The following is a 142,908-nucleotide window of genomic DNA, read 5'->3' on the forward strand; positions in this document are numbered from 1 at the left end:
AACTCGTGAGAAATCTTTGATGAAGATCCGATAGTAATTGGCAAATCCCAAGAAACATTGGACATCTCTTACTGTCCTTGGAATCTTCCAATCCATGATTGTTTGGACTTTCTTAGAATCCATCATGAGACCATCATTTGAAATGATGTATCCTAAAAAGTCAACTTGAGTAGTGTGAAATACACACTTTTCCATCTTGGCGTACAATCCTGCATTTCTAAGTTTTTGTAATACTTGACGAACATGTATTTCATGTTCTTCGACGTTCTTAGAATAGATTAGGATATCGTCTAGATAGCAGACGACAAAATTGTCTAAGAATTCACAAAATTGCTACAAGATAAAAAAAAAGAAGTTAGAAAAAGTGCCAACAATGTATATGAACAAATATGAGGACATGATTTTTCATTCATAGCAAATAAAAGTACTTCTATGGTTGCTATATCTAAGTGGATTATTGATTCAAGTGCCACCAAGTACATGACTTTATACAAGTGTTTATTTGACATTTATAAAGAAATTTTAGCAATAATTTTATTTTTATTTTTTATGGGAGACAATGATATAGTATAAGCCATTGGAATGGGCTCTATTTTAGTAGAGATTGTTGTAAGAGGACAAATGAAGAGGATCACATTGAAGGATGTGCTATCTGTACCTAAAATCAAGAAACACTTCTTTTCAATGAATAAATTAATTTCACATAGTTGTAAGATGCAATTTAATAAAAATAGATGTTTTGTAAGGACATTGCATAGAGATGATGTTGCCAAGGGCTTTAAAAATGGTAATCTTTATTTTATAAAATATAAAAAAATAAATGGAATTGAAGTCGCTATATTTATTGAGTTTCTACATGATCAAGTCAAATTTGGCATTTGACTTCAACACCTTAGTTACTTGAATGCCAAAAGCATGAAAGAACTCCAATCCATAGTAAGTGACTTGGACCTTGGTCAATTTAGCCACAATTCCATGACACTTGCTTATGAAGGTTGTATCCAAAGCAAACAACAAAGGGTCTCATTTCTAAGTCAAGTTGCAATGTGATGTCATGTAATACAACTATATGGTAAAAAATAAAAACATGGATGTTATTATAGAAGAGCCTAGTAGGAAGATGGTGTAGAAAAACAAAGATAAATGATAGAAAGGTAATAAAAAGTTTAATATTAATACTATTTTTTAGAGAATGGGCTTCTATTTGCTTTGTAGGAACATAAATACCTCAAATTAAAGAAAATAAGATAATTAATTGATATATACATATTTAGAAGTAAATTAATAATAGATTCAAGTCACAATTATCTCAAATTATCAAATATTGATATCCAAAGACGACCAATTATCAACATGGATCAAAATCAGATCCTAAGATACAAAACCATGTACCTATAGCAATTCCAGGGTTCTTTGGTAGATCAAAGAATAAGATTTAAGGGCAAACTTATAAAGAGATTTTTGAGCATTGAATTCATATCAATTGAATTAATATCTAATTTTTGGAAGATTTTTAAAGTTAATAATATTCTTAATTGGATTAGATTTTGAAAAATAAAATCATATTTATAAAATCAAAGGTTTCTTTAGTTTTTTAGTATGTATATAAGTGAATTTTGACTAATGTGTTGGTGTTTTAGTTGTTAGTGTGTATGAAAATTTTGAGATCAATTGAATAGTTAAACCAAAGAGTGTGAAGGTTTTTGTAGGTTGAGATTTCAAAGATTGGAATTTGAGGGTTAGTAAGTATTTTTAAAATCTTTAATAATCTATTAATTGGATTGAAGTGAATTTTTTTTGTAAAATCTAGACTTAATTTTCAACCATTTAGATGATTTTTGGAAGTAATTTAATAGTTTAAAAAGGAGATATTTGCACTTAAAGTTTGACATTTAGATTGGAATAGGAGGTAAGTCAATACCCAAGTAGAATTTAGGTTTGATCTTCTATTTAATAAGTTCGATCTTCTTCAAATTTTGTATGCTTGTTGCCAACTTAGTTGCTGAGAGGTGTTTAAAATTTTAAATAAGATCGTTGGTGTAATCAATAGATATTGAGGTTCTCAACTACTTTAGGATTAGGTTAATTTGATTAAGATTTGATTTAGGATTTAAGAATTGGTTAGGATTTAGGATTTTTTTAGGATTTAAGATTATTTAGGATTTAAATACGATTTGACTTAGGATTTAAATAAAGACTATTAGATTTTAAATTAGAATTAAATTAACATTTGTTTGGAATTTATTTAAGATATATTTAAGATTTTATTTTAATACTTCCTTTAAATTTCTTAGGATTTCTTTATATTTTTTTTGTAATTTCTTTGATATTTTTTTGGATTTTATTAAACCTTAATTAGTAATGTTAAGGTTTAATTGAAGTTATTTAGGATTCTATTAGAATTAGAATCTTGTTGTTGTAATACTCCTTCTACTTTCCATAATCAGGTGCTTAGTGCATTTTTAAGCAAGGCTTTACTTAATATGACAATATGCAAGCAAATTGTTGGAGTTTGTGCAATCAAATATTTGTAGATCAATGAAGACACCATTAATTTGAAGAGTAAGATACTTTGTCATAATTATTGATGATTTTTTAAGATGTGGATTTTTATTCTCAAATCTAAAAGTGAATGCTTTTCAAGGTTTAAAGAATTTAAGGCACTTGTAAAAAAGCAATGTGAGTATAAAGTCAAGGTATTATGTACAAACAATGGAAGTGAGTACTTATCAAAGCATTTTGATGACTTCTTAAAGATTCAAGGTATTGCAAGATAAAAAACTATTCTTTACACTCTACAATAAAATGAAGTTGTTGAAAGAATAAATCGAATCATTGTTGAGATAGTTAGGAGTATGCTACATGTTTAATACCTTGGATATGAATTTTAAACAAAAGTTGTGAATACAATATATACAAGGAATAGATGCCTTATAAGTGCACTCACATCAATGACTCCAAAAGAAGTATGGAATAGGAAGAAATCTTATATTTTACAAATAAAGACTTTTAGATATATTGCTTATGTAAAGATACCAAATTATATAAAGCCGAATTTGATGCAAAAGGTATAAAATATATGTTTGTTGGATACTATAAAAGTACCAAGGCATATATGCTAATATATTTGAATACCAAGAAGGTCATTGAAAGTCGTAATGTAAAATTTTTGGAACATAAAAGTGCTAGTGAGCACTTGGAGATGTATCTAAGTAGGAATAATAGTATGTTTGTAGATACATCTTCAAATTGAATTAAAAAAAAATAAAAATGATGAAAATGAAGATGGTAGAGGTATAAATGAAGGTAAAAAGGCAATGAATATGAAAGAAAAGACCTCTACAATTTTTAAAACCAACAATAAAGATGTTGAAGATTATGATGATGATGATGATGATAATGAAGAATACCATCTTTTAAGTAAAAAAAATAAGTTTTTAAAATAAAATAGAAAAACTTAAAAGAGAGCATGAAATGCAATAAGATGAATCTTCTTCAAATGAAAGGAGATATTCTTTGAAAGAAAGAAGACCATGTGGTGAATGATGGAAGTACCTCAATTTTCCTTAAATAAGTGAAGAATATGCCAATACATCACTTCTTACTGATCCATTGAATTTGTGTGATGCAATGAAGTCCATGGATGCTATGAAGTAGGAGAAAGTCATAGAAAAAGTGTACAAATCACTTATGAACAATAGAACATGAAAATTGATCATAAGTGAACATTTGCTTCGATGGCCAAATTCACAACCATTAGAACTATTATACCAATTGAGGTAGCAATGGACTTTGTGATACATCAAATGAATGTAAAAATGGCTTTTTAAAATCAAAAGTTGAAAGAAGAAATCTAAATAAATGAGCTTTAAGGATTTATTGAAGAAGGCAAACAAAACCTTATTTGTAAGTTGAAGAAATCCTTGTATGGACTAAAATAATCACCAACTGCATAGTACTAATGTATTAATATATTTTTTGTGATTAAAGAATTTATAAAGAGTGAGACTAATTATTCTTTATATGTCATGCAATAAAATAAATTCATATTGATTTTCATCATCTATGTTGATGATTTAATCATATTGAATAACATCATAAAGAAGATGGATTGATTGAAGGTAAAATTAGAAAAAGAATATGAGACAAGCAATTTGAAAGAACTCTATTATTATTTAAGACTAGAACTTATAAGAGATTGTGGTAACAAAAACATTACAATGAGTTAAAGCAAGTACATTCAAGAAGTATTGAAACAATTCAACATGAAGAAGTATAAATTCATTAAAATACCTTTGGAGGCCAATTTGAAGTTGATGAAGCTCATGGATGAGGAATTTGCTGAAGTTGAAGATGAAATGAAAGATGTCCTATACAAGGTAGTAATAGGCTCATTTATATATGTAATGATTGATATAAGGATGGATTTTATATATACAATGAGTGTTGTAAGTCAACATATATCAAAGGCTAGATCAATCCATTGAGCAACCATTAAAAAGATTATGAGGTACTTAAAAGGTACTTTAAACTTCAAATTATATCTTAAAAGAGATAACATTATATTACATGGTTATTGTGATGCAAATTAGGGTGGAGATGTAAACAATAGAAGGTTAAGAATGGAATATGTGTTCTATGTTGGAATAGGAGGAATCTCATAGAATTGTAAGAAACAACCAATAATTGTAAGGTCTATAATAGAGGCAAAATACATGGCAGTAAGTCAAGGTATAATGGAGGCAATTTAGCTAAGACAAATTTTAGAAGACATTGAACTTATGCAATTAGAATCAACTTCAATGAAGTGTGATAATAAAAAATGTCTTGCTTTTGTAAAGAATCCAAAGCATTACTTAAGAACCAAATACATTAATATTCAATATCACTTCATAAGAGAGAAGATTGAAATAGAAATAATTGATAAGAAGTACTTCACAATGAAAGACATGCTTGTTGATTTACTAATAAAAACACTGGTAAAATATAGGCATCAGAAGTTGACAAAGGCACTAGATTTAAAAGTATTTGATCAATAGCAAAGTGTGAGTATTAAAATAAGAATAAAATATAATTACTTTAAATAAGTTATTAATGATCAAAGAGTAGTAAAAAAAATGAAGTTAATTTAGTAATGTCACAACTAGGATTTGATGTGGCTATTAGCTTAAGAAGAATCTAGGATTAAATTAGATGAATAAAGATGATTATAGATGAAGTTCAACTATAATAGATGTAAATTCTTTTTATAAGTAAAGGATGTTGGAAGAAAGAGGCATTTAATTCTACACTTCTCTTGTGTGCAACCATTTTAATTTCTACTTACTTGTGTCTTATTTATTATATGTTTTCAATAAATGCTAGAAGAATTATTTGATCTATTAGAATTTTCTTGAATATTCAAGACTTTGGACTTAAGATTTGATTATTATCAATTACCATTACTTATTAAAGATTGAATAAAGTTAATATTTTAGGGAGTTGATTAAAATGACAAAGATCAATTTTAATATTAGAATTTTTTTCTATTTGGCCTAAAAAATGTATCAATTAACTATTAAAAGGTGATAGGCCAAATATTGGTTGACTTATCATTTATTAAATGTTATATTAATGATGTTATGATTTTTAGTAGTAGCTCACATAATCATAAAGGCATGTATAAGTAATATTTAAGTAATTATAATAACATGTATTGTGCTTGCATCATGGCAAAAATAAATTCTTTTACAAATAAATATTATACTTATGCCACATGATTGTTCGGATATTTATTTGCCAATATATTCTAAATTATTTTATTTAATGGGAGTTGATAGGTCTTCCATCTTCTTATGTGATCATTGTTGAATCCTTTCTAAATTCTTTCAAATAAAATAAAACACAATAGAGATGGTTCTTACTTCTATAAATATCAATAAATATCAAAAGACTTTTTGAAGGTTGTGATATCAAATATGTTGTATTTTACCACCTATTTAAAAAAAAATATGTTTTTTTAAGGATCTTCATCTCTATTATATTTTCTTAAGGCTATGGAAATATTAATATATTATCTTAATAAATGATAGCTCTTGAGTTATGTTTGTTGGTTGTTAATTTTTTTATCTTTTTAGTACCACAAATACATAGAAATTACAAAGAAGAATAGATGATAGAACGCAACCTTCACTAAAATTTATTTCTTTTATAGCAAAGATTTTCTTGATTTTTCATCTTGGTTTTGATAGATGTCATTGATAAAAAGCATCAACCCTCTTCCTTGAATTTATAAGATTCTTAGTTAATTCTCAAGTACATTCACTAATATCATATTTGAGCCAATATATAAGATATTTTAACCTATTTTCTCATGGTCTTAGTTCTAAAACCTCTTTAACTTCAAAATTTTGATTATTTTTTTCTTCTATAAGAAAAATTGATATTTGTTTTTTTTTTTAGTATAGCTATTATCTTCTATGGCTCAAGAAAAGATATGTGGAATACAAGATAGACTTTTATAGACTCCAATAAGTATAATCAATATGCAACTAGATTATTTTATTTACAAATGAAAAATGGTCTAAGTCTATGATAATCCAACTTATGACAAAAGCAACTAATCTTGATATTATGATGAAGTAATTATACTTTATTGCTAATGTAAAATTGAGGTTGTTCTTTATAATAGGCCTTTGCATTCATCTATTTTTATTCTTGAACTTCTTTTAATTTTTCCTTTATTGTTATGTGTAACTCAAGTAAAAAAATTGCCAAATCTTCCATCACAAGCTTATCAACTTTTAAAAAGTAAAAAGTATCAAATCTTAAATAATAATCATAACTAGTATAAAAAGGTGTTTATTAAGTAGAAGAATATATTATGTTATTATAAAAGAAAACTCTACCGGCAAAAGAGTTGTCCAATATTCTTTATGGTAATTGATAATACATCTCAAATATTGATTTAAAACTTCATTCACTTGTTTTGTTCATTAAATAATTTTAAGATAAAAATTAAACAAAATTTTATATCCATCTTTAATATCTTCAAAAAAGATTCTTCAAAATCTTGATATAAATAGAGTTTCACTTTCTAATTTATTATCTTTCAGTAATTTATGATTAATAATAAATATAATTAAAAAAAGATTTAATTAAATTTTTACTTATGATAGTTTTTGTATATGATAAAAAAATATACTATCTTAGTGAAACAATCTATTATCATAAATACAAAATCATAAGAACTTGATATTAGAAGATCTATAATATAATCCATAGAAACATAAGACCATGGTTGTTTTAGTATATTTAATGGCTAAAAAATTTTAAAAAGCCAATAATAAGGAGTTTTTGATCTTAAATAAATATAACATAATAGAAAAAAATCTTTTGTTATCTTCTATATTTGAAACTACTAAAAATATCTTGATATTAATTCTACGATCTTGTAGTACTCAAAATATTATGCAACTAGCAAGTGATGATGAACTTAAAGAATAAGTGATTGTGCTTCATCTTTTAGAAGATATAAGAATTTTTTGAAATGAAGTAGATTGTTTTAAAATTCAAACTTAAAAAAATAATGAGATTTAAAATTTTCATTATTAATACCAGAAATAGGAAGATTTAAATATTTATATTTAATTGAACTTGATTACAAAATAGTGAATCAGTAGTCAATGTTGATTTCATTGCTCGAAGATGAAGTTATTGTAGCTTCAAAAGAATTTTGTAATATTGTTTTTTTTTTAAATCTTAAAAAATATTTGATAGCTATTATTATTCCTCAAAACTTTGAATCCATAATAGTCTAAATTTCTTTAGGATCCATCATAAGACCATCATTTAAAAGGTTGTATCTTAAAAAATCAACTTCATTTGTATAATTTTTTATATATATATATATATATATTCATATATTTCTAAGTTTTTGTAATACACAACAAAATATGATATTCATATTTTTATATATTCTTATAATAAATTAAAATATAATTAGATAATAGACAATAAAATTATTTAAAAATTCTTAAATAAAACCATTTTTTAGATATTAAAAAGCATCTAATATATTTATGAGTCTAAAATGCATGACATTTTATTTGCAATGCTCATATTTGGTTAAAAATACAATCTTCTAATTATTACTTTTTTTTCATGGATATCAAGATTTATGTTTTTTAAAGATTTATTTTTGTATAGATATTTATTTAATTTAATTGATCTAAAAGTCTTAATATCAATAATAGAAGACACTTATGGTTGATAGTGATCTTATATAATTTTTTATTATCTACACATATCTATAGTAATTTATTATTTCTCTTCACAAATAAGATATGAGCTTTTATTAGAGATTTTAAAGTTATAGCAAGGTTTTTATTAATATTCTCTTTGAGTGCATTCTATTCATTATGCAATAAGATATATATTGATCCAAATGTAAATTGAGCTCTTTCTTGAAAAATATTAGAATAATCATACAATAATGCATTAAAAAAAGAATATATATATATATATATATATATATATATATATACATATATAAATATTTTAAAAATATCCAAATAATATTATATTGATTTAAAATTCTTCTTGAGATCTTTTTATAAAAAATGGATGTATCATAAATAAGAAAAAGTGATTATTATTTTGTACTATGTATATAAGTTTTTTGTATCTACTAATAAAGATTTGATTGTACCAGACTTATGACTTTCTAATTGGATTATAGATATCTATATTACAGTATAAAAAATATTAAAATTTTGATGAATCTAATCTATTCAAATATTATACTATTTTAACTACAATAAATCTATAATAATTAGATTAGAGGGATTATTAATAATATTAATTATTAATAAGATTATATGATTATTAATTACTATATTTAAAAGAATAGTTTTATAGGTAATATCTCAAAAAGATAACAAACAAGCATATATAACTTCTACATGTATAGATTAAGTTTTCATTACTAAGGATGTTTCTTTAATTCTTTCACAAATTCTACATTTATAAAAATAAGTTGAGACTTCAAAATTTAATAAGATAGAGACTTTGTAATTTTTTGGTCTAAAACAAACATCTTTTATGAAGCAAAGTAAGGAATCTGAGAAAAAAATAGAAGCTTTATCAAGTATTGCATAAGATTCTAATTGCTTAATTCTTGTTGTAATTGGAAATTATTTTTTCGATACTTTTTTTTATTCACAACCGTGCTTCTCAATTTTTAATTATGTTTCTTTTTTGGACAATATTAAATAGTATGATTAAGTTTTTATAATATAAGTATAAACCTCTTTATCAACATTAAGTCTTTTTTTGTTCATTGAGAGATTTAAAATATATTGTATCAATTTACATTGATAATAGCCTTAATAAATAAGTTTCTAAAAACTTAAGAGTTTTTCCTACTACTTAACTTACACTTCTTTAATCAAAACTTTATTCTTCACTTCTTTTGAAAAGTTAATTGTTGCATGTAATGGCTTCAAAAATAAATTATTCTAAAAAATCTAATCTCAATATTGTTAATAATAAATCTTTGATATTAACTTTTAATTCATATCAAAATTGATTGATAAGAATTTTTTTCATTTTAATCCACATTACAAGCAATTTTTTTAAATTCATCAGCATATAGTGGCAAAACGTGATCCTTATTGTTAAAATAGGATTTTAAACTCTACTATCTTTTTTTGATTATCTTCTCTAAATTTGGCCATAAATACTTATAAAAATAAATTTTGATTATAAAAGAACTTTAAATTATTTTTTATTAAAGATACAAATCAAAAAAGATTATTTTTTGATAACAGTGTGCTTATGAATTCAACTTGAGTAAATCCATCAAAATATTGGAATAGATATAATTTTAGATATAGCTTGAATTTTTATAAAAATCCTTAAAATTTTGATCTTTTCCATCAAACTTCTCCAATATATTGATTATTTTCGCCCTTATATTTGTAGTAGTAAGCCCTTTTAAATAAAATTGTGATACTGATTTTTTTTTCTTTTTTTCTTTTTTTCTTTTTTTCTTTTCAACTGCACAACTTTTAGATATAGATTTTGAACTTCATTTTTGACTTCTTCTATAAGCATAAAAATAGTAACTTTATAGTTAACATTGGTAATATGTGAGATTTTCATATTAAGAGTTTTTAAAAATTCGTAAAGATTTGCAATATTTTCAAACCTTTTTTTTACTTCTTTCAAGTATAGTATCCATAATCTTTCCTTCTTTTTTAATAATAGAAAGTTTTAACAAGTCTATATATCAAATTAAAAGAATATAATTGAAAATCTTTAATATCAAATAAAAAAATTCCACAAAGAAAATAATCAATTTTTTTTAAAAAAAGAATCAATGTTGAAAAGTTTTAAAAAATTAATTTAAAGTTAGGTAGTCCACAATCTTTAAAACACAACTAACAAAGTGAAATAATCTACTTACTTCTATATGAACTCAAATAAACCTCCACTAGTTGGCAGTTTTTTTTTGATTCATAAAAAGTGACTTGATTAGGTATATTTAAAAGTAAGGCCATTATTCAAATTTTAATCCAATCATTAGTTGTTATTGTTAAAACACCAAGTTTTTAATCAAATCTTCCAATCATTATTCACATTTACAATGATAATTCACTCATTAAATTTCATACAAAATAATTCTTTTTTTTAATTCTAACTATATAATTTAGTTTTAATTTTTTTTTTCCTTTTTTTTTCTTTTTTTTTCTTTTTTTATTGGATTTTTTTTTATTTTTTATTTTTTATCTGATTTTTTATTATTTTTATTTGATTTTTTTAAATACATAAATTATTACTTCTTAAATAATTGGTGGTAAGAGTAATTAATTAAGTTATTATTATTAATCCATAATAAAGGTAAAATCTTAAGTAAAAATTAAAAGTTTAAGTTTTAACAAATTGAAAATAAAAAATAAAGTTACCAATTAAGTAAAAAGTAAAAAAATAATAAGTAAAATTTAAAGTTCAAAGTTTACATATGGAAGTTATGAGTTACTGTAAAAATAAAAGAGAAAATAAAAACTAAGAGGGATGAAGAGAGGCACCTTGATAACGACTACGAATTTAGGGCAGCAACTCCCTTCTACTCCAAAATTCGCCAACCATTCGTATCAAGTTCAATTCTGATGAGTTTTGCTTGATTGGAAACCTAACTTCAAGACGCTTCTGCTCCAAGAAACTGTGTGGCAATCCAATACCTGAGGCATGCGCAATGCTCCTTCAAAGTTGAATAACCAAGACCCCATGGCAGCTTACCACCCTTCTCTCCAAAATGCACCAAAAATTTGGATCTGCTTCAAACGTAATCAAACTTGTGCCATTGGAAGCTAAACTTATATTTGCTCTTATTCTTAAAATTTCAAGAATGTTTTAAGTAAACAACACTGAGAAAGGTCTTTTCAAAGACTAGTGACCCAAACTACCAAGGCAGCCGACCTCGCACTCAAAAATTCACAAAAAAATTGTTTTAGCTTCAAATTGAGCAAGCTTGAGCTCATTGGAAAGCTGACAGTCAGAGATATGTGCTCAACAAAATTCAGTAAAAAAATTAAAAGGACCAAAGACTGATTGGAAAAAATCCGAGGCCCTTCAAACCCACTTAACTATGGAAGTATTTGGAAACCACTAATTCTAAGGGAGTGCCTTCTAAACCACAATAACCACCACCTACAACACAAAATCAATGATCACAAGGTGCACAATGAGCATTAGGATCCAAAATGAAATTGGAATTAGGATTTTAGGCCAAGATTTTGGCATGGCTTCACTCTTTATCAAAAAAAAAGAGATAGAGAGGGCTTGGAAAACCAAGCCACTCTTATACTATTGAGTGGTGGCTTGTGGGAGGGCAGCCACATCCCCACCATTGATCTCTAAGATCCCTAATGTAAATCTATGGCCTTCATTCATCAAAGAGTTAATCCCATCACTAAGACTGATGGCTCTCGTAAGTAGTCAAAAAAACATTTTTTTTTTGTAAATCTAACATTATGTTTGAAACACCTTTTTATGCTAAGATTGACAATTCATTTGTCCCAATCTACATTTATATGCAATTTTTATGAACTTTTTACCTCCAAAAGTTTTGGCAATTATTGAAAATTCCTTCAAAAATGACATCTTCATGGCTCCACTTGTAATTTGGTGGAGAGGTGCTGATCTTGTTTTCTTCTTTCTATGAGGCAAATCCAATGCTGCCATTGCATTTGGAAGGCTTCCATTAATTAGAAAAGCCACCTTGTTGCTTGAATTTATTGAATTAGGAGAAAAAACTTCAAAATTACTAAATAATATGAGATGATTGTAAGTGAATTCATAGGCTCTCAATCAATTCTTATAGCAATGACTATAATTTCTAAATTACTAAAATTAATTAATTTTCTATTCTAATTTTCTAAAGTCTATGATTTTGGTCCTAATTAACCCAATTTAAAGAATTAGGTTAAGATTTGTACTATTAAAGGTTATAATCCTCAAAACTCTACAAAATTAGATTTTACTTATATAAATCATGATCTAACTTATTCAATTACTACAAAATACAAGAAAAAAATACAAAATTTAATCTTAGAACATAATCTAGAGCTCACACTTCTAATATAAATCAAGACCAATGAATTAGCACTCTTTTCAAATTATTAAGGACATAATTGCAAATAATAAAATCCTGATACACTCTTATGTTACTAGAAAAGAATAGATATTCATTTAAAGATAGTATAATCTTAAAATTAAAATGGCTATTGCTAAAGACAAGAAGACTACAGATTCTTATAAAAAGATTAAGAATAAGAAAGGCTTTGATAAGATTGAGGATGGTCTCACTCTTCTTTCTATAGTGATTAAAAAAATTTGTTTAATATTGACATATTTTGGAAAGAATGGTATATTATAGATAAATTATAGTAAATAATGACATGTGGTTTATATAGCAAATAAAGTATTCTTTTATAGCTATCAAATGAATCCGAATTGAAAAGAATCCATCAAATAATTGTAGAGCTATGACCAATCCAATTTGGAACAATTTTGAAATATTTTTTTGAGTGTCGTATCCAATTATATGTGAGTGCTTTGTAGGACCTCCTTTGGCCTTGATAATTACTTCCAACCTCCTAAGCATACTTTCTATTAACTTTTGGTACAAAATTGCTTCAATATTATTTCATTCTGTAACTATTTTTTTATAATTCTCAAACTTCCTTTGGTTTTAACTTTCAAGTATTGAATTAGCGTTTGAGGTACTCTTAAAGATATTCAATGGAATTAAGATTAGAAGACTGAGCACGCTAATCCATTACCTTAATCTCATGATGTTCAAATCACTTCCATGCTAGATTTGAGTTATGCTTGAGATTTTTATCTTGCTGAAAAATCACCTCTTTTTTAGACATGCCAAATTCTTCAATGCTAGGAAGCAAGTTTTTTTCAATAATTTCTACAAATTGCTTGCCATCTATCCTCCTCTCAACCTTTGCCATCTTCCCAATCTCATTCCATCCCATACAACTCCATAGCACTATATTTCTATCCCCATGCTTAACTATTTCTTGGATCTTCTTCTCAAGAGAGGATTAATCTTTTTGTTTCCATACCTACTTTCTGCCATGTGATCCAAATCTATTGATTTTAGTATTATTCGACCAAATAACCTTCTTTTAATCCTCTACAGTCTATTCATTGTACTTCAAAGCAAAATCTAAGCATTGTTTTTGATGGCGAATAGATAGTAGTGGTTTTTTTTCTTCACCACGGCTTCTATATTCCATTTTTTAAAAACATTTCAAATGGTTTGAATTAACATATGATTATTAATATTATTGTTAAGGTTTTTAGCAACCTCAATAGCATTTTCAGCCTTCTTGGTGTTGATTTGGCAAATAATTGTTCTTTCATCTACCACAATGAGCTTCTTTGATCTATCTAATTTAGAGTTATTCCTATTAAAAGTAATCTTTTTTTCTAGCCTAAAGATAGTAACTTTACTATAGCTAAGTTCAAAAGCAATTTGGCCATAAGATTTTTAAAAATAAAGAAGAAAAAAGGTAATACTGTCTTGGAGAGAGTGGGAAATGGGTCTCATAGTTGTTCAAAGAATTGTCAAAGATATAAGAATTCGACAAAGAAACATGTAAAGATTAAAGATAAAGAATGAGATTGATAGTAAAAATGATTCCAAAGACTCTTATTTATATTATAATGAAGGTTACAGAAGTCTATGGTACTTTCTATGGAAGTTTTTAGAAGTCTAAAAAAGCTTTTAGAAGCCTATAGAACTTTCTAAAAAATTATGGAAGATTCTATAAGTATCTAGAAGATTCTAGAAATTTGTAGAGGATTCTATAAGGTCCTAAAATGTGGTAATTTGAAATATATCTATGCCAAAAATTGTGATTAAGAATAGTACTTTTATAGCTGCTAGTAAGCATTAATGATGTCATTAGATTAGTAATAATATTATCATAAACCTGATGATGATAGAATGCTATAATATTGAGTAGTTGATAGAATCTAAAAATTAAAAACCACACTCAAAAAAAATTTGAATACTACTCCAAATTAGATTGGTCATAGATTTACAATTACTTAATGGATTCTTTTCAACTTGAGCTTATTTGGTAGCTATAAAGAAGTACTTTATTTGCTATATAAATCACATGTTATTATTCACTATAATTCATTTGTAATACACTATTGTTTCCAAAATATGTCAACATTGAAATAATTTTTTGAATCATTATATATTGACCATCTATTTAGGAATTACAATATTCTATAAGACCTCTAATACATATCCAACTTACAATTCATGTGTCTAAATTGCAAAAGAAGTTTCCTACATGTATACCATATAACCAACTTATATCACAAGTCTTTAACATGTGCAACATGTGGCCAACTTGTTGGCTAAGTTTTCAATCTACCAATCACTTATAAACATGTAAAAAGACAAATTCACATCTATGTTGTTTTTAAGAAGATTCTTCAGAAGATATCATTATTTTTATTTATTTTTATTTATTTCTAATTAATTTATTTAATCTAATTTATATATATATATATATATATATATATATATATATATATGATATTTGGCATAGAATAAGCAAAGATAGATGCTTTATAAAAAAAACTTGGCATCAATCAATCTTTTACAAATTTGGACTTTTTTTGGTATAAAAAATTACTATCAAGGATTTGTCAAGAGCTTAATCTTATTTTCACAAGGATTATCTATAGACTTGAGGTTGTGAGTAATAACATACATTTGATACATTAAAGTAAATTTGGATTTAGTTCAAGTGCTTTGATATCTAAATACTATTAGATCTTTTTAAGTGCACTTACATTAGAGTATAATTGAATTAAGAGCAATCTTCAAATATAAGGATAATATAGGATAATAATATGTCATTATATTTGCTTCTAGAAGAAATAACTATACAAAGATTAACTATCTATTTTATTAAAAAAAAAAACTTTGGTGATAGGTTTAGGCATTGATTACTTCCAATTTTATTTATATGGGCAATAATTTACATTATTGAATGACTATCAACCTTTGAAGTAGCTCATGGAATTAGACAAACTTATTAATAAGCTAGCTAGATGGATTTTGTTGCTTCAGCAATATAACTTTGAGGTTATATACTAGGTAGTCATTATCAATTAAGATGTAAACAAACTTTCTTGTAATTCTAATTCTTTAGATGAGGACTTGACTAGAACTCAATAGCATGGAATTATAATAGAAAGATTTTCTTTGGATGGCATGAAACCACATACTTGACTTTGATATTAGGCTTAAATTATCTCTACTATAGAAAGTAATAAAATTAATCACCAAATAACAAGGTTTTGTTGAAAAAATAATTTTTTATTTCATATATGTTTTAATGGAGCTTGCAGCTTAGTTTTAAGGCTAGATTAAATAATTTCTTTGATACAATAAGTATATGAAGAGCTTAGACATTTTAAAGTGTATAAAATAAATTCCATATTATGCAAATAATATAAGTGGATTGGCATGTATCAATAAGTTTTTGCATCTATTTATTAATGTGAAGTATGTTATTAAATCAAGTCAAGTTTTAATACTTTATTACTTCAATTGAGACATTTATCTATCATAGGTATGGACTATTATTGGACTTTGAACTTTATTAAGCCACTTATTGTCACCTTGTATAGAGCTAAATATATACTGGTGATAGTAGAGCTAAATATATGTTGTCACAAAACTCTTCAAAGTTAAAAACTAAGACTTTTTTTTTTGTGTTTTGATATGCTTAGGAATATTTATTAAAATCTTAATGGATTAAGGGAAGGATGATCCTATGGCTTTGTGTACTAAAGTTTTGATAGACCAGTGCACTGTTTTCTAGAAATTATCTCAAGGCTTATGGCTTGACAAAATAGGTTGTTCAAATTATTAAGTGTCATTTATAAAAATATAAATTACTTCTTAGCAACTAGTAGTATTGAAACTTGATGTTGCTATAGATTGCAATGGATTATTATTTCAATAGGCAAGTATCTTTTGTATCTTATAGTCCTTATCAATAGTTGTAAGAACAAGAACCAATCCTACCAAGCTCAATACATGAAAAACTAGCTCTAGTTATAGACTTAAATAACTTAATATTTAGGTCCAATGTCTACATGATTAAGAAGAGTTTTTTTAATTAAGACATACCTCTAACTATTGATAACTTATCTATTGCTCAATAATGTAATACTTTATAATATATTTATGTTTATAGCAAAGCTTATCAACCTTAGTTGCTAAATTTCTTCAAATAAAAATATAAGTATTTGCAATATGAAATATCTACAACACTTGATGTTAAGGCAAGGCACACAATTCTATATGTCAAAGATGTGTTGCTTCACGTATTTTATTGCTTAAAGGCAAAAATAGACAAAAGTATTGAAAGAAATTAAAAAATTGTTTTTTTTTTGTCATCTTTCTATTGATGATTCTATACATCTTAAATTAAAAGTTATATTGGATGATCTTCTTAGTTTTATATATCATGAAAAGGAAACGGCTACTACTATGCTATTATATGATCAATTCCAATGTAAGTGGCATATGGCATATTTGGCACCACCTCATTCAATTCTTCCTTCAAGAGATTGGATTTATCTTTATTATAGGAAGTCTTTCAGCTATACTTCATCCATTAATAAGAATTGAAGATTCCTTCTTTCATGTTTACTACACGTTTTGGTGATCTAATTGCTATGACTTCAGCTTGGTTATATACAATTTTGCAGCAATATTATTGTAGCAATCATCTTTGATTATATATGTATTATTCATTTTGTTGAGTAGAAGGGCTTTTAATCAGCCAAAAAGAGAGAAGAAAACAGGGCACTTGTAAGTGTGTTGTTTGTACATTTGTATTTTGTTTAGATTGCATAATTCATGATTGATTTTTGGCACTTAATTTGTTGTATATGGTGATCTTTATTTACACAATAATTGTAACATAATGTGGCATTGAGTGCTAAATTTCATTAGATGTATATAATCTAATTTAATTTAATTTAGTGGATTTTCATCCACTTAGCATTTTTTGTTATTTGACTTTATTAGTATTAATTAGAATTTTAAGATTTAGATAGAAAAACTCCCTTGATTTGACATTCTTGTTCAATGAAGTGTTGTGAGTGGTTTTTAAAAAAACTTACTTTGTAAGGGTTTTCTTAGCTTTAGTGATTTGGCCATTTAATAAAGCTTTTGGATTTTATCTACTCACAATTACAATCTTAGATTCTTCCTTTGTGATTTAAAAGAAAGCTTAACTTAGTGATATTTAGCTTTTTCATCTTTTCTTGAGAATATATTGTTTGTGCATTTATATTTGGTTTAAATTATATACTTTAGAATTGATTTTTGGCACTCAATCTTTTGTATATAGAAAGCTAAGTTTATATGACTATCTTATATAAATTTTTTATTCTATGAAATAAGTTGAAATAAATTGATACATATATATATATATATATATATATATATATATATATATATATACACAATCACAACAAACTTTGATCTAATTTTTGATTTACTAAAACATAGTTGTATGTATATCATTTAAAGATAATAATATTAAGAATAATAACTAAAATTACAATATCAATTTTTTATTGAATTACAATTAATGTAGTAGTAATTTTTATTTTATTAAATTAAATCATCAATATCAACAAAAAAATTATAATTTTTTTTTGATGTTTTATAAATATTTTAAAAATTATGATTTATTTAATTAATAATATTATATAAATTTTTTTGAATAAGCCAAAAAATAATAACAATAAAAAATATATACATTTAAAAAATAATGGGCGAATTTAATGTACAAAGATGCATTAAATATTACTAAGAATTACACACACTTTGTTTAATAGAACTAATTAGTCTAAATTCAGAATATTATATATAATTTTGAGATAGATTAGTTATTAGTTTTTGTGGAAGTAAATAATTTTAAAATAAGTATTTTTAATAGTAAAGTCAAGTTTAACATTAAAATCAAATTTTAATTAAAATATAATTATTTTAGAAGTATATTATATATCAATCTTTAAATAATCACTAGATGATTAATTAATTGTTAAAAAAATATTCCATTATAATTTGGCACGTGTTATCTAAAGAATAAAAAATAATTATTTCAATGTATTAAAAATATTTGTCACATATTATTTTATCTTATCTCATCCAAAAGAACTATAGATATGCATCTTTTAATTTTGGATATTTGCTTATATAAAACAATCATGAAAAACAAGCATCATCATAAATTTTAAAATTGAAAATATATTAGATAATTTTATACAAAAAAAAAAAAAAAAAAAAAAAAAAAAAAAATGTTTGATAGATGAACCTTCTTTGTGGTTAGTTTATTTCATTTAAAAATTCAAATAGATTCAAATATTTAAATGTGTTTATGTATTTTTATATATTTACATATTTATATTTATTTATATTTATTTATATAATTGTAAATTTTTTGTATATTTATATATTTGTAAAATAATAGGTGGTTTCAAGAAAAATATCAAAAAATTAAAATTTGATATCACAATATATTATTCTTATAGTAAAAATCCTTGAATAAATATTATTTTATCTTAAAAAGAAGAAATTTATTTAATTATTTCCTAATTATTTGTAGATTACAATATTTAATTGCATTAGGATTTTACTCTAAAACCTCCAACATTACTAAACATCCACTTGCCACTTGTACCATGACATGTTAGTAGTATTATTTAAAGAAGATTTTAAGATTTTGTGTAAGTTAAACTTTTATTTTTGCTCTTGCTTGCTACTCCAAACATGGATCATTCATAAAGTGATGTTCATCAATATGACACTCATTATAAGCCTATTATGTGTCCTATTAAGGTAATGAATAGTTAATAGTTAAAAATGATACATATTTCTTAAAGAACATATTCAAAAATAATTAAATAAATAAATAAATAAAAATCACATATGTTTTTGTAACTATACAAATTCAGGAATTATGTGGTTTACTTTAAAAATAAGAGTTAGTAACCAAATATAAATGTGCATAGATGAATAAATATAATACACATGTAAAGTTCAATTGTTCATTCTTGGTCTTCTGGAATGTTAACATTGCAAAAATATCAATAACTTTTTTAAAGCAGGAATTGTAAGTGTTATCCCACACATACTGTGCTTGAAGGATAATCCAAATATAGTGGTTCACCTTGGATACCATGAATGTATATATTGTTGGATTATTAAACATGGGTATTCGGTAACAATCATTTTGACATGCTCCTTTCTATTTGAAACGGTAGATCAGATGTCAGACAGACCACGACACCCCACACTGATAGCGAGTCACAAAATAAGCCTAGATTATCGAAGCTCAATTCAATGAACTCAGCTACGTAGAATACAGATTGTAATCTCCGTGAAAGGCTGCATATTAGATGTGGATACCTTTCAGATTGTGGACCTACGCCTTTCTTTCAACATGTGCTAATGGCACTGCGACAAGCAGCATACCATTGAGAACATCAATGGAGATCGATTGAATTGGTGATTTCGAACCCAATAATTCCAAGCTAGATGTATTCTGACTAAAATAAAGACAATAATATTTGCAATTAGCACGTTGGATTGACAAGAACCTGGTTACATTGTCAGACGTCTGAAATTCTCAGAAAGAGCTGTGGAATTTGTTTCTACTTCTTCAGTTCCTTCTCAAGCTCCATACAAGCAATTTGAACACTTGTAAACGTTCGTCCTAAATACTCTATCTAAAGTCAAACTCTTGCACCTCACTTCCATCTTTTCATCAGAGACAGGCCTTCAAAAACACCACGCCAATAGCTTACTGGTGTCACTCTTAGTCTTCATCATACGTTCTTGAATGAAATCCCGTACCATTTAGATCAGATCAGATGTTAGTGTGTGAACAGCAAAATTTCAGGAATGTTATGCAAACGTTGCAATTTACCGTACTTCGCTTTTCTCAAAGCACGCATCTCATTCCACCTACAAATCGTTCATAAGTGACTTACTATATCTAGTGCAGCGACCTGCCGGATATACTTTCTTTGCACTGTATGAAGCCTCAACATCTGTGAAGCGGGGCAGGGTATATAACAAGTTCTTTGTAACGACCCTCCATACCCGGACCTACCCTCTCCTACAGGGGATATAAAACACATAATAATGTCAGATTCTGTAATCATAAACATTCAAGTCCACTAACAATGCCGCTTTGCAGAAAACGGACAGGCTTTCAGCCTTAAAGCAAGACATACCTTGATGACAATCTCCCAGAATAAAACAGGACTAGAAAAAGCAATTTTACACACAACACTTTCACTTGCTGATTGTAGACTAAAACCTCAAATAAATGAATGAAGATTAAAAGGTGAAGATTGCAGTACCCGGTCTTCATCAGTGTCCATTGGTTCTAGTAAGGGGTCATCCATCATAATCGGATCCATTGATCGAATAATGTCTTCCGCTTCCTGTACAAATCCAAAAGTTCCCCACCTCGAAATGATCAATTTTCGGACACACATCACCATGGGGGGCTGAATCTGTTTGAACTCTGACAAAACTATCGTCCATTATGTAGGAAATAATGGCTGCTCGAGGTTTCAGAGGAAAGCAGATTGAGATCAATTTACATAGTAGAATACTTGAAATAAATTGAAAAAATCGAAGCATCCAATGTGGGGACTTACAAAGCCGCTGAGCTTGGTTTTCGCGAGCAATTCCTCACTCAATCTTCTCAAGATATGCTCGTTCTTTCGAAGTGCCTCCATGGCCTTCTCTTCAGTCTCATCTATGTACTGTTGAACAACCAAAAATGACTCAGCAGATTAAGAATCCACCGCTTTTTGCGTAGTAGGGAGAATCGTTCCATATAACATTTATATACTGATTCAACTTGAGCAATTAAAATCTAAGCTGTGCCCTTACCTTGGTCACTTCTCGTGTGAACAACTCAGAAAATTCTGTTGACATATTTACGATTTGAGAGCCAGGTTTGTCCCACTGCACACACAAATATACATTTCTCTTTTGTAAACATCCCACAAAATCGTGAAGAAAACACCATCCAACAACGCTATGAATGCAACATTTTCTATGAACACATCCTACATGCATAATACTTGATTGCAAATAACAAGGGTACAAAGCTGGAGATGCAAGTCCCACCTCGTTGGGGATAAGGTCTGTTTCATCAGGCCGCTTAGGAGGATCCAATGTCTCTTGCCATTTCATTGGAAACAGACCAAATGTACTATTGGACAAGCTAATGGTTAACTCCCTTGCTATCTGCACACATTTCAAAGCTCATTATGAAAGACTAAACCCCAACAGGAGATTTCCTAAACGAAACCCTTAACCTCTGCATTCAATAACAAACGTCTAGCTCCAGCTGCCCGTCTGACTTAGCACTAAACCTACAATGTTGCCAGTAAAAAAAAAATTTTAATACGTGCACTTGGAACATCACATCTACCTCAACCCTTTTTAGAAAAGAATCAAACTCGATGTCAGGTGAAAATACATACCCCAGATATTTTCTGAAGATCATCTTGGCCTCCGTCGGAAATATTTTCTCCACACAAGATGCGCTCAGCACACCGACCACCATGGGCAACAACCATTTGCATGTGAAGATAACCCACTGTAGTGTGACCTTGATGAACCATCTCTTCTCTAGGGTAGAAAACGGTCAAAGCATATTCCTGTTAATTCAAAAAAGCATGAGTAAGTCCCCGATCTGCATATTCGGAAATCGTTCCTTTTATAAAAATACAATCGAAAACTAGCAATTAATGCATAGAAGTAATGATTGTGATCAAAATTCGTTAATGTTTCACGCCAACTCAAAGATATTTCTGCAATCCGGTTAAATTCACACTGATCTCTCAGGGACTACAGTGACTTGCTTCAAACACAGATATCAAAAGAATCACCGGTTCTGACACTCGACAAATGAACAAGTCGGGATAGATTAAATCTTACAGATCCTCCAGGAAGAAGATGACTAAATGCATGCCAATCGTATCGAGGATACAAATGAGCTAGTAAGATATGCCCAGCCTCATGAATTGCTAGTATTCTCTTGTTGTCCATGGGAACCTGAAAAAGAACACGATGAAAAAGCTCAGCATGCAAAGCCAAATTCTCTTTGGCATACGAATCATGTACAGTGAGCCCATTGTTGACTCTGTTGGCATGAGCAAACCGTAGATAAAACATGTTTTTATCTACAGACTCGATTGATGGTCTAAGAGTACCTGATTTTCAAAATAAGCTCCACACTTTTTGTTGATATGAACATTATACCAAAGAAAACCCACTAATTTTAAGAATCAAAACTGAATCAGCGTCTCAAACATAATCAATGTGTCCAAGTAAGATCTTACAGTTTGTTTTATTCTTTGCTGCTCATCATCAGTCATGGACACGCCCATTCCCTCAAAAAGCTGCTTGTCCAACACGTCGATCAAGTCCTGTTGTGTGATCTCGTCATGTCCATTTCGAACCTGTACATTATGCACAGATTACCATTCTCATAAATGAATCTGAAGCAACCGTTACCTTTACATACACAAAGCAATCTCTGTAAAGGATTAATGACATGAGCCACAGCGTCCTTTGTGGAAGGCCCTATAGCGTGCTGCTAATAACACAGATATGTGGCTTTTGATATGTCAAAGCATTACAAAATCTGAGAAAACATAAAACAAATTTTCAAAACCATCAAAAGCAGTACGGATACACTAATGACTAATAACACCGATATGAGCAGCGAAGGTGGAGTCGCAATGCAAAAATGTTACCAGCTACCTATCCAAATAAAACATATATCCTACACACTTCCCAACCAGACCATAGCATTATAATGTAGCCATACTCTTCCGGGAAGTATTACCCACCGCCATAATGCCTGCCTCATTGATGAGATTCCGTATGTCGGCTCCTGAGTACCCGAGTGTCCGATACACAAGCTGAGTTCAATACACCACGTCATACAATGTGTAAATTGCAACAGAAGACAAAGAGAGGAACAACTTTAAGACGTTATCAAAAAGACATGTAGACATATAAAAATGGAGAGAGAATTACTACCATTAAGGTATATGTGTGTGTGTATGTGTGTGTAATCTGTTACTCACAAACATGCTCTAAACTAATCTAGTGTAGAACAGCAAAAGAAAAGGAAAAAATGAAAATTAAAATTTTAAAATTAAAAAATTAAAAAATCTATAATTTCTTACTTGATAGACATCGGACTGCTCGAACTGATCAAATTGTAATTTCTATAATATGTCACCACTATGTCGATCTTAAATTCGTTTCCAATTAAAACTTCACCAATTGGATAATAGTAATGCCGTCTTTGGACAAAATACTAGGTAGTAATCCTCATCCAATTTTGTGCCACCACATTCCTGAACCGTATAGTAAACGAAGAACCTTGCCCCGAAATAATACCCACCTTACTAAAGTCAATATCTTTTGCCAAACGTTTGCCACTGCTGTGAACACCAAAGATAGAAATGCGTTCCTCCTCCCCAGGAAGACCAATATGAATCTCCCGATCAATTCGCCCTGGCCGCATGAAAGACTCATCCAACTCATCTGGACGATTTGTTGCGCAAATCAATATTACAGCTTGTCGTAGTGACCATCTGTTTACATCTGTGTCATCTGGCCTGCACCGGTACAACAAATGTAAGTCCCTAGTTAACAGCACTTGTGGTATACAATCAAACCTGGTTAAATTGCACATGCCAAGGATCAAACGACAATAGAAGATAGTACAAAAGGTGCCAAAATGAGAGGCAAACTAGGAAAAACACATTCATTCACTTGACCACTGAGTTGTGGGAGCATCAGAGATGTGTCAACAGTAGGTCTGCTCACGCCGATAAAGTATCACCCATGATGTCAACAAACCACTTACTCTCCGTCGAGCTCTGCTAACAATTGTTGAAAGGTAGCTCTTCGTTCAGCATCATCATTTACATTCTTCCCCGCCAACGCATCAATTTCGTCAATAAAAACAAACGAGGGAGCCTGCCAACCAATCCAAGGCATTAGATGGCCTTTTAAACGTTGTATAATCAGATATAGAACAATTTCCCTCCAAGCAAAAGTTGTGGCCAAAATCTGACTTTATACTCAATACTGCACATGGATTTCAAGGACTTACATTAGCTCTGGCGGTGAAGAAAATGTCAAAAATTTTGTCAGAACCGTTGCCGGTGCTAGACTCAACGAATTCAGCCCCGGATGCGAACACAAATGGAAGACCACTTTCTCTGGCAATAGCACGAGCCAGCAATGTCTTTCCAGTGCCCGGAGGCCCACTGATTAAGATTCCCTGCCAAGTCATAAGAAAACAGACGAAATAAGATTGCATACAGGCACAATATTCAGATTCATAAATGGCACCCGTAATGAGTCAAGAACCTACGAGAGATTAGTATACAAAAATGAAAGACCGATCTACTCAGCAGAAGATAAGAAGGGCCCCCGTGATGACCAAACCAACACATCTATATGATTTAAGATATAGTCAGTACCCGAGGAAGCTTGACTTTTTGGTTGTGGTACTTCAAGGGGTTACGCATGTAGGACATAACCTCTTCCAGAACCATCCACACATCACCACCAACAACAACATCCTTATACTGAGACTTTGCTTTATCAGCTGCATCTTCAGGCTGTCAGATCACGTCATGTCATAATCAATTCTTAAAATGCGAAGCGGCGCATACGTATGACATAAACAACATAAAAGTCCCAGGTTTGAACGACTATAACTTGAGAAGTCATAGGAAACACTTCAAAATATCAGTCATATGATATTTGAGTATTAAATTCACTAATAATGCACGAAGATTATGATAGAAGTGTACATTCTGAATACATTTTGTACACCCGTCCAAGTTTCTAGTAGTTAAGAGATCATAGACAGCCATGCCACAAAGAGACAATAAGTCTATCAAACACAAATGTACAGAGAAGTAGAACATCGTACCAATATCAAATGCTTCCGGTTCATTCTGAGGAGATCGTAAATTTTTTCAGAAAAGACTTCTTTGGCGCGATATTGTAGGGCTCGGATGCAAAGAATGATCAGCACAGTTGGCAATAAGGACAGAAAAGCTCGTCCATAGAACTCAAAGTTGCTCTTACCGAGGACATCAGTTTCAACACCGCATCTCGTTAATGCCTCGTACAAATAAGGATCAACAGGAATGTCCACCTGATCACCACCAACAACACAATATTGTCACCTGATCTTACATAAAGGTCTCAAACGTTGTCAACGTGAGGAAGGCCTGCCACGTAGTGTTTTGATGTTGCGAACTTACCACATACTCGGATGGAAAGCCGTCTTTCATGGTCACGTAAAGCTTCTTTGTATCACAACTGTAAACTGCTGCGGCTACCTGAGTCAATAGTAAGAGCCTCGTGGTGAGTAACATAAAAGAACATTGATAATGTCGTGGTCATAAACGACCTTCACAACACCCTGAAGAACAGTCAACGAAAAACTTTCAATGCTGGGTGAGTTTGTTTTAAATACCCTCCAAAAAGTTCAAATAAAATTGAAAACCCAACTGTACGAACACTCCGTCTCAGAGTCAACACATCAGCAGCCTGGTCTAGAGTGGATATCTGAAGAATTACCTCAAGATTTTCAACTTTACTTAAGAAGTATGTATATGGCATCTTAGGTCGATGTTTCCACCACCGTCGAGACACCCAGAAAGCCCACTCCTTTGATGGTTGAGATGCCTGCAAGTACTGCTCCTCCAACTCGTTTACCCCCAATTCATGGGGATTCACTATAACCTCGTACTTAGCATCATCCTCCTCGGCCATCTCCTTCAACTTATCCTTTAACAAAAGCTCCTCCCACGCCTTTAGGCGTTCCTGCCAACTTGCCTGCGATGCAGCTCCTGCTGAAGCAGTAATCGCAGCACTTGTACCTGCAAGATGACAATCATAACAGAAACCACATAAATCCACTGAAGTTGGAAGAGTTACATCATAAAACCAGGCAAATATCATGTCTTAAGTTTAGTATGAAGTACAAGATGTAACGACATTTATGGAAGACCCAAAAAGTGACCTGCGACGAGGGGGTCATGACTAGCATCCAAAGAATCAGCAGACCCTTCCTCCTTGAACTCGCTATTAAGAGGGGACAGGCCCTTTTCTGCCCGGTTTCCATTGAGCAACTCTAGCAGCTCTGCTTTCTCCTCATCGTTTAGATTTCCATGAGCAATAAGTTGTCCCAGAGGCGTATCGTCATCCTCCGTCCAAGCATCCTCCCCCACATAAGTCGGATCTCGTTTGTATTCTCCGTCGGGGCCTCGAACATACTTCCGAGCCCGAAAGCCTTCAGGTTGCTGCTGCTTCCACAGCTCCTTCTTTAACCTGTAAACATTGACGGATAACAACACTATGTCATGCTCTTAAGCTTCTTTTCCACCATACACATTCATGAGTGCTGATTCTTTTATTGCGATATGGCGAAGTAAATCAACAAAAGAAATTCGCCAGTAATTTGATGCTCACTTTCGAAGATTCTTTTCTGTGGGCTCTGGAATTGTGGATTCGAAATACGCTTCGGCTATCGTCTCCTTAGCGCCACGGCTGCCAACGCTTCGCACTGTAGAATACGCACCTCGGACACTTGCCCCGACAAGCAATCCGTAGAGGATAAATGCACCAATACGTCGAGCATTCCAACTCCTTACATCCTACATCAACACATTACCACAAGGATCAACCTACCTCTCTATCCCCCCCCCCTTTTTTTTTTATAATACTGATAATTGTCCTATTAAGATGCATGATTGTGATACGACTGAAAAGAGATGGAGACGAATAAAAAGTGCCAGTTAACAAAAATATAAAGTCTGCTAGAATTCTTGAATTCAATGCTCATGACACGGCTTAGGGTAGAGGGTTTAACAAGCTTCACTTCCAAATTCATACTACTACTTCAAAGCTGATTTCAATCATGAGACTTGCTTACTTTCCAAAGCTCCCAACGATTCCATTCGACGAACTGCGGCCAGTACTTCCCTTCCACTAGAGCAAAACTATCCTGAGCCTCTGCTCTGGCCTCTTGGAGCTCTTTCTGTAGCTCCTTCGCGCGTTGTTTACTAGTTTTCACCATTCCTTCGAAAGCATCGACCAGAGCATTAGAGCTGTCTACAGCACTGCCAATGTCGACTCCCAACTCTCTCTTCGCGTCGTCCACGATGTTCTCATAGAACCTCGCGGAGCCACGAGCGAACGCACCTTGCAATCTGGAAAGCCCCCCATCCCCGCCACCCAAACTAGAAGCTCCGCCACTTCCCTGACCACCCTCATTCCCCGCCCTCCCTTCGCTATCCTCACCATTTCCAGCCCGCGCTCTGAACACCACACCATGTCTACCTTCCCTATTCCTCTGGGAAACCCCTAATTCAAATCCTCCTCTTCGCGAAACCCACCGCGCTCTTCTTGACGAGCAATAAAATCTATCTCCATGGGCGCCTCTCCTTACCAAATGCTGCAAACGCAACCCTCCGCTTCTACTTCTCCGGTTACAAACGCTTGAAATCTGTCGCGTTAGGGCAGCGACTCCAATCGGTTTGTAAGAGTGCGAAGACAGGATTGCGCAGGAACTGAAGGTGGAGCGAGAGAGGGACCCCATTGTTTTTTTTTTCTGCAAATTCGTCCAAAAACAGTCGATCTCACGCCTCTCTAATCAACGAATCCTTCAGATAGTTCCGGCATTAATCCTGAACTATCATGACTATCGAGCTATGCTATCCGCAGCAAATTAGTTGCGGTGCCAAGCTCGAGGATCCGCAAGCAAAGACACCGGGAGGCATTCCGCAGCTGCCCGATAACAAGCAAACCCAAGGCCAAGCGACGAACGATATCCTTAGCCACGGTCTTCTGCCCTATAATCCTTCGTAATGGCCTTGCTGTGTGAAAGGGGTAATTCGAGTTCGAGATACCCTGAAATATACCCTGTTTACGTCGAGGTTCTCGGTTTCTCGGGTCTCAGTATACGTTCCGGGTGTGTTTTGGATGTCAATCCTAAAGTGGATATGTGTTTATACCTTTATGATTCCCTGATATACCCTGTCGACGTCGAGGTTCTCCGTCCTCTCGTTTAAACCGGGTCTCAATACAAATTTCGGGTGTATTGTGGATATCAATCTGAAACACCTCAGCTGCGAAGCTAAATATTAAAACATTGTTGCTAATTTATTCCTCTTCTTCATAAAAATAGTACCTTACATGGTTCTTGATGTATTTAAAAAAAAAATTGCAAAAAAAATGGAAATAGGATGACATTGTGACAAGGAATGTAACTATAGCACCTTCCAGAAATGTACATGGAAAAATCTACTTTCAAAAACATTATTAATATGTGATGATCTTGAATGTGTACTTAGTAAATAAATGTATACATGTATGCACGTATATGTGTGTATAAAAATTTAAGTCATTAATGACATTTTTTTTGGTGCGAATTTTTTAAAATGCTATGATATATATATATATATATATATATAGAGAGAGAGAGAGAGAGAGAGAGAGAGAGAGATAATTTTTTTACATGGCAGGTACACTGTATCTGTGTTTATATTTCAAATATTTTATCATTTTATCAAAAAAATTGAGTCAACTCAATTAATATAAATTAAATCGAAAAATCTCGGTAAATAGAAATTCAAAGTAAGAATAAATAAAAGTACACCTAAAAGTATCATGCATTTATATTTAGGTGCATTTTGTTATATAAATGTTTATAAGACCAAAAAATTCTCAAATATGTCAACATATATATATATATTCTTCCAAACGCATTATTATATATCAATTCTTGTATCATAAATTTCACAAAAACTTGAAAGACATTTGTTGAAGCATTTTTAAATACATGTCATGTTTTAAAGTCCTATTTTATCAAAATTTGTTTAAATAATTTATTTATTTATATATAATCAATCTTTTCCAAATATTTGTACAGTTTAAAATTTCAGTATTTTCACAAATTTAAATTTAAAATTCTACTTATTAAAAAAATTCAAGGGATAATGCTTTCATGTTGACAGAATTGAAATTTGTAGAAAACTCAAAACTTTAGTTTATTTTTTTTAATTATTATACGCACTTGAATGTTAATTCTAAAGTAATTTGAGAAAGAAACTCACTTAGTTCACATTAATAACATTATCTTATTAAAATAAATAAATAAAAAGGAAACACTCTATGGAATTATGTCCTTGTCCATATTCAAATATCATTTCAGAGCTGCATTCACAATTTTAGAAAAAATTGATGATTAATTAATGCCATAGATCTCAACAAATACATCAAAATGGAAAATAAAGTACGTTCTTTGAAGCTCTATAAAAATCATGATAGATTTAATGTTTCAATAATAACTATTTAATTTACATGAGTACAGTATAAAAGAATGGACATCATGAAATGCATGTATGTGTGTGTATATATATATATATACATACATATAGATAGATTTCATTTCAAGAAATACACTTAGGGTATTGTTGATTAGAAGAGAACATGTGTAGGCATTACTATGGTCCAAGCCAGAGAAGGTAGGATGGCTATTTCACCAAAAACGCAATTTGCAAGTAAAAGAATGGAAGAAACTCAATTGCATGATCAAAGGAAACTATTTATTCTACACCCACAAATTGGTACAATTCAATGCACAAACTACATCTTATTTTCTAAAGCACAAAAGCAAAGATCATAAATAAATAAATAAACAACATATTCTTCATTACCCTTCCAAACAATCCAATGTGATATATATATATATATATATATATGTATATACACACACACACACACTAGTTGAACCCCTGCTGTGGTCATGGAAAATATGTTGTTTTTGATTGAAACACCAATACATTGTTTTTGAGGAAGAAGTGAATCATCTATGCTATTAGGGCGATGTGAATCTGCAAACTTGATTCTTTTAAGGCCCTATGAATCTATAAATGTGGTTCTGCTAAAGCCTTGTGAATTGTTGCATAACTCAATTTTTACTTCACTTTTGATGATAATAGTGAAATATGCAGCCAACTAGAAATGGTTTTTGTTTCCTCTAATTTATCCCATTGGTTTATCCATTGAGTTGTTTTATATAAGATATATATATATATATATATATATATATATGATAATGATATAAGAATATAGTGGATGGTTGTAGAATCAGCAAGAGCCAACGGGGATGATGGCATTGAAGGGAGGAGGAGCCGAAAGGGCTCGATATGATCCCCTTGAGCCAACAAAGCATTGCTTCCTTGTCCTCACGATCACCATGTTGCCCTCGTCGGCCCCCCACCCACAACACATTCCGCTTCGGAATGTCCCCATTCATGCCTCTTACTCCTTTGCTGCTGCTTCCCTTGCCGAATGCCTCTCTTGGGTGGGTTAGTCTTCCTCCAATTCTCACATTCTTGCTTTGTTATCACTTTTAAAATATATTAATTTGTGTTAACATGTATGTATGATTATAATAATAATAATAATAATAATAGGCGATCTTATTTGTTTACAAGCATTTTAAATGTTTTACATGTTGCAGAATGTATAAATGAAGCTGCGCAATCAATCCACATTCCTAGGCTAAAACTTGAATATGCTCATAACCAAGTGAATCTTAATCAGAACTCATGAGCTTTGCTGTGACTGTATGTATGTGTGTATGTGTGTGTATATATAAACATACATGCATTTATTTTTTAAATAATTTAAGAAATGAGATTTTTTTAATAGTAAAATTAATTTTTTGCATGTCATATCATAATTAATATTATTTTGTTTCTACTTTTATTTTTTGAAAAAAATTACAATATTATGAAAATTAATTCCATGATGTATATTTTAGGTGGAGGGTCTTAAAGCTCGTTGGGTTAAATCACAAATCCAAGATTCAGGCAAGGTTGATTCTGCATAAAACAAGCTGTAGCAATAGTCTGTTTTGTACATTACATCATTTGATTTCATATTTTATTACTTAATTACTACTATTTGAAAAGAAAAGGTAAATGAAGTGAAATTAATCACATATTTTTATTTAATAAATACATAGGAAGTAGAATCGGATCTTTTATTTGGAGAAGAAGACCCTCTTGTGTTACAAGCTCTTGCAAATGATTTAATGAGTTTATATCACTTGATGGATCTTGCAAAAAAAGTAAGAAATATTTTGTGATTAGTTCGAGATATTATAAGAAAATATTATAATAAAATGCCTGAATTTAATGTAAATCTTACAGGAATGACAATATATATATATATATATATATATATATATATATATATATTTTATGATAGTTTTATAAAAACGATGAAAATTTTGAAATATTTGCAATTTTTGTTTAGAGCAAAGATAATGCATCTAAACAACTGAATGATGCGCTTCATCACATTGCGGAGCTTAAGGAATCAACATCCAAGTACATATTTATTTATTTTTATTTAAAGAATATATCATACAAAGCTGTGTAATATGTTTAAAGAATACAAAATAAAAGTAAGATATGCTTTAAAACCGTATATTCATATATATATAGAATATAATATAATACTTGTCTCTCAGATTAGAAGAACAAGTTGACAACCAGCACAAAGATTCAATTGAAAAAGGCAAGAATTATACACATTTATTATACATAGCAGGAGAGAGAATAAATTTCACAATCATATGAATGAGAAACTATCAATACTTAACATTTTCTTTTGTTGAAAAGCCAAGGCAGATGTAAATAAAATTAATGGAGTTTTGGAGCCACTTTTATTTCTCAGACAATCCTTGCAAAATGTATCGAAAGAAGTAAAAAATACATACCTTCAAAACATTTTCTTAAATCGTTCAATATTTTTGTTTATGATAATTATCATTATTTTCTCCCTCTCTCTCTATATGAAAACTTAATTAGCCAACATAAATTATAGAAGATTGACCATCTATTTTTATTTTTTAAAACTCATGAATTTAAAAATGTACTTCTAAAAAAAGAAAAAATAATGATATAAATCTGAATGAAACATGTTCATTAGATTGAAGTGCTTGATGGAGGTCAAGAATATGGACCTGAAGTGAGGGTGGTAGAATTAAGTGAAAATGTTTTAGAGTACACCCTAAAAAAAATCCAAATGATACAAAAAAAGAAAGTAATTGATTCTGTTATTATATTATTCTGGTCATGTTTCTGAATCAAACACATTTTCAATTATATTTAGTTAACACGCTTAATACTATTTTTTCAATATTAAGTACTGTTACAATATAACTTCACCGGTCTAAAAGCTTTTCTGTTGTTTTTTAAAATTTGTATTCAAACAAAATTATAGGCCTCTATTCTATAAATTTTCATTTAATACTAATGTATTAATAAAAGATACTAATAGTCAATTACATGGTTAGAAATGATCTCAAATCACTGTATGGCCAAAATAATCAACCCATGTGAAATAAAAATGATTTATTTATTGGTTTATTCCCTCAATTATTATTATTATTATTATTGTTATATATATATATATATATATATATATATATATATCATTGGATTTATTTTTTGAATCATGAATTTGAATACCAAATTTTGATATTAATGCATAGGAAGATGTTAATAAGAGGAATTCTTTACCCAATGAAGATGAAATTTATATTCTCAGTGAAAAACTCAATGTAATGTATCAAGATGAACTTGCTCTTTTGCAAAGAGCTCTTCCAAAGGAAAATATAGAATTAGTATCTCAATTTGGTGGAAATCAATTAAAACGTGATACTCATGTTTCAATTGGAAATGAAAGTGCAAAAGATGACACAAATGTAATTGCAGAAATGAGATTCATTGAAAGGAAAGAATCTATTGAGGCTCCATTTGCTTTTCCCAAAAAGATCAATTGGTGGTCAAACAAGTCTTCTACTAATCACAACAATGAACATGAAAATATTGCAAGTAATCAAGATTAAATAGAAGTGAGGTTCCTAAAGGATAATGGGTTTTAAGTAATAGAACAATGCAACGTAGGCATATTGATGACTTATTTCTAGGATTGCTTTTACTTTGTTTAATTTAATGCTTAATTACAAAGATTGAATGAATTATTTTTATATTATGATTTAGGAGAACAGTAAATTTGATAAGGGTTGAAAACTTAGCCAGAGCTTGAATAGAGTGGTGCAGAACAACCTCAAATAGATTATGTACAAATTTATGAGTCAAGAATAATTCTTTCATACAATACATATAATTGTAGAAAGCGCCAAACAAAATAAGTTCAAATTCAGAATTTTGTATTTTATATTTTTATTTTGTTTTGTTTTATTTTTTTGACATGTTTAACACAAATTATTTGTAATTCTATTTTTGATTATATCGAACTTCTGGGCCTTAAAACTCAAGTTATATTATAAAAATAATTTCGTAAAATATCGCTTTTTAAAAATAAACATGAATTAAAAACATGTACACATTTTACAATATCGAATCAAATCGAATACTTGTTACATGACATGATATTCAAAATGATTCCTGAGGGAATGTTTTTGAATTAAATTATACAAAATTGCAATAGATATTTCAAGTAATTACATCTTACTAAATGTTAAAAATGTAGTAAATAGATTTTATTTTTATTTTTTTTTCTTTTTGTAGAAAAGAGAAAACAAAGTTACTTATCTTTTCGAAATTTAAAAGTCAAAATTTAATTGTGATTTAAAAGCTCAATCAATTGTTCATATATATATATATATATATATATATTACAATCTTTGATTGCACACTAAGAATGAGCAGCAAATTTGTTTTCGTTTTAGTTTTGTTCTGTTTTTTTGAACGATCAAGAATCAAAAGCTTAAAACTGAAATTAACAACAGCTTATAATTTTTTAGTTTCTATGAAATGCAAAAATGCACAGTTGTTGTTTTTGTTGTTGTTTGTTTTGAGATTTTTTAATCTTAAAAAATTAAAATGTAATTTTTTTTAGTATTAATTAAAAATAATATTGAAGCTATAAACTGAATATAAAAAAAAATTACAACTATTTGAAGTTGATAAAGAAAAGTGTACCATATTAACAACTATTAATTGGTAAAATAAAATATGACACCCATATTCTTTTTGGAAAACAAGAATGCAGATGGCATTTGACCAAATTTGAAAGCCATAACCAAATTTTGAAATGCAAAATTTAATGAAGAAACCAACGAATATAAATGAATATAATTTAGTAAAGAAACACAAATGAAGGAACAAATATTTACAGGCATCGTAAAAGAAAAGAAAAAGAGAATAAGGAAAGAGTTGGATGAATGGCGCACCGAGTTTGAAAATCATCCACCGATGACGATCATCCATCCAGAGCATGGGGACGTCGTTCTCCATGAGAGTGCCATGGGGAACGTTGGAATGGCGTCATCCACTTTGGGGCAGTGCCGGGGGGAGGACGGGCACCCGGAGAACTGGGACGGGCGAGTGGGGACGGGTGAGAGGAGCGGCCTCGAGAGACGACGAAACACTGGACGAAACACGGGAAGAGACACAGGACGAGAAATGGGAGAGAGCGCTTGGTGTTGTCGACTTCGCGTCCTGTGCTGTGCTGCCAGTGTCTCGCTGTGTGCTCATCAGCGTCTGGCATCACCTCATTCTCGCTTTGCCTTGGATTGCTTTGCTTTGCTTCGCCTCGGCTCACTATGGTAGTGCTTCGCAGCTAGGCTACTTAGGGTTTCAGCTCACGCGGACGCCATTGCTCTGCCACGGAGGCCGTCACAATGCCACTCGCGAGTTAAGCGACGACGTCGTTTAGTTGCAGCCAGGGATCGGTCAATTGCATGCGGCTTGCATGAGTCATGTGGGATCGCGTGTGGTACGTCGGAGCGTGGAAGGTTTTTTTTAGCTCTCGGGGCTTGGGAAGGGATCGAGAAGAAGGCGAGGGGACATAGTGCTGAAGCGATGCGGTGTTTGGAGATCATTGAATGGGTTGTGTCCTTGGCGATGGCCATGGCGATGTCGAGGTCGAGGTCGGTGTCGCAGCAGATGGAAGAGAGGGGTATTGTTGAGTTTTGGGAAGGGGGTTGATTGATCATCGAGCTTTGGTTGATGATCATGCAAAGGACGAGCGTTGTTTTGTTGATCGACGAAGCTGTGTGCAGTTTAACTGTAGTTATCGGAAGGTGTTGGGGTTAATTTTGACTAGGAACAAAATAGTGGAGTACGAAGAGGGAGAGACGAAATGTAAGGAAAGAGAGAGGGTTTATTGGGAGATTAATTTATTTTATTTCTGCATTTTTATTGGAGAATTCAGGAGTGAGTCGATAGAGGCGCGTCTCTGAGTGTTGAATTTTATTTCAGTTTCTTAATTTTATTGGGAAGCATTTAGCGACAGATAGTAAACATGGAGTTGCTCACGGAGTCCGCAAGCAGTTTGATTAAAGAGCGCGACCACGAGGCAGAGCAAGCGACGCGCATGGGTTTGGAAAATGCGAAGCAGCTCCTGCGGTCGCTTGCACATAGCGAATCCTATCAAGGCAATCAAGCTTCGTTAGACATGGAAGCCAGCATAGCCGCGGGTGCTGCAATATCCAGATTTCAGAAGGTTGTTACCTTGCTCTCTAGGACGGGTCACGCCCGCTTTCGTCGAGGTCCAGCTGGCCTGAGCAATGTGCTGGGTCCCAGCACTAATTCTACGCAATATGGTATGAAACGGAAGAGGGACTTTCCGTTTCCCAGCAGCACGCCACCTCAATATCCCCATGTTCCGGATGAGGTTCTTGTTTCGTTTCAACATCGTCAACAGCAACTACATTATCCACAGCAACACTTGCTAGCACAGGTCTGTTCATCGCAGCCTCGAGTTTCCAGTCATATTTCAGAACGTCCAAGTCATGGATCCTCATGGATGGCACATGCCTCAGGCGCATCTTCCCTCTAACCGTGGTTTGTAGCTCTAATGGTGTTCTTCAGTCGCTGAGGGAGTCATGGATGCTTGACTGTAGCTCTTCTGCACACGTACGTTAACTTTTTGTATTCGGCATTACCATGGAATTGGTCGAATTCGGCCTTGGTTCGAATGAAGTTAACGATATCGTTGGTAAAATGAATAGAGGAGTCGCATTTGAGTGTAACTGAATCATGCTTACTTGTGGTGTACCATGTTTTAAAAGAACCCTCTTTCGGGGTACAACATAATCGAATTCATTTTGTGGTTGCACAAACATCCAAAATCAGTATCAGGAGGTTTTGTGCTGACTTTAGATGCGCGGGATGAGTTATGTTTTGTATTTTTGCTGATCGACCGCCCTATTTCTGCTGTTTCCGACATTGTGAGCAGGCGAAGCAATTCATTCCTCCGCAAGTCTCAGCCTCGTTGGGGGCTAGCTTGGGTTCAGGAGGATCAGGCATGAATCATCTTCAGCTGAATCATCATCGGCTTCAGCAATTACATTTGCAGCAGATGCATCAGCATCTGCAACAACAGCTGTGGTCACCTTTGCAACAGCGCAACCAGCAAGGCTATCACTCTATGATTCAAGAGATCTCGCTTGGGAAGTCAGAATTGGGTCGGTCGTTAGAGAGGGGTCCTGAAACTACGACCTCCAAGTCGTTCGCTTCCGTCTGCTTGGACGGTAGTGTTGATTCAGATAAGGTGCATAACTTTACTCCTGAACGGCGCGCTCAAGGACCACCAACGAAGAAGAAGTGCATGGGAAAGGCGGATGAAGGAAGCGGGAAGTGTGCCACAGCTGGCCGCTGCCATTGCTCTAAAAGAAGGCAAGTCAATCTGCTCCTTTGTGTTCCATGTAAATTTTCCTGAGAGAAAACCTGCACACTCATGAGAGTGAGTGGCATGCACGCAGGAGTGTTTTTTTTTTTTTTTTTTTTTTTTTTTACTTTTTTCTTTTTTCTTTCCCCTCCTACATACCTCTGTCAGTCTCTACTGCACTTTGATGCTGATGTCGTGCAACTATCCAAGCCAAATTTATCAGAGCCATTTTCATTTTGTGGATGCGCTTTCAGTCGCGAAACAAAGTCCTAAAAGTGGGATAAAAGCTTGAGCGTACCGTGGTGATGTATGTATAAATGGCTCTGAAAAGCTGCGTGCTTTGACGGAAATCTTTACACATCGAGCTTGTTGAAGGGACGGACAATTCTTGGTAGAGCACCAAGTGTCTCTAAAGAGTTCTGTGATATCTTTTGTCATTCTGACTTGAAGGCCTTCTTAAACTTACAAGTCAGGTTCATTGACTACTATTAATTGATTGATTGATTGATTTGTTTTCGAGAATCATAGGAAACTGAAAGTAAAGAGGATTATTCGCGTGCCAGCAATCAGTAGTAAACTTGCTGATATTCCTCCCGATGATTATTCATGGCGCAAGTATGGCCAGAAGCCTATCAAAGGATCCCCGCACCCTAGGTATCTCCGATTCCAGGACCTTGCTTATTCCTACTTCCTGAACGGAAATTTTACCGGCCAGTGTGTTTGGAAGTGTTGCTTAAGATACTGTAATTCGCTTATTGTATCCATATCGAAGCGATTACGGAGTCCTTGTATCCTGTCGGTTTCGTGCCTACACCTGGCATGTGATGGAACCACTGCCAAGTTTGACGAACTGTTGTTAGAGAATAATTTGACACACACAATAAATTCGGTTGATAATGCAAACGTGTTCAATATGCATACCTTTTGCCGTTAAATACGTGTGCATTATCTGTATATGGTAATTCTTATGATTTTGGTTTGAAGACGAAGGGTTGGTGTCCATTCCGGTAGCATTCTTAGAGGTGTGGGTTCTTCAATACTAATGGATTTACTGGAGAAGAGTGAGCAAGATTGGCGATGTACGTGTTCTTTGTTGGAATATGGTTACGTAGGTAGCGAACGTATGTGAACTTCATTTCTACCTGCAATTTATTGTCATTTATTACCAGTCATTGCGAATTAATACCTGGTAATAGCAGGATCGTTAGAATTGTCGCCACCTCAGCATCCTTCTCGAAACCCTCATGACATCATTAGTTGTTTAACGTTAAATGAACCCTTCCCCCCGATTGGAGTTATTCTGAAGTTAACAGGGATGCTGCCAGAGTAACTAGTTTCTATGTGTAAGGAATGGCTGTGGGGTCAACCTCTTGATCTAGCATGACTTTATCGTCGTGGAAGGCTCTTGTAAAAATCTGATACGGACTATTGCTGAGATGTTTTAGCAGTAGGTAAATGGCCCTCTGAGTGGGATCTTGTCTTTGAGATTAATGGTTCGTTTTTGATGTGCAGAGGGTACTACAAGTGTAGCAGCATGCGAGGCTGCTTAGCTCGTAAACACGTAGAGCGCTCACTGGAAGATTCATCTATGCTCATCATCACTTACGAAGGAGAACACAACCACTCCCGCTCGACTTCTGTCAGTGCAGCATTGCTGTGTACTTGACCCATCTTGGACCGTGCATCGTCGACATCCTGATTGTTATTTGCGGCTGGCGATCTTGGTTCACAACACAGATCCACCATGAGCTCGAACGTTGTGGAAGGCGCCCAGTGTAGTTTTCTGAATCCTTAGGTGCTGCTAGGCAGAGGGAAAGACATACATATACGTGGGTTAGTGTCAGTACTCTGTGTACACTTGTGGAGATTCGCAACTATTTGCGCTCCTCCATTTTCACACATATCGTAACACGCACATCATTTACTCAGTTAGGAAAACGTTGGAATTTTCTGTACATAACGAAAACTGAAAGACGCTACAGGAGAGTCTCCCTAGAAGCAGTGAAGATGCGACGATTTGATGGTACGTGCAAAATTGATAATGGTAATCTCTTTGTCTATCTGCATCCATTCAGATTCGGTCCTCCAACATTGAATCACATCAAGAGAGACCTGATGCAGGCCTCGATCATACCATTTGTGGTATAGTTGTGACTGTACTTGGTTCCCCAGGACTTAAGCTTTTTGTTTTTTGTTTTTATATTTCATATTTTTTATTCTTGTTCCTTCACAACGGTCTGGCTGACACCACCACCATGACGACGCCAGGGACTTTTGTCTTTTTTATCTGCATGAAAATCAAGTATGCATGCAGTTTGGGTTCTTTCAAAATGATTGCATTGTAATGTATAGTTGTACAGTTCATTTTTGAAAACATCCTATGAGCTTTCACTATATTGTGTTGTCACCTTTGCAAAAGACACATGATACTCTTTTGTTTCAGCTTTGTTGTTGTGATGCTATTTTAAGGAAAAAACCAATAAAGCAATTAATTTCTACAACCTTTATAAGCACACTTAAGATCCTACCACTTAAACATATTATTCTCAAGGCCAAACATTTTATTTTATTTTAATGCTAGTACAATTTAAATTAAATGTTATGTTAATCTTTAGAGAATATTAATTTTTGTGAGTAATATCTATTAATTTACTAAGTTAATCATAAGGTGTTTGTTTAAGTTCATGAGCTATGACATATCAGATTTTAAAAGCCAAATTAACTAGAGCAGAAATGGTGGTATATAGAATTCTGCAATTTATCAAAATGATTAATAAAAATCGAAAATGTTTAATTAGTACTTGATAATTGTCAAGGGACAAAAATGGACTGTATAATGATCAATCAATCACTTAGATTTAGTATTGTAACTTATATAACGCACATTTTTGTGATTTTTTTAATACTGTCTGCTCCATTCATTTTAAACGATAGCAACCTAGATTAGTGAAAATTAAATCTGCCAAATCTGAATATGATTTCCAGCATTTTCCAGCATTTTCCAGATTTAAATTTAATAATCAAAAGCATGTAATCATGAATCATGAATTTGGCATCAAACACTTTCTGCGCATGGAGTAGAAATGAAAGGAGTCGATTTCTAAAGGGATTTCACCAAGTACGAGGCGCCAGCATAACCGCACACTTGATTAAACTTGGCAGGTACGCTGCACTCTGTCGCACATTGGCTGCAATCTTGTTGTACATGAGGAGAATAGATAACATTATTATATGCATATTGTACTGAGTTGGGGGCAGGTTGCGTAGAGAATTGCAATGTTTTACATATGGGATGCACCAGTACCTGAATGTCTCTTCGTCTGCCACAGTAGGTAGTGTTCCCAATATTTACAAGCTTGAGCTGTTAAAGAGCAAGTGCAACTAGGAAGCATGTAAACATGGTAACGACAGGAAAGCTTTTCCTGCCACACATGCTCCTCTTTTTGTTGAGTTTCGAGTTGCTACGTCATAGCTGGTAGCTGCAGCGTGGATATAATAAATGATATGACAAGTCCCGTAGCTGTCAAGTGCAGATCCGGAGATGATGACCTCGGATACGTGATAGTGCGGCCTTTCAGCGACTGCCACTTCGAGTTCAACCAAAACTTCTTCGGCACAACGCTGTTTCTCTGCAAATTTGAGTGGGGCACCCGTCACAAGGAAGTGTGTGGGAGGGTGACGCTTACCATGAACAATTACAGTGCGCTGTTGATGGCCCGTATGTTTGGAAAGTCACCACTAGAGGTTACTATTGGTCCAATGAAACTTATGAAGATCCCTTCGGTTGGACCTTCTGCAGGGGTTGGACTTCTTAGCAGTCGCTTGTTCGCTTCCATGATGCGCTACTTCCTGTCAAACCCTATAGTTCTCTACTCATCTTTAATAATTAAATCTAGTATGGATATTTTCTGCAGAGCCTAAATAAACTTTCACACTTGATTGAATATATTTGAGCGATTAGCATTCCTCGAGAATTTTGAGGATTAAATTGCTCTAATATTGAGGTGCCTGAGAGGGGTTAGAACCTGAAGAGTTAACACCTGAACTAGCCTCCATTTCCATTGAATAAGACTTATAACCACTGAGTTGATTGTTCCAGTCTGTAAAGGTCAAGGTTTTTCGAAATTATATAATGTACATGTCACTCAGTTGCGGAAAAAGATTCTTACAGAATAGAGCAATTATGCGTGACTTCTTGCACCTATACGAGATTAATCATTGGCAACCCCCTTGAAAGCATGTTGATTGTATGAACAAAAAAAGATCAGTACTATATTGGGCATTTTTTTGAAGCGATCGTGCACTTCAGAACAATTGTAATAAAATTATTTTCAACAATTTAATTGTACAGCCACGTAAGAACAGAAGCATTCAGTTGTACCAGAACAGAGAAGTAAAGTTCATCAAACACAGTAATCTAGCTCAGTCACATATACATGTTCTGCAGTATCAACAAAATGAACCAGAACTCAAACCTTAATCATGAGAGATTTATTTCTCAAACAAGTCAGCTTCCTCTATAAGATGGATATTGTCATCAATGATACTGTCTTCAATTTCCAGAAAATTCTCGATAGATTCAACCTCCGATTAACCAGCCTTAGTTCGCTCGTGTTGCCAGTTTTTGGAAATGAATACCAACTTATCTAAATTCTCCAAAGCAAGTGTGCGTCGTTGTTGAGACAGAATCTGACCTGCTGTGTTAAATACTCTTTCAATTTCAACTTGCAGCCTTCTGAACAAAGACAACTCGGATTTCAATTGTTCTCAGATCACTCCCTCTGCTAATGCTTGAGCTCCAAAAACAGAACATGGGAAACGGGGATTACAAGTTCCTGACTTTGAGCTGTCGGATGTAAACGCTTGTAACACTGCATCAATATGGGTAACAGGACCAGATTATCATACCCGGACACGATATCCACGACTCTCTCTGCTCCCACGTAGTCGCACAGAAGACCTAACCCCTTAAAACGCGGATCCAACTTGAGAGCCAACATATTGTTCCCATCCTGCCGCGAAAAGTTCGAAGCAAAGGTAAGAAAGGCTCAACCACGGCCAATACCTACTCTTCCATCCGTAACTTGAGACCCAAGATTTCATCATCAAAATCCCCCTTAATATTAGACGCAGATATTTGACTTGCAAGGGAGTTGCACTGTCGAAAGTGAATTGATAATGAAAGAGCTGCAGCAACAACCTTCTCAGCCAAAAACTTTTCACGTAGGACGGATATTGATACGCTTTAAAAATGTACAAAGCCAAGTCCTCAAGATATTGCTGGTGTTGCTCGCCCTCTTTTTGTAGGATGGTGCTTGGATATGCATGAGATCGTGTGCCTGGAATAGGTCCAGACTTCTTAGAAGGCTAACGAATTGCGACCGGATTAGGTTCAGAGGAACTGCGTAATTGACTGTACCTGCTGAAAGCTTGTGGATGCTAAGCTTGTACGTGTCTTTTTCATGACGGACGTGGCATGCTCTTTGTTCAAAAGTACTACACCTTTTCGACAGCGTGTAATGCGAAGACCTAATGATTCTCTTTCACTAGGATGGGAAATAACACACCTCATTAGCTGAGGTTTAACAAAATCTACAGCACAGGTGAGGGGATTTCGATGGTACACCTTCCAGAACGCCTGCTGATTGTCCAAAGCAGTAAGTTGCTCCATCATGCCGACTTCAGAGTTTACCATAGTCCTAATGAATTTATTGTTACACTACTTTCATCTATGAGCGGTAACGCATGTCCTTCCATCATGATGTTGCAACCAAGAGCAGCCATAGTGCAGAAACTTGGAGTGGTTTAGTGGGCATCCAACAAACCAAGTACTCAATGCATCACCGCATTCTGCAGAAGCTGGAGAGAACATCCCAGAAACAGTTGTCGCCCGCACGAACGGAATGTAAGACATGAAAAGAGTCGCATCTACCCCTGCCAAAACCTGTAAATGAGTAAGTAAAGAGTTCCTTAAAAACTTGGAAGATTAATGAAGCTCGAGCAATATTTGATAGAGGAATCGTTCACTAGAGAGACAAACATAAAAATAACAATAAAAATAAAATTTCAAAAACATGAAAAATGTAACGTTTAAAATATGTCCAGCTCCAATTCAGTGAATGACTAGTGAAATATATTGCTCACGATTCAAATATTTCAAACCCTAAACCTCCTCTCCCATAATCGTCGTAGAAATGCCACCTCAATCCCAGGCACACCGCGCAGCGATACAATGAACAAATATACCATCAGATTGTCCAAGGCTTAGACGCAACAAACTGCAGCGTCTAAATCGCGCAGCAACACACGGTGCTAAGAACACTAAGAATACAGCTGCGATATTAATATGAGCCCAGAGTTCATGGAAAACGACCATAAGACATGGTTAGATCACATCGCGCAGCCACATCGCACGCTGAATACGATGACAATTCGATCAAAGAGGAATAAGAAACGAAGCGAAACAAAAGAGAGATTGAATGAGGCACACGTTCATACCCTCTCTCGAAGGACCCGGCGCCGCAGAGGTTCAACCTCGACCCTGTCTCCGTCGCCTTGTGTAAACCCCGCCACAGCCTTGGACGCGGATGAACGTATTCTGAAGCAAGAATGGATGATATATTTGAATTTATACGCCGATGGATGTGTTTCGACGATTTTTTTCCAACGATAATTCTTCTATATTTCAGAAGACGTATTAATAATTTTGAATACTAAAATATTGAGTAACTTTAGCTGAAGGATAGAATAGTGACCTGTGGAAATGGAAGGGTAAATTCATGGAGGGTAAATTTCCTGTCCCTATCTACTCTTCGCGGTTGAATGCGACTGGTGAATAACAACCGCTGACTCCGAAATCTGCGGCACAGGTTTGAAACTTTGTTGGTGCACGGGAATGGGTGCCCAAAAAGGCGCCCCGCGGTAACAGGGGCAGATGGTGACCAGAGGCGGGTTGTTTGAGGACGTCGGAGGACAGAAGGCGATGGTGTTTGCGGGGGATGGTCCTCTGCCTCATCGACTCCGCTCCCCAATTTAGCCGCCGTGCTCTTCTCTCCTTGCTTCCACTTCCGCAGCCTCTTGACTCGTTGTTGCCCTTCTCCCTTTGTTCTTTTGTCCCCCCCCCCCGTTTTTTTTTTTTTTTTTTTTTTTTTTTTTCATCTCTAGTTTTGGGCACCAGCCCCGGAGCGCGAGAAGCTGCTTCTGGGAGTAGTCACCATGTCTCACTTTGGCAGAGCCGGGCCGCCTGATATCAGGGATACTTACTCGTTGCTCGTGCTCAACATCACATTTCGTATGTCATCTCTGCTCCTACCCCGTGGCGCATTTCGTCTCGTGTTGTGGTCTTCCCCGGGTGCTTGCGGGGATATCGTGTGGAAGTTGAGTGATTTTAGGTCTATTATTCGCTAGTTTCTGGTTAGAGTGATTATGTGTTGTTAGGTTTTCTGAGTCTTGTTATTAGGACGTTCTCTCATTAATCTTTGCAATCATCCCCCCCTCTGTCCTTTTCATTTTAATTGTATTTGTTATTATTATCTTCTTTTTCTCTTTGTCCCCGAGTGATTAGTGTGACAGATGTCTCCAGGGATAACTATGGTTACTTATCAATGCCCTCTTCTTAACCTCGGTAATCATGTGTTTTTCTTCCGTCCTGATTCGGGTCAAGATTTTCGCGGAAACTGTAGGTTATTCTCGTGGAGTTTAGGTTATTTCGTGGATCAATTTTTCGAGTCAATTTTATGTGAAGCTTTTGTATTTCAAAATTTTCCATAGCTTCAGGTTTTGGACCAATTAACGGTTGAAAACTACTTTCTTGCGGCAATTTCAGAATTTTTTTCTACAAGAGTTTTATTTTCTGAAGTCGATATTTTCGAGGGGCGTTAAATACTTCATTGTGCTAGTGGATCACGAGTTTTGTAATTTTGCAATCATAGTGTTCAGAGTTCTTCTGAATCCTTTACTTTGAAATTGAATTGAAAAGCTGTATTTGAATTCTGGGGTTGCAATTAGTTCAACTGTTTTCTGTATTAACTTAGAACGTAAATCATTGAAAACTACCAAACTCCTGCCCATGATAGACAGTTTTTTTTTTTTTTTTTTTTTTTTTTTTAATAGTCTAAGTTGGGGTCTCTTGTCAGAGTCGTACATTTCTTTGTGCGTTCACGTTGTTCACAATATGGAATAACTCTGCGGTAATTCTAGTTGCTGTGGTTAAATGGCAATTCTGGAGCTTGCCCCTCATCGATTAACGGAACTTCAGGTTCTACCGTTTTATTATCATTCTCCTTTTCAATTGTTCAGCAGAATCCTGATTATGCTGGGAACTTTTCACTGTTGTACTTCAGGAACTAGCGCTGATGATCTTTATCCATTATTTGATCGATACGGCAAAGTGGTGGATATATTTATTCCTAGAGATCGTCGGTGAGGACTTCATATTGCTTTTAACAGGGCTTTTGAAAGTTGTGAAGCGTTAAGCGGAGCTTTGTTTTAACTTTGCATTGTTTTGTGTCAATTCCCTTATCGCATTGTATAGTCATGTACAGGCGGCTGATGTGCTTATTTTTGCAGGACTGGAGAATCTCGTGGTTTCGCATTTGTGCGATACAAATACGCTGATGAGGCACAAAAAGCGATTGAGCGCCTAGATGGTGATTCCTCGGTCTTTCACATAATCTTGTGTCTTGTATCTTGTATACAACTGCTTTGTATTTTGACAGTTCAGTATACCTGAGTAGCTCCCCCTCCTGATTTCTTGTTTGTTCCATTGGCCTTGGCACAGGCAGGACCGTTGATGGAAGAAATATCGTGGTGCAGAGTGCCAAATATGGTCGAAATGACGAGCCAATGTGAGTAACAAGAAATTTCTGAGCAGAAGACAGAAGACTACCTTGAGAAGTGCTGGTTGGATACAGTAGATGTTAATGATCTGTTTCTGTGTGGCTTCAAGCTATGTAGTTTATGTGTCGCAATGTACGCACCTTTTGAGGAAACTGGGTGATGATTGTAGAGGTATTTTGATCGTTGGTTGGTTTGCAGTCATCGAGGAAGGATCACTGACACAACTGTGAGGAAGGTTAGCAGGTCCAGAAGTCAGAGCCCAAGGCGCCCGAGGTATTTAATCTACAATTGTTGTGCAATGTTTTTCTGACCGATGGTATTCATTCATGTATGTACTTGTTTGGTTCCTCTTTTAAGTTCTAAATTTTGTTTACTGTGCAAGCTGCTTCAGTCAGTCGTGTTGGTTATATTTTCAAGTGCCTTGATACTTCGATCACAACTTGTGGTATTTGCGATTGTGTATACGATTCATCGTATATTTTGATGTAGGTTTTTTTTCTCTTCTATTGTTTTGATTTACAATTCTTAAATGCCTCCCGGTTTTCTATTTCTTGATCAAATTTATCCGGCTCTCGACATGTCCAAAGCCGGGATCGGAGATACAGAGAGGAGGATCGGCATTCGAGAGACACACGCCGCCGTAGTCGCAGCCGAGATCGCTATGAAAGAGAGAGGTATCGTGGTGGAGACCGTGATGATAGATACCAAGGCGGAGAACGGGATAGAGAAAGAGAAAGAGAAAGGGGTCGTGATGTTAGGCGTCGCAGCGCTTCTCGTAGCACAAGTCGCAGTCGAAGCCGTAGTCGAGGCCGCGCGGATAGGGATTCAAAGCGATTTGCTCGCAGCGGATCCGACCGACCTAGGAGTTCTCCCCGGGGTAGTATCAGGTACGTATGTAATACGGAGCTCTTGTTATTTACGTCGTTAGCAATCTTGATCGCAAAGGGTTGCTGTTTGCTGTCCATAACCCTGAGCTGGTTAAATTGTTGTGAGCTTTTGTCCTGCAGCCCAAGTAAAGGACGTAGCTCAAGAATGAAAAAGAGCAAGAGTCCTGAAAGGAAGATGACTGTGAGTCGCAGCCGCAGCCGTAGCCGCAGCCGCAGCCGCAGCCGAAGCTTGAGTGGTAGTCCTCGGAAGCTGTCAGATTCTGAAAAGCCCATGGAGGATATGGATACAAGGACTAAAGATTTGTCTCCAGTGGATCCTGTCCGGTGATTTTCTTTCCGTACCTTTGCTAAGTTGGGAATCCAACCCCCCGCCCGCCCCTTCCCCTCTCTCTCTCTCTCTCTCTCTCTCTCTCTCTCTCTCTCTCTCTCTCTCTCTCTCTCTCTCTCTCTCCATTTCTCTGCAGATAGATTCAGTTGTGGCAACCCATCTCCTAGTGATTGCGTGAATTGCGGTTCCAATCTCTTCCTATTTAGAATTTGATATTGCTTTGGACGTGTACTATAGTGTTATGGAAGCTATTTTGCACGTATTAGGTGTTCGCAAGAATCTTAGATCCACTCTCTTATTGTTTCATATTCAGGGGCAGTGAGTCTCCTGACCTCAAAGCGTCTCCTCCTCTTCGCCGAATGTCAGTTTCACCAGGAAACCGAAGCCTCTCAGCGTCGCCGGTTCAAGGTAGCATATCCCCAGAGCAACCCCACCGCAGTCAGTCACCTGATGTGCCTCGCAGTGTTTCACCCACTCAGTCTGATGAAGCTTGATTTAGAGGTATTTCTCCGGATTTTTTTTCTCCATTTCTGTGCAATGCTTTTTATGTTCTCTTGTCGGTTTACTTTCAAAGAACGTGGTTAGTTGCACAGATTTTTACAATGTAAGAGAAATGTATTATGTTCTTTTCGTATAGCCATGTGATTTGTAGTGTATGAAGGTTTAGCAGAACTCTTGCGTTATAAGATTGTTAGCTTATGCAATATTGGTGTGGACTCAATTGATTTCACTTTATGACGTACATTACAACTAGCCCATGTTTGGAGCCGGACCTGAGTTTTCCTTTTTTATTTATTTTTGATGTTCTGATTCTCCTTACTCGTCAACGTGAGTTCATTGTAGGAAAATTCTGAATACAATTTATTCGTTTTGAGACATGTACATGTATGTAACTGTATGTACAGACATTCACTTGAGTTCACGCGTTTGGGAAGAATGGAGTGGCTAGAATTTATAATGGCATGACGGGCAGCAGACTGAGGATCGCTGGCTGTGAAAGGAAGTAGCAACTTAAAGTTTCGCCGTTGTGGATTTGTTTGGCTGGTTAGTTTGTTGACCTGGTTCAAATGCTTTTCTTAGTATGCACTAGTGACGTAGTGAAAAAGTCTTTTGGTAGAAATCTGGTGTTGTGGAGCTGTGTTCAGACAAACTTACATTTCCAGTATCAAACCAGGACACAACTTTTGTTTGTGTTTCAAAGACTTAAAAGTGTTGTATTAGGGGAAAACTAGTTTTTGAAAAGTGTAGGAGACCAAATTTACTAAAGCAGACATCAAGTTGGAGAATGTCGACAGATTCCATGATACAATGTCTGACATGGTAAGGTTTGGTTTGTTTACAATCTCGGTACTGTGGTAGCGCTGAGTGGGGTCGTGGGATTAACACCATATTTTTGGTGTGGCACCTGAGCTGTGGTGACTGGTGGCTGCTGGCCTTGGGGACTGCTAAGCTGCATACTGCTGGTTTTGGGGGAGTTAGTTGGGGCGCTGAGTGTGCAGTCCAGTTGATCCTCGCTGATGCTGCTGGCCAGCTCCTACATTTATCGTGCCAATTCGCTGGCAGATCTACCACGTCTTTATCCCAGTTGGGGCCCAGCTGCAGCAGTCTAGTGGGATATCAGTGTGAGAATCCTGTGCAGCCTTGCCAAGTGAAGGTAATAATTACAGTATGTGCATGTACCTGGCCGGTTGTCGTTGTAACCTTGTTTCTTTGTAGAAGAGATTGAGCTGTTTTTCTTTTTTGCAGGTATCCCTTTCGTTAAGTCGTCTGACATTTTGTGCAAGGGGATTTTGTGTCATGGGCATTTCTTGGATTGTTCGTCATTCTATATTGTTAACCAAGCTTCTCTTAAGGGAAGAATTGCATGCCTTGATCGCTGCAGAGAGGCTATTAGAATACTGTTTGCTACAGGATTGTCTTTGTGAACGGCCAGTTATGGTGTTCCGACCTCTAAGAACAAGTTAAGGGCGAGGAAATCTCGCTGGCATGCGGAAGGGAAAAGTACTCATTTGTAGGTATCTGCAGTGCCAAGGCAGCCGATTTCACACACCTCTATTCGTATGTGGAGTAATTCTATTGGATTATCTGGTAACTACTATGTGCAGTGCGAATCTGACGACCATTGCAATGTCACCAAGTTAAGAATGAAGGTGAAGTGCTAAAGCCCGGTGTATCGGAGAATTTTCTTTACGTTGGTTTGATTTATCATTGTCTAAGCTTGCTGTTTAAAGATTTCAGAACTGCATGTTTACCAACAACCTTATGAATTTCGAAAACTACGAGATAGCGTTATGCACTAAAGATTATATTATATTTAATCTCTCTCTCTCTCTCTTTCTTCAGTCCTTGTAAATGTTTTTCGAGAGCGTTTGGTGACAGTCCTGCAGGCTTCTGAACCTCTCTTGGCTCTTGCGCGATATGAACTTTTAGTGCAAGGATCTTCACTCTGGGTTAATAGCGGTCACACATTTGTATGAAGCAAATGATTCATCGTTCATCGTTAGCCTCTAAATGTTTTTAATTCAATATGTTTTATCATCATGTAAAAATGGAACCTTTTCTTCTGCTTAACCTCATGATTGTAGAGTTGGTATATAGAGTATTTGTTTGTTTTGGAAAAACAGTGTACACTTCAATTTAGTATAGTGAAAATTATGTGCTTCCTTATAGTTCATCTTATCTATTTGTCTATAAATGTTTATGATTTTTTTAATGACTAATTATTATAGGAAATGTTAGATAATCTCATGATTTTTGTAAGTAAAATTATGAATTTATATGTCGTGTTTATTGCCTAGAAAGAAGAGTAAATATTTTGACTAGGTGTTTGTCCAAACTAAAACAATAGATACTTTTTAAGGTTTTGATATGTTTTATGAAATTTATAACCAAGGTGAATAAAGAAGTAAATATTGTTCTTAAATACAATTTGTTCTTAAATTTAAATTATTAATGGATGTTGAGTATTAAGAATATGAATTTAGATAAAATCCAATAGCCTATGCATTTATGTACCAAAAAAGAAGAGAAAATATAAGGAAAGAAGTGATAGTTATATGAAACAAAAGAATTAAAATGGCTATTGCCAAATACAAAGCCAAATACAAAGAGACAAGAAAGATCCAAGAAAGAAATAGAAGAAAAGTGTTGATAATTTTGAGGATTGTATACTTATTCAAGACTAATTATCTAATTTATGTTTGAAAAACTTTTTACATCTTTTTAAAAAAGGTGTTGACTTTCTAATATTAATCTATTTATTTTTATTTACTTCTATTTATTTGAATAATATAAATATATATTATATATATATTAAAGTTCTTTTGCCACTATCTAAATAGAACAAAGATTTTATTCCTACTTTTTGAGAGCATTAAATGTAGGTAATAAATATTGTGTTTGGAATGTATTTAAGAAAAATTGTTAATCTTCTTTCCTTCTCTTTGTATACATAAAACAATCATATTAGTACACTCTCTTATCTATGTATGCACATTACTTCCAGCTACTCTTCTATCTCTCCAAAATTCTCAACATGTTGTTAGCACAACTACTCCTGTACACTAGTCTTTGTTTTTAAAAACTTATGTGCACCTTGCTCTTTATCTTTTTCTTGTTTTTTTTTTTTTTTTTTTTTTTTTTTTTTTTTTTCTTCTACATTGCATCATTCTATATCTTGTGGCCTACTTGCTGTGCTTGATACTATTACTATTGTATTGCTCTATACCCTACTCTTGCTAATGATGTAATGCACCTTCCTTGATGCTAATTGTTGTTTTACAATCATATTACCAAGTTGTTGCATTGTGCCATCGACTATTGCACCTCTCCAAGTTACCATCAATTGTCATGCACCATAGTCTATCACTATTGTCAATTGTTGCCATTGTTGTCTGCTGCTGTTATTTGCCACTATTGTTGTTATTGTAGTAATCCACTACAAACCCTTATTTTTGGAAAAAAAAAATCTCTAAATTCTTAATATTTTTTATTTCAAGTTCAACTTTATCATTTTATTTGGATTTATATTTTAAGGTGCATTTTACTACAACTTCTTCTACTTGTTCTTGTATTTTTTTCATAGATTTATTTATAATGACTGCACCAACATCTTTAATTGCCTCTATTATAGTTCCAACTATTACCATTACATCCCAACATTTTCAAGCTCTATTATTTCTAACATTGGTTGCTAATGGAAACAATTATCTATTATGGGCAAAATGATAAAATTAAATTTATTTATAAGATAACTTTTAGATGTAATTTTGTTTGAAGAATCTTCTACTATAAGTACTTCTATTCTTCTTACTATCTATTAGAAAGCACTTCTTCTCTTTTGTTGTCATCTAATACTTGTATTGCAACATCAATATTTGAATATGGTAGATTTAACCGAGCTTTGGAAGAATCTTAAATCCAAGTTTGATCATCAAAAGACCATTTTCTTTTTGCATAGACATCATGATTCGACATGTTTATGCATCTTAGATTTTTTAAATTGAAATGTTTTCAATAGTGAAATATATCACATTATATTACAACTACAATTGTGCATATAAAGCATATTTGAAGAAGAAATGATTGATAAAACTCTCTCTATATTTCTTCTTGCATCTGCTATGCTTGCACAATAATATAGGAACATAAAATTTAAAAGTCTTCTTAATTTTATATCCTATCTACTTACGGAAAAACAAAATGAGCTACTCTTGCGTAATGCAAAAGCTTCTCCTATTAGAATCGTGGTTCTAGAATTTCATACATTCAATATTTCAAAGTTTACGAAAAAATTATATAAACATAGGAAAAATGCTCATAAATACTAGGGCAATCATGGTCATGGCTATTTCTACTCATATAAAAAGAAAAAACATTCTACTATTAATTACAATGAAAAAAATAAATCTAAGATGCATTCTTGCTGTAAATACAAGATGATTGGATATTTAGTATATGCATTCCATATTTCAAAATACTTTATAAAAATGTTCTAAGAAAAATAAGAAACTTTGAGCTGAGGCTTGTGAAGCTCATACCATAGATGCATCCATAGATTTAATTGATATTGATGCTTTAGAGGCTTATGTGAATAATAAAACCTATGATGATGAGTCAAATGATGCCTTCATTGATTTTGCAACAATATATACTATCTTGTGAGATAGACAATTTTTTACTCAAAAATCCTCAACTTAGCAAATTAAAAATTTGATGACCATAGCAAGAACGAATGCATTTTGTTCCAAGATGGAGCATTGATAGTAAAATTGCTTATAGGTTTCATCATAAAATGTAAACATGCAATGTTTGCACCTTCAATACTTTGGAGTTTTATCACCTATCGAGATGTATGTACCAATGATTATCACCTTTCAACCACCATTCTAGATAGGTGGGAGATTTGATTTTTGTATAAAACCATAAAGTTATTAAAAAAGTCTTTGTTGCAACAAATAATTTATATTGGATTGCAATTTGGCCTTCCATTATATTTAATTTTGCATCATCTATCACAAAGAGTCATATTTTTTTATAGCATAGATGATTGAAACATCTAAATCCTACATTATTTTAGAAGATAATTCTATGTATAATTAGTCATAATTTAAGACCTATAAATGTAGTTTCTATGAAATTATGTTGTGCATAAGTACAAGGTAAGATGATTCCTTGACCTTTAATTTAGAAACTTCTGTAAGAATTACCATCAATGCTTGAAAAATTACATGGTGATATTTGTGGTCCTATTAATACAATATTTGAACCATTTTGTTATTTTTTAGTCTTTATTGTTGCATCAAGCAAATAATCACATGTTTTATTATTATCAACCTAAAACATGGTGATTTCCAATCTTTTATCTATGCTTATTTATTTTTGGGTATATTTTCTTGATTATCCTATCAAAACATTGCATATGGATAATGCAAAAGAATTTGCATCAAAATCTTTTGAAGACTATTATACTGCAAGAGAGATTGAGTTGACATATTGTGTTTTATATGAACATGTTCAAAATAGAATTGCAGAGTCATTTATAAAGCATATACAATTCATTACTTGATCACTACTTCTTCAAGCAAATTTACTTATATTTATATGAGATCATATAGTTTTGCATGCTGCAACATTAATATGCCTCCATCCTCTACTCTTAAAATTAATATACCAAAAGAGATCATTTTAAATCATGTTTCTAATATATTTCCACTTACGGATGTTTGGTTTCTATACTTGGACTCCAGTACTAGAACATCAATGGTGTACCATTGAAGCCCATTGACAAGAAGGCATATATGTTGGTTTTGATTCACCAAACATTATTTGTATCTTTAATCTATCAATTGATACATTATTATGTGTATGTTTTCAAAAAAAATATTTAAAAAAAAAATATATTTCCATCTTTTTGAAGATGAGTATCTAATTAACAAAAAAATAGAATATTTATATTTGGAGTACTAAAAACGTTTATAATGAATCTTGATCCTAAAATATCTTTGACTAAAATTGAAGTTGCTAAGATTTTGTATCTTAAATGGATTGGAGATGAAATATTTGATGGCTTCAATGATGCGCCTCAAATTACAAGAATTTTCATTAATGAAGCTCAAAATGCACCTACTCAGATTGCAATACTATTAACTAATATACCTCAAGTTATAACATCAAAAACTAAAAGGATTCATGCACCAAATAAACAATCATATAAGAAGAAGAATATAACATTTGTTGATTATAGTATTGTTATTGTAGAAATATTGTCAAGGACATGAACTAAAAGATGATGCATAAACCAATGAAATCCGTGTAAAAAAAAAGTGACAAAATAGAAATAAAGAAGTACATATATTAAAAGAAATTAGATTGGCTTATTGCCAAAAGACAAGAAAACTTAAGACTCTTAAAACTAGACTAGAATGAAGAAAGGAGTTGACAAGAGTGAAGAGGGCTTCACTCTTGTCTCTATATATACTATCTAACTAGGGGCTACTTGGCGATATTCTATAGGACCTCCAATGTGTGTTGACTTTGTAGGATACTTGCCTTGACTTACAAGGCAAGTTTTTCTACAAGTGAGCCACATAATTAGCTTGGTCTTCAAGCTAACAACATGTGTGACACATGGCCAACTTGTTGACCACGTTTCTAACCCAAAAAGTCAATTAAAGACATTTATAAAGTCAAAGCAGAATCTATAAAGCTTTTATAGAAGATATTATAAAATTAACTTGCTTTTACTTACTTCTACTTACTTCTACCTATTTATACAAGTGATTACTAGCTTACATGCATATATCCATGACAAGTACCCACTAAACCTACGGAACCATTAATTAATGATGATATGTCTATATAAATATTATTTTATATCTTCACCTCATGTAATAGAAAATCTCTAAATTAAGAAGAATAAAACTAAGTTGAGTACAAAATAATTTGTTCTATATTGTATTACAAACTACATTTGGAATAGACTATCTAGTATAATAGATGATTCATTTGCATGTATGATTACTTAAGCTCTTTTTTACAAGGAAGAAAATCTTGAATCTCAAACCATTGAGAAAGTGATGCATCACTTTAACTGATTAAAATAAAAACTGCCATTGAGGAAGAATTTGCCTCTTTATATAAGAAAAAAAATCTTTGGTTCAATTGTGGATATTCTTACATCATATCAACTAGAATATAAGATAGTATTAATATGCAAGTAAGATCTTAGGGATAAAAAAATCTACTATAAAGCTCGTCTTATTATCCAAGAATTTATCCAATGATTTGGTATTGATTATAAATCCATGTAATTTTTAGTCATGGATTCAATTACATTTTGATATATTATTGGAATGGCAATTCATGCCACCTTTAAGATATGTCTTATGAATGTGATAACTGCATATTTGTATGGTTCTTTTGATGCAAATATTTATATTAAAGTTCCACTTAATTTAGAAATAGAAACTCCAAATAGACTTGCTCCATGACAATATCATGGTATTAAATTATAAAATGTCCTATATGATCTTAAACAATCTAGATATATGTAGTATCAATATCTTTGAGTTTATTTAATTATAAATAAGTTTGGAAGTAATCTATTAATTTCTTATTTATTTATTAAATGAGATAAAATTATTATTGTCATTATTACTATATATGTTAATAATCTTAATCTAGTGGATATTAGATTTGCATATGTTGTAGCTATTAACCTACTTATCCATGAATTTGAAATGAAAATATTAGAAAAAATAACTTTTTGCATTGGTCTTTAAATTATTCATTTAAAAAATGATAGCATTTTTTTCTATCAACTAACATATATTAGACAAATCTTGTAGAGATTCAATATGATTGATGCTTATCTATTGTTAACACCAACGATTGAATATGGTCATGATGGTGATGATCTATATCTTTCCTAGAAGGGAGAGGAGGAAATATTAGAAGATTAGTATTTATACCCTTTAGTGGTTGGAGCACTTTTATATTTAGCCACATCTACAAGACAAGAAATTACATTTATAGTTAGTATTTTTACAAGACATAGTGCACGTCAAACACTCTAACATTGAAATAACATCAAACATTCATTACATTATTTAAAAGGCACTGAAGATTTGAGATTATACTATATACAATCTGCAAATCCAAAATTAATTAGATATTATAATATAGGATATAAATATGATATTATAGCAATTAAATTTCAAACAAGCTATTTATTTTTAAGACATGAAGGTGTAATATTATGAAAATTAGTGAAACAAACTATAATTACAATTTTATCCAACCATATAAAAATTATTGCCTTACATGAAGCATCTTAAGAATGTATTTGGTTGTAATCAATTGATAAACTCATTTAGATAACTTATAGACTTTCATATGATCATTTTTTAACTATCTTATATGAATACAATAGTGTTTGTATTCCACAGATGCAATTTGGTTTCATTAAAGGTGACAAGACAAAGCATATTGATCCAAAGTATTTTAGTTATATCCATGACTTGATTATTAATCAAGCACTTTAGATCAAGAAAATTGAATTTGCAAATAACCTTATTGATCTCCTCACCAAAGCTCTTCCTTTGTGCAACCATTGCTGACTTACTTATAGCATTAGTGTGCAATGACTTGCTTTTCTCAAATAAAAAAAATTAATGAATTCTTTAAATAATTAAGAAAAATGATGTTATACTCTTTTTTCTTCATCTATGGTTTTGTCCTTGAATACTATGAAAACCTTCTCTTCTTTTCTTTCTATACAAGAAACAACCATATCAATACAATCTCTTATGTATATATGTGCTCATTACTTCCAGCTACTCTTCTGTCACTCCAAAATTCTCAACACTACTCACCTATCATTTGGCAAGTTTGGAAGGCAATGACTATAATCTAGAATATTCTACTTGAATTCAATTCCATGAATAATAATTCATGCAATGATAGTAATTTAAAGAATTGAATCTCAAGAAATTTTTACAAAAGTAATGATAATTTGTCTTATAATTCAAATATATATGAACTTCATTAATATCTATAATACACTGTTAATTAGAAAAAAATGATAATTAAATAAATCTATTCATATCATGTATGTATATATTTAAAAGAACAAAAAGAAAAGAACAAAAGAAAAAATCATGAAAATTTAGATTTAATACTAAAAATTGACAAATAAATTCTTCAATAATCATTTTTTAAATAATTTTTTCTATGAATAATTTAAAAATCACAATTCTATAATTATAAATCAAAATATAAATTTTAATTTTTTATTAATATTTTATTTTAATACTTTATTATATATTTAATTAAATTATAATGATATTTATTTTAAAATATAATAAATAAATATTTTTATTTTTAAAAACTGAGATTTATATATTATTTTTTAGTCAACATGATATTATGCATATAAAAGAGATTTATTTTATATTTTTAAATAAATTTAATATATTTTATAATGAAGTTAAGAAGTGAATTTATAATTCTTATTATTATTTATTTTAATTCTATTTCTACAACATATTAATACATTAATATTTTTGGATATGATCTTATATCTAGTTTGATTACAATATATTACTCAGAATATATATTACTTAGAACATATCAAACATAACAGTGTATTCCTTTAAGATTTTAAGAAAAAATGTAACCAATGACAAGAATAATCAAATTACAAGTTGCTCACAAAAATTCTAATAATACGATTTTCTTTATTAAAAAAAATCACAATATTACAATTTGGAAGATTAAACATTGTCTAGGACTAAAAATATCAACATTCAGCAAATTATATTGATTAGCTATTGTGGAGGATTTCCTGAAGTAACACTCTTTTAAATGCCAGTTAACAATGTCCTATATATATATATATATATGTTTCAATGTCTTCTTTACATTTTATAAAAAAATTCATAATAAAATTATATATATATATATATATATATATATCCACAAACTCAATTATCAAATACATTTAGTCGTGTTGTGATCGCATGTTGTGGCTGAATGGTTGCTGCTCATGGCATAACATTTTGCATTCGACTACGTTTACTTGCGGCAAGGATCTTGCTGTCTTTAGATTGAATTCAGATATTACATAATCATGCGGCAGCTCACGAATCTAACGAACTCCGGAATGCCGCAATAGCCGGCACGGCTCTTCACAAATTGATAAGTGAGACTAAAAAAGTGCGCCGGCGTGTAGAGGGATGGAGAGCTTGTGCAATGAATCGTTTCTCTTTCGAAGCTGAGAATTGTTACTCGTGCCAACGTTGAAGAGATGCTGGTTTTTCGTTCCATTACTATCATGGTTTGTGCTCTAGAGCCGTTTTAAGAGATTCGAAACGACGGCGCGGAATATGAAAGTTTGGTGTTACCTTGTGGCGAGTGGTAGTGAGCGTTTGGGTCATGACAAGATGGTGTGTTGTGTTCTGGACGGCGGTGTCCTTCCAGTCGGGACATTCGCTCATGTAGCTGCGACTTCGGATAGAGATGCTGTCGGAAAGGATGAAAAGGTCCAATGAAAATTAGTTGAGGGAGTGAAAGTTGGCGTCGACCCCGATTTATTGCAGTAGGTCCTGGAAAAATGGCGTGTAACTGTTGTGAAGATGATGGCAAAGATATCACCGAGCCCCATTGTCAGGAAGGGAATGCTGCAACATATGAAGATGCTTCCGGAATGAAAGGAATGACTTGTGGATTTTCAATGTCGCGGGGCGAACATGAGGGACAGGGAGGATGTGACCGAAGTGAGGAGTGCTTCAGTTGCGCAAGTACAGATGGTAATGAGGAGATGTAATGTTCACAACTTCGTTTTCACTTTGCGTCGCGTATGACAATTTGAGTAATGTGGATCAGCAATGTCTTGTACCAAGCATCAGAAGCCTTTGACCAAGTAATTTTGAAAGCTCGAGGCACAGAATGTTCCGGGTTGGGATACGTCCAGTTCCTGTACTTCTCTTTGCTTTAGAACCGGCAAGATATTTGTACCGTAATACCAGGCATTTATCACTTGCAGTGCACATGAAGTTAATGTGCACAAAAATGAGCTCACAGTAAGCAGTCGGGAGGATTCTCTAGAAAATCACATCGTAGTACAGATGAATTACAAAGCATAAAATGATGTGCATCTAAAACTAATCACTATTACTTGAATGTTCGCAGACTGTTTGCAACTTTTGGTTCCGTAAGTGCAGCCTGCAAAGGATGCTGGGGTGACATAGTCGAAGATTGCAAAAACCAGGATTGTACTGCCAATGACATCGCGCTTTGTGGAGTGGAAGACCAATGCAGGAAGCAGCATGGCTTGCTACCATGGGTCATAGGCGATGGGAGCGTGTGCCAAGCAGTTCCGAAGTCGTGCCTGAAGACCGAATTTGAGGGCAATGGAGCGGATGAAACGAAAGCACATGCTTTGCCGCGATTGACTATGGTTGACCCGCAACTCCGGAGTGGGGGTTTAATGGCACCTCCTCCCTCCGGCGCCGCATCCCTTCGACGCCTTTGCAATGCTCTTCAGTGTGCGCTGAGGAAACGTGTTGAAAGCGAGCGTCACTTGAAAATGATAAACAAGGAGCTTAAAGTAAGGTAACTTTCCTCTCACTAACCTACTTTACGGCTCTCATGTCCTTGCAACTCAGTTAATTGATTGTAGATGTCTTCCCAAAATTTGTTTTCTTTAAAAACAGAAATCATTAATATTAGTTTCGTTGTTATTATTATTTGTGATAAGAGAAATTTCTGTTGCCATGCCCCCCATGTAGCTTCTGACAGGCAGTGGCACAGGGCATGTGAGCAGGTTAGAGAAGTGTCTCTTAGAGCTTGATGTGGACTCCGTACAGTTGCAGCTCGACACACTGAGCGAAGAAATGAAACAAACAATTTATCTTCTGCGCAAACTTGCTGAAAAGTGCTTCATTTAATCATTCCTTGCTCTAGCTATGCTCCTCCTGAATTTGACGGAAATTGTCTTGAAGAATGTGCTTACCACAACTTGTTTTTGGATGCTATAAAGATTGCTTTAAAACAGTCAAGTTGTTTTGCACAGAAATGCGGAATTAGAGAGACAGAAGGTGGTTGGTGATAAAAAAATTAGCGCACTAATAACGGAGCTGCAGTTAGAGAATGCCTCTCTCAAACGGGAGAGATCCGTTCTATTTGCTCTTTTGCAATCTCAAAGGCATAAGCTCCAATCTTTGAGAAGCGACTTCATTCCAAGAAGTTGCGTGGTACCTGGCAACTCTCTTCCTGATTCTGCAATTCCTGTGGAGGTGGATTCTACACTCTAAAAGACACTTTTTTGTTTTTAAAAAATTCTAACAGTTTCATGTCATTCAATTTCTTGACGTGTGCGTTGCGTCAGGATGTGAAAGACCTCCATGAAGAAGTGGATCGCTCAGCCTCGCAGAAGGAGTCGGACATATATCAGTCGATTGTTGAGGATGAATGTCGAAGGTACAATTAATTCCTGTCACCATTTTCACACATATACTAAGGTTTGGCTGGAGCGAAGTTCGCATCTCATTCATGAATAGCCTAAACATAGATCTTCTTCAAACTAAATGCAGGAACGCTTAGAAAGAGTGTCGCCCCCAGAAGATTCTACCAGAAAGACCCTCTGTTTCACCTGGGGTAACTCCACAATGCGATTATTCCAACTTAAGAAATTTTCTCTGTTAAAGAACTATCAGCAAAATGACATAATTTCGTACACACAACAGTCACATTTTGTTTTGGTGTCTAGGTCGGTGGTGTTTGAAAGAATGAGAGTGCCTCGTATCCTAACAAGACTGACGAACTTGGATGTTTGGGCTTAGTTCATTATATTGTAGCAGATATTTTCGTTGACTTCCAGACCGACTGCTGGATGGTATAGGACACGAATCGAGTTTGACACCTTCAGCAGATGACTAGGTGCCCCGACAATCATAAATACTCATCTAGATTGAGAACATGTCCAGTGGGCTTTAATGAAAATCATTTGCTTCAAGATGTGAGCCAGTCAGGGCTTCCTTCCTTTGCACGTGTGCACGCAAAGTTCTTTTCCTCTTAAAACGAGAAAAGGCGGGATCCTGCTAAAGTGCACTTTCCACTACTTCCTGACTGTTGGTAGTGAATTCTGTCGGTTTTGTGAATCACTGCTCACCAATGCGCACTGCTTGTAATTAATTTCGATCGTTTTGTTCCGTGTTTCGAAGGCAACCTAGAGGAAAGATGTGATAGCGTTTTTGTAGATTTCCGAGATTGCCTCCAAGCACTGATGTTTTCAACATTTCATGCTGCATTTGGAAGGTTGGGGTCTCTCTACTTATCTCAATGATGTTGGTTTCGAAGCAGGACCTTTCATATCAGGACGGCGCATCACAACAGAATATTGGGAGCGATATTACTTTTAATGCCCCCGACAGCCACGACAGCATGACGAACCAACACTTTTCATATCCATGCGAAACTTCACAGCAAGTTGAATAGGCATGAGTTTTGATAGACATGAAACCTTGAGCTAGTTTAGAACTGGAGAGAAACTAACACAGCAATTGTATGAACCCTAAAAGCAAATTTACTGGTACACTATCAATTATCACATGTTTCTCCATTTGCCAACTCCACTGCAACTAAGAACGTTCAAAGGAAACTCTGCAATACATCTTTGGAGTAACTCAACGATAAAACTAGGCAAAACTTTAACATGCTTCCATTCACATAGTACTTGTGATGAGTATATATAGCCCATAAATAGATGCACTAAATATTCTATGACAAGCCAGGAGCCGTTTGTATGAGATTACTGCACTCACTAGAGCTTATTATACCAAGAATGAAGACACATTAACGAGTACATTTCGCCTATTTCCATCTTAATTAAACTAGAGATCTATATCTAGGTACTACAGAAACTAGAGTTCTGACGGTCCTTAATTGATTATACTAGTAAAAGGTGATGGGCTGATTTCCATAAATGACGATAGTTCGAGTCAGTTAATTCATTTCGTGTTGAACGGGGACCTAGACCAGGTTCGGAATCAGACCATTCCATAAACAGTCACGATGAGGACCCACATCCTTCAGCAAGAGCTCTAGATTATTCAGCTCCAATAATCTATGGTTTGACTCTCCGTTCATCCCATCTTCCTTTCCTCCTACATGCTGCAATTTTGCACGCACTCGTATGATTAACACCATTACCTCACATGTTGAAGACAGGAAAGGATCTAAGTGTCATGTCTAAAAAGGAATAATCTTCCATCTTTACATGTTGAGCCGGAAGCACCGCAGCAGATAATACATACGACCGAAAATAACAGCACGGCACACCAATACTTCATTGACCAACTCGAAGACCTGACAAAGTTTGTTTGAATTTGGACTCACCAGCAAAAGTACCCATAGTTTGTAAGAAGCTGCATATTCTCGCTGCCTGCATGCATCATCCAACGTATCTGAACGGCACGCAGAAATGCAAGCATCAGCAAATTGAAGCTCTCTTTCAGCAAGCCGGGCAGCTTTGTGAGAAAACTCCTTCCCTTCAGATAACGGAGTTGTGTTGCCACCATCATTAGATACAACTGGAAGTGAGGTCGACTTGAAGATCTTCGAATTGTGGCCGAAACCCCAGATCAAAAACCGCCGATGTAGCCATAAAGCCTACAAGTGCAGCAAATTTGTCTCGAGGTAATTAAAATATAGCAGGAAATTTTGTGGATCAGAAGCACTACATCTCACAGAACTTGCATGTATTGCACCACTTACAAGTACTTCGTCAAAATGTGGACTTCGGCTTTCAATGACAATTTATTTATAATAGAAGATGAAAAGTAAAGGAACAAAAGGCAAAACGAATATAAAGTACCTCGCGACCAAAAAAACGTTCAATCAAATCCTTGTTCCAGGATAGTTCCTCCTGCAGGTAAAAACACGTAATCAGTTCGGAACGTCACGCGATTTCTTGTATCATAATCAAATTGAAACCTAAGAATCACTTAGGAACAGGGAGAGCAATCATCCGCATCTTGGTGATCAACAAGGCAAGTACTGCTGTCCTTGACAGTCAAACTCGAGAATTCAAAATAATGGACTCAAACTAAATCACTCAGCCTCATTTTATAAGTCCACAAGAATACGTGCTCATAGGTAATAATGAGCGCATGAATTACCTTCCATAATTTAGTCAAAAGCTGCGGGTTCATAGACAAAGCAGAAGATAAGCCAGCCTGGGCTCTAGAATCGGCTAGAGTTGGACAGCTCACATTCTTGCTGTTGGGCGTTAATCCAGCTTGAAGTAGACCTAAAAGAAGACACTGCAATTATATTCTCCCACTTAGTAAGGAATCCAGTAAAGTAATGCACCGAAACCAATGAGAAGCGGGTTTCATGACTAGAAGTAAATCTACTGCCTAAATATGGAAGCCTAGTTTCTTGATGCAGAAACTCGTGATAGTAAGAAATCATGCTAGAATGAACTTTCACCAGAGTTTCGTACAGAGTATAAGTTCTTATTACCGAGTCTATTTACAAATAAGGTCAGTGTTAGTCCTCTGATTTCCAAAAAGCAGCTAATTTTCTTACATTCTGATCATGAGAACAAATCTTAATGCAGTTGAGTCATCCGTGAACGCTGAATTAACTATTACGAACTTCCAACATGACCTGAATGAAGAATATAATATTATCTGATGCGGCAAAAAGGGGACCAACAAGATGATGAGTGACAAGGAAAAGTTAAAAGAAACTAACCCGTCGATAATGAAAGCAGCAGTTATCAGCTACATGTTGTTGCGCCCATTTCTTTGTGTTCTGTAATTCTGAGGCTACCTATATCACAAGAAATATAAGTCACAAGAACAACTTTAGCAAGAGGAATATTCATATTCTTTCATTAAGCTAGAGTGTACTTTTCGTGCAGAATCATAGCCAAAATATCCTTTTTCCTCGAACAGAAAGAAAGAAAGAAGAGGGGGCGCATAGAAATCCGTAAAAAACACGACATGTAACCTGCTTAAGTGACATGCGCGAGACAAGCCAATAGCGATGGCGCCACGCTCGGTAGTTCATCGTCGACCTCTACAACACCAGGAAACAGCTACTTAGAATTGGATGATAATTACAGAGTACTACAGAATCTGATGATCACGTTATTCGCTGTATTTGTATGGCTCTTTCTCAAAACACTAAAAAAAGGTCACAGACGCAAGAGATTGGAGCCATTATATTAAAATCACTTCAAACTCCATAGTTGATTTTCCTCTTCATAGGACGATGATGAGAGCCACATCATGCTGAAAGAGTTCGGAGGAACGGTTCTTACAGTCGAAGAACAATGAAGATCTACAGGAATGCGAGTAAATGCGCAAGATTGCTCACATTCAATCGAGCCATTATGGATTGAACAGAAAATGTTTCAAAAACTGGAAGGAAGAACTAAATCAAGAAATTTTAGATGATTTTAGAGGGAAAAAATGATAGTATACCCCAGCAATGGCCTCCACAAGCATTGAGTCTCGTTCTAAGACTAAGTCTACAGTCTTCCAATGAATTCCAACTGCAATCATTCGGTTAATAATCCACCGCCTGCACAAGATGTGATAAAAGCTGTAACGTCAAGAAGACGAAATTGTAGCGTACTTAGGAAGGGGGAACTGGGCAAAGAAACAAGGAGGGTCTAAGTGAAACTATTTGAACTAGCATTAGTAACCATAATATGGTCAAAGCATATTTCTTACATATTTTATAATTGTGATTGCAATTTAAGACGTACAAATACCGAATGGTAAACCTGTACCAAACAAGTTGAGGCCTGGATAGATTGATATTTAAAGCCTAATGTAGCCTCAAAACACCTGAATGCATGAACTGTCACCAAATATAACAACTAAAAATTTGAACTGCTGAAAACAAAACAAACCTGTAAGCCCACGATTCCTCGCTCTTTGGACCGTAGGCTAATACCATCCCTGCTAAGCGAAGCTCGGACAAAAGAGATTCCTCAGTTGCCTCTATTCTCGATAATATACGCTTTCTGCACAAAAGTGATGTGTAAACCAGATTTGAACTATCTGTATCTAATCGTAAACTAAGGCATCTCAATTGCCCGTTTGCAACTTGCACACCCAGCACTGCATTCCAGAACTTCGCAAATAATTCGCGCGGCATGTGTGTCGAGAATTCTGCAATGTCATTGACCCTGATAAAGCATTCTACGCATCAACATGGACGCGATCGACCTAAGTGGTCATTGAGAAGCTTACCTGGCATTCCAGGCGCTTGCAAAGTCACTATTCACAATCACCAAAACTCTTGTGTACAGCATGAGATTCGTCTGCAGTGAGTCCTTGATAGATCCATTCACTCCATCCTTAATAATATTACCATGACCATTTACGTAACCATTAGCGTGTCCATTGCTCGAGCTAACTTCTGAAAGTTGAGAGGTGCAGGGGGACGGAGACGTGCCAAGACTTTTTGTACCAACCATGCATTGCATATATGCTTTCCTATTTGCAAGAAATTCCTTTTTAGCTACTTCGTAAATAGGAGCAAGAGCAGGTACAGCAATGGCGAGCTTGTGATGAGCACACCAAAATGCTGATTTGTCATACGGAAAGTCGATGACTTTTCCTTGCACATTGTTCAGATAACTCTGATCTGGATTGGTCCCAGGCGGTTCAGCCTCTACTTCAGGTCCATCAGTTCTCTGGGAACAATCCTCCGCGTACTGAATAGAGTCATCCGCTTCCTCTTGACCCTCAGGTTTTCTCCTTGTTTTCATGAAAAAGGGCTTTTCATGATCTAAAGAAAAATTGTCGAGAGAATGCAAACTCTCCAGTTGGGATGGATGCACAAACCCGAGCTCGTCACTGCAGCATACACCAAAGTTCAAGACTCAGGACAACTGTGAAAGAGGAGTCGGAGGCATTCCTTTCCAATGTTATAGTCCGACACAGCTGAAGTACTTGATTGAAGGATACGCATCCCCAATAAAATTCGCAAGCTAACGTGGAACCATACAGACCAGCACGAATTGATAAATGAGCACTGAAAAGCCAAAAATACGGAACCATATTACACCTAGAGTATCTGGCAACCGGTTTCTCAGACTGTGACGCTTCGTTCAATCAAGATTGATAAATGTCCTGCTAATTAACGAACGCAATGTCTAATTCAACGACTGAGAGGGTAGGAATTGAATCGGATAACTGCAGAGCTTTCATTAAACAGGTTCGTACGCTTCCTTTCCATTGAAACCTGTGGTTCCGAAACACTAATATTGTAGAAGACGTATTTCGCAAGAACATCATTAGAATCTTTCTGCAGGTTTCTCCTTAGCAACATACGAGTAACTTATCAAAGCCTCCCTAGCTTCCTCCAAGCTGTTTCAAGACATTTACTAGATTCGAGAAGAGTCCGAACACCCATATATTGTGAAAACCGCTGGGACACAAGCCAATCCTGATGAACTGTGTCAAGATTATTTCTAGTGAAGCAGCTAGCCGAGTGATCAAGAGGCGCCAAAGCATCTATTCGCTATCCAATACTGCAACTACCAAGTAACACAAAACTTAATGCAGGCTGTTGATGATTTCTAAATGTCTGGTCATGACCTCCAGATCACAACTAAAATAACCTAGCAACAATTAGAGAAGAATAATTCGATAGATAATTCAACCCTATGTCTACGACAACGCACGTTCAGACCACCACAGCAGAGAGAGGAACACAACGTACATGTAAGGATCACTTTCAAGGATCGAATCCAAGTGCAACACCAATCTCACCCCGCGCTGCCATGAATCCTCCTCTTCCGCCATCTCTTGTTCTCAATTCCAACCCCCTCTAATCGATCTCACAGCCACAAGCCTCCTCTAAACTCACCCCCTTCTGACCAAGCGTCCTCGCTGCCAGCCAAGCTCACTTTCTCAAAACCGCCATCCGATACCAGAGATCTAGCACCATCTTCATCTCCTCATAACCGTGATCCTGAAAAAATTAACAAGAAATCAAAAAAAATCACAACCACACACATACACACGATCAAATCGCAAGAATAATTAAATAAATAAATAAACCACAAACACTGACAAGATTAGCGTGAACTCATCCAACCAAGAACAGGTTAGCAATCACTGAGCAGAAGCATCGGAAGCACGCATGCAGAGGAAGAGAAAAAGTCGAGTAGCAACATGAACGCACGAGTGGAATGATCGGAATGCAAATCTGCCGAGGAAGTGAAGTGACAATGTGAGACAGAGGTGTGGATGCAGGGGAAGGGAAGGGAAAGGGGAGGAGAAGGGGCGAGTTAGACTGGAAACGGGTAAAGAAAGGGGAAAGGTGGGGAAAAAGAAGCAGCAGGGAGTTGGGCCAGGTCAGGCTGCGTCGGAGAATGCGGAGTGTGGCTAGGACTGAGCCTTCGGCGATCCACTCTGTCTCTCTCGCACTCGCACTCGATGGCTCGCTCCTGCAACGCTCTTGCAATGTTCTCCTCCACCTTGTGCCCTGCAGCACGCACCTGGCTATGGCGGGGCCCAAGCTCCGTCTTCTCCTCACAAACCGCCTCCTCCTGCTCGTTGATGAGGTCAAACCACGACTCCCTCACTGCCTTGGCATGGTTTTTCTAGCGGATGAACGCCTCGTGTGTCAATCGAACAAGAACAAACGAATAAGGTACGAATGATATATGCATCGTGGATGAATTTCGCGTTCCCCTTCATGAGAACCGAAAGCGCCGCCTCAACACAAACAAACACAGGAGCAGTTCGGCATTACATTGTATTGTATTGTATGTGTGTTGTATTTGTTGCGTATTACATTTTATTATAATCTATTGTATTCAGTATAGAGTATGTATCCATGGAGTAGAAAACTAGGTTCCATTCGCTGGCAAGAATCTAGCACCCGCGCATCGGTCTTTGGTGAAGTTCAAATGGATGGTTCGAACAACATTGTGTGAGTTTGAGACACATCGTTGATGGAGGTTCGGGACCGGGAATCGTTGTTGGGGTCGGGCACCGGCGGTGCCCACCTTTGGGGAATAATTGGAATGCACGGCTTGCGCTTTCGCTGATGCTGTTTGTGCCTTCACGAGGCGGTGGGAGCCAAACTGTAGCTCATGATTGGTGATTGGTTGTTTGTGCAAAGGTCTGTTGGAATGCAACCTGCTTTACAGCAAGCAAGGGAGTGTGAACTTCTGTTATGTTCAGGCTTCTTTTCGAAGGTCATATGTCTTGCAATGATAAGAAGGAATGGGGATTTTTGCTTCTGGCACTGTAGAGCTGAATTTTGAACCGTGGGGCACAAAAGCAGATTTGGGGCTTTCTTGTTTCAGCAGGGAATCGTGGGTGTTTTCTTTCTAGTAGTATTTCAGATGAAGGGGTACATGCACCCAGTCGTTTTAGGGTTCACAGATTTGTTGACTTGACGTTTCAAAGAATTTACCGAGAAATATTTATCCCACGTTGGAGTCAATTCGGAGATGGTGTTAATTTGGAACTTAATTCCGCATATTTCGTGTTTAGTTCCTGCGACCTCACCGTATGGGTTCCTCATTGGGTTGGAACGATGGGGAACGTGTGGGTATGGTTTGTGAATCTCGAGACTTCACCAAATAATGTTCTCAGCAGTCTTATCACTGTGAGAGATTGTTCTTGTACAATCAAGTTTTTCGGTGTGAGCATTTCACGACTGCATGAGGACGACACTGATCAATTTGTTGCTACAAGACTGCGGCTGGATGTGTTTGTGCCAGTACAGTGTACCCAAAACCATGCTGTCATGTTTTACCCAGGGAAGCCTGTGATGGAGATGGATAATTCAGATTTCCCAATTCCCATACTGACAACGCGTCGCCTTTGGCAAAAGCCATCTAAACCGTAGATGGTGAGCTGGAATCAGGTCTATCATCGCATTTTGTACATGTGTTGTGTTCATCTTTGTTGAGAATTGAGATTGAGCATCCATTCGGTGATGCTGTGGCTTTGTTGCCAACTAAAGTATGCATGAAGTTGATGAGCAGATGAAAGGGGTTCAGGAAGTTATGAATGCTTCTTGTTCATTCATACACAGTACATACTAGTTACCCTAAGTGTGGGACTTTGTCTACTGTAAATGTGTAACACACGAATATTGATAATTACGTGGATTGCTCGTAAATTTGTGTGAATTTATGAGGAAAGAGATAGGATTATCTGATGTTTTCAGTTGATTCACTGATTGAAGAGGAGACACATATGTTATATTGTGACTAAATAATGATGCAAATCCTGGGTGATTAGCTCAAGCAATTACTAACCGGATGTAGTAACAATTCCATTTGTTCTTTGAGTCCTGAAGTCAACTACAGAACCATAAATTAGTTTGTCTCACTACAAATCTCCGTTCCTCTTATTTTGTAAAACTGAAAACAAACATTGAGTTACTAGTCATCTAACAACCAATAATTGGCAGGTGATGGACCAAGCTTCAATCACTCCTTAGGAAGCTAAAAATATTGTAAGTTAAGGTTATTCTAATTACAATCTCATCAATATCTCTCAAGATTGATTTTCACTTCATGTAGTGAAAAGCAGTAGTAAAAGAAAACTGCCTAAGATGAATAATGACACGCATTCAGACTAAAATGCTTACATTTTTGGAACACTAATCCTTAATGTAAACACGCCTTAGACCCTAGTGAGTACTCATTTGTCTTAAGCAGTAAGCACTACAAGAACAAGCAGACGTAATAACGACACAATTACAGTTCACTGGCATCCACTGGACGAGTCCGTTTCTCAATTACAAAAGAAGAAAATAATATGGCACACGAGTTACTACGGCTATTGCTAATTAGAATAAGTTATATGGTACATCATCATAGCCCAAACTATGCTCCAAAATAAGCGATCGCCTACAACCTAACGCAATCATGAGGAATGAGCTCGCAAGGAAACAGAATAGCTTCTCAGTGGGAAGTTCACATCGTCCATCAGGTTACTGGTTGCACAAAAGATGTTGAAACTGTACACTAGGGAAAACCCTACCATAGGCTTACGACCAACAAAACTCACTGCATGCTAAATGGATGACTTTGAAACTTGATAGCTTTACATGCTGTGTCCAGTGCAATTGCCTTCGGAGAAAAGGTCACGTCTTTCCAATCTCAATTCAAAAGAACTTCGAAACCTTGAAACTCATGGTTCCACTTGCGTTGTTCTACTTTTGGCCCCTCCTGGGCAAGGACGGAACATAAAGTACAGCTCCTAAGAGCAAAACCTTCAGAGGTCTTGCACCTGGCAAGATAAAAGTAAATCTTTGCATAGTAGGATACAAGGAAGCGTGACTAGCACTAAAACAACCAAGGTGCTACGGGTAGAGCAAAGCGATGCAATCAGAGTAAGGGCAGCAGCAACTAGGCAGGCATCCAAATCCGTTATTGAATAACCTCTAGACATATCTTAACATGAGTTCTTCAATTTCCAACCTAGAACCGCATGGAAACCCTCCCTCAAATAGAGCAGCCTTAGAAAGTGGAATTGCATTACTCACGAGAGACCAAACCGATGTTGTGGAGAAAAAGCTGCCTTTCTATGCCTTGCTAGAGTACGACATTGACCATCGAGGTTGAGATAACTGGTCATAGTCAAGTTCTCCTTGATCGAAGGCTTGGAGTTGCCCCAAGAGAGACAGATCTGAGGGTGATGCAACTAAAAACTCAGGAGGCACATCGGGAATGTCACCGTAGTCGATACTGAAGCTACTCTCAGAAACAGCACCACCATTACTCCGCGAGGTTAACGAAGAAAACGCAGAAGAATTTGAAAATTCTCCTCCCCACTTGTTCACAAGATGACTCCTTCCTACGTCTACGCCTCCCAAACCAGGACCCAAATCATCAGAACCTCGCAGATTACTCATTGACATTGCCGTCATTGGCTCACTACCAGCAAGGAGGTTAGTAGAGCCCATGGCAGCAGGCTTAAGTTCAACATGACCCCTCAAGCTGCTCATATTGGGTAGAGTGTCCTTGCTACCACTCAACAAGGCTGTATAATCAGTGCCCCCGCCACCTCGCTGCCGACTATCGTGTTGGGCCTTCATCAGAAGGTCAAGCTCAAAAGAATCCAGCATCTGAGGCCCGGTCGGATCAGCTGGGGTTTGTAGGCTCACCAGATCTGTAGTCAGACCCACCCGACTAGCAGTTGTGCCAAGTTGCTTCTGTTGAAGACTTTGAAGCTGAACCAACGTGTTCAGTGTCGCAGCATCAATTTGTGACCCTCCCCGGTTTAACCCACTTATAGAAGAGATTGCTGCAGCACCACCAAGGTTTAGACCCTTGGTGCTGGAAGATGCTGTGGGGCGCCCGCCTGGTTGTATTTGCATAGTTCCCCCAAAGGTGCCATTCTCGGCCGCCTGAAATGAGGCTACAGGATGCGGTTGTGGTGTCACCCCAATCAAGCGCTTCAAATACGATCGATACTTCTGCGCTCAAGCAAACACATTCTAAATAAATCTTACCTTCCAATTGATAAGAAAACATATCTAAGTACTTGTCAGTAGAGAGATACTTTCATTTGAATAAATCAAAAGGTTAGAAAACTAACTTACTTGCAAGTGACTTGCTACGTTTTCTCGTGTAAGGCCTTGAACGTTCATAATATCTAGTATCTTCCTGGGTACAGCCTCTGCAGAAAAAAATGAAAGTTAGGATCACTCTACGTTTATGGCAAAAACTAATTAATGAGGTTTATGAACCCTTTACTGATGTGCGTAGATCTTCTGATTCGCAAAGACGTGTAGCATCTAGATTGGAGCTTACTGTCTACACCCAAGTAGTTAACAGCGTTGACAAACTGTTGATGAAGCTCAGGGGACCATACGATGCGAGCTTTCTTCAAATTATTCACGTCCTCCACAAGCTGAGTTTCATCTTCCAACCTTTCTTTTCTCTTACGTGATGTTGCATCAAAATCTGCATTATCTTGGTGCTTGGGATACTCATCCAACTCCCCCGATTCCTCTTTCGACACCAAAATTGGTGAAACAAGCTTGCGAACCACATGTTGCCAGATGTTTCTAAGTTCTTCGAGGCGGACAGGTTTTAAGAGATAATCACAAGCGCCATGTTTAATTCCCCTCATAACAGAATCAATTTCCCCATCTCTTGACATCACTGAAGCCATCAATAAAACGCATTAGCATGGCGAAAACCCCTTCGCTAATAAAAAGATACCCGTAACCTAACCCATTGTTCTTAGATTTACACAAAGAGAAATCTTGCAGACAAGGGTTGTAATAGCGGGCCTAGTATGGGATTAGCATTAATTAAAATAAAATTTTAAAAACTTACATCGTACCCTAGAGAGATCTTAGGATTACTATAAACCACAGCAGCTAATCAACAAAACACAAGCGGAACCGTACGGTATCCTCACTTACTTATTACAGGCAAATCCAACTCCAGCCCAATCGCTTCAAGGAGCTTAAAGCCGTCCATGTCTGGCATGTATACATCACTGATAACCAGATCAAAGTAACTACGATTCTCTCGTAGCATTGCGAGAGCCTTCGTAGCACTATTACATGTGGTTACTGCGGCACCCAAAAAACAGCCACCAAACATATGTATCAGGGTTGTATGTTGGTGGAATCATCTAAAATTGTGGATCTGAAACAGGATTATGATGATTCGCACAGAGATATAGTTGACATAACACTGTAAACAGATCCATTCAAATATACACCCTACTTGTGTAGGATTTCAACGAAATCAAGGCGAGCAAAAGGACACAATATGTAACTTATTCTTATGTTTAATTCAGTCGCTCGAAATCGCTTTTCAAGTTTTGAACGAACATAAAAGTGTATGTTCAAACTACATGAATATCCAACTAAATGCGGGCAGATCGCAACTTCGCACGACTCAAGCATACCAAAAAAAGAAAAACTTGATCCCGCTGCCTTATTAAATAAAAGGGAAGCTGGACTCCACGAAATTATTATGGCATGTACCAATAGAAAATCAACCAGGAAAAGATTATAATGTCCACACTTCCAGAGAAAGGCACAAGGAACCGATAGAAGGATTGAACTTAAAAGTTAACCCAAATTCACGTTTAAACTCAAACTCGAACTTCATAGATGCCATTGTCAAAGTGGACATTCCAACTACCACACTGCAAAGACATTTAAATTATGACAAGGTCACGTAAATTACTTAAACAGCCCTACTCAGTTGCATTACCTCAAGAATGAACACCTACAATTCGATCCGTGTTTGATCACTCAAAGAACAATACGTATCGCCTCTTTACTTTCATTACTATATAAAGCAGACTTGGAGGTACGTAAATGAATATGAAAATAAGGAAAATAAAAATGGCATAGATGAAATGGATAGCTCACCAAACGAATTCTCGAGAATTGAGAATGAGACATGCAAACAACCCATATAGTTATGGATGCTTACTAAACAATTAAAAATCCAATATCTCTTGAGATCAGACGTAGAATGATCAATAATAGATCAACGGTGTATCGACACACATTGGAAGTAGCGCTAGTGTCAAGGTTTCATTTCCAAAGCTTTCGCAAAAACATATATTTCATTCTGATCATTTTGATGAGTGAAATCTTGCGTACCGTTGAAAGTAACAAAAAAAGTATACTCAATATGGATGAGCAGCAATTCCCAACCCTGACTTGAACCGCGTCAAGCGGAATCAATCACAAGTAAGGTCGAGGAAATATCAGAACTCACTTCATAACTCCAACACACTAATGTTCCATGCGATACTTTCACCATACTCGAAAAAACAGAATAATTTGCACGTATCATAACGTTTAGACACCACAAAGTTGAGGAACTTATGATATCTGAGAAACCTGATCTCCAAGAGTGAAAACGGATCTAAATGAAACATTTTAAATTTAACAACCTGGATAAGTCTTTTCTTTAAATAAAAAGAAGAAAAAATTATAACAGACGACATACAATATACACCACTAAAATATTTAACCACTGAACGGAGCATATTTTCAGCAACCAGAAACACAGAAGTTCATACTCTACTCCCATGAAGATCGTAGGCACATTTCCCAACGCAAAATCCACCAGGTGAGCAAAGACAGGGGAAAATAAAAGAAAAAAATTACAAAAATCGCAACCCTGAAAATGTCTAGGAACCCTCACTTTACCCCCACCCCCACCCCACCACAATGTAATTCTTCCGCCCGGCCAGCTCCCACACTGATCGAACTTCCAGAATTCCATGCTCAACCACAAACCAGACCGCGGCATCTCTCTCAGCTGAAGTTGCAGCCCATTCCAGGCTAGATAAAATCCACACTTCACCTCCCCGTCCTCCCCTGACCCCAACGAGCACTTCCCAACACAACACCTCCTCCCCTCCACTCCCTCAACAAGCTCCCCCGACCTAAGGAAACGAATATCGGGGGGGGGAGGGAAAACCTCAACTCACCCGCGTACTTGCATTCACGCAGCATGCGCTCGAGAATTTTCAGAATCACGTTGTCGTCATCGACGACCAGCACCTTGAGCCCCGCGGGGGAGAAGCCCTCGGGGTGCGCCAGCCGCTCCATCCTGCCCTCCACCACTCCCACCACCACCCCTCCCGCAAACGCCAGCGGCTCACTCCTGACGTCGTCGTCTTAGTCGTCGTCTACCCTCTCTTCCTCTCCCTTCTCCTCCACTCCCTTCCTTCTCCTCTCCCTTCCTTCTCCTCCTCTCCCCAACCTGCACACCTTCCGCAAACCTCCCCTCTCCCTACACTAACGCCATACTCGCTCTCTCAAATCCCCGATTCTCGAACCCCTTGTCACCTTCTCGTCCAGATCTCTGCGAAGTCGTCTCTCTCTCGCACCCATGTAGGCACCGTCCCCAGGCATTACTACTCCACCCCAGCCTAGTCTAGTCGAGTCGAGTCGAGGCTACCGATCACCCTCCTCCCGGTCTCCCAGGCTCATCGCTCGCCAGGCTCTACTCCACCACCCTAATATCCCACCCCAAGCGACCTAGTCTCCCACTCCATACCACAACAACCCCCGACATAGAGAGCTCCCTTTTCGCTCGCCACCGTCCGATCCTTGCTGCGCCTCCGGCTCTGGCCTTGGCCATGGGAACGGCGCTCCCGATTCCGATGCCGCTCCTCCTCCGTCTCCCCTTCTTCTTCCTCCTGTGTCTGCTGCTCGTCCATAGATCCTGTGGGACCGGGACTCTCCTTCCGGCGCCCCCCTTTCGATTCCATTCCCTTCCCTTGCCAGCTTTCTCATTTCTTTCTTGTGTCATCGGAAGTGGATTTTTAGATGCGTAACTAGATACGCGAATCAACCTCACCTTCCCTGTGCTTCTTCTTCTTCTTCTTCTTCTTCTGTTGGTTATTTTTGTAACTGACCCGTTATTGTGGTGCTATCTTACACAACAATATTTAAGTGTATGTGTGTGTAGAATATGGTGTGGAATAGAATATTCTCATGTTACTTTACATGAAATAGATCTTGTTTATGTTTTTGTTAGTGTTATTTTAATTGAAACTGGTGTGGTAGGTGTTATTCTTTGTTGAGACGTTAGAGCAAAGATTAAGTGAATTTACTCTCATTGTTTTTCGCATGTTTTTTTTACCTTACTCTAATATGATTTAAATGTATTTTAAGTAAATATATTATAAAGCATTGTGGTTTTCTAACTTTTTTTTAACCAATGATTTGGTGATATTATGTAATATTTGGACCAATTGTAATTAAGATGTAAAACAGATTTTTTAAAAATTGAAATTTAATGAAAATAATAATAATAATCAGAGTATGTAAGTAAAAAATTTCTTAACATTCACAATTTTAGAGGGTAGTGATAAAGTGCAAAAAAAAAAGTAAATAAATAAATTATTTCTAATTCTTTCAGCTATAAATTTTATTTTATGTTCTGTTCACACTTCTTTCTTTTTTTTTTTTCTTTTTTTTTTTCCTTCTAATTTGAATGTATATTGACTCTTTTACATGTGAGTCATGGATATCAATACCATCTTAATAATGGATAGATACATAATGTTTTTTATTTTTATTTTTATTTATTAATGCAATTAATGTATCAAGTTTATGTATGTGTTAAGTACAATAAAAACAAAATTTATTCAAATGAAAATTCAAAGATAAAAATGGTAATATAATATATACAAATGGCTTTTTACAACGTTAAATTTAGACTCCCCTAGCATATTAACATTTAACAACTATTTTCTCACACTATATATAAAATCTATGTCTTTAATATTTTTTTAATAAGGTTTTTTGTCTACATAAAGCATGTATTTATTTATGATTATATGTGTTATGTTTGTAATTTACTTATGTAAATTGTCTATAAGACCACCCAAATAATAGAAATACATAGGTTGTTGGTAAATTACATATTCTTTGGATTATTTACTTAAATATTTTATTGAAAGGATCTTGCATTGGAATACGACTCAATTTTTTGTTTAATGTCTACAATTTCAAGTATTTTAATAGCTCTAAGAAAATGATCTTAATAAAGTTACAAAATGAAAAAAATATATCTTTTTTTGTAGGTTTGGTATAGATTAAGGTTTATTAAAGAAGTGCATCTATGTCCAACAATTGAACAAGAACTTTGCAATATTACAAAAAAAAATATTATTTCAAAGCAATGAATTATAAACTATTAATTTAAAAAATAGATATCAAATTATTCTTAATAAATATATTTGATGTTGCTATACCACAATCTATAAAGACTATAATATTACAAATAAATTGTTTCTTAACTATAACACTTTAATAGTATTATACAAAGTTTTATCTTTTGTCCCATTTCTAATTTAATTCTAAGAAGCTAGTACCTAGATTTGTCAAAGTTTATACTAGACATCAAATCAAAATAGAAGTTTACCACAAGTTCACTAATTATATTTTATTTTTTTATAAAAATCACTATTTTTTTTTATAAAAATCAATCATATGTGATATCCTTTCTTTGTCATCTTTTTTCATATTTATCCTTGTCATTCTCATCACCAAACAATATTTCTTCACAAAATCAATTGCTACATCAATGGTATAATTGGTGGAATTTTGAAAAGTAGAGTAAGGAATGAAGTACTAGAATTTTAATTGCAAGATAAATGTTTTTAACAATAACCCACCTAAATCCAATTTTTTTAATTAACCTCTACAATTAGAATTGCAATATTGTAAATAAACTTGGAAGAGGCTATATAAAACTTTATGTATGACTTTACAAATAATTCTCTTCTTCTCACCAAATAGCTTCAAGATGATGTGTTTGATGTTTGATGCATTAATCTTCTTTACCAAACCATTGATACTCTTCTATATTGCTTTATATGTCATCCTAATATAATCAATTCTGTTCTTTTAAAAGTCACAACTAAGGGATTATGAAAAAGCTTGAGTTTGATGGTAGTTTCTTTTTTAGGTATAAAGATAATCTACCTAGACCCTTAAAAAAAAATAAAAATAAAAAAAATCTATAATTAATAAAAGATTATATTCATTTTTTGATTTTAAAATTTTAAAATTTTCTTTTTGATGAAATGTTTGTATGATATAATAAAATAAATTAGTGCAAATATCTAACTGACAAATCATTTTTTTTTTCTTTTAATTTTAATGTTTTGATTCTGGTTAGATTGGAACATAGTGAAGTATATGAATTTGACTTATCTTATAATTTTGTGATTTATGTGATTAACATTAGGGAAAATATCATACATACCGTGTATGCTGCTCGTGTTAGACCGAATTCTTTTGCATACTTCCTCAGCGCAGGAGGTCGGTCAGACAAGATCCCCTGATGCATGAGAAACACGACAAAACTCACACGATCACAAACCAGGGTCGAATTGCTCCCCATACGAGGCGCAACAGAGCGTGGGCTGCGGCTTGTAAAGTTTGTGAACACTTGGATTTGTCTTGGGAAGCTTCTGCTTAGTGTAGAGGCTGTAGAATGATACCAGATTCTGGTGCAAGGGATATCGTGTGATGTGAAGACATGAATCTTCTCAGTCGGCAGTATTTGTAGCACAAATTACAGTACCTCGTTTTCGTGGCAACCTAATTTCTTCCAATCAGGTGCACCACGCGGTTCTATTGCGATGCGAAGGTGATGAACCAATGTTTCGCAAGGTGGCGCTGACTATAGGTTTGTTGTCTCAGCTACATCAGGATTTGTTAGTCAGACATTTGCAGGGGGGGGGGGGGGGTCAGGGGTCGCAATGCACTCGGCTCACGATGATGAGAACTTGAAGATAACACATAGCTGCTCTTTGTCACAATTTCAGTGTGGAGAATTAGCTGAAATCGCAGTTGGTTCAGCGGTTGCCTTGTGCGCTCTCATGGCAGGGTACGTCAACACTCTTCTGCAGTCAGCTTCAAGCACTGTTCTGTAACTAAACCAACTATTAGGATGGATTGAGTCTACTTCTACAGCACAAATTCGCTATAAAATTTACCGACGCCAACATCATGAATGAATCTATGTTATGTGACAGGTCCATATCGGGGGCGACCTCGCTGGGTCCAGCTATAGCCTCAGGGAATTATCACTCCCTGTGGGTGTACATGACTGGTCCCACAAACGGCGCTCTCATGGGGATGCTGGCATACGCCTACCAGAGCAGGCAATGCAATGCGCCTGCGACAAATCAGCGAAAATTTTCCGCCGTCTGATGATCGATTATACGCTAAACGAAGTGTGCACGTTTGTTGATTTCTTCTCGGTGGGCAAGCTCGACGACTGCCTTGAGCTTTAGTGGCAAGTTCTTAAGGCAGCGTATAAAGTTGGGCAATCCATCTTCTGTTTAGGTATCCAGAATAAGAAACAGTGAAGTGAAGTCAACAAATTGTTGGTTAAACCGCTGCTGCAGGGTGTTTATACATCTGTTTTCTGTCACAATACTCGGCCGTGTCCATGTTGTGAGGTGCCTAACATGTGAGGCAAAGTGCCGCGCCGAAATCTCTGCGGCACGCGCTTTGTGCCCCAGTTCAAACTAAAAAAAAAACAGGAAATAAATAGATTATTAGGTTGAAGTGCAAATTTGCAATTATCACAAAAGGGAGGGGTAGATTTGATATTCTGGCAAATTTCAGGGGTATGTATGATGTTTTCCTTTAACATAATAATCTAAAATATTTATAAAATGAATTTCTAAAATAAAATGCTTTAATTTACTGATATTAAATTATAAAGTATACCATATGTAAAAATAAATAAAGTATATTAGATAGAACTTAGATTTGTTTATATTTCTATTTTTGAACCTTTGAAGTTCGATATTTACATTTTTAAATTTTACTTAATTTAAAATTTGAAAGATAATAATAAAATAAAACTAGTTTAGAAATAATTTAAAGGTAGTTTTTAGTGTGTATATAAATATAAATATATATACATATATTGAATACAAACTGTTCAAACGATTCAGCTCACAACCCTTTCATTTAATTTGTTACCCCTGACTGTTGATGTTGTCTTGTCAAAGACTCTTGATGTTGTCTTACGTTTTTTTAAAAAAATTACATGATTTTCCTTCATTTCTTAAAATATCAAAATGCTTGTCTATAAAATTGTTTACTTTGTTTAAATATAGAAATGATTTAAACAGAGAATTTATCTGAACTTCAAAAATCTATAGAGGTAACACTGGACCTGGTTGTTATCTTCGAATTCAGAATGAAGCACATATTTCTCAAATAGAACATAATGATACACTTGATTATTGCTTCATAATAATTCTTGTAAGAGAGTCAAACTAAGTTCACAAACCTACCAGCGACGAGACACCGACGACGACGACGACTTTACCGAAAAGTCGAGTGTCGGTGAAGTCACGATACGATGGCTTTTTAATCGGAGCACCACTTGGTTAACGAAGAGAAAAGGGCAGAAACCAACTGCCGTCAGTTGGCATGCAGTTACGCTTGTGTCATTCCCCTACTTGCTCGTCCTTCATGCCTTCCCCTTCCCTTCCCTTCACTTCATTCTCATTTCATCTTCATGTGAAGAACTGCTTCATCACTCCGGCTGGCTTGTTGCCTCGTTCCTTCGCTTTACGCTTCGCCCCCTCATCCCATACGCCTCGCTTGTGCATCTTCGCGCAGGGAAGAAGGCATGGAGGACGAGCAAGCGGGCATACTGGACGCGCCGCAGCGTATTCCCAGGTGTTTCAGAAATTTAACGTCAGGCTGCTTTTCACTACTCTCTTGACCTCTTGCTCAACGACACTCTTGAATCTATGTGGCTCTATTCTGAGTGGTGGTTTATTGCGCCCGCTGAAGGTTGGCATAAGGTTGACAGCGCCGTGAGTTGTTTGAGGTTGTTTCGGGATTTGTGAGTGCAGTTTTATGGATTCTGTGATGTCGGAATCTCTCCGTAGTCCTCCACGGTTTGTGGATCTTTCCGTGCAGATGGTGTGATGTGCAAGCTGCTTTGAACTATGCAAGTTGTAAAGTCAGAAGTATGTACTGGATTCACAAGGCAATTTCAGGTTGCGGCAGATTTGTTTTCGTCGTTGCTAAGATGTTCAGGGACTCTATTGCGAATTAGCCACTAGTTTAGTACTGTTAAAATGGAACAGAAAGCGGGACGCAGAGAGTGATTGTAGGTTTATGAAAGAATTTCGCGCATCAATGAATAGCCGCGGAGTCGCTCTCTGTAGAATTTTTTATGGTTAGGAACCTCAGAAAAATTACATCTCTTATGGAGCAATTTCGCTAACTTTACGGTCCGTGACACGTAGCTGTTGAACATCTGCGGCCTAGGGGGTTTACACGAAGTTTTTGATGGTTTGGATATTGTTGAGAGACGCTAGGTATCAGCTTTTTTATGCAGTTTTTAGAATGCCTTGTGGTGACCACCACAATGAAGGAGACTCAAACGTCGACACCATAAAGCGTGAAGTAGCTGGATACCAGATGTTGAGCTACGGCACCTGAACCTGTCTGCACATCGGCCACAGGAGAGAGTGATGACCGGACTAGTGTGTACACGAAGGATTTTGGTAGTGAAAGGAAGATTACAAACAGCTCATATCTCTGCACGCCATCCTCAACCACAGCTGTAAATTTTCGGATGGTGGAGCCATGGAACTCCCACAACTCTACCGGCGCCACCCCTGAGAATTGCCATAGCCGTTTGCCATCTGGACTAGCCTCAAATGTTGCAATCGCGACTGACACAAAGTCAAGGGTCGTTCCCACTGTCATGCTTAAACCACGGGAGGTTCCATGCAACCTCTCCCGTCAGGATCAGGATTCGATGGAGGATGAGATTCTGCAAATGAAGAGAGCACTGCTCGAAAAGGAAATGGAGCTTCGAAGACAGAAAGTACATGCAGCGAATGTTGAGGCCGAGAGCAGGTAAACCTGGAACTGCTACGAATTGTTTCAGAGAAATTAGAACAGATATTTACTTTGCACGATTAGACGATTCAGTTTTAGGCGTATGTCGTTGTCCTCTGAACCTTGTGTGGTCCAAGGTTGGTCTCGATGGAAAAGTCGATGCAGGCATGGTGTGTAGGAATTCACAGTCCCTGCCTTCTTTAGAGGAGACTCTGTTGCATAATTTAAAACTTGAACAATATTGCAAGTCTCCTTAAGGAAGCGTCATTACGGAGGTCACGTATGACCTAGACTTCTTCAGAAATGTGTAGGGCTAATCTGAGCGTTTTCCTGTTGCCTGAAGTCGCCTAAATTGAGCGATCTCTCCAAAAAAAAAGTTCATCGTAGTATTAACATGGGCTTCCATTTTGCCAACTTCGTAGAAAACTTGCGAAAGATATTGAGGCGCTTGAAGTGATTTCAAATCTAGAAGGTCCATTCATGGGGAGTCCCCGCAGACTGCGTGCCAAAATTGCAGGTGTAGAAGCTAAACGAACTGGAACTCCCTTTGCTGAAGGACGACTAGTATGTCAAAATGATATTGATGCAAAGCCCATAGCTGCATTCCTGATTCTAGTTTTCTCACCTGAATGACGACATCGAATGTTAAGGAGTAGAGACCTCTTCTGGTATAATTGAAGTGATTTCTGTTACCGACTTTCCCAGAATTTGGAAGTTTAACCCTATTTGTTGTTGTAATCATAAGATATTTTTTTCTCAGGTCTGAAGGGCATGTTAGAGGAAGCGTACAACACATGCGAGTCGCAAGCCATTGAACTGGACGAGCTGCGAAGAGATGTCCGCCTCACTCACGCTCGTGTAACCTCAAACCTCTTGTGCTCTCACACCGACAGTATATGTTCATGATCTGAGGAAGGTAAACTAGAACTAGATGTTGTGCTACAAAATTCGTGCTGGCAAAGGTTGGGTTTCAATGCTCTGCAGGTTTACATTCTAGATCCACTCCCGTCAGTAGTATAGCTAGACGAAAAACCATCTATGGGTAGGCTTTTCATTATCCTACATTTCGTGCGTTGTTTATCTTTAATGGACGAGAGCCAACATTTAGGTTGTTTTCAACCATTGAGTGTACGAAACAGGTTAGAGTATGATCAACTTTAGTAACATTCTCATGCTTTATGGTTAAGCAGGAACTCGAGGTGGAAAGGAGTGTGTATGCAGCTGAAGTACGCCGGCTGCAACAGGTTGTGAAAAACCTGAAGTCGGTAAATGGCAGAATCGGACTTGAGAACCGCGCCGCCAGGCATCTGAAGGCAAAGAATCACCATCTCGAGGTCATGAACCTGTTCCTCTCGAGTTGTCTATCGGCGAGCCTACGTCAGGTAAGGAAATGATCCGTTTTCACATACCAAATCATGTGACAAGGGTCAAGTCTCGCAGGATCTCTTTGAGATCAATGTTATTGTAACAGTGCGGTAAGAGCAAATTTCTTTCACCAATTAATATCTAAGAATGAACACATTGTTGAGCAGGTAGTATATTCGCAACAATTCATAGAAATCCTCGGGAAGGATTAAATCGTTAGTGACCCTTGTCACATGATTTGAGCATTGCAGCCTGTTCTCTTATGAACATCTGTTATGGCCTCATTGACGTCGTTTTAGCCTTATTGCTCCAAAGGTGTTGTGAGATAACAATGCTCAGACGTTTTCTGGATTGGAAAGTGACAGACACCGAGGATTCCAAGGACTACAAAGACCCCAGCACGACGGGATGCATTAATCGAGAATTCTTTTGTCGATCTTGACGACGTCCAACAGCGCAGGGTACCTCCTCCACCATCAATGCATCACCACATCGCCCTTGATCACAATCCACAATGTCAACTCTCTCTTGGGAACTGTTCCTTTAGTTGTAAAACTTGGTGCTACACTGATCCAAAGTTTCATCACAAGAGTACAGAAAAATGGTTTGTTGAGCAGGAACAAGGCTACTTCTACAGAGTTAGTACTTCCGCAGGGGCTTGTTGCCAAGATGGGAACCGCAGCAGGCTGACTACCTTGTGAAGTTCGGCTTATTTAATAGGTGAAACACACTCTACATTCTTCATACTAACCTTTTTGTCTTCATTATGTAAGTGGATTACAACACATAAGAACAGCTCAGTTAAAATAGCTTTGCCTTCTGATGAATTTGCCCTTCATTACATTCTTAGTGTTGCCCTTGACAAGTATGCAGCAGCACCTGTGCATATAGTGATGAGAACGTCTTCCCTGGTCAAGCGAAATCTTTCGTTCAGCTTGCGAGTGCCATCGAAAGATGATGTTGAGCCCATGAGACTGCAGTCCTCCACAATCAGTGCAGCACCAGAGACGTATTTCCAGGAACAAGTTAGATGCTAAACCCAATAAGTACTTATTGCTATGTTTTAAAGTCAGCATTTTAGTCGGAGATACTCCTAAATTTGCATCTCATATTTATTGACTTGTGTGTGCTTTTGAGCTTCTTATTGTGGTAATAGTGTGGCGGATTATGCAAAGAGTAATTAATAATGTCCAACTGATCTGTGCTTAACAAGGAAATTCAATTGAAAGGGTGGTAAATTGCGAATCGAATAGCAATTGACGGGAATTACCAGACTCTGTCTCTATTTTACGTGGTTCTGAGTACATGAGCATGTTCTTTCTGACATTTATCGTGTATCAAGACCGCGAGATTCGTGCAGTAAGCAAAGAAGTCTGTTTTCAAGAGGTTTTATGCCACAGACGAATCCATTCCGATTTGACTTTCAGTAGTATGTGGAGTTGTCCAAATCCTATAATTCGGGGTTGGAGGTGCAACTTGAGTCAAGAATCTAGTGAATCCATGGGCTGGAGCCCACAGCGCAATGTTGGAACTACTGCAGAATGAATCAAAAGACTGAAGAACTCTCCGTAACGCAGATATGATTTCCGCTCTACCAGGCGAACAACTCGCCTCCAACGACACTTGTAGGCTATTAGTAATCCTATCCGGTATTACTTCCAGAGATTATTTCTTAGAGGGTAGTCTAAATCTGAAGAACAGTTCAAGCGGTGACTTGAGAGGTCGACATTCGCCTAATCCCAGCATTTGCATGAGAATGGGATACAATGTTGCGACATGACTCTTAGATATAATACAGCCTTCATTTTGTTAGTTAGTTTACACGACTTCGTTAACAGATTTACCCCTTGCAAGATTCTTATCTACGAAGTGAAATGTCCGAACATACATTTAGAACTAAAAACAAGGGGTCTTCACACAGCTGATGAGGGCGTGCATGACACTTTTTAGATAACTGACTGACAAATATTCGCAATCCAGCAAAGCAGGCAACGTGCAAGGCGAGGATCTGCGGTGTCTACATGTGCACATTTATCTATTCAGGTCTATCTATATGTCAGTTGTCAACGCAAGTGCAGGTCTCAGCATGTCGTAGTAATGATTGTTACCATTACGGTTGGACAATTTTAGTGCACAGCCTAGGAAAAGAGGCTTTTTAATGAAACACCTGATCAGTTGCCGGGTTTTCCGTAAACAGTCAGACCTCTTTGCTGCTACTCCTCGCCCATTGCCCAGAATTTTGTTCCATGTAGAAATAACATTCTGTGCTAGTTTGTTTGCTTCCTCCGGCAAAGATCCAGAGATAGGTAACGATTTGAAGATTCATATCAAAGATGCTTATTACTCTCATCATCATATGTACACCTATACATATGTATATATATGGATGGCTTCATGATGAGCATTAGGTGGGCTGTGCAGAGCTCAGAATCAGTATGAGGACCCAAGCTAATGGCGCAGACTGAAGAGCACATATGGAGAAGGAGAATTAGGAAGCGGAGCTACTCTCCAAGTGTTTAGTCTAAGGAAGAAGCTACAACAGCACTGGACAACAATCCCCTCAACTGAGAACCTGCATCAGATGATTGCAGCTTCGCTGTCGGCATCCTTTCCAAGATCACCTACCCAGGTGCTAGTTGTCCCATTTGATGAGATAAGAATTCCACGCATGGTCTATCAAAACTATTTTGCAGCGCATTCTCGTCATCCTGCGGCGTATCCTCTGTCTCTGATTCTGGCTCACGCTCAAGATCGATTTCGGCACGGGTGACAGGTTGGGGGTCTTCTGTCAGAAATTGCTCCCAGAAACCAGAATTGTGCGCAGCTGTGTCTGTGCGTGCGCTCTGCACCTCTGCTTCATGGGTCGCCGTGCCTCTGTTCCCTTCCGGTTCATGAGAATCACCACTGTCACGCCGTTCAGATCTACTGCCGCCTGCAACGTTTAGCAAAGCGATTTGTTGCATTAGTGGAGAGTAATGAAACAGGCTCGTATTAACTATAGCCATCGTCACAAGGGAGCTGTCCACCTTGCGGCAATAACTGGGAAAGGTATGAGCGTGCAGACCTCAAATTGCATGCGTCAAACAAGACACGAGACCTACGAGACTCGAGACTCGAGACTCGAAAAAGATACAGCTCGAGCGATTTCGACTCACTTAATACTCTTGCCATGTCGAAGGTTTGAGGAGATGTGGGTGGCGCCTCCAGTGATTCATTTGCGCTCACATCAGTCACAATAGGCGCACTAGAGAAAATACCCGAAAGTTTGGTATTAAGTTCAAGAGTGGCTCTGGGTTGTCGATTCAACATGTTGCTATCTCCACTGTTGGGAGAAGTGTCAGCCTCCCGAACCAGACCCTCAAAGCGACTGCTCTCAGTAGCGGGCTGAGAATCAGAAGAGCGAAACATCTCAATAACCCTAGCACGTGCTCCAGCTTCTCCAAGTTCAGAGGGCTGGAAGGCAACCATCTGGTTTTCAATGGATGACTCCGGGCTCATGGATTCATGCATGTCGCCATACTCGTGGATTGGAAGTCGTCGTTTCTTACGCACCACTTGGTTGTTTTCGTTTTGCTGCGACACAAATTGAGCAAAGAAAGAAGGGTTTTGCATGGCTTTCGTAAGAAAGCTAATCATTCTTTGTTGCCGATGCTCCGACACATGGAAACGCTGGGTCATGACCTGCACCGTCGAACAGCAAATAAGCAGAAAATCAGATTGATACGGAATTGGGGTCAAATCCCAGCTCAGAACTGATACCGACTGGGTTATGGACCAATTTGTGATCATTCCAATTGAATCCTGACATACTCCAGCATTAGCTGCGTACAGGATTAAGCTGCATAATAACGAGACATCACCAGACGACACGACAGTATACCTGAAGCTCCCTCTCGGTGCTCTGCTGCTGCTGTCGCAGCCTAACCAGCTCCAACATCAGAACGTTTTTATCTCTTTTCAGCCGCTCGATCTCCCCTTCGAGTCCAAGCTTTCCGACTTCCACACATGAACCTTGCTGCTGCTGTGTGTGAACTGCAGGCTTCCTACGACGAATGCTCCTAAGCATGTCTCGCTTTCCACGCATAAACCCTTCATTGGCAAACTCCCAGCGATCCGGGTCAACTTTACGGAAACCCTGTAGGAACAAACCATTGTCGTTAGCAAAGAAACATAATCCGATCATATTGTAAAGTATCCAGTGTAAGGTCACGATGATGAGAAAATCCGGACTTAAACTTCTGTCCACACATCCTCGTACTTCCATAGCAACCGATTCTAAACTTCACAATAACATGTACACTGTGATCAAAACACTTAAAATCGGGGCTCTATAGAGTACCTTATACCCATGAATCAGCGTCAGAAGGGCGAAGAAGCTTCAAAGATATAAGCGTGATCTAAATAACCTCTAAAAAGCACGTACAGTGAAGAAACCTTAAAATGGTAGGTTAAAAATATGTTTGCAGCTGACGGCAGCCGACATCTTAACTTTATGAGATCGTATCGAAACAAAGTGGGTGGGGGAGGGGGGAACAAAAAGAGACGCTCAATTGCCAACATGTGAATTGAGAATATTAGGAAAGCTTGAGTAAGACAGCGAGGCGCTCAGTTGAAGGTTTTAAGAATGAACCAGTGTCAACAACGAGATATTATGATGAGAGTAATGCATTACAAAAGTACAATCATAGAAGATCAATAAGACAGTGACATGACAGGCTCTGGATTCTTGGTATCGTGTTAATTCCAAAAGTGAACTTACTGATATTCTTCAAAGTGCTACCCTTCACAAATGTGCAGAATGATTTTGCCTAGATCTACCTTGCTATGAACCCAATTTCATCTTCGGTTGGAAACCTCAAGACCTGCTACATGACGAATCAATGCGTCAAATAAGAAGGGAGGCCAGTGTTCATGAGGTAGATGCATGACTTCTTGGCGCAGTATGAGCTCCCTCAGATGATATAATTCACGATCTCACGAATATGTCAAACTTCGGCAAACCACAGCCAGAATATATCAGGATAAAAGAAGGTCAAATAACTTGGACCGACCACTAAATAAAACATTGGCAGAACTGCCCAAGTCCGGAAAAGGTAAGCAGGACCAGTAATTTGGGACCACCCACAGAAATAGAACCACGTCACTCTCGCGAGGGGAAAACCTTTCAGTGAAAAACAAGCCGATGATAAAGGCAAGCGCTGCTGTATGAAAATTGAGACAACAAATCAGAGTAACATTCAGTTTAAACTTTGATCAAGATAAAACTTCACACAGAGAAATCTGGAGTCTTACCTTAATCATTGGTAGGCATGGCAGGTTGGCCAATTTTCATATGTTCAGTGCTTTACAACGTGATACTACTTTCAAGGGATCATAAATGAATCGAAAAGAAAAGGAACTTTCACGCAGATGCGACAGGAAGCAGTGTATGATAGTTGATAAGGTTTCAAGTTCTCGTCTGACGAATCCTGATTATGCCAAACTAACTGTGGATGCTTACTAACCAGCAATAGCTGAGGAACTTGGAGCGTAAGAGGTATAACGACATTGCGCTAAGAACCTACAGCCGAACGTGTTACGCAACTAAAAGTGATCGAAGCTTCTCGATGCTCTAAGCTAGACTATCCCCAAATTAACAGAAGCTGTTCACTATGCTAGGCCAAAAAGTGCAAACTTGAGGAGAATATAGCACAAAAACTTGAGCTAATCATGAAAGAGTACGTCCAACTGCTCCTGCAGCCCAGCTTAACGCCAATGCCAATACCAGTCCCATCGAAGAAAAGTGAGGTGAAGAAGCGAGAATACAGTGACTTACGTAAGTGTTGAGCTGCCGGACGAAGCTGGAAAAATTGTTGTGCTTGAAGTACTTGGGCAACAAATCCTGTGCAAATTCCGGAGGATTCCAAACGACAAAGCTGTTGCCGACCTCACTCCACGACACAATGGCATCCGTAGCAGAAACTTCGACCATTTCATAAGTCTTGATGAGAAAGGGCGGAGGCCCAGAGCTCTGAGGGGGAGCATCCATTTGTGGTGCAGGGTTTGCAGAAGCTATGCCGGCTGCCAGCGCAAGTTTCCCTGCATTATCATGCGTTTCAACTGAGGGCCAAGGTGTCTCGCTACCCATTTCTAATCACGATCCCGTACTAACCCATACAACTACCGATCACCGCAATACTCTTACAGATAATCTTCTAGTGAGCAGGTCACGTCTTCTCATAGCAAGTTCGCCCACAAAGGAATTCCCGCCACACGCCTGCTGAAGCAAAAATCGCAAAATCCGATCTCCACAGGTGACACTACGCTGAACATATTGACTCTAACTCAAAAAACACCGAGTCTCTCACTCTCTCCGTCTCCCCCTCAATCCTGTGGACAAATACTCCAACCCTAAAATAGACCGGGAGCAACGCTATGGACAAAGCAGATGACGGATACCTGTACGAGAAAAGACACAGCTTGCTCAACAAGCCACCTCTCCGCAACAAAAGTATTAAAAACACAATAAAATCAAATCTAAAAAACTAAAAATTAACGCGAGTGACGGAGAAAAAAGAGCCTCTTGCCGGTATCACACTGAAGCCTGGCCACACACCCGAACCCAACACGCGGAATTTTCCCCTACCCAGCTGGTGCCAGGAACTGTAATGCCCATATCGAATTTAGTTATCCTCCCCACTCAGGAACACGCGCAACCCCGTCGCCATCTAGCGCCATACCAAAAAAAAAAAACTCTCCCCACTAACCCACAACTGCAGCGTCAACTTACGGCCGGGATCCGCGCTCCCTCGGCGCCGTCTCCCGCTCCACTCAAGGCAAGCAAACCAGAACCAGGGTGTTTTGTCAAGGGCAAATGTGTGCAAACTAGACCGTCTGCCGAAGACGAGGATCGGGGAGTCGGTACCAGGACCGCGACGCGAGCGACGTGGTTTGTAAGGCAGACGGCCAGGCACCGAACGCCAGGAGGATGAAGGAGACGGGGGTTGAAGTCCCAGATGCGGGCAACTCAATCTGGACCACAGCAAGGAATTGCACTCACGAAAGGCAACTTTCTAAGCGTCAATGCCCTCGGCTTCCACACCACCACACGGCTGGGGCTGTATCTCACTGGACACGATGTTCGACGGCTGAGGTGTCGGAAAGGATGGGAAAGGCCGACTCACGGCGTGGGCCCTATCAACGCAGCGTTCGCTGCAAACCATGTTCGCTCTGATTGTAGTCTCGAAGCGTGAATCCATAGCCATGGCCATGGCCACGGCCATGATCCCACTGCATCCTTCCGCCGCGCATTCCGCGCGTCTCGCAACTCGCCCTCGCGCCTCCTTCTCCTCTTCTGGTCCGCGCCTTCACAGCCGCGTGCATGACGATGAGACGAGGCATCGCCGCACGCACTGCGAAACTTTCAACCCCCACTTTATGGATGAATAATTATCGTGCAAACTTGGATGGGGGGTATACTTTGGATGAAACTCAAAACCAATGCGGACCTGGCCCCTTGCCTTTGATGTGATGTGAAGAATCTCTTTCGCTTTCCGAACTCTTTTTTCTATTACTACAGTTTACAACCAATTTTTTAACCTTCATTTGGTGTTTTTCTTACTCATGTTTGTTGTGAAGCCATTGAGAATGGCTGTATTTGTTGGCTTTGACGTTTAGGATGGACTACCAAGAACATCTTGGAATTCAAAGTGTTTCTATGCAGAGGAGTTAGAATCTACGTTGTGAGAAGTAGTTTAGAATCTTTGCTTTTGGTGGAGGAAAAATATGAGAGAAAAAAAATTGATTACAATAATTAAGTACAAATAATTATATATATATATATATATATATATATAACAATCTTGAATTATGTCCATATGTATGTGGCTTAAGTGATAGTGGTACAAGCATAGTAATTAGGTGTATAAAAGAATAAATATTAATACAAAAAATATAAATAATGACATATGTGTATGTATAGTCCAAACTTAAATAGAAGTAAAGTAATTTTAACAAACTTAACATGAACAAAAACCATTTATTTTTATATAAATGTTGAATTAAATGGTCAATTATATATATATATATATATATATAGTAGGAGTGCAATACAAATGATTTTTTTGATGGCAATGCATAAAATATTGTTTTAGTCATCCTTAAAATATAATAATAATAAAAAAAATCTTTTGATACTTTTTTGAAAGTGGCAGTGATACTGGAACAATTAACTTGTACAAAGCATTAACTATTCCAGAACATGAAAGCAATTATTTTTTTTGAAAAAATGAATTCAAAGATAAAAATACGCCACTCATTATTTTTTAATTCAAAATATGAACAAGATGAAATACTAATTTTTCTTATTTGTGATACACAGGATTTCAAATACAAACATTGTGTTGAGTACTGTAGGACTGTATTCTTTCTAAAAGTTCATCAAAACGTATCTAACAAAAACTACTTCCATTACTTCCATTATTTTATCTTTAATTTTGGTTCAATATAATTTCATGAAATTTTAAATTTTCATGTTAATATAAATTAAACATGCATAAAATTTATATTAAAATGAAAATTATAAAAATGAATTATCTAAATTTAAAAATTAACTTCACAAGTATATATATATATATATATATATATATATAGAAACATATGTTGTTGGCCACAAAAATATTGTGAAAAATTAATTTATGGTTATTAATTCAAAAATAGACTATTCCTAAAGAAATGTTGACCATGATATATATATATATATATATATATATATATATATATAACAATGGAACCATTTTTTATTTTTGTTAAAAATATAATATTTATTCATTACAACAACTTAAATAACTATATTAAAAGAACTTCAAAATAAAGTACATTTATAGTGGTATTTTCATCTTCATAGTTTGTAAATAAAATTTTTTGATTATATTTTAAGAATTAGAAACCCATATTATAAGATATAGAAAAGTATTTTTGTGTGTTTTTGTATGTTCTTATAAATTTCTAAAGATTTTAATGCATTTTCATAAGTTCTGTGAGTTTCCATGAATTTCTATGCATTCTTTGAGTTCCTCTGAGTTTTTGTGCATTTTCTAAGTTCATATAGGTTTATATGCATTCACAGAGTTTCTATTAATTCTACTACGTTTTTTATCTCATCTATGTATGAAATCATATATAAGGTGGAAAAGAATCACCTCTAAACCCTAATTTTCCAAAGCTTGTATTACAATCAATCAACCATGTTTGGAATGCACAAAGATTTTTTAGTATTAAAAAATATATACTTAGAATCACTATTGATATTGTCAATTTTAGAATTTACCATAATTCTATTAATATTGTCAAATAGGCCATTACAAATAAAAAATACACTTTAAAAAAATTACCTCTTCAACCAAATATCTTTTCAACTATTACTTAATATTTTATAAAGTATTAATTTTATAACATAGAAGTATTAGATAAAGAATATTCTTTTATTATTCATATACTTTTTTACATTCACAACAATCTACAAATCTATTTTTATAAAATAAAAACCAAGTAGAGAATTATTGGTAGATATATTCAAATTACTTGTTAAGGATATAAATCACAAATAATAAAAACCTCGATATATACTTGTGTCATTCAAAAAGAGTAGATAATCACTCAAAGATGATATAATATTAAATTAGAATGGATATTGCTAAAGATAAGAAGATTAGAGACTCTTGAAATAAGACTAATAATAAGAAAGGTATTGGTAAGAGTGAAAAGACTTCATTTTTGCCTCCATATATGCTATTTAATTAGCAACTATGTGACAACATTCTATATGACCTTAGACACATGTCCAACTTGCAAGATAAATTTCCTACATAAGCACCACATGGCCAACTTATAACACAAGTTGCCAAGATATACACTACATGGCCAACTTTTTGGCTAAGTTTTCAACCCACTAATCAACTACAAATATGTATAAAGTCAAATCTACATCTAAACAACTTCTAAGAAGCTTTTCTATAAGATATTATCAAATCTACCTTCATTTATCTTCTATATAATATTTCTTATTTATATAATTATGTATGTCTATAACATTGCTGCTATCTATTTGCTCACTAGGTTATCTTGTTAGATTCAATCACATATTTCTTTAAAGATTGATTCATGCCAAATATCTCCAAAAACTCTTTAATAGCTTGGAGATATCCATCTTCTTGTTGCTCTTCACAACAACAATCACCCAAGTTTGCTCTTCAATAATGAAGTTTATCTATAAAAGCTTGGAATCAATGTACTTCATATACATGTCCATAATATTGTTGTGACTCCCTACTTTAGAGTTAGTGAAGTTCTAGATTTCTTTCAAGTTATGCGCTGCCATCTCTATTGACATTGGTAGCAATGTGCTATAGAATGTTATAATATTGGAGATGTTCATAATTATTTTGTACTTCACAATCTTCAAGATAAAGTTATGGAGATTCTATAAGTCAAATGAGATAGGCAACTTGACCTTTAATATGCACATATTGTTGAATTCATTCAGTACATTGAAGTCACAATATAAGATATTATATTACTAATAAGATATCTTTTGGTATTATATTGCTTATTACCATTGTTTAAAAAATATCACATATATAGTATATATATATATATATATATATATATATATATATTCTTTAAATTTATTTAATAGATTGAGGTCATAGATATTGTATTTCAAGTTATTCACTACAATTACAATAAAAAAAAAGCTTTTGCATGTACCTAAAAGGCAATACATGAGATACCTTCACTTCCATGCCCATATAACCTTCTTGAGGTATGTTTTTCCTTCTATAATCACTTTGAGGTTTGCTAAGAGGTGCTACTTGGAATCCAGGTCCATGAAAAAAGTATCAAGGATTGAGAGATACTTGAATGTGTGGAATATAATGCAATCATTGTTATTGCTATAGAAGTACAACTTGCTCATCTAATGCTTGTATTGTTTTGCATCCTTTGCAACAAGGTCCATGTAAGTTGCCATCACAAAAAGCTTGTCTATTTTCAATATCTTCAAACTATACTTCTTTTCATCTCTTTTGCTCTTAATCCCACTCTTTAATTTTTCCATGGTGAATGTCCATAATAGTTGCATCTTTTTGTACTAATCTAACACAATTTTATTACAATCCAACATTAAAGAAATTTTGAATAAGTTACTTAAATTTTAAAAAGTTCCAATTAAAAGAAGAGATCATTACACCCTTACTTATGATTATGTATCTAATTTTTATAATATTCTCTTCTTGTAAGAGACACAAATTGTTGGTTCTTTTGACAATTTGCCTTACTTGTAAATGCATGTCTATAATACAATAGAGATGGTTGGTATATCTCTTGATATTCAATTTATTGAAGTCAAATTGACAATACTTGTGCTTCTTCTAAAACTTCATACTTTCTCAACATAGTATTTCAAGTAATTGGTGAACGCTTATGGAAGAAAACATTGCATAAGTGTCAACATCTCTATGATTGATCACATATATGCTACAACAACCATTATTGTGTCTTCTCTTTATCCCAATTCTTCTACAACTGCAATTATGAATTCCTTCATGATTTCCAATTACTTGCTAGAAGCATTGAAACTCTCATATTATTCCACAAAGATCCATCCACCTCTAATTTAATAGAATGTAAAAGACTATGAACAATAATCTCTACTTTGAACCATGTACTTTTATGTATGACTTCATAAATTCCTAAACCACTCCTAATGCAATTCTATCTAGCTTTCTTTTTGAAGAACATAGAAAATTGACACAAAAAACCAACTCGTATATTTACATAAATAGGTAACTTAATTCTATTACCTAATTGCCATCACTCTACAGCAAAGCTTTTTAAAATCTTTTCCAAAGTAAAACCATCAAACAACTTTTTAGAATTATGTTGATAAGGAAGTCCTTTGATCCTTCAAACTTATCTATCCAACCTTTAATCATATGCACCATCTTCTTCCCTAGAGTCCATCTAAAAGCAATTTACAATTGTTAGCATGTGCTCTTTATAACCTAGCACTTCTACTTTTTTTATTACTACAAGGTGTCAATAGCCTTAATATCCTTTGCAAATCAATTAATATGAGTTGGTAGAATATTAACTTTTCAGTTCACAATTTGGACTTAGTTTTGTTCCACCACCAATTCTTTTGCTTGGAGAAATTATTATCAAATATTTATAATTATGTAAAGATCTCTATTTCCTCTTTTTGCACAAATTGTCTTTTGCTTCCTAATCTTAGAACTTTATCATGTCTCCAAATACAGTTCTTTGATTCAATATGAAGATGGCTTCAAATCTTGCAAAAAAGAGATAGAAATAAATTTTGACTAATGAATAGAGAGCAATGATGGGTGCAAAGAGAGGCAAGCACAAAACTTCAATGTAGAGGCTGCAATCAATCTAGCAAGCAAAGAAGTGGTTATTGGGAATTCTTAGAATCCCAATAACTTGGTTCTTGGAAATACTCAAGGTTCCAACTACTTTATGTTTTCTAAGTTCTCCAAGTTCCCTAAGTTTTCTATATTCCTTTTTCATAACCAATTAGAGTGCTTCTTTGTCTCTTTATTTCATATCCAAATTACCTTATATATATATATATATATATATATACACATGAATATGTGTATTTACATGCTTTACTTTTTGTCTCTTACATTACATAACAATATGTTGGTTGAAGTATTGGAAGACAAAGCATTTAGTGTAGAATTCAAATGAGATTTGTAGCAATCACATCATTACTACAGTGCTTCATAAAAAAAAAAAAATTCAAAATTCAAAATAAAGAATATTATTTCAAGATGTCAATCAGAAATATAAATGTCATTACCATTCTTTGAAAATATATGTTGGTGGAGCACAAACAGGTGACTTCCATAAACATATGAAGTAAAAATAAAAATGAAAACAACAATTATTACCCTATGTTTATATTTAGAAAGTATAGTGTTAATTATAGTAACACTTAATACATTCTATTAGGCAATAGCACTTTACTTCAATCAAAAATGATACAATCCATGCTTTCATAGAATTCAAGTTTCATTCCTTTAAGGTACCTTTTTTAATATAAATTTTAATGCATTACTTTACTTGGATACATAACAATAATTAATTTATACATTATGAATTTCGTCAATGTTGACAGTAAGGATCAATGTACATCATAAATCACACTAAAAATTAATGATAGCTTTTAGGCATTGCTTGGTAAACTTCTAATAATTCTAGTTCTTTTGATGAAGTGTTACTGCCTCCAACACCAAGGCGCTTCAATGGATCTAATGTTACTGCGGAATTGAAATGCATAGTAGTAATATTAGAAATTTTCATGTTTTGTCTTCATAATACAGGATTTTGCACATGTTTGTGATGATGAGGAAAACATACTCTTACAACACATGGATTGAAACAATTGTTACATTTTGGCAATTCGTTTCGCCTTACACAAAAGAAAAGTAGAAGAGAAAGGAAATGTAAAGAGGGGAGAGGGGCTTTTCTTCCATGCTAATCAAACAAACATCCCAAATATTCCGAATGTAAGGAAAGAACAAGGTTGTCCCCAGACAATGAAGCCCCAGAAATTAGAACCTGTCCACCATGTTCGATAATGAGTAATCAATTAGAGCGAAAACTCCTGAGCAAATGAGATAGGTTCTTTACTTTCATAAACAGTGCCCCAGGAGCTGTCTTTACGCTGCTAGCATCCATACCTGACCGGAGTAGTCAGTGTTGTTAGCTTCAAAGCGTTTGGATAGATGTTTGGAAAAACGAAAGTTTCTTCTTTGTCGAAGTTGACAGCAGGTTAAATCTGTTTACTACGATCTGGAGCCAAGCAACTCCCGATGTGACCAGCCATAATAAACGTCGACCTCCACTTGAGTGGTCCTAAGCCGTCTTACTTCTCAAACCCAATAACCCAAATGAGAACATCCGATTGGATTTCATTTTCCACAAGAACTTCAGGAGTGGATGGAGCTAATAGTAGTATATCATCCAATTTGGAGTTGATTCGAAACTCACCCACTGCCACCAAACTCCATGTGAAGTTTAGACTAAGTTTTCAATACAAGGAAGTAAACTCGAACAATCCTTCCATTTGGAATTAATGTTGGAGCTGTTCAAAACTTAATCGACTTCACAGGAAGGATAGACCAGCGTATCCATTTCGAAACTTCTAATAGAACACTAAACCTGAATTTACTTATCTGTCCATTGTACTCGCTCCTATGCACCATAAGACCCAGCTATCGCACCTGTACAATACCAGCACTGACCAATTTTTGAATTTTGCCCATTACCATAGGATTCTTCATGTGCTCCTGGGCTGCCTTGGGGTTCTCCTGGAAATCAGTGAGTACCTGCGCACCAATAGATTTTGTGAACACGCTGCTAGTATTGAAAACCTTGTCTGAACCTGTCAGCTAATTTCAGTTGCTACAAACGGCACTATCAATAACGAAAAGAGACTATATTCTGGAAGTAGGTTAATCTGCTAGGCGCTTTAATATATGAATTCGCAGCATTCAAGGCTATGAAACTTTCTATTTCTATAATATAGTGATTTACCCGAAAAGTGAATGACGTAACAATAAAATGTTCCAATGTAAAAAAATAAAACTAAATACAACCCCGCAATACGTCATACCTGTCTCATGACAGGATCCGACAAGATGCCTTGAATCTCTGGATCTGACATAGCCCTCGCCTATATCCAGGAAACCACAGATCTGTTAGATCTAATTGACATATGTGGGATGCGTCAATAACTCAGAAACGTCAAATAACTGAAGCCACAATTCAATCCAAGGTGAAGCAATACACGATCCGCGACTTGAATGCTGACCTGTTTCTCTTTCAAATCATCAGCGCTAATGTCTCCTCTGTTCATTTTGTTGATTTGGTCCACACATCTGCACATGAGAAAACAATATTCTTTGTTAAGATGTAATGCCGAATCGGCAAATTGTGCGTAAAAGGAACTTCGTTACATCTCTAACCATTTCTTCAAACGAAATCGTAGGAAATCAAGAATTGTGTAATAACTACATACCTTCTAACACCATCCATCAACTCCTGGTTGCCCTCATTGTGCTTCAATCCAAGCTGACACCGTGAAACAAAAAACAGTGAGAATTAAAAATATAAGAGAGAAAACGGGGGGGGGGGGGGGTGGGGGGATATAGAATACGCCGTTTGATAACATTTCCAGGTCAAAACCTAAACACGGGACAAAATAAACAAAGCAACTGCGGATTTTGCAACTGCTTAACATTGCAACTTCATTTCAAAGTCCAAAGTTTCACAGTTTCTGCGATAAATCCATTGTGAAGAGGCTAACAACAGAACCACCACTGTAGTATGTAAAGGGAAAGCTAAAATAATTAGCTGATAGAAGTAATACCTGGTATGTTTGTAAGGCTTTATCGTATTCCTTCATGAAAAATTGGATGGCACCCTTCCTAGAGTACCCCTTCACAAATTTCTCGTCTAATTCGATGCACTTATTTGCATCTTTCAGGCCCTCTGGTAAAGCTCCGAGCTTAGTGTAGCATGCTGCCCTATTACTGTAAACCTGCCAAACAAAATAAACAACTAACTTAGCTACAAGAATATGTGAACATGATAAGTTAGAATGGCACATACCTAAAGAACCTACAAAAATTCTCGCAACTTCTAATCTGGCATAAAACCTTACCTTCGCGTCTGAAGGATTCCTCTTAATTGCCTCTGTGTAGTGCTTGACAGCCTCAGGATACTGGTCCTTCTTGAAATACTCATTCCCTGCAAACAAATGGCGTTCAATCCGTCAAATACTGGATCTCAAAACAGTAAGAATATTGAATTGCAAGAACCTGTTAAGAAAAAACTACAGAAACAGTCTGTACGTCATACCTTTCTCTCTCTCTTGGTCAGCCATAGCTGGATCATAGTATTCTTGCTGTTCTAATTCCTTCTTGGTACGTTCTGCCTCATTCAACTTCTTCAGAGTATCTGGATTACGATGCTCCGTCAGAGCTTTGTTGAAAACTTCGATAGCGGCATCGTAGTCTTTGCTTGTTTTGGCCATCTTTGCCAAGGCTGTACCTTTTCGTGTCAAAGCCTTCGCAATCAATTTGTAATCAGCATGCAATGACCTTCCAGTCTCTACAGCCAATTCACAGTCCGCAATGCACTCCTCGTACTGCACAATACAGTGTTAGCACGGAGTAATAATAAAACGTCATCACAGCAAGGATTTCTCAACTAGCCAGAAGAGTACAATCGACAACGGATAGAGGAGAATTAGAGATTGGGTTACACTAATTGCAAAAACCACGTATCTTGCTAAAATACGTCAGGTGCAAGACCCTTTCGGACATTAAAGCACAGTATTCTTATGTCAAGAACCATTCTTACTTCATACGTAAGATTCGATGTTATTCCATTTCTTTTGTTCATTTAGTTAGTTTTGTACAACCAAATTTACAAAATCTCAAATGTAGGCTATCGACCTCACAACCCAACAGAAATTTTCTATTACCAGGCACTCATTCAATTCCCAACACACCGTGCATTATCTAACAGGGTATAACAATTGATCCGGGCAGCACCAATGCGTAGAAATTTCCAAATTGATATATTTACTGGTTCTCTTATGTCCTAAGCTCAGAGCCATTGCAATCTCAGTGCAATACGATTCCATACACATATATCAGACAAACCCAAGAGCTTACAACAAGAATGGCCTCTACAAATTGTCAATTATCTGATCATATAAAGGAGGTCTAGTTTCACAGCACGCACCTTGCCCATCTCCAAGTACACGGCGGCCCGGTTGGTAATGAAGGAAATATCCTCTCCGTCTAGTTCTATAGCTTTGCTGTAGTGCGACACAGCCGCTTCGAAATTCTTTTTCTTGTACTCCGCATTCCCACACTCTTTCTCCTTCACAGCCTCAGTCTTCCGCATTTTCTTCTCCTTCTCGCCGTCATTCACCTCCATCGGTTCCGACTCCGGCTCCGGCTCGGGGGCAGTGGCAGAAGCCGCCTGTGTTAATGTCGCACTCCGTGGCCGCTCGTCCATGCGAATCTCTGGAGCCGATGATGCCTCTGTGTCGTGACCGTCCTCACCTTCAAACTCGGTCCCAGGGTCTGCAGTCTGTAGGTTCACGCCTAAAAGAACACCGATCACTTGCATCATGCGAGGATCATTTATGTAACGTGACAAGTTATTTGGATTTTTCTGCGCATCGTTGATCATCGCGACGAAGTCAGGCTGCTGCAAGTAGGGCCGCGTCCGTGGATCACCCTGAAGTTTCACCCATACGTCAGGTCCAAACATGTTCCCGAAAGGAGAGCTGCCCCCCATTGGAGAATCCCCCGAAGGAGGAGCCCGAGCTCGGGGCTTGGCTGCCTCTGCATCCGCCAATCCAGACTTCAGACCATCATTATTTGGATCGGTTTGCAAGCCCTTCTTGTACGCTGAAATTGCTTCATCATAATCTCGGAGACCCACATAAGCAGCACCCAATCGGCTGTAGCCTTTAGGCCACTGGGGCTTCAACTCCACAGTTTTTTTAGCGTCCCGGAGGGCGTCTTGATACTTATGTAAAGAAGCGTATGCAGCTGAGCGATTGGAGTACAAGACGTGATTGTCCGGGGCTAGAGCTATTGCATCCCCAAAATGCTTAATAGCATCCTCGAATTTCCCTGCAGAAAATGCGGCATTTCCTTTCGCCTTCGCTTCGTCTGCCATGATTGAATTTCCTTGTGCCTTTCCTTACGTATAATCCTGCGTCAAAAAATTCCAAGATGCTTTCAGGATAACATTGAATATGCAGAAATTAATCACAGAGCTGCTAATTACAATGTTAAGTAATCAAATCAACAGTACTCGTGCCCAGAATATAACTCTAGAAGCTCATACTACGTTCACAATCGTACTTACGATATATAGAGCCATGCTCAATTAAGCCGAACCCACAGGTGGGGGACCTGAGATACGTAAGCTCAAGCACAACTCGGTTGAAACCCGCAAGTAAGTGGAAGTTCTCATAGCACATCATCAAATGGACCATCACTCTACATCCGGAGTGATTCTAAAAAAAGATGATCCATCGTCTAAACTGACGCCAACAATCGGGAAAAAAAAATAGGCATCAATAAAAGTGCCCAGCAGTTAAACCAATACTCGAACCCATTCTGTCCCCGTCAATCCAAAACCACATAGACGATGTAAAGTTGCCTAAACATCAACTGCGACGCAAACGAAGCCCGTGCGTGCTCAAAAAAAAACACAAAGTGATCCAAAGATACCAAGCGGTCCACACTCTTGAAAACTATGCTCCATCTCACAACGATCACACCACGGGACACAAGATACCTCCGCAACGATACCGACAGAGGAAATCGTTGGAAGAACACTATGACTTAACGAAATTCCGCAACTGTCCCAAGATCGAGACCCAAATACCACCAGAAGCAGCAGCAACGGCGGATGATTAGACTCAATTCAGACGCAGGTAGGCTCCAAACCCAACACCAACCCAACACAGCCAAATCACAATCGAAGATGAAAATCGGGAAAGGGGAGCGTGAGACTCACCCGAGGCATGCGAGATGTGGATGTTGCGAATGGCGAATGCGAAATCGAATTGGACTGCAAATTGATGAGCAAGTGGCGCCGGCGAATTGCGAGGCGCGGTGTGCAAAGGAGGAAGGACTGCAGGCGTCGAGACGAGCAGTTCAAATGACTTCCTGGGTCAGTCTGTGCAGCATCAACATACATCAGCAGCCCGGCCCAGCCCGACCCCGCCTCGGAAGCACGGGCAGGAAGGAAGGAAGCTCCTAGAAGCACCCCCCCCCCCCCCCCCCACCCCTCTCGGGAACAGCTTCGTTCCCCTCACATGCGCACTCTCGCTCACTCCGTTTCCCCCGCTGGAGAACCTAGCTGTTGTCTTCACAATCCCGCATGTGTGCATATATATATATATATATATATATATAATAAATTTAATAATTCACGTGTCTATATTTATATCTATAAATTTTTGTATATTTATATACTTATAAACATATATACACAAAACACTTAAAAAAACTATATATAAATATATATACATATATATACATATATACATATATAAAAGTGTGAAAGAAAAAAACATATAAATATGATTAAAAAACCACAATAATTTTTTTTCTTCTTCTTCAAAACGTCATTGAATTGGCTTAAAGAGTTAATTGCAATTATTCTCTATAATTTATCTTTTTCCTCAAATTGAAAATTTATAATTCTGACTATACTATTTTTATTTGGGGTTATTACAAGAAATATAGGCGGGTGATAGAAATTCATCTGTCTATTTATGTCTATGCTTAAAATTTGAATTTTTTAAGATTGTTTTTCTTTCCAAATTAATTCTCAAAGTATTTCATAAAATGTTCATATACCTTAATAATAAATAGGTGTAGGCTTCTTTTACATGGTATTTAGTAGAAAAAATGAAATGCATATCACAAAAAAAATGTAATTACAATTGAAGTACAATTAATCAAATATTTTCACATATAAAAATCACATGATTCATATTAAAAATTAATCAATTTTTGGTGATTTAAACAAGGTGCAATAAATTTGAATCCTACCTCATCCAAAACATCACCTGAGACCACCCCCTCCAATCTTAAGAATAGCCCATCTGAAGTAGTATATATTATTATTTTTAATATTTGTTTGTTTTTGTATCCTTCATAATGTCAAAAATCATAAAAAACAATAAATTAAATAAATTAAAATTGGAAAATAATAAATTATTTCAAATTAAAAAAATTCATATTGAAATCATTTAATCTATTAATTTGCTTACTTTACAAAATAAACAAGAATGTATGATTAAATTCAAAATTTATAAACTATACACCAGTCTTCATCAACAACTTGATGGAATACTAAAAAATATTCACTTAATGTTATTTTTAAAAATAATATAGAGATGTTGCCATTTTTTAAAAAGAAAATATATATATATATATATATATATATATATATATATACATACATACTTATATACAATCAAAGAAAAAATCATTGATTTTTTAAAACATTCATTATCATTCTAAATACATCCAAAGTTTTTTAGAAGGCCTTTTGAATTTTATAACATATATGATTTTTTAATTTGATTATATTTAATTCCATTATTATATTTTAAAATATATTTCTCCAAAACTAAAATAATATTTTTAATAATAATAATCCATCAATGTCATCATAAATCAATAAAACAAGTACTCTCTATTTACTATTTCATTAGAATACTTTTTACAAGAAAATTATAGAACATTTTTCTATAAAAAAGAAGAAATTAAAAATTATTCAAATAAAATTTGTTTATATATCTATTTATATATATATATATATATATATATATATATATATATATATATGAATAGAAATCTGTGCCGATGGCCTCAAAAAATTTGTAAAATTTTAATTTGTTGTTGCTAAATCAAGAATTGACTACTATTAAAGAAATATTGATCAAGAAAAAAAAAGATGAAATAATAAAATAATAAAATAAAAAGAATATATACATAACAATGGAACCATTTATGTTTAATAAGTGAAATTAGAAACATTATTTTTATTTACTACAACAACTTAAATAACAAAGTTAAAAGAACTTTGAAATTAATCACATTTATGGTGGTATTTTCATCTTCATTGGTTTTAAGATATAAGATTTTAATTGTATTTAGAAAAGACAAAATCCTTGTTCTTAGGCATAGAAAAGTGTTAATATGTGTTCTTATGACTTTCCATGGATTTTCATGGATTCTTATGTATTTTTGTGAATTCCCAAATTTTCTATAAATTTTCATACATACCTTGAATATCTATAAGTTCTCATACATTCTTTAAGTTCCCATGTGTTTCTCTATGTTCTCCAAGTTTCTATTAATTCCCATGTATTCTTCATCTCTCTTGTATATAAAATCCTATTAAAAGTATAAAAAAATAAATTCTAAATCCTAATTTTTTAAAGCTTATACTACAATTAATTGACCAAGTTTAAGATGCATAAAGAACTTTTAGCATTCAAAGATATATACTTGGAATAATTAATGATATTGTTCATTTTAGAAGTGACTAAAATTCAATTACAATTATCAAATAGGTCTTTATAGATAAAGAATATATTTTAAAGAAATTTCCTTTTTGAATTAAATTATTCTATAATTACTACTTAACATCTCATTAAATATAAATTTTTTATTATAATAATAATAAAAAAATATTCTTTTATTACCTATGCATTCAATTATATTTATTGAAATCTACAAATTTGCTTTCAAAAAACAATAATCATGTAGACATTTAATGGTATGAATGTTCCTATTGATGCTACTTTATTGCTCATTAGGATTTTCATGTTAGACTTACATACATATTTCTTCAAGGATTCTTTGATGCCAAATAATTCTAAAAATTCCTTATTTAACTTAGATGTATTCATCTTGTTATTGATCATGGCAACAAGAATTATCTAAGCTTGCTCATTAATGGTAAAGTTTATCCATAAAAGCTTAGGATTAATATATTTTTTATATGTTTCTATAATCTAATTATGGTTCACCACTTCAAAGTTAATGGTATTCCAAATTCATCTCAAGTTATACTTTTTTTTATCTCAATTGAAATTGATAGCAACTCCTCAAAGATTATTATGCAAATACAGATCTTCACAATCTTTTCATACCTTATAATATTTGACATGAATGTGGATTTTGCAAGTTAAAGGAGATAGGCATTTGAATACTTAATGTGCGCTTATTATTGAATCCATTTAATAAATCAAGATTACAATATAAGATATTATATTATTATATTATTTATAATATATTATTCAATAGATAATATATATATATATAGCATGCACACATTGTTTGAACTCATTTAGAAAATTGAGGTTATAGATATTGTATTTCAATTTATTCACTACAATCACAATTAAAGAATTTTTGTTTATATCAAAAGAGTCATAAAAAAGATACTTTCTTTTTTATTGCAATGTAATTTTTTTGATGTACATTTTTTTTTTAAGATTGCTTTGCATCAAGGACATGAATCTAAAAGAACTAAAAGATCAATACACTCTTGTATCACTCAAAAGACTAAAAATTACTTGAAGATGGTAATATATTGAATCAAAATGGCTATTGCCAAAAATAAGAAGACAAGAAAGGCATTGACAAGAATGAAGAAAGATTCACTCTTACTTCTATAAATATTCTCTAACTAGAAACTACATGGCAATATTATATAGGACCTCCAACATGTATTGACTTTTTTAATATATGTTTTAACTTACAAGGCAAACTATTTATATATATGCCACATAGTTGGCTTATTTTATAAGTTTTTAGCTTATTAATTAATTACAAATATATATACAACTAAAGTAACATCTATAAAGCTTATAGGAAGCTTCTTTAGAAGATATTATGAAATTAACCTACTTTTATCTACTTCTATTTAAATCATACAGACAATTATTAAAGTAAATATATATGTTTGTAACATTATCTTCCCTTCTAAGGCCAATTCTTACAAGAAGTGGTCATCATCTTTCATAAATCTTGTTGTTTTTTTATCTTAATTTTGATGGATGTCATCAATGAAAAGTTTCAACTTTGTTTGCTATATTTGTAAGATTTTTATTGGCTTTTATGTGTGTTCACTAATATCATATCTATACCAATGAATAAGATATTCCAATGCATTTTGGTATCATCTTGAATCTAAAACTTCTTCTATCTCAAATTCTTGATTATTATCCACTTCTATAGGAAGAAGTGGCATTTATCTTCTTTTCAAGATATTTATTGTCTTATATGCCTCAAAAAGAGACATGTAGAATATGAGATGAATCTTCATAGACTTCAATAGATATAATCAATAAGCAATAAGATTGAATTATTCACAAATAAAAAAAGGTCAAAGCTTACAATAGACCAACTTGTTATAAGGATGAGTAGTCTTGAAATTACAACAAAATAACAATATCTTGTTACTAACATTAAATTGTGATTTTATTTTTGTAATATGCATCTATATTAATCTTTTGTCATAATATTTTTGAGCTTATTTTAATTGTACCTTTATTATTACATGTACCTTTGACAAAAAAATTGCCAAATCTTCTACCATAAGATTATCAATTTTTAAAAAGTCAAAAGTATCAAATTATAGATGATGATTGTAATTAGCAAAAAAAAAATGTTTTTTGAATAGAAGAATATATCAAATTATTGTATGTAAACTCTACCAATGGCAAAAGAATTGTCCAATCATCTTGATAATAGTTGATGGTATATCTCAAATATTATTTCAAAACTTAATTCATCTCATATGTTTGTCCATTAGTTTGAAGTTGAAAAGCCAAAGAGAGCTTTATATCCACCTTTAAAATCTTAAAAAAATTTCTTCAAAATCTTGATATAAATTAAATCCTACTATCGAATATAATATTCTTAAATAATCCATGATAGCAATAAATATTATTAAAAAAAGCTTAATTATTTCTTCACTAGTGATAGATTTTATTCATGGTACAAAATATGCCATCTTGGTAAAACAATCTACTATCATAAATATAAAATTATACAAACCTAAGATTAAAAAATCTATAATAAAATCCGTAGAAACAAAAGAATATGGTTTTTTTAGAATAAGTAATAGCTAAAGAAGTTCAAAAGGTCAATGATAAGGAATTTTGGATCTTGAACAAATATCATATAATTGTACAAAGTCTTTGACTACCTTTTATATTTGAAGCTATCAAAGAATTCTAGATATTAGCTCCAAAGTCTTATTGTATCTTTAATGTATGAGTATTAGAAAGTCATGACTAGCTTAAAGAACATGTGATTATGCTTTTTTTTTAGAATATATAATTATTCTTTAAAATAGAATAGATTATTTTTGAAATTAAATCTAAAAGTATCTTGAGATTTGAAAAGATTATTTTTAATATTATAAATAAAGGATCAAAGGACATACTTGATTGAATTTTCTTGAAAAAAATTGAATCAACAATCAATATTGATTTAATTGCTCAAAATTTAAAATATTTTGGCTTCAAGAAAATCATTCTTTATTAATCAAAAGATGCATTTTTTTTTGTGCAAGATACAAATGTTGTTATATAATAACATAATTATATGGTAAAAATTAAAAATATGGATGTTATTATAGAAGAGCCTAATAAAAAGATGTAATAAAAAAATAATAAATTATAAAAAGATAATAAAAAATTTAGTCTTAATATTGCCTTTTCTAGAATGAACTTCTATTTAATTTATAAAGGCATAAATGAGCCAAATCAAAGTAAATGAGATAAGAAATTGATATAGACATGTTTAAAAGAGAATTAAAAATAAATTAAAGTAAAATTTACTGCAAATTACCTAATATTCATATCCAAAGAGGATTAGTTGTCAACTTGGATCAAAATCAGATCTAGGAACACAAAATTATATACCTACATTAACTATAGGATTTTTTTGCAAACCAAAGAATAGAAATTAAGAAAAGACTTTATAATATTTCTTTAAGCATTAGTTTTGAGTAATTTGAGTTTTTAATGACTTTGTAAGAATTTTGGAAAGTCAAAGTTGTTTTTGATGAATGTGGTTTTATGAAATAAAAAAAGGTTTATACTTTGGAGGTTTTTATAAGTTTGGTAGTAGATCTATGGATGAAAATTTGTGGATTTATAATTATAGATATTTTTATTGCATGTTATAAATTTGAGCATGATCAAATGATTAGATTAAAGGTTATTAAAATTCAAGTGGATTAGAATCTCAAAAATAGAGTTCTAAGGATTAATAAGGATTTTTAAGATCTTTAACAATCTGCTAGTTGGATTGACGTGAAATTTATATATACATAGGTAGTAGACTTGATTTTCAACATATATATGAATTTTAAGAGATATATAATAGTAGAACTAAGAGGTTTTATCTCAAAGAGATTGACATCAACATTGGAAAAGGAGGCCGACCAATATCTAAGCGGATTTTAGGATTTATCTTCTATTTGGTAAGTTTAATCTTTTTAAAAACCTTTGTGCTTATTATAAGCTTAGTTTTTTAGAGATATGTAAAATTTGAATTAAAATCAATGATTTGATTATTAGCTGTAGAAGTTTTAATCTACCATAGGATTTATTAAGAATTTATTTAAGATTTAAGGTTGATTTAAGGTCTAAAATTTGATTAAGATTTATTTAATATTTATTTAGGATTTGATTAGGATTTAGCTAGACTTTTTTTAGGATTTTTTTAAGGTTTGATTGAAAAAAATTTAAAATTTAATTAGAATTTATTTAAATTTTTTGTATTTTTTTTATAATTTATTTCAAAATTTAATAGGAATTGATAAATTTTTTATTATGTTTATTAAGCTTTAATTGCAATTTATATATTATTTCATTAGAATTTTTAGAATTTATTTTTATATTTTTATTTTATCTTCTATAATAAAGTATTTGATATATTTTCAAATAAAACTTCACATAATACAATAATGCCTGAAAAAGATGTTTAATAAATCTTGTTGTTCTTTGGATTAATAAGTAATCTTGAAATCAATTCTTGATAAAGACCAATTCCAATGGGCTTGGCAACTTTTCAAAACATGTGCCAATATGAAGTATTTGAAGTTCTTGTGATCCATATACATGATGGTTGGACTTGAAGTGCCTTCAGAATAATGATGCCATTCTTGAAATGAATCCACAATTTCAAAAAGCTCTTCGTTGTAGATCTCATATTTAATCTCAGTTGTTGAAAGTTTTCTAGAATGAAAAATTACCAAGTAGAGCTTGTCATCTACTTTCATTTGTGACAAAACCACACCTATAGCAAAGTTTGATAAGTCTATTTGTATAATAAATACTTTAGAAAATTCTATACAATATAAGATTGTTGGAGAAATAAATGTTGTCTTTAAGGATTCAAAAGATGTTTTAGCTTCTTTCCTCCATTCAAGTTTGTCTTTACATGTCAAATGTATAAAAAGAGCTATAACTTGAAAAAAACATCTTGATGAAGTTCTTGTAATAATTAGCAAATTTCAAAAAATATTATACATCTTTGATTGTTTTTAAAATCTTTTAATCTATGATAGTCTGAACCTTCTTAAGACCCTTCATAAGACCATCATTTGAAATGATGTATCCTAAAAAATCAACTTGAATGGTGTAAAATACATAATTTTTTATTTTAGCATATAATTTTATATCTTTTAATTTTTATACTACATAATAAATATGAACTTCATATTTTTCTATAATCTTTAAGTGGATTAAGATGCCATCTAAACAATAGATAAAAAAATCATCAAAAAACTCACAAAATTTTTTATTTATTAAATATTGAAAAGTAGTTGGTACATTTGTGAGTCCAAAAGGCATGAAGTTATATTCAAAATATCTATACTTGATTCAAAATACAATTTTTTATTTATCTTTTTTTTTAATGTGTATCAAATTATATTCTTCTTATAGATTTTTTTTTTTTTTTTTTTTTTTTTTTTTTTTTTATAGATCTTTGCTTGATTTAGTAGATCAAAAAGTCTTAAAATCAAGAATAGAGGATATTTATTCTTATTGGCGATCTTGTTCAATCCTTGATAATCTATATTTATTCATAGAGATTCATTTTTTTCTTCACAAATAAGATAGAAGCTTCGATTGAAGATTTAAAATGGCATATGATGTTCTTAGCCAAAGTCTTGTAAATATACTCTTTTAGTGTAGCCAACTCATTTTGTCATAGGCTATAGATTGGTCTAAATGGTGGTTGAGATCCTTCTTAAAAATTAATGAAATAATTATAGAAATAATGCTTTAGAAGAATATGTATATTTTTCTTCTAAAAAATGTCTTAATAATCTTAGTATTAGCTTAGAATGTCACTTGAGATTTTTTTTTATTTATAATAAGTGTGGCATATATAACAAAAGTTAATCCTACTTTTGTAACATGGATGACAGCTATTGCATCTAATAATAATAGTTTAGATAAATTAATTTGATAGATTTCTATTCATTTAAGAAAATCTTGGATTAAACTACAAAAAAAATCAAGATTATAAGAAATCTAATTTATTTAAAGATTATATTTTTTAGCCATGATAATCATAAAATAATTAAATTAAAAAAATCTAATTATATTAAATATTATTAAACTATTATAAATACTAGTTATTACATCCAAACAAGTAATTTCATGTATAACATCTCCAAAAAAGAAAAAACAATCATCAATTACTTTTACATGTACATATTTGGTTTTTTTAACTAAGAATGTATCTTTTTTTTGACAAAATCTTTATTTGCAAAGTAGGCTAAGGCTCTTGAATCTAACAAGGCTAAGTCTTTATGAATTTTTGGTCCTAAACAAACCTCTATTGTAAAAGAAGGTGAAGGATCCAATGAAAGATTATAACCTTTATTGAGTATTATACAAGATTTTAACTACATAATTTCTATTTTGACTAGAAAATTTTATTTTTTGATATATTATCATCTTTGACAACCATGCTTCTTATTTTGTGATTGCATTGTTTTTTATGCAATTTTAAGCAATGTGCTTGGATTCTCTATAATATAGGCATAAATCTTCTTGATAATGATAAATCTTAAGTTACTTAGTAAGAGGTTTAAAACATACCATGTCAATTTGCATAGGCTCTAGGTTGGATTAATAAGCTTTTAAAAATTTAAAAGGTGTTACTATAAATATCATGGACATACATATTTATTACGATATTTATCTATATAATTAAATATAAATAAGTAAAAATAGATTTATTTTATAATATCTTCAACAAAAGCTTTGTACAAGCTTTATAGATGTTGCTTTGAGTTTACATATATTTGTAATTGATTGATAAGATAGAAACTTAGTCAGTAAGTTAACTACGTGTTGATAGCTTGCGGAACAAGGTAACTATGTGAGGTATAAATAGAAAACTTGCTTTGCAAGTTAAGATATGTATCTTACAAAGTCAACACATTGTGGATATCTTATAAAATATCACCATATAATTCTTAGTTAAGAGTATATATGGAAGCAAGAGTGAAGCCTTCTTTACTCTTGCCAATATCTTTCTAGTCTTTAGTCTTGTTTTAAGACTTTGTAGTCTTTTTGTCTTTAATAATAGCCATTCTAGTTTAATACTATATTATCTTTAAGTGACTTTGTAATTCTTTTGAATGACACAAGAGTGTATTAAAGATTTCTTTCTTTAAGCTTCTTGTTGTTGACAGTTTGAGAAGAGTGCTAACTTATTGTTCTTGTCTTGTTTTAGAAGTGAATGGATTACTCTACTTCTATTATTGTATTTTGAAGGTTGCAGATTATCCACCTTTATACAAACTATTGAGATTTTTAATACTAATTTTTTTCCTTAAAGAGAGTGGATAATTCTTTTTTGCAAAAATTTTCATTATATATTAAAAGTTATAAATTATCCACTTCTAATGTGACTTGTGGATTTGTCAAGTTATTTGAAATGGAAGGAAAAATTATGGAAGTTATACTTGATGGGAGTAAGAATAGATTTGCAACTATTGCAGATCTTCATAAACTTGTCAATACTTTTAGAGTAGAAATTTCAAGCATTATTAGCACCAACCACAAAATCACTAATCTTATGCCCATGAAAGAGTTCAAAATCTACATCAAAAAGTTATACAGTTGAAAGAAGCAAGTAGATGGATCTCATAATCAAATCCATAAAGGTTTGCTTTTTCAAGTATGACAGGGATATGAATTAATATGCATAATAAGTTTCATGGAATAAGATCAAAATTTTGAGGATTTCTATAATAAGTCGAGCTCTATTTAAGATTGCATCTATACTAATATCCTATTGGATTTACTTAAGTTAGGTTTATAGGTGCACTTTTATTTATAAATGTGCTCTCTTAATTTGCACCATTAATGAAAAATGATTCACGATTCCTTTATGATTTGAATTTATTCTTAAAAGTATTTACGTCTACATTGAAAGATAGTAATCAAGAAAGAGTAGCAAAAATCAAGCTTTTATCTTTACAACAAGGATTATGGTCAATTACCATATATACTGCTGAATTCCAAAATATTGCTTGCATCATGGACTAGAATAACAAAGCCCTCATCAATCAATTTTGATATGGATTGAAAGATAATATCAAATATTTATTATGGATAATGACAAAAGTAAAATCTTTAAAATGATTTATTGCTCAAGTCATTGCATGCAACAATCAATTTTTTGAAAGGTGTTAAGAATAAAGATTTGTCTAGAAAAGAACAAGCTAAGTAATAACAATAGCTTCTAAGTTTTCAAAACTTGTATATCAACTCTAAAACCAATGAAAATTGATACAATGCATTTTAAATCCTTCACTAAGCAAAAAAAGATTTGATGTCATAAAAAGGGGTTTGTGCTTATATTGTAGAAAAATTAAGCATATTACTCAATATTATCCAAAGAAGCAATACAATTACAAAATGAAGAGCATGATTTCCATTGTATCAAAAAATAAGTTTCTCTAGCTACAATAGGGATTATACGGTTGAAATCATATGTAACATCTAATAAAGGTTGTATTCTTTTTTCAGATCTTTTATCTTGTTTTATAATAGATGTGAGTTTATGACCTAAAAATCACAAAATCCTTACATTACTAGATTCAAGAGCCTCAATCTATTTTATAGAGAAAGGCTTTCTCAAAAAATAAGAAATAACTTTAGTCAAGAAACCTAAATCCGTACATGTAGAATTCATAGATGGTCATTTATTATCTTTTAGAGATGTTACTCATAAGACCATTCTTTTAGATGTAATAATTAAAGATCATAATAGTATAATAATATTCAATATAATAAGATTTTCTTTCAATCTAGTTATTTTAAGATTGTTGTGGTTAAAAAAATATAATTCTTAGATAAATTAAATTTATTGTATCCTTAATTTTTCTTGTAGTTTAATCCAAAATTTCAATAGTGAAATAGAAATAGATAATATTAGTTCATTTAAATCCTTACTAATTGGTGCGAAAGCTTTTATGCATGTGGCAAAAGAAGGTTCATTTTTTATTATATATATATTGCATCCATTTCTAATGGTGAAAAGACATCAAATAATATTCTTAATCAATATCAAGATTTTTGGAACATTTTTGAAAAAAAAAATGCAAATATTCTTTCAAAGCATAAAATCTATGATTGTTCAATTGATTTATAAGAAAATATTCAACTACCATTTGAACCAATTTACAGTTTATCACAAAATAAGATGGCTACACTAAAAAAATGCATTGATGAGAACTTAGCTAAGACCTTTATACACTATTTGAAATCTCAAGCAAGAGCTCCTACCTTATTTGTAAAAAAAAAAGATAGATCTTTACATATGTGCATAGATTGTTGAGGACTTAAACAAAATCACCATTAAGAATAGATATCCTTTATCTTTGATTTGAGGACTTTTTGACCAATTCAATCAAATAATGATTTATGCAAAAATAGATCTAAGAAGAGCATATAACATGGTCCGCATCAAAGAAAGACTTGAATATAAGACTACTTTTTGAACTAGGTATGGATATTTTATATATAATATCATGCCTTTTAGACTTATAAATGTACAAGTATTTTTCAAAATATCATGAATAATGTCTTTTATGAGTTTTTTTATGGTTTTATTGTCTGTTATTTAGATGACATTCTAATCTATTCTAAAAATACAAAAGAATATGAACTTCATATTTGTCATATGTTATAAAAACTTAAAGATGTAAGATTATATGCAAAGCTAGAAAAGTATGTATTTTACACTATTCAAGTTGATTTCTTAGGATTTATTATTTTCAAAAAAATTATTAATGATAAATCCTAAAAAGATTTAAACTATCATAGATTAGAAGTTCTCAAAAAACATCAAAGATGTACAATATTTTTTAGAATTTTTCAATTATTATCAAACCTTTATTAAGAATTTTTTTCAAGTTATAGCTCCTCTTATGTACTTGACATATAAAAACAAATTTGAATGGATCAAAGAAGCTAAAACATCTTTTAAAGCCTTAAAAAAATATTTATTTTTGTAACAATTTTATATTGAGTCAATTTTTTAAGGCATTTCTCATAGAAATAAATGCATCAACCTTTGCTATGGTATTGTTTTATCATAAATTGAAGCAAATAATAAGCTCCAAGTAATAGCTTTTCATTCTATAAAATTTTTAGTAGTTGAGATTAATTATAAGATTGATGACAAAGAGCTTCTTGCATTTGTAGATTCATTTCAAGTTTGGCATCATAATCTAGAAGGCACTTCTATTCTAGTTACTATATATATAGATCACAAAAACTTCAAGTACTTCATGTTAAAATGTGTTTTGAATTGTCAACAAGCCTGTTGTAATAAGTCTTTATTAAGATTTGATTTTAAGATCACCTATAGATTTAAAAAATAATAAGGTTCATCAGATGCTCTTTTTAAACATTCTTATCTTGTACTAAAAGAAAAAAATATAGCTTTTGATCAAAAAGAGTAATTTTCTTGAAGCCATAGCATTTTCATCTTTGAGCAATAAAATTGATATTAATTTTTGATTCAACCTTTGTGAAGTAAATTCAATAAAGTATCTCTTTTGATCCTCTTGTTTATGATATCAAGAATAATTCTTTTAAGTTTTATGATATTTCTAAATTTGAAATTAAAAATAATCTACTCTACTTATATATTATAAAAGACAAAGTACAATTATATATTCTAGAAGGTAAAACACAATTACGTATTCTTCAAGCTTATTGTTGTATTACATATTTTTCTATTTTGGAATGCATTGGGCATCTGGTTATAGAAGGTCGGATTGTGTTTTACAAATATTCAAAAAATCTTAATATATTTCATCTTTATAAGAAGAATGTAATTTGATCTTTAATTCAAAAGTGCTTAAATCCAATAAAAAGTGCTCAAAAACACTCTTCTTATTAATCTCAACCATACATAAATTCCAATTACCTTATTACTTCAATAATTAAATAATTTTGAACTTTCTTTGCAAACCTTAATTCTAATCAGTAAGCTTTAGCAAATTATAGCTTGTCATCTAATCATTTACTTGGAGCCAAATTTTTCATACAAATACCTCTATAAGTCTTGTATGTGCTTAATATGAATTTATTCCAATCCAACTTACTGATTGTCAGAAAATACCCAAAAACCACACTAATATTACTTGGCCACCAACTTGAAAGTTGATACAAATATTCCAATAGTGATTTCTACTTTTCAACTATTAAATTCAATTCAAAATTAATATATAGCTTGATCTTTAAGACCTCCAATGCCATGCCAAATTTCATCTTGATCCAATAAGTAGATCTTTAGATATCATAGAAATCCTATTCAACTCCAAATTATCAACTTTTGATATATTCTTCTACCAAAACCTAGATATCTCTCAATTATATCATTTGATTATCACAAAATTTTACATATACTTAGCACATGTAATTAACCAAGTACTACCAAATTTTGAACTATAGATGTGACACTAATTTTATAAACTAGCCAAGAATGTTGGCCCTAATTCCATTGCATAAATCTCAAGTTATTAATACAAACCCTGACTTTGAACCACAATTTTAAGTTCTAAAAAAATCCTACTAAAACCAACCTTATGTCTTTGAAACAAGCCCTAACCTAGCTTCTAAATTCTAATTTCTAATCTTCAAATAAAACCCTATTTTATCCTAAGTAATCATTTTAGTCCCTGAAGGTTTGATTTCAATCCTCTCTTATAAACAATCAACCTTCAAGTATTAATCTAACCTATCTTAAGGATTTTTTAGTCTAATCCTATCCTCAACTTAACCCTAGTATCAACCATATTAATTATTTATGTCATTTAACTTCATTTTATCAATTTATGGTCTTTTTAAAGTAGTAAAAGAGTCTCTAGAACCTAGAAGGTAAAAATACTAACTAACCTTCAAGCTATTAATTATTAAGATACAAAAATAAATTAAGAGACTATTATAAAATCCGTATTTAGATATCTTGAATTGTTATTGAATTAAAATAATTAGATATTAATTAGAAATTTAATTTTGATTATAATTTTAATATATAATTGTATTACATCACGACATCATCATGACTTTCCAACAGCTAAATCTTTTGGTTACAACAAAACTTTGGAGCTAATATCCAAAGATTTTGAACAATCTAAGACTTTGTACAATCATGTGATATTTAATGAAGATCCAAAACTATTCATCATCAACCTTATGGATTTCTTCAACCATTACCTATTCCAAAACAACCATGGTCTTATATTTCTATGGATTTTACTACGGATCTTCCAATCTCAAATTTTTGTGATTCTATATTTGCGATTATAGATTTTTTTACTAAGATGGCATATTTTGTACTGTGTACAAAATCTATCATAGGTGAAGAAACAACTAAGCTTTTTTTGACAAAATCTATTATTATCATAGATTATCCAATGATATTATATCAAATAGGTGGATTCAATTTATATCAAGATTTTAGATAATCCTTTTTAAGATATTAAAAGTGGATATGAAGCTTTGTTTGGCTTTTCATCCTCAAACTAATAGACAAATAAAATAGATGAATAAAGTTCTAAAGCAGTATTTGAGGTGTCCCATTAATTATCATCAAGATAATTAGACAATTCTTTTGCCATTGGTAGAGTTTGTATATAATAATTTGGTATATTTTTCTATTCAATAAACACATTTCTTTATTAATTATGGTTATCATCTAAGACTTAATACTTTTGACTTATTAAAAGTTAATAATTATACAATAAAGGTTTGACAAATCATTTGTCAAAATTACATGCCACATAGAAGACAAAATTGAAAGAAGCTTAAGAATAAAAAAAAATTCAATACAAATGTCTATTGTAAAGAAAAACTATAATTTAATGTAGGTAATAAGATATGGCTATTTTATCCTAATATCAAGACCACTTGTCTTTTTGACAAATTTGACTATTATAGACTTAGACCTTTTCTAATTGATAAATAAATTAATCTTGTTGGTTATTGATTATATCTACTAAAGTCTATGAAGATCCATTCTATATTCCATATGTCTTTTCTTGAGCCATATAAGACAACGAATATCTTGGAAAGAAGTCAAATATGACCTCTTCTTATAATAATATATATTAATCAAAAATTTGAGGTGGAAAAAGTCTTAGATTTAAGGTGGCACCAAAAAAAGGTTATAATATCTTATTCATTAGCACAGACATGATAATAATGAATGTATATAGGAACTAGCAAAGAATCTTACAAAAAAAAAATAATAAATAAAAAATAAGATTTTTCATTGATGACATTCATTAAAATCAAGATAAAAAATAGAAAATATTTGCTATAAAAGAAAGAAGATCCAGAGAAGATAGCATTCAACTTTCTACTCTTATTTGATACTTTTGTGAATTTGAGATACTAAAGAGATGGAGAACCAAGAACCAACAATTTCAACTCAAGAGTTATCATTTATTGGCTTACAAGACAAAATACTAAAATTTTGACAACTTTTAAGAGAATGTAGTCAAGATAAAGATCCTCAAAAACAACATGTCTTTCCTCAAATATATGGCAAGATACAACGTGTTTGGTGTCATAACCTTGGAAAAAACTCTTGATATTTAGTGATTTTATTCAAGATTGAAATGACTTGTATGAATGTTTCAAATATTTTATTTGAAGGAAGTTAAAGTAGCCTCAAAAATAATCAAATAATGGAATAGTCTTCTTCTTTTGGTATGAAATACTATCAATGGTTGAGAAGACCTATCAACCATCTTCAAAAAAATAAAAAACAGAGTATGTAGCAAATAAAATTTATCGCATCTTGAATTTTTTCAACATATAATGATTTCTCTTCATGGCACTTATCTCTAAAAGGATGAATAATGTTATAGACATATATATTTACTATGATATTTACCTATATGATTAAATTTAAGTAGATAAAAGTAAATTTATTTCTTAAAATATTCTATAAAAGCTTCCTATAAGCTTCATAGACTTTGTTTTGGTTTTACATATATTTGTAGTTGATTGATAAGATAGAAACGTGGTCAATAAGTTAACCACATATTAATAGCTTGCAGAACAAGCTAACTATGTAATGTATATATAAAAAACTTGCCTTGCAAGTTAAGATATGTGTTTTACAAAGTCAACACGTTTTGAAGGGCTTATAGAATATTACAATATAATTCCTAGTTAAAAGTATACATGGAGGTGAGAGTGAAGCCTTCTTTACTCTTGTTAATGTCTTTCTAGTCTTTAGTCTTATTTCAAGACTTTCTAGTCTTTTTGTCTTTGGCAATAGTCATTCTAGTTTAATACTATACCATCTTAGAATGACCATGTAGTTCTTTTAAGTGATATGAGAGTATATTATGGATTTCTTTCTTTAAGTTTCTTATTCTTGATAATGACTTGATTTTTACTTCTCTTTTCAAATCTTTATTTTTGGCTTTTTTTAAAGAGTCAATTATCACATGGAATGACTTAAGTAATAAATTACTCCAATAAATCTGCTTGCAATATTTTCAATAATAAATATTTTATATTATTTTTTAATTCATAATAAAATTGATTGATAAGGATTTTTTATCAATTAACGTTGCGAGCAAGATTTTAGAATTCAACAATATATGCAATAGTTGAACATGATCCTTATTGTAGCAATTTGAGTAGAGTCTCTACTATCCTTTTTCAATCACTTTTACTAAATATAATTATAAATACTTTTTAGAATGAATTCAAATCATAGAGTAGTTGTGAATCTTTTTCTATCAAAGGTGCAAACTGTCATGGCCATAATCATGTAAGCTAATAATTATATATACAAATAAGTAGAAGTAAGTAAAAGTAGGTAAAAGTAAGTTAATTCTATAATATTTAATATAAAAGCTTCTTAGAAGCTTCTTAGATGCTGCTTTGACTTCATAGGTGTCTTTAATTGACTTTTTGGATTAGAAACGTGGGCAACAAGTTGGCCATGTGTGACACATGTTGTTAGCTTGAAGATCAAGCTAACTATGTGGCCCACACGTAGAAAAACTTGCCTTGTAAATCAAGGCATGTGTCTTACAAAGTCAACACATATAGGAGGTCCTATAGAACATCGCCACGTAGCCTTTAGTTAGATAGTATATATAGAGACAAGAGTGAAGGCTTCTTCACTCTTGTCAACTCCTTTCTTGCTTCTAGTCTAGTTTCAAGGGTCTCTAGTTTTCTTGTCTTTTGGCAATAGCCATTCCAGTTTCTATTTCAATATATATACTTGTTTATATATATTTTGTTACCTCTCTTTGAGTGAAGGCTCACTTGTCTAAATTGTTTTTTCATCAAGTTCTTGTCCTTGACAGATTCACAAGAGTACACCTACAATATCAGAGTTTTATCTAATCTTGATTAAGAGTGGATTACTCCTTTTTCTTGATAAGATATAAGCATATTAGAAGTTGCAGATTACCCTCTTCTAAACTGATATTGTCCTTATCATTTTCTTTGTCCTCAAGTCCTCTCTTCTATTTGTCTTGAGCGATATTAGACGTCCTCTCTCTTCTAAGTGTTATCATGGCAGAACTTCTCGAAATGAAGAGTGCAATGGCACAAATGCAATAGCAATTGAGGGAGTTAATGCTTGCGATGCATCAACTCAATTTACCACCACAAGGAGCAATAAGATTGGCAGGAAGTGAAGATATAGAAATGGTTGGAGTTGCTTCAACATCTGTACCAAATCATGTCCTTTCTCCTATAGTGGAATGCCCTTCAAATGTTAGAGAACCAAGAATTGCCCTACCTGAGAAGTTTGATGGCACCAGATCTAAGTTTCAAGGATTTATCAATCAAGTACAACTAATGATTGAACTTCAACCCCAAAGTTATCCAACTCCAGGATCACAAGTTAGATTCATTGGTACGCTTCTTTCAGGTTCAGCACTATCGTGGTTTTCATCTTTTTTTGAACGACGAGATCCAATATTGGATAATCTAGAGGCTTTTTTGGCAGAGTTTTAATCCATGTATGGAGAGCATGATACAATTCGTGTTGCAACCAATAAGATCCGTATTTTACGACAAGGCAATCGATTAGTAATGTTATATGCTTCACAATTTTGACAACTTGCAACTGATATCAAGTGAGATGATGCTGCAATTATTAGCCAATTTCTCTATGGATTACAATATGAGGTAAAAAAATTAATGTTCAACTTACCTGATCCTCAAACATTGAGTCAAGCAATTGACTTTGCTGTGAAGTGTGACAATCACCTTTTTGAATTTCGATCTGAGAACCGTATAAGTGGACCTCAACATTACTATAATTCAATGGCAACACCAACACCTCTTCAACACATACATTCGGAAGTAGAGGATATGTAAATTGATGCAGTATATTTCAAACCTCTTACTGAGCAAGAAAAGACTCGTCATCGTCAAGAAGGATTATATTTATATTGTGGAGAATCAAAGCACACTGCTCAACTTTGTCCAAAGAAACGACATTGTCGTGTTGTAACACGAGTATACCGTGAAAATATATAGAAAGGGGACTTTTATTAATGTTCAGTTACCTCGAATATTGGGAGCAACGACCAACTCCGGTGCAAATACTGAGTGGCCAGGTTCAGTCACCCTGTTACAGTCAGCCGGGGCATACTAAAATGCTCCGTTCGATTCCAATAACGAGAGTCAGTAGGAAGGAAAAGGACCAATTCACATGACGGGTGAGCCTAGTTCGAAGAGCCAATTGGATCCAATTTCTAGAATCCAATTCGGGTCCTCTTACCAAATATGAGACCTGAATTGGTCGGGCAATCCAATGCAGTCTAATTACGGAAAAATCCAGGTCTTACTAAGGGCCTCAGTCAATCTGACGTGAAGGACCAATTTGATCCAATTACGGGAACATCCGGATCTTACTACTGGACTCTTAGCCAATATGAGACTTGAATTGGTCGGGCGACTCAATGTGGTTCCGATTACGGGGTTTCGATTCTGTTTCAGGCTGTCCTGTTCTCTGTGCCGTTTTCGGGAACGATGTTTTCGGTAAAAGGATCTCTTAAAGGTAAAAACAGAGGAGAAAGCTTTGACGACGAGAGCCAATTTTGGATCCAAGCTCTGACGGTGGGAGCCAATTCCAAATCCAAGACGGAGGATTGAAGAAATTCAGAATTAAGGTTAAGAAATGAGAGGGGAGAGAATAAGTTTTTGGGGGATTTTTTGAAGGATCAGAGAGCTAGCTTCATGCTTCGGGCGGGGAAAAAAGACAAAAAATTGGGTTTTTTTTTTCTTCATAGGGTTTTGGGAAGACTGAGGCAATCGTTGTTGAAGTCAGTGTTGTAATGGTGAATCGAGATTTTTAATGAAGTGGGTTTGATTACTCTTGACTGTTTTGTGAAATCGAGTTACGTCTATGATGAAGAATTAAAAGGGTATCTATAGGATTGAATATGCGAAGTGAATGAAATTTTTTGGGTTAATCTAACGAGACTATCAGTGGATACAAGATTGTGAGTATAAAGCGGTATCGAAGATTAGCAGTTTGAGTTGTTCGGGGTTCTCTGTAACGTCTAGAGACCTACCGGCTGGGACAAAAAGGACTTCGGTGAGCAGTCAAAGGGCATCCGTATAGATTTACGGTGTATTCTTGCAGTCGTTTATATTCCAACAGTCAAAAACTAATAGACTGCTTGACTATTGGCGAATCTCCATACTACCTTCTACAGTCAGACGTCCGGCGCGTTCTCGAGCAGGAAAGCACATAATACGACAAAAGTGGTGAACCCAACGTGAACACTTGAGGTAGAAGGTATTGGATTTCGTTTGGTTTTATTTTTATTATATGGAAAACAAAAATAAAAATTTTGAAGGATTTTTGGGAGGAGTTTTTGGTGGCGGTTCTTCTAAAGGACAAGGTATGCACATGGATCCATTTATTGCTAGTATGTTTCAAGCCTTCTCATTATCAATGCAGCAACAGCAAAGCAATGATCGAAAGGAAGCTTTGGCAACCAAAGTATTGCAAGCAGTGGTCAATAAAATTGATCAATTTGATGGGAGGAATATTTCAAGGTATTTAAGATGTTATGTTTGTGAAATGGAATTAAATCCGGTTTCTGAGAAGAAAATGGTTGAATTATTTGGACTTGCCACGATACCGGAGATAAGAGACCATATTACATCGATTACAGATCGTTATGGAAATTCATGGGAGGTTTTTTCACATGCATTGAAAGACAAATATTTCTTGAAAGATGCTGATCGCGTTACTAAGAAGTTGTTTCTGGAATGGATTGAACGGCCCAATAAGAATTTGCAAGCAACAGAGCTACTAAGGGAATTTGAGAGGCAGTACTCTCAATTGTCAAAGGTAGAAAAATTGACATTGGAGCCGAACAAAGTTGATCTATTTCTTCAAGCTGTTGATGGAAAATTACAAGGAAAATTAGAACTCCTTCTTGAAGACAAAGAAGAAGATGAAGGATTGACAACAAAGTGGAAGAACGTTGAAGATGCGGACGGGTTGCTTATAAAAAGAGAAAAGAGGAAGGATAGGAGCAATATTCCGAAAATAGTACAAGCATCCTAAGCTCCAGTACATACAACACCACCAACAATGCCTACAGTTCACCCTTCGACATCCTTATCAACGAAAGCAGATATGGAGATGGAAGAAATTATACGAGGAATGCGAGATCTTCAAATCAAATTGGCAAGACTTCAAGAGAATACTTCTACAAACAATTCGAAGAGTGTTTCAAGACAAGGATATGTACAAAGATGCATTTGGTGTGATGACGCTTCACACACTAGAAAAGATTGCAATGAATTTAATAATATGATATGGCTAGGAATTATTTGCTGGAAAGATGGAAAGATAGCATTAAAAGATAGAGAGGATCTTCTTCAAACCAATTTTGGCATGGGAGGAATGAGAGCATTGGTTCAAGATTACCTAAAAGAACATGAAACATCAGCACGAGAAAGTGCAAGTTATGGTGCTAGAGTAGATAATGACCTTGGTAGAAGAACGAAAACTAGTGAGTTTTGGTCTTTTGCCATTTCTACAATGCAAGAAGGGAAATTACCTCGAGAAGCGTTATTGAGGACTGCAGCTACAATACGAGGTAGAACAGGTTGGGAGGATCCTGTTGAGTCTCTTTCAGTTCATGCACATATTGTTAAGAGCCAACATGAAGCTTTGATGGAAGAAAAGAGACGAGTAAATTTTGATGATATGAGAGAAGGAAATTCTTCTAAGAGGCAAACTCGAGGAGACAAGGCTCGGGAGGCAGCTTCAGAAGAATTGCCTGTAAAGGATACCTCAGCATTATTGGGAGAAAAAACAAAGGAGACAAAAGATAAGGGCAAATCAATTGCTTATAAGCTACTTTCTGACATTGAAGCGGCAACAAATTTAAAAGGGATGTAAGAAGAACGTATATTAAACGCTAAGGTGGAATTCACATTGAAAGAAGTCTTGAAAATTGCAAAGAAGGAGTTTCATGATGTTATCATTGACAGAATTAAGCGAAAGAGGCAATTAATGGGCGAAACTGGAATGAGTCATGCTATTGATGCAAGAATATATAGAGATGAAGAAGAGGTTGATATTGGTTACAAGCAACCAACAAATGAAAAGAATGGGTATAATCAACGAGTACGTTTCGAAGATTATAGTGATAAGGAAATGGAAACCTTGAGCCATTATACTCGAAAGCATTGAGGAAGGGCAACTACTGAGGTATTGGTGAAAGTAAGAGATATAGAAGAACCAATTGTTGCTTTAGTCGACCATGGTTTTGAAATAAATCTCATGTCTAAAGATCTTTATAAGAAACAAAAATGGCCAATTGATATGGAATATGGATGGGCAATACGAACAGCTAATAACACACGGGGCGAATTATATGGAGCTTGTTCAGATGTCAAAATTCGGATTGGGGATGTTGAGACGGAACAACATTTCTTTGTTCAAGATACAACGTCTTATCCGTTGATTTTAGGACAACCTTATATTACGGCAACACGGATGGAAACAAAAGTACTTGATGATGGTTCTGCTTATGCAAGGGTACGTAGCGAGGATGGGAGGAAAGTTGTACAATTTCTAACAGTACCTCCTAACCATGAATAGAATCGAGATAGGTTGAGGGAGAAACCATTGCCAAAGATTGTTGAAAGATTTAAGGATTTTGGGGAGGTACCACTGTAAAGCTAGATTATGGAGGTACAAAAGAGGAGGTACTCTCGCAAGATGAAGGTGCCTTTGATGCGAGTTTTATTGGTATATTGGAGAATGGAAATATTATGTATAAGAAAGTTGATGATTTTAAAAGAAAAGAAAGAAAAAGATTATATAATATAGAAAGAGAATTATGCAAATTAGGTACATTGCAAGATGATGAGAGGATTTTTATGTGTTTATGAAGAAAATGGACTAGAAGATTCATTGGAATTGATTACATCTATTGGGTTAGGGGATAATGATAAGATTGTTGAGATTCATTCAAGAGAGGTTTATACCATACTTGAATCTTTTCAAGCACCAGAAGTCACTGTAGAGACGAGATATAAAATGGCAGATAAGAAGGTAAAGCTTATTGTCGGACTATTACTAGAAGATTCTAAGGAACAAATGGGGGAAGCATCAAAAGAAGCAAGTTTAAGAGATCTAATGAGTATTGGACATCAGTTTACTAAAGAGACTTTTGAAGAATTGAAGATTGGTTCTGATGGTTCTTTATTGTCGGAGGAAATTACTTGCTTCAAAAAGATGTTGGCTAAACAAGGTAGATCGTTTGCCTTCGAATGTCATGAAATTGGGTGTGTGGATCCGAATATTATAACACCTATGGTTATCTTCACTGTATCGCATGTACCTTGGAATCTAAGACCGATTCCAATACCGAGGGCACATTTACCTAAATTGGTGGAACTATTAAAAGAAAAGATAAAGATGAAAATATTGGAACCTTTATTTGTGCCATATTCTAGTCGATGGTTTATGGTACCTAAGAAGAATGGGTCACTACGGTTTATTCAAGATATGCAACCAATGAATGTAATAACTATCAGAAATGCAGAAATTGGACCTATTGTGGATGAATTTGCTGAGGCGTTTGCTAGAAGGGCGATCTATTCAATGGGTGACTTGTATTCAGGTTATGATCAATTTCAACTTACCGAAGGAAGTAGAGATATGACAACAATGAGGACACCACTTGGATTGGTTAGAATGTGCACTCTTTCTCAAGGCACGACCAACTCAGTTGCGTATATGATGAATGGGATGAATAAGGTATTGAGAGATTTTATTCCAGAAAAGACTATGCCTTTTCTGGATGATGTTCCTATAAAAGGGTACAGAGAAGGAGACAAGGATGAAAGTTTAGATATGAGGGGGTGTCCCAAATATGTTATTTATCATATACAAGATTGTGAAAAGATTTTAACTCGGCTTGGAGAAGTTCATCTTACATTATCGGGTATGAAGTCCGTATTTGGAGTACGAGAGGTTGTGATTGTTGGACATTTATGTGAATCTTACGGAAGAAAACCAGATCCGACTAAAGTTGATGCAATTAGAAGGATGAAAGAGGATTGTGATTCTTTAACAGAGGTTCGCAGGTTTTTAGGTGCTTGTATATTTTATCGAATCTGGATCCCTCATTATGCTCACATAGCGGATTCATTATATGAAGTCTTACGCAAGGATTACTGATTTAAATGGAAAGAAAGGCATATTCAGGCAATGCAAAGATTGAAGAAATTATTGATGTCACCTCCAATATTGAGGAAGGTTGATTATAAGTGCAATAGACCAGTGATTCTTACTGTGGACGCTAGTCTAATTGCCATTGGATGGGCTGTGGGTCAAGATGATTCCAGTGGGAAGAGATTTGCAGTTCGATTTGGAGCTAAAGTTTTAAGTATTTGTCAGCGTGTATATTCGCAAGTCAAAAGAGAACTTTGGGGAGTTGTTTCGGCTATGAAACCTGAAAAGGACTATTTGATTGGAGTAGTAGTAGTAATTGAAATAGATTGCTTGCCATTGCTTGGAATGATTATTAACTGTTCAACACGAGATATTGCAATGTTGAGATGGATTGCTTATATTAAGTCACTAAATCCGGAATTTAAGCATGTTACTGGGAAGGACAATTTAGTAGTAGACATGCTATCTCGAGCAAGATATGAGAGGGAAGACAAAATGGTTGAAGACATTGATGACGTCAGATTGAAATTCTATTCAATATCAAATCTCAACAGGGAGGACAAGCTATTTCTTGAAGAATCTTATGAAGGAGAATTATTGGATATTAGTCATTACTTAAATACCTTGACTAAGCAAGGGAATCGGTCTACAAAAAAATTCAAACAAATAAGAAAAAAAACATATGGATTTTTACTTCGAGATGGATTCTTATGGAAGAGACCGAAGAAAGGAATTGGGATGCCACGACGAGTGATAAGCAAAAAGGAAGAAAAACTAAAATTATTAAAGGAGTTTCATGATAGTTTATGGGCAGGGCATAGAGGAATCTAAGCTACTTTTGCTAAACTCAAGGAACGATATTGGTGGAAAAATATGTATCAAGATGTGCTCTCATTTGTAGAGTCATGTGAAATCTGTCAATCGTATTCTAATATCCGACATCGAGATGGTCTTCATCCTAAGTATCCTCTGGCTATTCATTTTAAATGGGTTGTTGATTTGATTATTATGCCAGTTGGGTTATGGCAGATGAGATATTTGGTTTTAGCTTGTGAAGATTTATCAAATCAAGTAGAAGGAAGAGCATTGAGGACAAAATCTACAGAGGGGATTTGTAGGTTTTTGCTTGAAGATGTCATTTGCCGCTACGGATGCGTAGGAAAAATCACTGCAGATCGTGGAGAATTAAATGCACAAGAAGCTCGTAAGTTCTTTGAAAGATGTGGAGTTAAACTATCACTGACTACTGCTTATAATTCAGAAGGGAATGCAAAAAGCGAACGAGGTCACCCACCGATTGTGAAAGCATTAGTTAAAGCTTGTAATGGGAAAGTTAGAGAGTGGCCACGGCTTTTGTCGTTTGCATTATGGGCTGATCGAACAACACATAGTTCGGTGACAGGATATATGCCAGTAGAACTTATGACAGGTCGAAAACCAATTATGTCGATTGAAGAAAAGGTACTTACTTGGAGTATGCTACCATGGGAAGATGGATTGATAAGAGAAGAACTTCTGGCTATTAGGATTCAACAATTGGAGCAAAGATCGAAAGATGTGCAGATAGCATTGGAAAGGTTAAAAAGAGCAAGGTTATAAAACAAGGCGCGATTCGATAAGCAACATCGAATGAGACCAAAAGCAATCAAAGAAGGTGACTGGGTACTTGTTTATGACAATAGTCTGGATAATCAACATAGTATTTTGCGGAAATTTTCAAAATGTTGGTTTGGACCATATGTAGTAACAACTGTTCATGATAATGCGACTTACTCATTACGGGAGTTAGATGGTACAAAATTGAAAATACCAATTGCAGGGAAGCGAGTAAAAATATTTAAACGAAGACATGCAGAGATGAATATGGAAGACCTTAATGAAGGTATAGAGATTCCGCAGTAACAAGATGAAAGTGATTTGGATAATGAAGGTGACGAAGACGAACTAGACAAAGACGTAGAGGATATATTCTAAATCAAACAGCAATTAGGTAAATTGGGGCATACCGGAGGATGCACAGGTTCGGAGGGGATGGATGTCGTGTTGTAACACGAGTATACCGTGAAAATATAAAGAAAGGGGACTTTTATTAATGTTCAGTTACCTCGAATATTGGGAGCAACGACCAACACCGGTGCAAATACTGAGTGGTCAGGTTCAGTCACCCTGTTACAGTCAGCCGGGGCATACTGAAATGTTCCGTTCGATTCCAATAACGAGAGTCAGTAGGAAGGAAAAGGACCAATTCACATGATGGATGAGCCTAGTTCGAAGAACCAATTGGATCCAATTTCAAGAATCCAATCTGGGTCCTCTTACCAAATATGAGACCTGAATTGGTCGGACAATCCAATGCAGTCTAATTACAGGAAAATCCAGGTCTTACTAAGGGCCTCAGCCAATCTGATGCGAAGGACCAATTTGATTCAATTACGGGAACATCCGGGTCTTACTACTGGACTCTTAGCCAATATGAGACTTGAATTGGTCGGGCGACTCAATGTGGTTCTGATTACGGGGTTTCGATTCTGTTTCAGGCTGTCCTGTTCTCTGTGCCGTTTCCGGGAACGATGTTTTCGGTAAAAGGATCTCTTAAAGGTAAAAACAGAGGAGAAAGCTTTGACGACGAGAGCCAATTTTGGATCCAAGCTCTGATGGTGGGAGCCAATTCCAAATCCAAGATGGAGGATTGAAGAAATTCAGAATTAAGGTTAAGAAATGAGAGGGGAGAGAATAAGTTTTGGGAGGATTTTTTGAAGGATCAGAGAGCTAGCTTCATGCTTCGGGCGGGGAAAAAAGACAAAAAATTGGGTTTTTTTTTCTTCATAGGGTTTTGGGAAGACTGAGGCAATCGTTGTTGAAGTCAGTGTTGTAATGGTGAATCGAGATTTTTAATGAAGTGGGTTTGATTACTCTTGACTATTTTGTGAAATCGAGTTACGTCTATGATGAAGAATTAAAAAGGTATCTATAGGATTGAGTATGAGGAGTGAATGAAATTTATTGGATTAATCTAATGAGACAGTCAGTGGATATAAGATCGTGAGTTTAAAGCGGTATCGAAGATTAGCAGTTTGAGTTGTTCGGGGTTCTCTGTAACGTCTAGAGACCTACCGGCCGGGACAAAAAGGACTTCGGTGAGCAGTCGAAGGGCATCCGTATAGATTTACGGTGTATTCTTGCAGTCGTTTATATTCCAACAGTCAAAAATTGATAGACTGCTTGACTATTGGTGAATCTCCATACTACCTTCTACAGCCAAACGTCTGACGTATTTTCGAGCAGGAAAGCACGTAATACAACAACGTAATCACAAAATGAGGAGTATGGCTGTGAAAGAAGACAATATGTCAGAAAACGAGTTTGTCTAGCTACAATAGTGACCGTGCGGCTCGAACCTTGCACAACATCTAGTAAAGGTCCTATTCTCTCCTCAGAGCCCTCTTCTTGTTTTACATTAAATGTTATTTTAGGACCTAAATATTACAAAGTCTCTGCCTTGTTAGATTCAGGAGCCTCAGCGTGTTTTTTAGATGAAGAATTTACTAAAAGACATAGCATATCTTTAATAAAGAAAACTAAACCTGTTCATGTAGAAGTCATAGATGGTCGTCTATTGTCTTCTGGAGATATTACTCACAAAACCCTTCCTATAGAAGTAATAATCAATGGTCATAATAGTTTTGTAGTATTTAATATTATTATATCTCCTTCTAATCCAGTCATTTTAGGTTTATCGTGGTTAGAAAAATACAACCCTCAAATAGACTGGATTTTTCGAACTCTTACTTTCTCTAAAAGTATAACTAATAGTGTAGTTAATCAAGTAGAGAGTCATAAGTCCAGTTCAATTAAACCCGTATTTATAGGTGCAAAAGCTTTTTTGCATGCTGCTATGAAAGAATCATCATACATTATTTATCCTACACCCGTTTCTACTGGTGAAAAGACTTCAAGTGGCATTCCAAGCCAATATCAAGAATTTTAAGATGTATTTGAAAAAAAAAATGCGGATACACTCTCGGAACATCGTCCCTATGATTGCTCAATTGACCTTCAAGAAGGAGCACAACCGCCATTCGGACCAATCTATAGTTTATCACAAAATGAGTTGGCTGAACTCAAGGAGTATATTGAAGAAAATCTAGCCAAGAATTTCATATGCCATTCTAAATCTCCAGCAGGAGCTCCAATTCTATTTGTGAAGAAAAAAGATGGATCATTGCGGATGTGTGTTGATTATCGAGGACTCAACAAGATTACCATCAAAAATAGGTATCCACTACCTTTAATATCTTGACTTCTTGATCAGCTGAATCAAGCTAAGATCTATACAAAAATAGATCTTTGGGGAGCATACAATCTAGTACGCATCAAAGAAGGAGATGAATGGAAGACTGCGTTTCGAACTAGGTATGGACATTTTGAATACAACGTCATGCCTTTTGGACTTACAAATGCACCAGCAACTTTTCAACATGTAATGAATGATGTTTTTTGAGAGTTTTTGGACGATTTTGTGGTATGTTATCTAGACGACATCTTGATCTATTCTAAGAATCCAGAAGAACCTGAACTTCATGTTCGTCGTGTGTTACAAAAATTAAGAGATGCAGGACTCTATGCCAAAATAGAAAAATGTGTATTCCACACTACTCAAGTCGATTTCTTAGGTTACATCATTTCAAATGATAGACTTATCATAGATCCTAAGAAAGTTCAAACTATTATAGATTGGAAGATCCCAAAAACAGTAAGAGATGTCGAATGTTTTTTGGGATTTGCCAACTACTATCGAATCTTCATCAAAGACTTCTCTCGAATTGCAGCTCCACTTACACGTTTGACTTGTAAAAACAAACTCCAATGGAATCAAGAAGCGGAAGTTACTTTTGAATCTTTAAAGACAGCGTTTGATTCTACACCAATCTTGTATCGTGTTGATTTTTCCAAAGCATTCTTTATGGAAACAAATGCATCGGACTTTGCTCTAGGTGCAGTTTTATCACAAATGGGAACAGATGACAAACTTCATCCAGTAGCTTTTCATTCAAGAAAATTCTCAGCAGCAAAAATCAATTATGAGATCCACGACAAAGAACTTCTTGCAATTGTGGATTCTTTTCAAGAATGGCGTCATTATTTAGAAGGCGCTTCTAGTCCAGTCACCGTATATACGGATCATAAGAACCTCGAATATTTTATGTCAGCACGCATATTAAATCGTCGCCAAGCTCATCGGAGCATGTCTTTATCAAGATTCGAGTTCATCATCATTTATCGTCCAAGAAAACAACAAGGTTTATTCGATGCCTTGTCTAAACGTTCTTATCTTGTACCAAAAGAAGAAAATGTAGCTTTTGAGTAACAAAGAACGGTTCTCTTGAAGCCGAAGTAATTTCATCTTCGAGCAATAAAATCAACATTGACTATTGATTTGACTTTTCTTAAACAAGTCCAGTTAAGTATGTCTTCAGACCCTCTTGTTCGTGATATCAAGAACAATTCTTCTAAATCTCATGATCTATCTAAATTTGAATTCAAGAACAACCTACTCTATTTTAAAGGACGCTTATATGTTCCAGAAGGAGAAGCACATTTACGTGTTCTTCAAGCTCGTCATGACTTCTCAGCAGATATTTTGGATATAATAAGACTTTGGAGCTGATATCTAGGGATTTTTGGTGGCCTCAAATGTGAAAAGCAGTTAAAGATTTTATACAATCATGTGAAGTTTGTTCAAGATCGAAAACTCCTCGATATCGACCTTTTGGACTTCTTCAGCCATTATCCATTCCAGAACAACCATGGTCTTCTGTTTCTATAGACTTCATCATTGATCTTCTAATCTCAGATTCTTATGATTCTATATTCATGATAGTAGATCGTTTTACCAAGATCGCACATTTTGTATCATGTACAAAATCTATCACAGGTGAAGAAACAGCTAAGCTCTTTCTTTACAATATCTATCGCTATCATGGATTACCCAAGGATATTATATCAGATAGGAGAACTCAATTTGTATCAAGATTTTCGCGGACTCTTTTCAAGATTCTTAAAGTAGATATAAAACTATCTTCGGCATTCTATCCTCAAACTAATGGATAAACGGAGCGTGTTAATCAAGTTTTGGAGCAATATTTAAGATGTACCATTAATTACCAACAAGATGATTGGACAAATCTTTTGCCATTGACAGAGTTTGCTTACAATAACACGGTACATTCTTCTACAAAACAAACACCTTTCTTTGCTAATTATGGTTATCATCCACGACTTGATACTTTTGACTTTTCAAAAGTTGATAATCCTGTTGCGAAAGATTTGGCAATTCATTTATCAGAGCTACATGCAACGATGAAGGCATAGTTAAAAGAGGCTCAAGAACAACAAAAGGTCAATGCGGATGTCTATCGAAAGGAACAACCATCATTCATCTTGGGTGATAAGGTATGGCTACTTCATTGTAATATGAAGACCACTCGTCCTTGTGACAAGTTGGACTATCGAAGGCTGGGTTCATTTTCTATTTCTGCACAAATCAATCCAGTTGCATATCGTTTACATCTACCGGTGTCGTGTTGTGACATGACTATATGGTGAAAATATGACAAAAAAATGATATTTTAATGAATATTCTATTATCATGATTCAACAAGCATTCAATATATTTTACAAGGCTTTTATAAAAGCCTCTAATCCTATTTTCTTCACTTAATAGCTAGTAGATAAAAACTAGTTAGTAATTTTACCTTCTAGGATGTAGTAACTTTTTTATTGCCTTAGAAAGGCCATAAAATGGTAAAGAAAGGATAAAAAGGATAATTTATTAGCATGGTTGATACTAGGGTTAAGTTGAGGGTAGGATCGGGCTATAAAACCACTAGGATAGATTAGATTGATATCCGGAGGTCGGCCGGATATGAGACAGGGTCGAAATCCGACCTCCAACCACTGAAACGGCCGCCTAGGGCAAAATACGGGGGTTTTTTCAGATCGGGTTTTTGGATCGAAGAGCTAGCTTCAAGTTCTTTTCAAGGTCACTAGTTTGATTTCATTAGGGTTTGTGAGGGGAGAGCAATCGCTGCTCAAAATCAGTGTTTATTTTGGTGTTTCGGATTTTATATAAAACATTGATGGTTTGCATTCTCAATCGGTTTGTGCAAGTGGTGTAGCATCTATAGATCAAAATTTGGTATTGTCTTGATAGTTGGGTGTGCTAAGTGTATACAAAAATTTGTATTAATCTAACGATGCAATCAAGAGATATCTCGGTTTTAGTACAAAGGGTTGTCGGAAGTTGGCAGTGTAGGGTTGGATAGGGTTTTTGTGATATCTAAAGATCTACCAGTTGGATCGACGTAATTTTTGGCTTGGTAATAGAAGATTTGGAGATCAAGCGGCTATTCAATTTTGAGCTGGAGTTAACGGTTGACAAAGGGGAAATCACTTCTGGAGTTTCTACATCAAATTTCAAGGTTGCAGCCGAGTATAATCAGTGCAGTTTTTGGGCGTTTTCTTGTAATCTGTAATTTGGATTGGGCTGAAATTTTCTGAGCATATAGAAGGCTTATATTGGTATTTGGGTGCAAAATTTCACACTAAGTGGACGGTTGGATCAAAAGTTACAGCTTGTCAAAGCTCACTCGCTAGGGTTAGGGCTTGTTAAGAAAAACAAAAACAACTTAATTATAAAAGAAATAAAGCAATTGGAATATTGTATGGTTAAAATGACTATGAGGAGTGTTTTTAAATACTTGAAAATTGATATTTCAATTATATTCTTCATACATGGATAAAATCTATTAGGGTTTCTTTGTTATTTGCAAAAACATCTATACCTTCTACAACCAGATACCCAGTGTATACCCGAACAAGACAACACGTAATACGACCCCGGAGTCAATGAAAATCCATCCAGTATTCCACGTGTCTCTTTTAGAACCATACAAGACAGTGGACATACCAAGAAGATGACAAGCTCCACCTTCTTCTATAGAAGTGGACAATAATGAAGAGTTTGAAGTAGAAGAAGTCCTAGATTCAACGCGACGTCGAAATAAATTAGAATATCTTGTCCATTGGCGCGGATATGGTATTAGTGAATGCACATGGGAGCCAATAAAGAATCTTGCAAATGCAGCAAAGGCGATGGAGGCTTTTCATCGATGACATCCATCAAAATCAAGATGAAAACCTTCTTTATAAAAGAAACAACATCTAGGTAAGATAACAACCTACTTTCAATTCTTGTTCGTAGCTTCGTTGTAGTAGTGACGCTCAGGAGATGGAGAACCAACAACCAGTGGATTCAACTCAAGAGCCTTCATTTGCTGACCTGTCGGATGAGACATTACGATTGTCACAACCTTCAAGACGACGTAATCGAGATGAAGATCTTCAAGAACGACATGTTCTTTCTTGAAAAGATGGCGAGATATAACGCGTTTGGTATCACGATTTGGGAAGGGACTCCCGATGTTTGGTGATTTTGCTAGAGGTAGGAACAACTCCTGATGGTGTTCCAAATATTCTATTCGAAGGAAGTTACGAAGGCCTCAACAATGATCAAATAACTGGGTGGTCTTCCCGCCCTGGTATGGGACACTACCGATGGTTGAAAGGTCCTATCAATCATCTTCGAAGAGAACAAAGATCAGAGTATGTGGTGAATACAATTCGTCGCATCATAGATTTTCTCAACATATGATGATCGCTCCTCGTAGAACTTGTCTCTAGAAGGGAGGATAATGTCACGGCCATAATCATGTAAGCTAATAATTACATATACAAATAGGTAGAAGTAAGTAAAAGTAGGTAAAAGTAAGTTAATTCTATAATATTTAATATAGAAGCTTCTTAGAAGCTTCATAGATGTTGCTTTGACTTCATAGGTGTCTTTAATTGACTTTTTGGATTAGAAACGTGGTCAACAAGTTGGCCATGTGCCACACATGTTGTTAGCTTGAAGATCAAGCTAACTATGTGGCCCACACATAGAAAAACTTGCCTTGTAAGTCAAGGCATGTGTCCTACAAAGTCAACACATATAGGAGGTCCTATAGAACGTCACCACGTAGCCTCTAGTTAGATAGTATATACAGAGATAAGAGTGAAGGCTTCTTCACTCTTGTCAACTCCTTTCTTGCTTCTAGTCTAGTTTCAAGGGTCTCTAATTTTCTTGTCTTTTGGCATTAGCCATTCCAGTTTCTATTTCAATATATATACTTGTTTATATATATTTTGTTACCTCTCTTTGAGTGAAGACTCACTTGTCTAAATTGTTTTTTCATCGAGTTCTTGTCCTTGACTCAAACTAAGAAAGAGCACTCTCAAAGAAAAGCTTTTTAATAAATCTAACTTAAGTAAATCCATTTTGGCATTTAGAAAGATGTAACATTAAATAGAGTTTTATTTGTTCTAAAAACCCTCAAAATTTTGATCTTGTTCCATCAAACTTCTTTAGTATACTAATCTTTGTCTCTCTTATACTTGTAGTAGCAAGACTCTTTGGATACAATTTTGAATTTTATGTATTTGATTTTTTCAATTGTACAACTTTTTTGAACACACTTTGAACTTTATTATTGGCTTCTTTCATAGTAATAGGAATAGTGTTTCTCTTGTTCACTTTAGAAATATACAAGATTCCTACTTTTAGAATATTGACAAGCTTATGAAGATCTATAATAGTTACAAATTTATTTTTATTTTTGTTAAGAATAATATCTATATTTTTTTATAAATAATTGAAATAAATTCAAAAAACTAAATTAAAAGAAGGTATTTTGCAACTTCTAATATTAAATAAAAATTTCTACAAAGAGAGATAATTGACTTTTTTTAAAGAAAAAAAAATTAATATTAGAAAACTAAATTGTTTGTTTAAAGGTGGATAGTCTGCAACCTTCAAAATTGAATAATAGAAGTGGCATAATCCATTAATTTTTAAAAAAAGATAAAAATAATAGCTAAGACTTTTTTCAAATTTTTAAGGATATGAACCTCAAAGAACTTAAAAATAAATATACTCTTATGTCAATCAAAAGACTAAAAAATCACTTAAAGATAGTAACATATTAAACTAGAATGGCTATTATGAAAGATAAGATGACTAGAAAGTCTTGAAATAAGACTAAAGAATAAAAATACATTGATAAGAGTAAAAAAGGCTTCACTTTTGCCTCTATATATATTTTCTAACTAAGAGCTATAGTAGTATTCTATAGGACCTCCAACACGTATTGACTTTATTAGACACATATCTCAACTTGCAAAGTAAGTTATTTATATATACATCACATAGTTGGCTTGTTCCACAAGCTATTAACACATGTGATACATTGCTAACTTGTTGACCAAGTTTCTAATCTATTAATTAACTACAAATATGTATAAAGTCAAAGCAGTGTCTATGAAGCTTCTTAAATATTTTTTTAGAAGATATTATAAAATTAATGTATTTTTTATCTACTTCTATTTAATCATATATATAATTATTGAAATAAATATGTATGTTCATGATACTTTGAGGATTGTAAAAAGCCCCTACTTTGAATTTGGATCTATTGCTAAGTTGTCAAAAAAAAAAAATTGCTTAAATATGTATAACTTCTTATGATTATAGGTAGAGCTATAGAAGTACAACTTACATGTGTGATATTTCTATTTTTTGTATTTTTTTCAACATGATGCATATAGGTTTCTAATACTAAAAGATTATTTATTTTCTTCATCTTCAAAGTAAACTTCATTACTTTTCTGAAATGGTATCAGTCTATCTTGAGAGTCTAAGACTCTCCTAATCTACAACAACATAAAATCCCATTACAAGATAAGATAAAATAGACTAGAACAAAACTGAACAAAACCAAACAGAATAGGACATAAAATCCAAAACTATACAAATAGAAATAGAACAAAACAAATCTGAACATGAAGATGCAAATTCAAACTTTATTAAGAGAGAAGGTTAGAATCCATACATGACCAGATGCCCCAAAAGAGCCCTAACCAATCCTATTTACACTTTGTTCTACTACCTTAGACTTTCTAAAATGTTCCTAAATAATAGACCCTACTTAGATAACTATCTTAAATTCCTTCTAGAAGGTTCTATGGTAGGTCCTACCTAAATAACTACCTTAAATTCATTTTAGAATGTTCCATGATGGATCCTATGTAGTATACAAACCTAATCTCAATTCTAAAAACTTCCATAATCTCTCAAACATAGTTCTTACTATCTATTTTTATGTATCAATAATACAAATATCTTATCTTTATCCTATTATAGTTTTTTTTGCCTCCAAACTTGCTCTTTGATTTTATTAGTAGAAATATATTATAATATGGTTTTTAATTGAATGTATATATATATATATATATATATATATATATATTATAAAAAAATTAATTAAAAATATTTTAGCAAACTATCTTAAAAGTATAGATAATAGTAAAAAAAAAATAACATTGATAAGTGCTAATATTATTTTTTTACAAAATGGGACTTTATTTATTTTAGAGTATTATAAATAATAAAAAATAAAATAGATAAAAATAAATATAAATATAAATATATTTTTTGAAAAAAAATAAGAATATTTTGAAGTAAAAATTACTATAAGAAATCATAAACTGATATCCAAAGAGGACCAATTATAAATCAAAGTCAAAATCAAACCTCAAGATACAAAACCACAAATCTATAATAATTCAACGATTCTTTGGATAATTAGAGAATAAGATTTGAAAGCAAAATTTAAGAGGATTATCTTAGTATTTGTTTTAAGTAATTTGAATGTATATTGAGGTTTTAATATGTATTTAGATATTTTAGATTTTTAGAAATAAGAAGGGACTCACATATTTAAAAAATTTATGGATATTATAACAAATTTATAAATAAAATTTTATGAATTTGTTATTATGCTTGTCTTAATTATATTTTATAAATTTATATTTAATCAAATGGCTACATTGAAGGATATAGGAGTTTCATTGGATTAGGATCTTAGATATTTGAATTTTAAGATCAATGAAGTTTTTTATAAATTTGAAGAATCTACCAGTTTGATTGAAGTAAAATTTTGTAAGAAAATCTTTGGCTTAGATATCTAAAATTTTGTCAATTTGAAGAAAAATTAAATGATTTACAAGGATTAATTGATGCATGAAGTTCAACATTTAGATTAGAGAAGGAAGACATCCAACATTTGAAAGTGTTAGAGGGTCTTTCTTCTAATTTATAAGTTTGATTATTTTCAAACTTTATATGATTGTTATTTTTTTAAAGAATGAAATGTGAAAATAATTTAGTTGAAATAAATTATTCAATTTATTGTTATTAAGATTTTAAAATAATTATAGGAATTAGATTAGAATTTACTCGAAATTTATTTAAGATTTCATTAGGATTTTATTAAAATTTTATTAGGATTTATTTAGATTCTATTAAGATTTACTTAGGATTTTATTAAAATTTGTTTAATATTTTTTAAAGACTATATTAGAATTTTATTAGGATTTAATTAGGATTTATTATGATTTATTTAGAATTTTTATTTTTAATATTTTTTAAAAAAATTATATTATTTCTTTATAGTTTTTATTTTTAACATTTAAAAGGATTTTATTTTTATTTTTTAAAGATTAATTTATGATTTCTAAATTTTTCCATTTTAATTTTTTTAAGACTTCTTTTGAAATTTGATTAATATTTGATTAAAATTGTTAAGCTTTAATTAAAATTTATTTAAGATTCTATTAGAGTTGTTGAGACCTTGTTTGTTGTAATTTCTTATTTACCTTCCTCAACTAAGTACTTGATGTATTTTCAAGCAAGACTTCACGTAATACAATAGTGGTGAATATCCACCATAGTTGCACCACTTTGTATTAATCTAATATAGAATCATCACATATTTCAACCAACTTCAAAGAACTTTTTGGATAAGCTATTTAAAATTTAAAGAATTCCATCTAAAAAAAGAGGTCATTACAACCTCACTTGTAAATGTGTATTTGATTTTTGTACCATTGTATTCTTGCAAGAGGTACAAATTGTTGGTTCTTTTGATAATTTGCCTCACTTGAAAGTATATCTCTACAAAACAATAGAAATAGTTGATGCATCTTTTTTTGTCGAATTTATTAAAGTCAAATTGGCAATACTTATTCTTCTTCTAAAACTTCTTAAAGACTTTCTTTACTTAATATTTTAAGTAATTGGTGAATTCATATAAGTAAAAATGTTGCATGGATGTCATCATTTCTATGAGCAACCACACACAAGTCAAAGCGATCATCATTATATTCTTCTTTTATCACATTACTACAATTGTAATTCTTAATTCCCTTAAGGTTGCATATTACTTGTTGAAAGCATTGAAAATCACATATTGTTCCACAAATCACAAAGATTAATCTACTTCTAGCTTGATACAATGTAAAAGACTACTACTAATAATCTCTAAACCATGTACCTTTATGTATTGCCTCACAACTCCTTAAACCATCCTTATGCAATTCTATTCAATTTTTCACTTTTAAGAACTTAGACAAACAATACAACATATCATTTCATTTGTTTATATAAATAAGTCACTTCATCCTATTATATAATTTCTATTATTTAATTGCAAAGCTCTTCAAAATCTCTTCCAAAATAAAACTATGAAATAACTTCATGCATTTACATTGACAAATAGGTCCTTCAATACTCCACACTTATCTATCCAACCTTTAACCAAGTACATTGTTCCATCTCCTAGAGTCCAACCAAAAACAATTCATAATAGTTAGTATATGCTCTTCACAACCTTATACTTCCACTTTCCTAATTATTACTAAGTATCAATTGGCTTTGCACCTTTTAGAAATCAATAAACAATAGTTTGTAAATTATTAATTGTTTAGTTCACCATTTGAGCCCATGCTCCTTCCAATACCAATTTTTCTACTTTGAAAAAATATTGTTGAATACTTACAATTATATAAAGATATCTACTTCTTTCTTTTATACAAATCATCTTCAATTTCTCAATCCTATAGCTTCATGTCTCCAAACACAATCCTTTGATCCAATGCAAAAGTTGCTTCAAAGCTTGTAAAAAGAAGAGAGTGATGGATTTCAACTAAGAATGGAAAATAATAGTAGGTGCAAAGACAAGCAACTACAACACTTTAGTCAGTAGACCACAATCTATGTGGCAGACAAAGAATTGGTCATTGAGAATTCCCAAAGTTCCAACAAACCAGTTTATGGAAATACTCAAGGTTTCAAACAATTTGCATTCTCCAAGTTCTTCAAATTCCCTACATTTCCTTCTTCATGACCAAGCAAAATATTTTTTGTCTTTTTATCTTATATCCAAGTTGCTTTATATATATATATATATATATATATATATATCAAAATTAAAGTGAGAAGCATTTGTATGACATATTATTCTTGAAGTAAAAGGTTCTCAAGCAAAGGATTTTCATGCTAATACATATGTATATATATATATATATATATATATAAAAAAAAATGTGTGATTTTTTCACAAGGAAGATATCATTTCTATTTAAATTAAGTTTCCACAAAACATTTCAAAACAAACACATTCACAAAGATAGTGGTTCAAGAACGTTCATGAAATACACACCAACTTTACCAATTCACATACAAAAACTTACATCCATCCATCCACCCATCCACCTATGCCTTTGCTTCATGTCATCTGTAACAAATTAACATACACACCATCCTCCACTGTATATAGTTAAGAATAACAAATGAATGTCCAGGGAAGACCACACTGCATAGCATAACTTCCTCTGCCATCATCCCTAAAACACCCACGTAGATTTTCCCTCTACTGTTTACCTGTTCCAAATCGATACTCGTTGACTGATTTTTAGGGTTAGGGTTGAAGTCCTCTTTCTTCCTCCTTAGGTGTGTGGATGGGGAGTGAGGGAGTTGCTTATCCAGCGATGAGCTATGGAGGTGGGAGGCATGGGCGAGGGTATGAATTTTCTCTACCCATGTGGGTGTCTCTGACGGTGGGATGGTGGTGGGGATGCCCACCCAATGCGGCCAGATCTGTAGACCTGGAAGACAGCGATGCCACCATGGCATTTTGTGGCTGCTGTGCTGCTGCTGTTGCATGTCCACAGCAGTCAGTGAGCCCCGACAAAATTTCGCCGTCCACAATGACGAACAGAGAATCTTGACAGCAAACGCTGCTCGGAAATCAGGGAGGGGCTTTGGAAAAGAGGACGGTGAGAGTACCGCATGGCTCAACCCCACAATGCCAGTGAAGTAATTGCTGTTCGGAGTGTGAGAATTCGATGACCGTTGTGTGATTGTGTTTGTGTCGGAATTTGGGCTTGCTTAATTTCTAAATATGGATCTGAGTGAATTTTAGTGGATATGCCGAATATTCCACTTAAGTGTGTAAAAATAAGTCTAGGAGACTGGATGGATTGTTTCCAGTGCGGTGAGTGTTGTCAACTTTTTCACAAATGTGAATTTGAACCTTACCGTCTCATAGTAGCAAGTTTTTGTACATTACTGTTATTAACACAACATGACTTGTTCCAATTGATGGCAAGCATTGTTTACAACTCATGATCAAGCTATTGAATTTGGGTTAAATTGAGTTGTGAATTGAAGAGGAGGTTTTAACACGCCACCTAGATTTTTGAATTATCACTCCTTTCTATCAGTGGAAATTGTTATTTAAGTTGTACAGGTTGGAGGTTAATGTGGTTGGCTTAAGAAGACGGAACAAAACAGCACAAGAAAATATGACTGCAGAACAAGATATTTGAGTTACTGTGTATGAGTTGAAAAGGCAGTAAACTAGGTTGTGTATAAGTTCACTTAAAATCCACTTTCATGTATTGATATGGTATGTAAACCTAGCATGTGAAAAATCTTCTAGTAAAACACTCGCGGTAATTTGCACGCCCATTCAGATAGCAAAAGAATTGCAGATCGACAAAGAATATTACTGATGAGAATCACGAAACGAAGCAGAGGAATAGAGAATCTGCATTTCGCATTCACAAGTGAAAACGCACTGTGTATAATTAGAAAATTGTATACAAAACCAATAGGAGCAGGCCTCTTCGTTAAGCCAGACTGTACTAAAAGAATTCCTAGAACATATGGCATGATCCTGAGCAGTCTGGCTATTACTGTCAAGGCAAAAAATTTATAATGTTACAGTAACCCTCTCTAAGACCTACGGCAAATCAATGCCATTTGATGCATCTACTTAAGGTGTGACCAGCATCAACCTAGTCTCATGGACCCCTGCAATATTCACACATAAACCACGTCAGGAACAAGTTAAAGGCCATCGTGTGAGCAGAAGAGACAAGTAGAGGACATCCATTTAGGTTGAGTTCAGAATTGTCTAGTTGTTCTTCAAGCACGATGTTAATTCTAGCACGAATTCTACTAATTGCTGTAAAAGGACTGTAACATTTAGCACGAGATTGAAACAACAAAATAGGCTTAATTGGATTCAGGAGTAGAGGATTACCATTTAAAGTGAATCCGGCTTGTCTTGTTCAAGGCGATTTTTATCGGAAAAAAATGATAGATGTCCTGAATCGTACAGACGGGAAGCGTGTAGTTAAAATGCACGTAGGAGAATAAACCTGAGGCTCTCTGAGAGTAAACCATGCATGAATGACCGTTCAAAGACTTCAAATGTCTTTGCATCAATGAATTTCGCCTTGAATCGAAACCTTCTACCTAACTATGTGAGCCTACCCACGTGCTAAGAGTTGCCCTTCTTGTACGCTCCCAGTGGACACTGTTGCACCTTTGTCGTTGGGCAATAAAAATTGGGAATGAGAATGTGATCGCAACATCTCACATTCTGAATGTCACTTGGCCTTCCCAGGCAATAGCAGCATCTTCAAATGACCTAATCTCTTCAAGAATAACCTAATCTCTTCAAATCGTCAATTCTGAGGGCGCCAAACTAAGCTCTTTCCTAGACCGTAAGATTCTGTTTTCCGTCTGTACTCTCTCACTTAAAGCTATTTGATTCCCCCACGAATCTGTTTCACGTAAAACATTCTTCATCCACTTCGTTTTGTCGTTCAATCCAGCCAAATGAACCATAAAATCCCCACGTGCGTAAACACCTGAAATTATTACCAGAGATTTCTTTCAATACAAAAGTTCGCCATGCTTCCAATAATAAGAGAACCAGCCATATCATGGCGCATCAACAAAATTAATGATCAAACCTTGCCAGGTAACACAGAGTTCGGGAGAAGTTGATGGAAAAAAATGTACCTTTCCAG

The 142,908-nt window shown here is 34.4% G+C and overlaps 12 protein-coding genes and 1 long non-coding RNA gene across 47 annotated transcripts in view; 6 read left to right on the forward strand and 7 right to left on the reverse strand.

Annotated features, from left to right (window-relative positions):
- Positions 1-20,175: 20,175 nt before the first annotated feature.
- Positions 20,176-28,490, reverse strand: LOC112284834 (ATP-dependent zinc metalloprotease FTSH 12, chloroplastic). 2 transcript variants are annotated; one of them, XR_002970540.3, is made up of 20 exons: positions 27,615-28,490; positions 27,152-27,336; positions 26,703-27,010; positions 26,258-26,559; positions 25,939-26,016; positions 25,602-25,829; positions 25,144-25,284; positions 24,771-24,941; positions 24,522-24,634; positions 24,054-24,270; positions 23,491-23,562; positions 22,978-23,097; positions 22,574-22,690; positions 22,117-22,293; positions 21,758-21,877; positions 21,518-21,592; positions 21,280-21,387; positions 20,977-21,060; positions 20,602-20,729; positions 20,176-20,445 (listed from the first exon to the last, which is right to left on the reverse strand). XR_002970540.3 is itself a non-coding variant. In XM_024525123.3 (19 exons), the coding sequence occupies exons 1-19, from the start codon at positions 28,278-28,280 to the stop codon at positions 20,655-20,657; spliced, it is 3,357 nt and encodes a 1,118-aa protein (XP_024380891.1). In that variant the 5' UTR covers positions 28,281-28,490; the 3' UTR covers positions 20,176-20,654. The 2 variants fall into 2 exon arrangements, 1 of the variants encoding a protein (XP_024380891.1); XM_024525123.3 differs by having other exon boundaries at positions 20,176-20,729.
- A 342-nt stretch (positions 28,491-28,832) lies between these two features.
- Positions 28,833-33,940, forward strand: LOC112284536 (uncharacterized). Of its 10 annotated transcripts, none has more exons than XM_073535165.2 (12): positions 28,836-29,317; positions 29,845-29,975; positions 30,181-30,309; positions 30,831-31,053; positions 31,209-31,276; positions 31,512-31,565; positions 31,716-31,820; positions 32,009-32,082; positions 32,226-32,272; positions 32,377-32,459; positions 32,687-32,800; positions 33,252-33,940. In XM_073535165.2, exons 2-12 carry the CDS (start codon positions 29,964-29,966, stop codon positions 33,606-33,608), a joined length of 1,266 nt encoding a protein of 421 aa, XP_073391266.1. In that variant the 5' UTR covers positions 28,836-29,317; positions 29,845-29,963; the 3' UTR covers positions 33,609-33,940. The 10 variants fall into 10 exon arrangements, with proteins under 10 accessions (XP_073391272.1, XP_024380185.1, XP_090107912.1 ...); XM_073535170.2 differs by having other exon boundaries at positions 29,944-29,975; positions 30,818-31,053; XM_073535166.2 differs by having other exon boundaries at positions 29,944-29,975.
- A 1,217-nt stretch (positions 33,941-35,157) lies between these two features.
- On the forward strand, positions 35,158-39,337 carry LOC112284216 (putative WRKY transcription factor 11). 2 transcript variants are annotated; one of them, XM_024523822.3, is made up of 4 exons: positions 35,163-36,469; positions 36,968-37,407; positions 37,928-38,053; positions 38,912-39,337. In XM_024523822.3, the coding sequence occupies exons 1-4, from the start codon at positions 36,032-36,034 to the stop codon at positions 39,063-39,065; spliced, it is 1,158 nt and encodes a 385-aa protein (XP_024379590.1). In that variant the 5' UTR covers positions 35,163-36,031; the 3' UTR covers positions 39,066-39,337. The 2 variants fall into 2 exon arrangements, with proteins under 2 accessions (XP_024379591.1, XP_024379590.1); XM_024523823.3 differs by lacking the exon at positions 37,928-38,053 and having other exon boundaries at positions 35,158-36,469.
- A 1,137-nt stretch (positions 39,338-40,474) lies between these two features.
- LOC112284486 (uncharacterized) lies at positions 40,475-43,876 on the reverse strand. Of its 2 annotated transcripts, XR_012217919.2 has the most exons (3): positions 43,544-43,876; positions 41,875-43,343; positions 40,475-41,499 (listed from the first exon to the last, which is right to left on the reverse strand). It is a non-coding gene; the product is annotated as an uncharacterized LOC112284486 (long non-coding RNA). The 2 variants fall into 2 exon arrangements; XR_002970423.3 differs by lacking the exon at positions 40,475-41,499 and having other exon boundaries at positions 41,869-43,343.
- Positions 43,877-44,362: 486 nt separating this feature from the next.
- Positions 44,363-50,131, forward strand: LOC112285073 (uncharacterized). Of its 3 annotated transcripts, none has more exons than XR_016504123.1 (10): positions 44,395-44,690; positions 45,742-45,820; positions 45,968-46,047; positions 46,179-46,245; positions 46,436-46,510; positions 46,825-47,124; positions 47,245-47,448; positions 47,766-47,953; positions 48,358-48,496; positions 48,812-50,131. XR_016504123.1 is itself a non-coding variant. In XM_090251788.1 (9 exons), exons 1-8 carry the CDS (start codon positions 44,615-44,617, stop codon positions 47,944-47,946), a joined length of 1,062 nt encoding a protein of 353 aa, XP_090107914.1. In that variant the 5' UTR covers positions 44,363-44,614; the 3' UTR covers positions 47,947-47,953; positions 48,358-48,761. The 3 variants fall into 3 exon arrangements, 1 of the variants encoding a protein (XP_090107914.1); XR_016504124.1 differs by lacking the exon at positions 44,395-44,690 and adding an exon at positions 44,894-45,023; XM_090251788.1 differs by lacking the exon at positions 48,812-50,131 and having other exon boundaries at positions 44,363-44,690; positions 48,358-48,761.
- A 7,821-nt stretch (positions 50,132-57,952) lies between these two features.
- Positions 57,953-61,564, forward strand: LOC112285155 (uncharacterized). 12 transcript variants are annotated; one of them, XM_073535152.2, is made up of 9 exons: positions 57,954-58,774; positions 59,144-59,566; positions 59,778-59,888; positions 60,027-60,249; positions 60,352-60,433; positions 60,547-60,610; positions 60,723-60,754; positions 60,855-60,892; positions 61,316-61,564. In XM_073535152.2, the coding sequence occupies exons 1-8, from the start codon at positions 58,566-58,568 to the stop codon at positions 60,890-60,892; spliced, it is 1,182 nt and encodes a 393-aa protein (XP_073391253.1). In that variant the 5' UTR covers positions 57,954-58,565; the 3' UTR covers positions 61,316-61,564. The 12 variants fall into 12 exon arrangements, 4 of the variants coding, with proteins under 4 accessions (XP_073391253.1, XP_073391254.1, XP_073391256.1 ...); XR_012217835.2 differs by having other exon boundaries at positions 60,723-60,892; positions 61,316-61,367; XR_012217837.2 differs by lacking the exon at positions 60,723-60,754 and having other exon boundaries at positions 57,955-58,774; positions 60,814-60,892.
- An 83-nt stretch (positions 61,565-61,647) lies between these two features.
- LOC112285154 (uncharacterized) lies at positions 61,648-67,561 on the reverse strand. Of its 2 annotated transcripts, none has more exons than XM_024525741.3 (11): positions 67,166-67,561; positions 66,701-66,952; positions 65,224-65,832; positions 64,881-64,994; positions 64,447-64,546; positions 63,971-64,039; positions 63,713-63,790; positions 63,133-63,276; positions 62,829-62,879; positions 62,351-62,623; positions 61,648-62,125 (listed from the first exon to the last, which is right to left on the reverse strand). In XM_024525741.3, exons 2-11 carry the CDS (start codon positions 66,781-66,783, stop codon positions 61,985-61,987), a joined length of 1,662 nt encoding a protein of 553 aa, XP_024381509.1. In that variant the 5' UTR covers positions 66,784-66,952; positions 67,166-67,561; the 3' UTR covers positions 61,648-61,984. The 2 variants fall into 2 exon arrangements, with proteins under 2 accessions (XP_024381509.1, XP_024381510.1); XM_024525742.3 differs by having other exon boundaries at positions 67,156-67,561.
- Positions 67,562-69,710: 2,149 nt separating this feature from the next.
- On the reverse strand, positions 69,711-74,986 carry LOC112284864 (uncharacterized). 2 transcript variants are annotated; one of them, XM_090251789.1, is made up of 6 exons: positions 74,428-74,986; positions 73,589-73,643; positions 72,386-72,538; positions 71,766-72,119; positions 71,555-71,631; positions 69,711-71,428 (listed from the first exon to the last, which is right to left on the reverse strand). In XM_090251789.1, exons 3-6 carry the CDS (start codon positions 72,501-72,503, stop codon positions 70,535-70,537), a joined length of 1,443 nt encoding a protein of 480 aa, XP_090107915.1. In that variant the 5' UTR covers positions 72,504-72,538; positions 73,589-73,643; positions 74,428-74,986; the 3' UTR covers positions 69,711-70,534. The 2 variants fall into 2 exon arrangements, with proteins under 2 accessions (XP_090107915.1, XP_024380962.1); XM_024525194.3 differs by lacking the exon at positions 73,589-73,643.
- Positions 74,987-78,219: 3,233 nt separating this feature from the next.
- On the forward strand, positions 78,220-79,225 carry LOC141045627 (putative aquaporin NIP5-1). Its single transcript, XM_073535422.2, has 2 exons — positions 78,220-78,347; positions 78,496-79,225. The coding sequence occupies exons 1-2, from the start codon at positions 78,220-78,222 to the stop codon at positions 78,671-78,673; spliced, it is 306 nt and encodes a 101-aa protein (XP_073391523.1). The 3' UTR covers positions 78,674-79,225.
- A 574-nt stretch (positions 79,226-79,799) lies between these two features.
- Positions 79,800-84,629, forward strand: LOC112284763 (uncharacterized). Of its 7 annotated transcripts, none has more exons than XM_090251792.1 (8): positions 79,800-81,361; positions 81,766-81,860; positions 82,104-82,201; positions 82,534-82,725; positions 83,074-83,169; positions 83,306-83,428; positions 83,600-83,733; positions 83,922-84,629. In XM_090251792.1, the coding sequence occupies exons 1-6, from the start codon at positions 81,075-81,077 to the stop codon at positions 83,396-83,398; spliced, it is 861 nt and encodes a 286-aa protein (XP_090107918.1). In that variant the 5' UTR covers positions 79,800-81,074; the 3' UTR covers positions 83,399-83,428; positions 83,600-83,733; positions 83,922-84,629. The 7 variants fall into 7 exon arrangements, with proteins under 7 accessions (XP_090107918.1, XP_090107917.1, XP_090107922.1 ...); XM_090251791.1 differs by having other exon boundaries at positions 79,802-81,361; positions 83,585-83,733; XM_073535544.2 differs by having other exon boundaries at positions 79,857-81,361; positions 83,582-83,733.
- Positions 84,630-84,979: 350 nt separating this feature from the next.
- Positions 84,980-90,020, reverse strand: LOC112284762 (heat stress transcription factor A-2e). Of its 2 annotated transcripts, XM_090251790.1 has the most exons (5): positions 89,478-90,020; positions 88,524-88,786; positions 86,589-86,843; positions 85,864-86,389; positions 84,980-85,640 (listed from the first exon to the last, which is right to left on the reverse strand). In XM_090251790.1, the coding sequence occupies exons 2-5, from the start codon at positions 88,734-88,736 to the stop codon at positions 85,330-85,332; spliced, it is 1,305 nt and encodes a 434-aa protein (XP_090107916.1). In that variant the 5' UTR covers positions 88,737-88,786; positions 89,478-90,020; the 3' UTR covers positions 84,980-85,329. The 2 variants fall into 2 exon arrangements, with proteins under 2 accessions (XP_090107916.1, XP_024380709.1); XM_024524941.3 differs by having other exon boundaries at positions 88,524-90,020.
- A 6,747-nt stretch (positions 90,021-96,767) lies between these two features.
- LOC112284761 (hsp70-Hsp90 organizing protein) lies at positions 96,768-101,461 on the reverse strand. The gene is made up of 9 exons (XM_024524940.3): positions 101,327-101,461; positions 99,527-100,513; positions 98,636-98,924; positions 98,439-98,524; positions 98,145-98,315; positions 97,794-97,846; positions 97,587-97,653; positions 97,389-97,448; positions 96,768-97,101 (listed from the first exon to the last, which is right to left on the reverse strand). The coding sequence occupies exons 2-9, from the start codon at positions 100,475-100,477 to the stop codon at positions 96,988-96,990; spliced, it is 1,791 nt and encodes a 596-aa protein (XP_024380708.1). The 5' UTR covers positions 100,478-100,513; positions 101,327-101,461; the 3' UTR covers positions 96,768-96,987.
- A 40,166-nt stretch (positions 101,462-141,627) lies between these two features.
- LOC112285032 (putative alpha-1,6-mannosyltransferase MNN10) overlaps positions 141,628-142,908 on the reverse strand; it is a 3,376-nt gene continuing 2,095 nt past the window's right edge. The window contains exons 3-5 of the mRNA XM_024525498.3: positions 142,901-142,908; positions 142,134-142,746; positions 141,628-141,901 (exon numbers count right to left, since the gene is read on the reverse strand). The exon at positions 142,901-142,908 is cut by the window's right edge and continues 256 nt beyond it. Of these exons, the coding sequence (XP_024381266.1) occupies positions 142,553-142,746; positions 142,901-142,908 (202 nt within the window). The 3' untranslated portion in view covers positions 141,628-141,901; positions 142,134-142,552. The remainder of the gene's footprint in view (positions 141,902-142,133; positions 142,747-142,900) is intronic.

Source organism: Physcomitrium patens, chromosome 7 (genome assembly GCF_059467195.1).
Source record: "Physcomitrium patens ecotype Gransden chromosome 7, ASM5946719v1, whole genome shotgun sequence".
Classification (NCBI taxonomy): Eukaryota; Viridiplantae; Streptophyta; class Bryopsida; order Funariales; family Funariaceae; genus Physcomitrium; species Physcomitrium patens.

Bases quoted from the DNA above. Each gene is read 5' to 3' on its own strand.
- LOC112284834 (XM_024525123.3), bottom strand. From the start codon at position 28,280: ATGGGGTCCCTCTCTCGCTCCACCTTCAGTTCCTGCGCAATCCTGTCT. The intron at 27,011-27,151 runs GTGAGCATCAAA...CAATGTTTACAG, and splicing joins ACAGAAAAGAATCTTCGAAA to GTTAAAGAAGGAGCTGTGGA. The intron at 22,691-22,977 runs GTAAGATCTTAC...GTTCTTTTTCAG, and splicing joins AGCAAAGAATAAAACAAACT to GTTCCCATGGACAACAAGAG.
- LOC112284536 (XM_073535165.2), top strand. The intron at 31,277-31,511 runs GTGAATCTTAAT...TGTATATTTTAG, and splicing joins TTGAATATGCTCATAACCAA to GTGGAGGGTCTTAAAGCTCG. The intron at 31,566-31,715 runs GTTGATTCTGCA...ATAAATACATAG, and splicing joins AAATCCAAGATTCAGGCAAG to GAAGTAGAATCGGATCTTTT.
- LOC112284216 (XM_024523822.3), top strand. From the start codon at position 36,032: ATGGAGTTGCTCACGGAGTCCGCAAGCAGTTTGATTAAAGAGCGCGAC. The intron at 36,470-36,967 runs GTCTGTTCATCG...CATTGTGAGCAG, and splicing joins AGCAACACTTGCTAGCACAG to GCGAAGCAATTCATTCCTCC. The intron at 38,054-38,911 runs GTATCTCCGATT...TTTGATGTGCAG, and splicing joins AAAGGATCCCCGCACCCTAG to AGGGTACTACAAGTGTAGCA.
- LOC112285073 (XM_090251788.1), top strand. From the start codon at position 44,615: ATGTCTCACTTTGGCAGAGCCGGGCCGCCTGATATCAGGGATACTTAC. The intron at 44,691-45,741 runs GTATGTCATCTC...GTTGTACTTCAG, and splicing joins CGTGCTCAACATCACATTTC to GAACTAGCGCTGATGATCTT. The intron at 45,821-45,967 runs GTGAGGACTTCA...TTATTTTTGCAG, and splicing joins TTTATTCCTAGAGATCGTCG to GACTGGAGAATCTCGTGGTT.
- LOC112285155 (XM_073535152.2), top strand. From the start codon at position 58,566: ATGGCGTGTAACTGTTGTGAAGATGATGGCAAAGATATCACCGAGCCC. The intron at 58,775-59,143 runs GTAATGTTCACA...GAATGTTCGCAG, and splicing joins ACAGATGGTAATGAGGAGAT to ACTGTTTGCAACTTTTGGTT. The intron at 60,755-60,854 runs GTATCCTAACAA...TGGATGGTATAG, and splicing joins TGAAAGAATGAGAGTGCCTC to GACACGAATCGAGTTTGACA.
- LOC112285154 (XM_024525741.3), bottom strand. From the start codon at position 66,783: ATGGCGGAAGAGGAGGATTCATGGCAGCGCGGGGTGAGATTGGTGTTG. The intron at 63,791-63,970 runs GTTACATGTCGT...CTTGTGATATAG, and splicing joins CGCGCATGTCACTTAAGCAG to GTAGCCTCAGAATTACAGAA. The intron at 62,624-62,828 runs GTACTTTATATT...CTGCACTTGTAG, and splicing joins AACGTTTTTTTGGTCGCGAG to GCTTTATGGCTACATCGGCG.
- LOC112284864 (XM_024525194.3), bottom strand. From the start codon at position 74,548: ATGGAGCGGCTGGCGCACCCCGAGGGCTTCTCCCCCGCGGGGCTCAAG. The intron at 72,539-74,427 runs GTGAGTTGAGGT...TGGGTGCCGCAG, and splicing joins GCGTGAATGCAAGTACGCGG to TAACCACATGTAATAGTGCT. The intron at 71,429-71,554 runs GTAAGTTAGTTT...GCTTGAGCGCAG, and splicing joins ACGTAGCAAGTCACTTGCAA to AAGTATCGATCGTATTTGAA.
- LOC141045627 (XM_073535422.2), top strand. From the start codon at position 78,220: ATGCACTCGGCTCACGATGATGAGAACTTGAAGATAACACATAGCTGC. The intron at 78,348-78,495 runs GTACGTCAACAC...GTTATGTGACAG, and splicing joins TTGTGCGCTCTCATGGCAGG to GTCCATATCGGGGGCGACCT.
- LOC112284763 (XM_090251792.1), top strand. From the start codon at position 81,075: ATGGTGGAGCCATGGAACTCCCACAACTCTACCGGCGCCACCCCTGAG. The intron at 81,362-81,765 runs GTAAACCTGGAA...CCAACTTCGTAG, and splicing joins AATGTTGAGGCCGAGAGCAG to AAAACTTGCGAAAGATATTG. The intron at 82,726-83,073 runs GTAAGGAAATGA...GGAAAGTGACAG, and splicing joins TATCGGCGAGCCTACGTCAG to ACACCGAGGATTCCAAGGAC.
- LOC112284762 (XM_024524941.3), bottom strand. From the start codon at position 88,835: ATGGGTAGCGAGACACCTTGGCCCTCAGTTGAAACGCATGATAATGCA. The intron at 86,390-86,588 runs GTATACTGTCGT...TCGACGGTGCAG, and splicing joins GCACCGAGAGGGAGCTTCAG to GTCATGACCCAGCGTTTCCA. The intron at 85,641-85,863 runs GTGAGTCGAAAT...TAAACGTTGCAG, and splicing joins CGACATGGCAAGAGTATTAA to GCGGCAGTAGATCTGAACGG.
- LOC112284761 (XM_024524940.3), bottom strand. From the start codon at position 100,477: ATGGCAGACGAAGCGAAGGCGAAAGGAAATGCCGCATTTTCTGCAGGG. The intron at 98,525-98,635 runs GTATGACGTACA...ATTTGTTTGCAG, and splicing joins TGACCAAGAGAGAGAGAAAG to GGAATGAGTATTTCAAGAAG. The intron at 97,654-97,793 runs GTATGTAGTTAT...TCTCATGTGCAG, and splicing joins TTGATGGATGGTGTTAGAAG to ATGTGTGGACCAAATCAACA.